Source organism: Dipteris shenzhenensis, chromosome 31, assembly GCF_047967505.1.
Source record: "Dipteris shenzhenensis isolate YYH24624 ecotype China chromosome 31, Dip_SZ_1.0, whole genome shotgun sequence".
Classification (NCBI taxonomy): Eukaryota; Viridiplantae; Streptophyta; class Polypodiopsida; order Gleicheniales; family Dipteridaceae; genus Dipteris; species Dipteris shenzhenensis.
Window position 1 is genome coordinate 49,591,987 of NC_141626.1, and position 144,179 is coordinate 49,736,165.

Consider the following 144,179-nt stretch of genomic DNA (forward strand, 5'->3'; position numbering starts at 1 on the left):
GATAGAAATTAGAGTGCCAATGCAGTGTATCAACAACATCTAGCAATGCAACATGTGAATAAAAGATAGAGAATGAGAATGATACATTATACTTGAGAAAGATGCAACTATGTATATGGGTCATGCTAAATAGAGCTATAGTTTCCATTCTTCTCTGCTTGTTTTAGGTTCTACAGGATCTTCTAGAATTCAAGAGTAATAGGAAGCCAATACTACTAGGTAAAGTTGATCCAATATCTAGTATTGTAGATTGATTTTGTGCTATGGGTATGTCACTTGGAGCCATCTCAAGGGAGACACATGAAGAAATTGCAATTGTGTCATGAGCAGGCTTGTGGGCAAATCCAACTCAGGAGAAGGGGAGAGGTTTAAACTTTGTTTGCATATAGGTTGATCAATGCCCCTACCCCCCCAATACCTTCTCCCCCCTTCTGAACCCCACCTCACCCTAGGCAATTTGAAACCTTTGTCCTTCTCATCTAACACTTAATGCAAGATCCCGTGTATTGGTGGCATCTATCAGATATCAACAATGGGTATTCTCTAACTCTACCACATCTCAAGGGCCTTCAAAATGGGGACACTGCAACAAGTGCAATCAAGCAGGTAACACTAGTATATTGTTATTATTAAAAAATGGTAATAATCTTAATGGAATGATGTGTCTATGATTTATAGATGAGAATTAAGAGCACCACTCATAACTGCCATGTTACCTCTTGAACATACTAAAACAAAATCAAGTTTTTGCCTATACCCAAGATGGTGTGGTGTGTGCATCCAAGCTTGATGAAAACCTTATAATCGCACATACTCTTGTCCTTGTGCCCATGTGCATAGACACACACACATGTAACACATTTTCCTTCAAAGTTTCTCAACTTGTGTGAGCCTAGAGCCAAAAGGGAATCAACTTGAAGTTTTAGAGGAGTCAAGTTAGAATTCATGTTTAAAGCAGTTTGTTGGTGATAGTTGTACATATGCACTCCAATGGCTGAGCTGATGCAAGCAACACACCATCTATGAAGGGGATCAATATGTAGCCTTTTGCTCTTACAGATATGTTTGTTGGCATGTCACATCTCTTATTAGCCAAGAGATGTGTGGATCATGCCATTCCTTTCCTGATATGGAAACATCAATGGGTAGGCCTCCATATAGTCTGTTGAAGGTGAAAAACGAGGAGGTTGATAGGTAGGTGAGGGAGTTTGATGGCACAGGTTTTCATCGCTCTTTGCATTTCACCATTAGCCTTGCTTGCCTTCATGTAGGATGTGCATAGATTGCTAGCATTTGAAGACACCCATGATCAAACTAGGTTTTCAAACACTTGAGTCTCTACTCTCTTGGATGGATTGATGGGAGTCATGCTTTTCACCAAGACTCCTTGAGATTTGGCTATCAGGACATAGGATGACTTTGAAGGCAAAGAGTATTTTGTGAGAACCATAGTTTAAGGGAGGGCACCATGTCCTCTGCATTTTAATGCCATAATGTAATTTTTACCAAAAGGGGGCATTTCAACAAGGACATTTGATAAGTATTTGGAGAGTCTGGCTGTTCAAATTTGGGGCTTACTTGAGCTCAGAGATTTTGAAACCCATCAATATTTTGCTCATGGATTCTCAAGCTTAGTATATGCTAGTTATAGAGGCATTTGAGTTCTTGTTGACTTGCAGGACTTTGATTCCCTATGTGCCCCCCAAAGAGAACCTTCTTGCAACCGCTTGCATAAAGGGTAGAAGTCCCTTGCACCCACAGGTCCAAAAACCCAACCTTCACATGATACCCTCCATGAAAGCTTAGTTAACCATGAGTAAATAGCCTAGAATAGAACAAGAGGATAGCCAAAGGCTCCCATGCCCATCTGTTGCCTCCCAAACGGTGAAGATGTTGTCCAAGATGCTCATGTCCTGAGCAAACATGTATGGGTGTCATGGATGATCTTGGGGATGTGTTAATAGAGAATCAAGGTCAACACCTTCTCTAAGATCTTGTAAGTGATGTCCAATAATGTAATTAGGTCCACTAGTAGATCTTCCTCATGAAAATCTAGCCTCATACAAGTGACTAAGGGAGTAGCCCACACACAATTCCATGAAGGGGCCTCTAACTATACCATAATGCTCAGAGTGACCATGAGGGGGATGTGGACCCACCAAACCTCATCCTAGTCTGCCAACACCTATGGGATACCTTACTCTGCCTTATAGAGCTGTCGGTAGGAGAGGAAGTAACCATCTCTAGGATGTCATGTGGATCTGTGTGCATATGGCCTCCCACACCGCTCTATAACTAGGACCCTATTAACCTAGGATCTGTGGTCTAGAAGACCTATTGTGTCATCAAGTCTTCCCAAAGGACTAAATAGGGTTACTGGATCTCCATCATCTACATGTCAAGTCTGGCACTCTTGTATCTGTTCAATAGCCACAAAGAGATCAGCTTGAGCTCCCTGAGTTTTAGAATAGAGACAAGGTATCTCTTCAGTGACCTCTGTCCCTTCTGAAGTGTGTATAGGTACTATAATGCAAGTGACAAGATATTAGTGCTGCTCCTCGAGATGGCATTGGCCATCCATTTGTCCTACCCATGCCATGGGGGGGCATCTAAATTTGTGATATGGCCTACTGGACCTCCTCTAGAAATGGTGTATCTAGAATCCTCATCCTTTCTAAGAAAGCCTTTAATGCAGATGTTCCAAATGTAGTACAATGGGAGAGTGGTGCACATTGTTATGTTGGGCATAATGCTGATGGACCACTCGCTATGCAAGGCATGGTCACAGATGTAGTAAAATGGGAGAGTGGTGCAACATTGTTGTGTTGGGCATAATGTAAATGGACCACTTGCTATGCAAGGCTTGGTCACAGATGTAAAATTTGTCCATTCTCTCCATTGTGCCGATGCATATATGTAACATTAGACCTCTTATCTACTACAGTTCCATATTTGAAACAAACATTTCAAGGTAAAAAAGTTGGGAAAACAAGAACACTTCTTTATGTGAAGCATACATGTGCGATAAGATTCATGAATTATGCTAGTTACAATCCCTAATGAACAAGACCTACATCCATTATCAGGAAATTTTGTCAAATGATAAATGTGCAATAAGATTCATGAATTATGCTAGTTATAATCCCTAATGAGCATGACCAACATCCATTCTTAGGCAATTTTATGAACAATATAGTATTAGGAGAAACAAGGGATTCAACTATGTGATATCACTAAGAATTTAATGACTTGAAATACTTTCCCAATAAGCTATTAAAAGACATGATATAAGTGTCAAGACCTCTTGATTCCAAACAACATAAAAAAAATTGGGCACATGGTAGAAATGCAAACTTACTAGACCTATCAAGATGACAAAACTTTACAGCCTCAAATACACTCATCAGAAAGTATATGTTGAGGATAATTACCCATATCAATCCTTTATCTCATCAAGATTGAGGCCCCCCATCCATTATATTCTTCCACAAAAGGTGGAGGATTGGTTGTTTACGTGATGGCACATACTAGCACCATTTATATGGAGTGTACAAGGGGGACATGATGATGATGACATAATGATAATGTAAACATCAACCAAAGTCTGATCGAGTGATTCTTCATGCCAATCTTGCACTTCAGCTGAGACGCTGACTTCATTACTCCTAAGTCCTCCAATTTCTTGTCCAGAAGTTTCTCTATCTCACTTGTTTTCTTCTTTGATTTCCTCTTCTCTTTTTTGGATTTCTTGCTGAACTTCTTCTTGTTATGTTTTCTCTTCTTTTTGGACTCACTATCCTTGTCATTTGAAGATGCAGTGCCCAAGAGACCCACCACATGAACGAGGATAGCTCTACAAAAGTCATTCAAGCCTAGCTACAAGTGTTGGAGTCAACACATTTAACATATATGATCATTCCATGTGATATATGTACAAGATAGCAATGAGAGAATGTTTTTGCCACACCCTCAATCATCCTAGCTCCCAAGATGACCTTGAGTGTTTGACTTTCCTAAATATGCTAGTCATTCAAGCATACTTGTACTTTGTTTGTATGTGCACTCCTACCTACTTTAGACCTGCTTTACATTGATCATGGTGGCTAAGGTAGTAAGAACTATAGGTGTTCTCTATTGCTAGTTAGTTTGTTGCTTTGTAATGTTCTTGAAGGTTGACTTACTAAATGTATCTCCTCTCCATGTCACAAACTTTTGGTTGGAGCTTGTATCCTTGGGGGTATATGGAAAATAAGCAGACATTAAATGTACCTATAATTATCATTAGAAATGGAATTGTTTATAATTGTACAAGATATTTTATATGTCACATTTCTCATCATTAATGGATTCATTACTGTAAGAAAATAATGCAACGTCTGTCCTCAACAGATAACAGGATCTCATACGCAAGAGAGAAAACAAGATAGTATGGAGAATCAAAAATTTGATTACTATAGAATTGATACAATAGATGGCGCTACCTCCCAACGGTGTGCTCCTATGAAAGAAGCTTCGATGGCATGCTAAAAACAATGGAAGACAGAGGCTGGATGCTCGAGGGAAAGTGCTTCTCAAGCAAGCATACGGCTTCGATGGATTCCACCCTAGCCTTCTCGATGATCGATATGGAGATCTCTTTTTGAGATATCCACCATTTCACATGCCCATGTAAGATATATAATCAGTCTACAGATTATTCAGCTTAAATTGAAGAAAATGCAATCAATGCGATTTGATAGTAAGCATACCTCACAATACCACTGATCTCGAATATAGCATTTCTAACATCTTCTTGTAAACACCCTTTTATTGTAATTGGAAGGATGAACTATCAAAGCAACAAAGAAGTCATGTCAATAATATAACATAATCATAATTACACTAATGCATCATGATTATCGGTACACTAATCCTACAACTTAGAATACTTGTAAGACCTCATGCCAATCGTGGGACTTGAGCCCACTAAGCTTATTTTCCTTTGAAAATGCTTCTTTCAAGTAATGCATGTACCCTATGGGTGTTTGAAAAGAGGCAATGTTCACCTTGACCCTGTTGCCTCCTCTCTCGTGGAGAGGATCCATGTTGCTTTCGGGAGGACAACTTTTCCTGGAGCATGCACTTGGGGCCACAAATGAGACATCCTATTCATAGCACAAAAATCTTCTCGCACTCCTCTCAAGTCTTTGGAACCAACCAAGTGTGCCCAAATAGTAACCCCCATATTCTTGAAGATATGCATGGGATCCAAGAGATGATTGATTTGTAATAGACCCCAATAAGGAAGCTTGTGAAAGATCGATAGCCTCTTCATACCACGAGGAGGTTCCTCTCCATTTGCCCTCCAACTTGAATCCATTCACTTGCCTTCAAATATGGTGGTGGTGGATCAAGCTAACTCCATGCGCGAGATGGTCCAGCGGAAGGTATCGAGCATGACCTCCATAAACATTTTTTCTCATATGTTTGGAGTATCATGCAAGCGATTTCAAACCCGGTCCACAAATAAGACAAGCATGGTACCCACTTGTAACAAGTCCTGAACGTGTGCATGAATGTGTTAGTATAAGACATGCATGCAAAAGAGAGACATAAAAGCATAATCCTATATTATACATGTAAAGTCACAACCACGTATCTGCGCACTCTCCATATCTTGGGTAGTCATGCATGGTCCACATCAAGATACCCTGACCAAAATATCATCGGTATGTCAGGAGCTCTAGAAATATCAAAGACCCGCACTCCTTTCCATAAGATTTGTAACTCCTCTATCAAAGGTGCCATGTACATGCCCATATTTTTGGCCTTGTACTTCCCTAGCACAAGTAGTGCAAGCATGAGGTGTCCCTTCTTTATTGTTAGCCATGGTGGGATATTGTAATTCACCAAGACTATGGGCCATGTTGACCAAGATGTTGAGCGTGAGCCGAAAGGATTCATGCCATCCATGGTGAGCCCAAGATGTAAGTTGTGTGGCTCCCTTGCAAAGTCTGGCCAACTGATTGTCTATGTGCTTCCAAGCTACACAATATGTGGGAATCCTCAATGTGTCATCAGTGGACCGATGAGATGCATGCCAAGTCATCAACTCCGCTATGGATTTGCATCGAAACATGTGTTGTATTCTTGCAATGATGGGAAAGTGTCTCAAGACCTTTACCACTATCTGCTTACCCTACAAGTCATCTCTATATCGTTGTTCCCCACACTTCGGACAACTAGCCAAATCTCCATGCTCATGATGAAAGAGAATACAGTCATTACGGCGGCAAGCATGGATGGTATCATAATCCATACCCACCGTTGTTAGCATCTTCTTCACTTCATCTCTTGATGCGGGCATGGTATTTGGTGTAGGCAACATCTTTTGGAGCAACCTATCATAATTCAAACATATATAGGCTTTGGATAATGATGGTTCTCAAACATATATGATGATTCTCACCTCTTTTTCCCCCTTTTCTTTCTCTTTTTTCCTCTTTCAAAGCAGCAAAGAATACCTATAAGACATTGAGCAAGCTTAGAATCCTATAGCCTGACATTGAGCAAGCATTTACAGACTTCTGCATTCTTTGAATAAGAGTGATAGAAGTCTGTATCTACTTGCTCAATGGTAGGCTATTAAAGCTTCACATGGAGAAAAAGAGAGGAGAAAAGAGAGGAAAAGAGAGGAGAAAAAAGAGAGAAAAAGAGAGGAGAAAAAGGAGAAAAGAGAGGAGAAAAAAGAGAGAAAAAAAGAGGAGATAAGAGAGAAAAAGAGAGAAAGTGAAAAGAGAAAAAGTGGGGATAAAAGAGAAAAGAATGGAAAATAGAGGAAAAGAGAGGAGAAAAAAGACAGAAAAAGAGAGGAGATAAGAGAGAAAAAGAGAGGAGAAAAGAGACGAAAAGAGAGGATAAAAGAGAGTCACAATTCAAACATACATAGGCTTCAAATAATGATGATTCTCAAACATACATGATGATTCTCAAAACAAACAATATCCAAATAATGAGTCAAATTAATGCGGGAGCTAACCTCATTAAGGCCAAGACACTTGTATCCAACCACCCATACTTTGCTTGCAAATTCAAGATTGAGAGACAAGGCCATAGTTTAGACATCCTAGCACCCTTGTACAATTGTGTTGATTGCAACTCTCGCATATTGACCTCAGACTCTGACATCACGTGTACATGTGATGTAGTGCCCCTAAAACTAGAATCCATCATGTCCTTCATACCCTCGTCATCATTCGGCACATCCGAGAGACTATAGTCTTACTCAAAGTGTCGCCACCCTCCTTATTTTGTCTCAAGATTTCATGTATCTTGTCTCAAGGTTTCGTGTCATAATGGTATCCAATATTAATCACAAACTCAAATAGCATTGACTTACCAATTATCCATCATCACATGCAACACCAATGGTGGGTATTGGTTTGGGATCCTTCCCATACATCCGTAAGTGGCACATGACAATATGATGTTGATGTCATACTTCTCACTTGCAATGAGTGCAATGACAATACAACCTCTTCGTAAGCCACTCTGTGCTCCCAGGTGTTGGCGCATCATCTGACGATCGTCCCTTCCATCTGCACACTTCCAAAATCACAACATGAGCTACAAGGAAATCTATTAAGATAAAAAAGAATAGCCACCCATGAGCTCCTTTTCTCTCTTTTAATAATAAGTGCCTTGAACTGTCACCATATAGCGATGCTTTGCCCTATTCCATCACTATATAGTGATGATTTTTGGATATAAATGTTGCTATATAGTGTCTGACTAGCGTCACTATATAGCGACGATGGGGGCTTAAGCCCGAAACCCGCGCAATGCAATCTTTCACATGTCTATTGTGGGACAAGCAAAAATCTCTCCTCCCAACTTATATTCGACTACCTCGCTTTCCTGCTCTCTATTCCCCACTCCTCACCCCTACCTAGCCCCTCTCCCAACACGTGTTCTCTCTCCACCCTTCTCCCTCTCCGCTTGTGTGAAAGGAAGTGTTTCAAGAAGGTGGGTCTCTTTAACTAATGTAGGTTCATTTTTTGTGAGATTTCATTTTGTGAGTGTTGAAGCATGTTTCTCCTTGTATTGCTAAGGCTATTTGCTCATTTTCATGCTTGATTTTCAGAGGTTAAGGACAAAAAACGAGATACAAAAAACAAGATTTGGTGAAAGAAAGAGGACTCACCTCTTCTCTTTTTGGTATTTCTCTTCCTCCACTTTCTCCTTGTTTGTAGGCTTATGCAGCTTTCTCCTTGTTTGTAGGTTTTTTCAAACTCATCCAATCCCTTTGAAAAGTTGCTTCTCCAAACACCTCCTTCCTCTAACTAGTTATTTGAAAAAAAGGTATGTTCTCTCTTTTTTGTAGGGCTAGTCCAGGAAACATGATTCGGGACTTTTCCAGGTAAGAAGGTGCTTCCTCTTTTTCCCTTTTGTTATTTTCATTATTTGCATTGGCCTGCAGCTAATGCCTTAAGCGCTAGCTGCAGTAATGGGCGTAGGAACCCTCTCTTTCCCTCTCTTCTCTTATTCCCTCTTCTTCCCCTCTTTTCCTCTTTTCCTCCCTCTTTCCCCCCCTCTTTCCCTCATATGCTCATGCATAAGCATAAGCATATGCTTTCTCTCTTTTTCTCTGTGCATATGCTTTTCCTTCTCTTATGCTTATGTTCTTTTCCCCTCTTCTTTTCCCCCTCTTTCAATCTCTTTTTCCCTCTTCCTACTCTTATTTTCCACTCTATTTTTTCCTCTCTTTTTCTCCTCTTTTCATAAGCATATGTATTTGCCTATGCTTATGCTTATGCATGAGCATATGCTCATATGCTCATGCATAAGCACAAGCTTATGCTTATGCATGAGCATATGCTCATATGCTCATGCATAAGCACAAGCTTATGCTTTCTCATTTTTTCTCTTAAGCTCATATGCTCATGCATAAGCATAAGCATATGCTTTCTTTCTTTTTCTGTTATGCTTATGCACTTTTTCCCCTCTTTCGATCTCTTTTCCCCTCTTCCTTCTCTTCTTTTTCCCTCTTCTTTCTCCCCTCTTTCAATCTCTTTTCCCCTCTTCTTTTTTCCCTCTTTCAATCTCTTTTCCCCTCTTCCTTCTCTTTTTTCCCCCTCTTCTTTTTCCCCTCTTTCAAACATATGCTTTCTCTCTTTTTCTCTTATGCATATGTTTTTCCTAATCTTATGCTTATGTTCTTTTTCCCTCTTCTTTTTTCCCTCTTTCAATCTCTTATGCATATGTTTTTTCTTCTCTTATGCTTATGCTTATGCATGAGCATATGTCTCCTTCTCCTTCTCCTTTCCTTCTCTTCTTTTTTCGTCTCTTTTTCTCTTCTTTTCATAAGCATATGCCTATGCCTATGCTTATGCTTATGCTTATGCATGAGTATATGCTCAGATGCTTATGCATAAGCACAAGCATATGCTTTCTCTCTTTTTCTCTTATGCTCATATGCTCATGCATAAGCATAAGCATATGTTGTCTTTCTTTTTCTCTTATGCTTATGCTCTTTTTCCCTCTTCCTTCTCTTATGCTTATGCTCTTTTCCCCCTCTTTCAATCTCTTTTCCCCTCCTTCTCTTATGCTTATGCTCTTTTCCCCTCTTTCAATATCTTTTCCCCTCTGTCAATATCTTTTTCCCTCTTTCAATCTCTTTTCCCCTCTACCTTCTCTTCTTTTCCCCTCTTCTTTTTCCCCTCTTTCAATCTCTTTTCCTCTATTTCAATCTCTTTTTCCCCTCTTTCAATCTCTTTTCCCCTCTTTCAAACATATGCTTTCTCTGTTTTTCTCTTATGCATATGTTTTTTATTCTCTTATGCTTATGCTTATGCGTGAGCATATGTCTCCTTCTCCTTTCCTTTTCTTTTTTTCTCTCTTTTTCTCTTCCTTTCATAAGCATATGCCTATGCCTATGCCTATGCCTACGCTTATGCTTATGCTTATGCTTATGCATGAGCATATGCTCATATGCTTATGCGTAAGCATAAGCATATGCTTTCTCTCTTTTTCTCTTATGCATATGCTTTCTCTCTTTTTTCTCTTCTGCATATTTGGTTCTTTTCCCCTCTTTTAATCTCTTTTTCCCTCTTCTTTCTCTTCTTTTCCCCTCTCCTTCTCTTATGCTTCTCCTTCTCTTTTTCTTCTCTTATGCTTCTCTTATGCTTCTCCTTCTCTTATGCATATGCTTTCCCTCTTATGCATATGCTTATTTCCTTCTCCTTAGTCGTATTCAGTTCTTTTTTCACATGCTCCTTAGCCATATTTGGTTCTTTTTTTTTTCAAACAGATTCTAAATGGAACAACCACACCCTCACCCACGGGTGTCCTCCCTAAACCCCAACCCGTCGATTCCCCATGTTGTAGGGATTATAGACATAGCTTCGGTACTAGCTCATATAAAAGAGAAGATTGTGCAAGAGAGTGACTAGGTGAAGTACAACGTGGGGGTGCGTACTTCTGGGTGGGGTCCAAGCCGAAGTGTAGTGGAGCAAGGGCGACTGAGGAATGCACGATGCAACCTACGAGATCTTCATAGGTTGTGGAGAGACCGCCACTACCGGTGGAGCCTCAAATATGATTGTGTAAAGGACATAATGGATTGTGTGGAGGCATTCATGGATTGCGAGTACATAATCACTGAAGAGCATGACCGCATATTAGAAGAGGTAGAGGATGAGGTCCCCAGTGACCCGCCTAGCAGTGTAGAGGAGGAAAATATCTCATACAGTAATGCAGAGCAGTAGACCTCCTCCACCATTTTTGGAGAATGTCTCTTTTGAAGACAAATTTTTCTTAAGCATACTTTGGAGACATATATTTTTTATATACATAATTTTGGAGACATACTTCTGGTCTCTATTTTTTATATATATATGAAAATCTTATTGGATTCCACTTGTCTTTCATAAATATTTTTCTTTTCAAAACTGGCTTTTCATAATTGTCTTAAGTAAAAAATTGTCCTTTCATATTTATCCTTTATGCGTTGATGTCATTTCATAATTTTCACAAGTGATTAATTGCTTGCCCGTAATTTCTTGAGTTTAAATTTCATAATTGTCTTTCTGCTTCTTACCCGCTCTTGTTTTTTTTTTTTGGTCTTCGTGTTTGTGTCTACGTTTGTCCAATCCCCCCAAATTAGACATAGGATCATGTCGCACGTTCGACGAGTACGAAAACCCTTGTAGGAGGAGACATCATGATCTCTATTCTCCAGAGGACTTTGATTCCACTCAGGCAACACGTCAGGGGCCTACCCCTATGACTACCCCTGGCCCGACTCCTCTCGGACGTAGCACTATGACTACCCCTCGAGAAACTCCTTTGCTAGCAGCCCATGGCTTTGTCGGGAGTCCCAATGAGTTTGTCACATAGATGACAGATGCAGAGGCAGTGAGATTCTTCTCTCTGCTATCCCAGAGGACCTCAGCAAATCCCTCTCCTACACCGATGGCTAGACCTATTGTCCAGTCGTCCCCTCTAGCCCCTTTGACTGAGGGGTCATCACCTGGGCATGCCCATCTTAAGAGAAGGAAGAGTAGGAGGGGTCACTTATGTTGTGCTTACTTGGGAGATGTAGACAAGTCAACACACTCACATCCCTATAGGTCTCCACTTGGTCTTGAGACCCAGTACCAGTCAGGTCCCTTGCTCTCTCCTACTCCCACTACTACTCCTTGCTCCATAAGTGCTCGCAGTAACACCACTCACTCTGATTTTTCCCCACTACCATGAGTCCTCCTTACCCGGTCGAAGACCTGTCCTATGAAATCATAGTTGCTGGAGAGATAATGGAAAATAAAAAGGGCTCATCAGTGATGGTCACCATGAGGTGGTTGATGAGCCACCACTTCAGGAGTGGCATAGCCTATTGACTGGCGGTACCAAGATGAGGGAAAGAAGTAGGCAGTCATCATGAATTGAAAAGACAATATCCTAACCCTCCAAATTGGGATTTCAATTTGGATTACATGAAAGAGTGCATGGGGGTCCTCTTGAAGCATCGTAGGTCAACCTTGCATACTTCCATCGCAAAGGGGAAGGCTAAACCCAGCTGGGCAGACAAAGCTGATTGGAAGTTTTTCAAGAAGCAGTACAAGGACCATCCCGAAATGTTCAAGGGTCAGAGGAGGGCTGCGAGGAGACGGCTAGACTCCGTAGGTAATCGCACTTTGGTGCAGGCAGATGGTTGGCATTTAAGGCAACCGTGGTAAGTTTACTTCTTCTCATTAAATGTATTATTCTATTTGTTTTACTAGATATTGCATGCACTTTATCTAACTCTTGTAAATTGGGCCCACAGTAAGCTATGATGGGTCATCTTCCTATAGACACAGAGACAAGATGTGCATTTTGCCTAGGAACAAAGCCGTGGTTCATTGAGCAGGAGGCACTGGGAGCGATGGTCGATTGGGTTGAGGTGGCTACTCGCACGGTATAAGTCTACTCCTACTTGTAATCTCACTTTTTAAACTGTTTTATTCTTTAAGTTCCAATCTAATTTCCAATTAATATGGTTTCACTCTTAGACTCAAAGCTCAAATGTCCCATCAGCGGAGGTGAGTGGTGATAATGAGGGATTAGGCTTACACGGCTTCGACAAGGGCCAGGGATCAGGCACAACTCATGAGGGCCAAGGATCAGGCGTAGCTCACGAGGGCCAGGGATCACATGCCAGCATGACGAGGACGAGGACGACGATTTGGATGAGCAGTAGTAGTAGTAGTAGTTTGCATATACTTTGCCATGTATATGCTTTGTATATCAGCTCATTTGAGCGATTTTCTATCACTATTTTCGAAAGGTTTGTAAAACAAAAAATGTTGTATATCTTCGACATGTATATGCTTCTATCGCTCGGTTCATTTGAGCGATTTTGTATCACCCTTTTCACAAGGGAAATTTTGTAACAAAAAACATTGTTTTGTAATTACTAAATTAAAAAAATTAGTGGGGCAAAACAGGGCTTGCTATGGACCTGTTTATCCCCACTAATGTTTTTTAAAAGCTTTTGTTAATCATCGCTATATAGCGACATTTACCAGTGTCGCTATATATAGATGTTTATATAGCGACCGTTCTTTTTCGACGCTTATAGTGACGTAAATACCAACCTTTGCGCCCATTTAAAAAAAAAATTGTGTAAAAAAGGTCGGCATTTTCATCGAAAAAGGGCCTATGCCTTGAAGTGTGTGATTGATGTAAACCAGCCCTGTGGTTTCGAGCATTATGAAATATATCACCGAGCTTATTCAAGTCAAACACAAGTTATGCGATTGCCCTGAACTAGTGTGGTTGAACAAAAAATAAATAGAAATATATTTTGTAACCATAAAATTGATGAAACTAGCCTGGTTGTTGAAATTCCTATGTTTCCTAGTAGTTAAATTAGTTCATTTTATTTCTAGATTGGTTCAGGTCATGCTTGGACTGTGATCATCCAAAACTAGCCCGATGCTTCGAACAACAATTTATATTTCAGCTAATTGATGTGATTGTTGTTTAGTTCTTTAATTGTTTTGTTTTCTAGTAGCTTGATTAGTTTAATTAGTAGTGTGATTGTCCCAAACTAGCCCATTGATTGGAACACCAAGCTGGTATAGGTTAGAAACTAGTTATGTGTCTGTCCTAAACAAGCCCAATAGTTGCAATTGTTTTGTTTTATCGTAGTGAAATTGTTTTGCTTTTAGTAGGTTGGTTAGTCTAATTAGCTTGATTAGACGGTCATTTTGTTTAAATGAAATGTTATTTCTCACATATTTGGTGAGCAAATGGAGTTGTATCTCAAGTTCATGGCTCAGAACCCTAAGTCTTTGATTGGGAAAAGGAGCTTTGAGCCTCCGGGGGGGGGGGGGGGGGGGGGCTTCATAAAACCCATATAGCATGTGTGAGCATGCATGAAATAAAAATGCCCCTATTCTTTGATTTTTACATTTTCTCATGTCATTCATAAACCCCCTCTTGCATTTTCTCATGTCCTCAAGCCCTTATATGTTATGAAACTCAAAGATAGGAATGTGTTTTGTTGTAAAACACACATAGACTTTGGCCAGGCTTTGGCAAGCTTTGAATGACTTGAGATTAGTGTTGGAGAATTGCTCCACAAAGACAGATTCCCATGTCTCGTAGATGAATGTCCATCCTATAGGCCACCCAAGTCCTCATCATGTGTTGCAAGGGAGACCAAGTTTTATAGCCTAAGTATTCTGTGGGGGCTAGTAGTCTCTCCAAAGGGAGACTCTAAGTGGCACCATATTGAATGCATTCATGGCAAATCCACTGATTGTAATTTGAAGAAGAGGCAAAATGATATCTGTCCAAATAAATTGAGGGAAGACAACCCTATTGCTCTAAAATGGAGGAGATTTGAGCATGTTAATGTTGAAGGGTCAAAGAAAAACAGATGGCTACTATTGTATAAGAGCACTCAATTGAGGGAGCCCATAGAGCACTTGGTCCAATCCATCCCAAAATACATGCTTCACAATTTCAAAACCCCCAACGGGGGCCTTGGCACTTTGTGAGTTTTTTTCCTGCACATTTTATGAGTTTTCAACCCTATAAATATATAGCTAGTGGCTTGCTATATATTCACCCTAAATATAATCTACCCTTGCTACCTCATTCGCTCAATAGATAGAAAAAATAAATGTTTGTTGTGACTTCTTGCATTAATTATCTATAACCCACACCAAGATCTGTCAACTGCAAAGACTAATTCTGAAGCTCGACCTCACAAAAAAATAGAATGATGTCCAAACATATTTGAAAGGAGATGTAGAATATGAACATCAATTTCATATTTTTAAAGCCAAGAGCTACCACAAATGTAATGCCACATTAGCCAAAATTTAAGATTTGCATTGTTTTCTATCATATGAACAAAGTTCCTAAAATGATATAAAATATGAAAGAGTTTTGTCGGAGAGAGTTGTGGGTTATGTCGAGACCCAAGGTCACTATGTAAACAAAGTACATGTGCTAGCAAACCATGAGCTTTCCTTTCTCAATTCTCTAGACAAAGTCAGCACATATGCATTGTGGAGAATCACTCATAGTCACATTGTAAGTGCTACCTGAAGGAGTTGTTGCATAGTTTTCAATTTGAAAGACAACCTTCCTATTCTGGTTAATAACTTGCTCTCGCACAACCACCACTTTCAAATCGATTGCCTTCGTGATCCTATCATTCGCTGTAGTAGAAACCATTCTTCTTTGTCTTCCTTTTTCCCTCATTGCAACCTCACCTATGTTTAGAGCACTATTTGACACCACATTATTGGCTTGCACATCGTGAGCCTACAACATGTACCCTCCTTTTTTCAATGCATCCAGTTCCTCTTGGCTCACATTAGTTCCATTGTCAATTGGCCATTGTTGTAGTGGCACTTTAGGTGGATTCACAATGTTCTTGTTTAGATGCCACATATCATCAGGAAAAAACCACATGAATTGCATTGTCTCAATCCCACTATAAGCCCACTTTCCAAAGAATCCTGGGGCCACAATGTTATCCCTTGCCTTACCCAAGGTGATAGCCTTCCCACTTTTTTTTTGTGACTGCTTGTGCCCGTGCATATGACTTTACTACCACTAGGAATGTACCTAATTGCCCAAAATCTTTTGTGAATCTGCTTTTCCACCAGAAATTGCACCGATTGGGACATGATTACCTAGCAATAATGATCTTCAAGGATGCCCAATGTTTGATTCTGGTGTCCTTTCCACATTTACAGAATCAATGTCTGGTCTATGGGACACGTTTGAAGAAGCCTCAAGCCAATCTTTGACTAGTCTTTTTCTTCCTATAGTGATCTCATCCCCACCCAATCCTTTGTTTTTTACACCCAAGAAAGCTTCATCAACAACATCACAAACAATATTTCCAAATCCTTATTCTTGAATTGCATTAGGTCTACCAGCAGACACCACCCGCCATACAAGTTTCTGCAAGCTTGGTCCCACCATCCCAATATGCCTACCCTTTATGTAAGATGCATAACGGGAACCTGTAGAATTGAACCATATCACCAACACAAGCTTCATGTAGTCCTATCTGAGCACGGACACAGTAGCCAACCAACTCCCATGTTTGGATTTAGACATCTTTACAATTTAGACATGTTTACAATAGGCATTTTTGCGTGCTCCTCTTCTCCCAAAGTCTCGAAACAAAAATAAATTCCCATCTTTGGTCAAAGAAACATTTGCATCGTAACTAATTTTAAACCAAGCTAATCTTAGAAACCTTCAAGATATGTAGTGATACGTACATCATTCTTGTATGATCGCTAGCGAGAGTATCTCACATGCCACCATGACAACTAGCTATCCAAGGCAGGCAACTGTTGGGGGTATGCAATACCAATTTGCTAGAAGGCTTTGATAACATTGTATTTTGCCTTTGCATCTTCTTCATGCTATACTTTTCTCCATGACTCTCATAATTCTATATGCCTATTTCTTTATTCGACAAATATGCATTGTTTGGTATGTTTTAATCTTTAAAATGAAACAAGCAGCTTCTAATTTCCCTACCTACCAAGATGTCCTAGTGGAGGGGTATGCATCAAGGTTTTTGGGTCAAGGGTTCTTCTTACTTAGGTGTTTGTCAACGGTCTATTCACAATGATATTGTTGACAAATCTTACATGTTCTCTGGCATTGCTCTTTTGGCCATACCTTGGAGCTCAGCATTCAAATATTGACGAGTCCCATATGGGTGGATTTCGCAAGAATGCTTACATGGATGGGGAGTTCTTGGAAAGTGTTGCATGTGCTTTGGGTCAGGTTTTGGTCATTCCTCTATCAACAAGGCAAGATTTTGGGCAAAGAGGATGTGGATATTATGAATTTGCTCCAATTTGTTTTGGAGCGAAATTCTAGCGAGATGTCCGTTGCTCCAGAGATTGTTGGGTGGATGAAGTTGCTCCAATTTGTTTTGGAGCGAGATTCTGATGCAAAAGTTGATGGACAAAGCTAAGTTTTGGAAGGACAAATGCAGACTGCAAGAGCCATTCTGGTGTTGATTGTTGCTCTGAGGCAGCGAGATGTGTGTTGCTCCAGAGTGTGTTGGGTGGATGAATTTGCTTCAATTTGTTTTGGAGCGAGATTGTGTTGCAAATGTCGATGGGCAAAGCTAAGGTTTGCAAGGGACAAATGCAGATTCAAGAGGCATGGTGGTGAGGCAGTTTCTTGAATCATTGAAAAAAAGAAAATGAAATTTTAAACATGACACGTGGCTTCACGAGAGGCCAGATTTCCTTTTTATGTCACAATGCTACCTGCCTAAAGAGATAGACATCCTTTCAAGCTATATAAATGCCGTTTCTCCCTGCCTTGACCAATGGGATGTAATCAGGGGGCACTCGTGGGACCGTGCTGCTAGTAGAGTCTGATCCAGTAGGGTTGGTCGCGATCTCTTTGCCAGGCCGTCTACATGCTCTGTCATTACCACTCTCCTGTGCCTGAACGTCGACATTCACAACGCCAGCTGTCTTCATGGCAAGAGGCAATGCAGGAGAAAGCTCGTAAGTACCTCGCAGCAGCAGGTTCAAGAAGTCCCTTCCCTCTCTGACAACACCAAATAAATTGAATTTTGTTGAGATGAATGATGGAGAAAACAATGTGCACGAGACTAATTTTGGATGTAAAGAGCTACAATTAGAGAATGTTACTATTGGGGTGAGTATTTTCTTCACTAGGTCAACGAATATAGTTGTGACAAAGGGTTGATAAAGTGTACGCAATGTCTTCAATGCTTTTTTTATCAATACTACTTTGACAAAAAATAGTTTGTTGTTGCAGCCAATGATTTGGAGATGATGATGACTTTAATGGTGATGATTTGTACGATGTAAGTTCAAAAGAAGAAGTCCCAGCAAAAGAAGAGAAGAATGGTAAGAAGGAGAAGAAAAAAATCAAAGTGAGGAAGACTCCTTTGTTGAGATTCCTACACACTTTCAAGTGGAATTATTGGCACAAACTATGGATCAACTTAGGATCCCTTTATGTTGAATTTACATTCACGATGTTGTAAGGTAGGTTCGATCTACATTGAAATCCACATTCACTTCTGATGCCTATTTGGAGGAAAAAGGCTCATTTGTATGTCTATAAAGGGCCCTTCTGGGACTAAAATTCTTGACTCAAGTTATCATTGCCACATGGGATCCCATTTGGTAGGACATTAATCCAAAATTTGAGGAAAGCTTGGTAATGAATGAGATGTGGGGTGATTTACAAAATATAATTTTTCTTTGCTGGGATGGCAATCATTGGACTCAAGCTTGGGATGGAGGCTTTCAAGGAGTACTATAGGTTTGATGCATCCAAGCACATTGCACTCAGAGCAAGCTTTATATCTATTGGTCTAGCAGATGAAAACCTTTGATTGGAGCATTGAATAGATTGAACATGTAATGTGGATGGGATATTTTAATTGTGCTTTGTTTAAATAAGTGGCCCGTTGATATAATTGAGGCATGCTTGGACTCACTGTGGCCATGTTGGATGACTTAGGATGGTTGCTATTGATTTCCTCTACCACTCATAGATGGGAGACAAAGCTGCAGATTGGTAGACATGGTTTCTATATTCATGACCGAATACATTTAATGAGGGGCGTAGATCCCTTTGGAAGGAGACTTGATGGGAGACAGGTGAAGCTTGGATTACTTTTACTTTTTGGTTTCTTTTAGAGGGACTACTTTATTTCTTCTGTAAGAGTGTCCTCATTGTTGGCAATATTAGATAGCTAGACAATTGAAGGTGATTGTTGCTTATTGGTATCTCTTACTTTGATTTTGCCTTGGTAATGTAGGAGATGGCTCTAGATTTATACATTTTTGTGTTGCAAGTGGAGTGCCAAAAATTGTATAAAGAAAGAGAAGACAAGTTGAAGAAAAGCTATTTAATTTAAAAAGTAATGCATATTTTCTTGATCAGGCAAGTGGGAACATCGATGTAGGGGCAAAGGTTGGGGTCCATGTCCTGGGAGTGGATAACGCTCAGATAACAATCCAAAGGTTGTGAACTAGAGCTCGACACATAGAGGTGAGTCATTCTAGTTTACATAGTTTTATGTCATGCTTGAATTTTTGATTTTAAAGTCTTTTCTTATGATATGACAACAAAGCATGCTACGTGGACGTGCAATTGGTTTGATTTTCAAATTGATTTACTTGTGTTAAACTTGTAGTGGTGCAAGGTCTTTGATGTAGAGAAATGCGATTTTTGCATCAGATTTGTTGCAGTGTGTGGATGTTGTTTCTCTAGGGAAGCAGTCATGTCTATGCTTCCTTCCATTTTATGTCTACATTATAGAGACATTCTATTTTGCAATCAAATTTTGGAGTGCAACACTCTCATATGTGGAATTTCATTGATCGGTTTCACACTAGCAAGTCATCGCATATATGAATTAGGGTGCTTATATTTGGGATTTTTTTTCCTCTCTTGTACAGAATTTAAGTGATCTTATGGGGTTATCTTTTGGGATACATTGTTGTGTTTTGTCATTGCGATGCCAATCATTGGATTGCTTAGGAGAAAATTATGCTAATATTTGTCTATTTAAAATCATTTTTTTGCAATTTGGAGAGATAATTGCATTGGAACTGCATATTTGTTTTGGGATTGCATGTTAGACATAGCTAGCCACTAGCTATGTTCTTTGTGGTTGCATTGTATTGGGAAACTCACAAAACTCACACAAAATAAACTCGCAAAATGTCAAAACCCCCAACTACCAAGATAAGCAGTTTAGGAATTGCCTTGCCAATTTTCCCCATGACAATATTGTCTTTGTCATAGATTTTGCCAAAAGTTACTCATTTAAAGAGCAAGATGAGATACAAAGTGCTCATTGGTACAACAAGAAGATATTAATTTTAGTGAATATCATATACAATCATTTGTTTATTTCTTGTTCGAGGAATGCCAATCTGCTTGCTGACTTGGAGTCCAACTCAATGCAATGCACATATTGGCATCTCTACATTTCGGATGATTGGGAACATGACACCTTATTTTTGAAGCATGATTTTCTATAACATTGGAAATGGCTAGAAAATGATGATTCCCATGTACAAGGAAACATAAAACAACATTAGGGGTGGTCAGATGGTACTTCCTCTCATTTTAAATTTAATCAACCCGTAGATTGTACTTTGTCTCACGATTTGAATTCCTGATGGGTCTAAACATGGCATGGAATTTCTTTGGGTGTAGCCATGGCAAGAGGGAGCATGATGGATCATGTGGTGCTCTTATTAAGTGAGTTCTATTCAAACACCAACTAGCATGTCCTCAAGAAAATCTCAATGATGCTCGTGATGCTGTAACATGGCTCACAACCACCTCTCCTAGAGGAGGCACTAACTATAGCATGATTCTATCTTGATCTCTAAGAAATACTTAGACCTAATGATGTTCATATTCCCCATCTTCTTCTTTGCAAAGGTTTTCTCTATAATCATTGAGCGTAGCAATGTGACTCTATTTGTAAAGAATGTAGATGAGTGAATGGTGATGGACAAAGAGGCCATATACATTATCTACTTTTGGACTTTGACATTGATGACATTTGGCAATCTCAATCACCTTAAATTTCAAAAATAGTGAGTGAGGTCACGTGCTATTTAATATTGTGATGCTTGAAACCCGGGGAAAGATGTCCACACAATGAAAATGTGTGTCTACTAAAGGGAAGATACATGCTCTGCCTTTAGTTGGTGCTTGGGGCATTATTGAGCGTCCCATGTTCCTATGCTCCCATTTACCCAAAGTCTTTATACACATTGTTGGAGAAGGTAGAAAAAAATCTATCTTTGTGTGTTTACAAGTCAACTACCACCTTGGAACTCTGATTTTTCTTATCAATTTGCTTGTGAAAGGCATGGTTTGCAGGCATCACGATTGGTTGATAATGCATCACAGTTCACAAGCTTGCATCATGATTGGTTGACAATGCATCCATACTGATGTCCATAGATGCATGTGAAGCTTGCCTGGCACTACTTTGGAGAGTCAATGTTTTTTGAAGAAATCATGGAGCGTCTACCTATTTTTCATGTCCTCACAATTATGTCCATGTTTGCCATTCAAACCATGGAAACCTAATCATTTTAGGATGGAGCTGCAAGCCAGGCTCTCTCTACCTGCCTCAAGCTATGGGTTCTTGGCTAAGCAGAGCTTCCAAGTTGCTACATGAAAAAATGATCTTAACAAAAAGTGTAAAACAAGCCTCCCTTTAAGGCTTTGCTATGGGTTCTCATAAGCATGGTAATCAAGGAATTGATTGTTTTGATTATGCTTATTTTGTCTCTATAGCTCATACTTCAAATGAAAAGCTTTGTAACAATCCCATTACTTTGAAGTCCAAGGAAAGAAAACAACTTGAATTTCCATTCTTTCATCTTTGAATGGAGTAATGGATGATGCCCATGTGGCCATGTCTTGTTTGTTCAACCAGTCTCAAAGCATTGGGGCGTGTCAGATTCGAAGCATTCGAAGAAAGATTCATCAGTGACTCCTTGAGAGACAACTTCCCAGTTCTTAGGTTGATTGATCATTGCAAAGAATCCTTTCAAGTGCTTTTGCTGAGAATTACGTGGTTGCTGAGGACAATCCTTTGCAAAATGGCCTTTCTTGCCATAGATGAAGCATCCAGAGGAGGAGGTCTTTCGGTTTTGGCTAAAATCATGCTTGCAAAGAAATTGTTGTGGGCGACATTGCTATCTGCGGTGCCAGTGGAGTTTCCTGATCTTAGGAAACTGTGAACTTCCACATGAACATTTGGAAGATCGTTTTTCTTTCTGTCGAGAAGAGTGAGACTTGGTAGAAGTAGGAGGGCAGAAATCATGGTGGCCAACAAACTATTGGCAGATGGCAGGAGAGACTAGTCCAAGCTTCTTTAGCTTTTTCTGTAGGGTGAATTCTATACATTGCTTGCATATATATACTTGGACCATTTGAAATATATTGGCAAAAGTAAAATCAACCATAGTCTTATGAATCTCTGTGGGCTGGTTGTCAATACTTATAATCTTAGTCTGAGCTTCTATCAGTGCCATTATGGCCTCGCCTAACTTATGAGGAAGACTGTACAAATAGTGTCTCTTGGCGAAAGTGTCAGCAAATATACCGGTTCGATAAAGCAACTGTTGAACATGTGCATTGTAGGCTTCCAAAGTAAACAATATCATCCATTCAACACCACACATATATGTATGTACGTATGTATGTATGTATGTAAGCGCAGAGTAAAAGTTTATATAAAACGTAAATCTCCACAACAACAAAACAAGGGAAAGAACTTAACCACGTCTAAGGTTTGCAAGCCCAACAAATGCCCCATTGTGTGGATGAGAAGCTTCAAAAACTTCTCATAGCATCTTCCTTGTGTTCCCCATAAGTCTGTTCTCCTTTCATCTTCTCTTGAAAGCAACCAGGCATTTGCCAAAGTGGCTGGGTGGAAGTGCCTTTCAGCTTGATAGGCAGGTATTGAGTCCATGAAGGTGTGCAAATAGCTCGTGAATGAGCTGAGTTGGTAGGAAAAGGCCAAGAATGTATGGAATTTTTTCAATTTCCCAATATGAGTGCATAAGATTTTCATGATATTACCAACTTGGTTAGGAGGAAAAAGGAGAGGTGGTGTTATTGGTGTAGGAGAGAGAAAGATGCAAGCTATGGAAAGTAGCATGTGATGAATTCCATGCTTCAAGTATAAGGCATGATGATTTAGCCAGACCAATGCCGTTTGACTAAATCCCACGCCAGTGTGCACATCTCTAGTTCTGGTAAATTTTTTAAAATTTTTTGATTGGAAATGACTTCAAGGCATCATGGAGACAATGCTTGGCCAAAAAAATTGCAATTGCCTTAAAATTACATGCCAAAATTAGCAAAAGGAGCATAGGCTTAAAATTGTGAAACTTGACAAATTTCTTTAGAAAAGTAGTGAAAGGGACTACATGAAAACTCGGCATATATTTCTCATTTGACTACATGAAATGTAAAGAATTTCCTCAAAAAATCCCCACGGCCAATTTTGGCAAATTTCTTAGGGGCAAATGCATACAATTTGCAAAAATGATATCCCCATGCCTCAAGAAGGAAAAACCCCCAAAAAAACATTAAAAAACGGCCCAATAATTTGCCAAAATTTAGGCAAAATCTTTTTCGGTAAGTGCATAAAATGTGCAAATGCTATTGGCATCCCTCTAGAAAATTGGAACCACATGCGTGCAGCCATCTTGGAGATAAGTGCGGACAATGTGGTACAAGTAGTGACAGATAATGGCAGTAATTGTGTGTCTATGGGTGAGATGTTGCAAGATGAGTTCCCAAAGATTGTGTGGACACCATGTGCCTCACATTGCCTTGATCTTTTGATTGAGAACCTAGGAAAGATAGCTTGGATTGGTGCTATGTTCTCCACTGCCCGCAGTATTGTGAAGTTTGTCATGAAGAGACCGAAAATCCTTAGCATCTATCGGGTCTACAGTGACCTTGAGCTATTGAAACCTTCAACCACGAGGTTTGCGTACATATTCAAAGTCAAATGGGAGGCTGTCGTACGGCCCATACAACCCCAAAGCCACTTGCCAAAGTGGCAAGTGCCAATTTCACAAGAAGGGGTGCATCTTATGATGCCACAGAGAACTCTAGTGCTTACCCATAGGGGTAGAGAGAGCTTCGAATTGTTGCAAAAAGAAGAGAGGAGACTATCCCCGTTGTATCAAATGCTTCCATTGCTAAATCAATAGAGTCTGAAATTTCCATGTATATGATTCTTATCAAAATAAAGAAATAAATCCAAATTCGAATTCTGATTTGAATTCTCCCGATAAGGACAAATTTCAATTTCGTGAGGGATATCCTTCTAGAAGAATTGCCACCGAAGCGACCAGAGGACCATACTATTGAACTCGTTCTAGAGATTGAGCCACCTAATAGACCATCCTATGGAGTAAGAGCAACCTAGAGGGAGGAGATAATTTGATGCAACTATTGATAGATAGCATGGACTAAACTCTGCAATCATTCTAGCATTATTAATTAACCCCGTTTGAGATAATTTATGGGAAAGTGATTTTATCACCTATCTTGAGGACTGAAGATGAAATATTTGCAGCTGACCAGTATGTCAGGGATCTCGAGAAAGCTTTCAGCCAAGTCCGAACAGCAATTGAAAGATCTCGTGAGAAGCACAAAAGGGCTGCAAATAAATATGTCAGGGATCTCGAGAAAGCATTCAGCCAAGTCCGAACATCAATTGAAAGATCTTGTGAGAAGCACAAAAGGGCTGCAGATAAACATAGAAGAGAACTTAACTTCCAAAAGGGTGATTGGGTACTTCTAAAGTTTGAGAAGGCTAGGCTCAGAAAGTTAAAAGGCAAAGAAATAGTCTATCCCAAGTTGTCTACCAGGTATTATTGTCCGTTCCGTGTCACGGCGGGAGGGAGAAATCAATGGGGTGGCTTACAGGTTGGATTTGCCAGAGCACTAGACAATTCACAATACATTTCATGTGAGTCTTCTTAAAAAGTATCAAGGACCCAAGCCTACATAGCCTTTCTTGGAAGAACCCCCAGAGATGGATGAATTGGAGGAAATCCTCCAACCTGAGCAAATAGTTTATCATATAGTTAAAAGAGGACCCAGGGGGAAGGTTACCTATCGATATCTTGCCAAGTTTATATATTATTCGGCTTTCAATGCCAAGTAGATGGATGAGGATTCACTTTCAAAATATCCATCAGTTTAAACATTGTTCGGCTTTATATGCCAAGTGGATAGATGAGGATTCACTTTCAGAATATCCATCAATCCTCGATGTGTATAAAGAGGCTTTTCAGTTAGGGACAACTGAATAGAAGCCAAGGGGATGTCACCAAATGTGTGCTATTCTAAGCAAAAGGCAATGGCATTGACCCTAACCAAAGAACCTTGACCACAGTCAAGGAGGTTCAAAATTTTGACTCCCCTTTTCTACTACTAATGTAAATTTGCAGTCTTTTGGTACCAGACTTGTGAGCACCTCTCTAAAGTATGTGATAGATTGTCTGTTCTGCTAGGAATATGAGTGCACATTGCAGCACTCATTCATGATGTGCACATTGCACATTCTAACAATTTAACTTTGAGAAGTCAGACCTGCCCCCATCCCATGCCTTTCCATGACTCGTCGAGTGGCAAGAGCTGCAGCTTCGCTTGCTCGGAAATGACCTTCAGCCATTATAGCAGCAAATTCACATGTTATTTCTTCCTGCACTCGAGCCCTTGCTTCCCCTAGCTTGTCCGTTACGGTACCATTTGTGTCTACTCCACCATTCTCAAGCTTCTTTACAGACGCTTTTGTGCATATATCCCTTGATGATCTCACAGAAATCGAGGCAATTGGTGCCACATGTTCTGGGTGCAGGTCTATTGTCCGATTTAAAGAAGACTTAGGACTAGCGATGTCCGTCCTGGTCACATTTGAGGGAGCCTGTATTTGGCCGAAATTAAGGGAACCCTGAGGTGGACCTGCGTGTGGAACTTGGGGAACGCCACCATGTCGGAGGATTGTCTCAAATTGTTGTATCATGGGCACTGTCATTCAGACACATGAATGGCATTCAGAACGCAACATTAATGTGCCAATCTATTTTAAGGAAAAATGCTTCAGATGGAGTGACAAATCAAAAAACGATGGCACACTCTGAACGGAAGCGAAGTACAAAGACACTTACTAATGAGTGCACCCATAGGACTGTTCATGACTTCCTGGGGGAGCTTCAATATAAAATTAGGAATACTCGTCCCCAGCAAGAATTGAGAGACTTCATCACTGAAGTTGTTGCAGTTATGTTGTAAGAGACTGTACGTGTTCGTTGTGTATCGTGGACTAATTTCTTGCAAATAATCTTCAAACACTCCTTTGGGAACTTGTGTAAAACCCAGATCCACTACCTTACATGGTTTTCCATAAGGTGTCTGGCCTTCAGGACAGCTCTGTATTCCTCCTCCAAAGTAATACTCATTGCCAAACACGACTATTCCTGTGTGCCTACAACCAATTACAGAACCAGAAAATATCTGAAAAAAAGCTTCCAAGCAATGGAACATGACAAGCATTTAGCTCAAATTACAGAGCCCACCCTATTTGAAATGCAGGTTACATCCAATTTAAAATTTTAAAACTTTTCATAACCAATTGTCACATGACGATCATAGGAGGCAAATAAACACACATAAAAGAGCACGATATATGCAAGACAACAATGAGCAGGGATAACATGCTGATAACCATTCCAGGCTAGTCCGCAACGTCACAGGGAATCGCTCAAAAGGAGTAACCATTCACCGCAACTTCCCAGTCAATCGCTCAAAAAGAGCCGTCTGCCTTTCAAATCATTACATGCATTGTCTGCATGTTCTAATGCCAATAATTATGTACAAGCTATGGTATGAGGAGAGTTTTACCCAAACTTGAAGATTGCAAATTTGCACTTGATGAAGAGAAAAGGATTATATTTATATGGATACTTGGTGATGTGGATGAAAAGATGAGCATATATATGGCAAGAGTTTCTATGACTTAGGCACCTAGTCTCTTGATTCCCCAAATTGATATATTAATTTGTAATTCTTTGTACAAGATTTATCTCCTTTATTGACTAACTAGTCACTTTTGAATACTTTACAATGTTTTTTCAAGAGAGTGTCAAAAACATTGAGCTCAAAGTTGATCCGTTCATCTTCCTCCATATAGTGCCCCCTTGTCAGTTGTTTCTAGCTCTAGTGTGACCAATTACAAAATTATCAGGGTGGACAAATTTCCCAAATGGACCTATCCACACACTATACATGTTCCCAATCCATAATCATCCTCAATAGCAAGGAGATGCAGAAGTGCATTGAGAGATATGAAGCGGCCAAAGCAGAAAGAATAAATGCAAGGATGAGATTCAGAGTTATGCACAGGCAAGCACAACCATATCCATGGGATCTTGCCCTTCTCCCAACTCACATGTCACTTGATTGACTACAATTGGCTCATCGTAAAGCCGAACATGATGGAGAGACAATAAACGAGTGCGAGTGAGAGTTATCATCTGGATGTATGATGCATGCAAGTTTCTTACCTCTTGACATAATTAAGTATGATTTGTGGCAATATATGCTATAAAATAGATGCATCCTCATTGTTTTAATGATGATCTTTTGTAGTACAAAAAGTACAATGCATTATGGTCATATGGATGACATTTTCGTGTGGAATGCATCGATTCAAAGAGAGTCACATATTATTGTGGAGTCATGGCTAACTTCACACAAGATAACCGAGCAAGTGCTTCGGATAGCAATCTTCTCTGCTTGTCGTATTGGGGGAGAATTGGGGTCTCAGAAGGGCCTCATAAGGAATGGATTGGTCCTAATGAAAGGGCCAAGGTAGGTCCCAAAAAGTCCTAACCCCCCCTCACCTAGGTGGGTTAAGCCCAAAAGTGACCCCACCTCTTACACAACTCTTACTCCTAGGTGGGAACCGAAAAATTCAAAAATCAAAATTTGAATTTTGAATTCCCTCCCTCCTCCTCTCTCATCCCTCCCTCCCTCCCTCCCCCTCGTCCCTCCCCCTCCCTCCCTCCCCCTCCTCCCCATGCGCCTCATAAGGTTCTGTGACATTTTCCCATAATCCCTCGCATCCAACATATGTTTAAGTGCAAATCCATTACAGAGCTCATGTCATGGCATTCCTCCCATCGATCAACCGATGGCAAGTGGAGAACTCCTGCAGACACTCCTACATGGAAGCATATTGAAGACACATGGCCAAGCTATATACATGCTGATTGCATTTTTAAAGGATGAGTTTGGGCATGTTCCTCGATTCATCTAGATATATACGTGCTGACGCCACTCGAGCCACTCGCCCACAAAATCACTGGTGCCTGTACCCAGGGTTTGCAACCCTGTGTATGTAAGCATGTAAGCAAGCTTACATTTATGTAGGTCTCTCACTCCATACATGCTTTCTTGGAGCTGATATGACCAGACTCTTGTTTTTTAATGCCTTTCACGTATATGTTCTAAGTTTTGAAATCTTCCACATTTTTCAAGCCAAGACCTAACAAACACAGAGAGAGAGAGAGAGAGAGAGACGTCCACCTGGTATGTGATCGAGAAAGTCATATTAAAGTTGGTGTATACATTCTATAAGAGGTTTTCTGCATTTGTCGGGTGTTATGTCCGTTACACAAAAGGATGGAGTTTCTAGGCCATTCTATGTGCATGCATGTTCGTTTTGTTACTTTGAGTGTGTTTGTCAAATGAAAGTTTCTAAAACAGGGGTGTCATTCATTTAACTTCATACGGCTATCCTTCTAACTAGCACATATTTATAAGCTTCAGGTTGGATATCTTTTTGAAATATGTCGTTTCTTCAAGTCACTAAAGTTTGGCGTATGGTTTAACCCCATATATTGCGTCCATCATGTGGCTTCCCCTTCCCCTTCCAAGAAAGGGATTGCATGAATGATGGAAATAAGTGATTGCATGAATGAAGAAAGAGATCATGGAAAGGGATTGCATGAATGATAGAAAGGGATTGCATGAATGAAGAAAGGGATTGCATTCATGAGGAAATAAGGGATTGCATGAATGATGAAAATAAGTGATTGCATGAGGGTGGGTCCAAAAAGAGGAAAATTGGGCTGAAGCATGAGGGCAGGATAAAGCAAGAGGGCATGCATGACGGAGCATTTTTCTTTCCTCTTTTTTCCTCTCTTTTTCTCAGGGTTGAGACTGCCATTTGCATCATTGACCCTTTGGAAGGCCAATCTAACCTTCATGACATGCTCCTTACGTGACGAGAATATACAAAAATCATTTAAAAACACCTCCAAGAAATCCCCCAAATAAGGAGCAAACACCATCTACATAAATCTTTAAAAGATAGCAGGAGCATTGGTGAGGCCAAATGGCATTACTTTGAATGCAAATGTCCCCCAGGGTGTGGCAAATGTGGTTTTAAGCACATCTTCTTCGGCAATTCTGATTTGATAAAACCCAAAGTAACCATCACAGAAAGTATACATCTCATGACCACTTACCTTCTCAAGAATGAGGTCTTGAAAGGGCAGAGGATGATGATCCCTCTTGGTGGTGGCATTGAGTTTCTTATAGTCAATGCAGACCCGCCACTTGTTGTTTTTCTTTGGGGTAACTACCACTGGTGAAACCCATTCAGTATTGTGAACCGGAACAATAACCCAGCCTCTACAAGCTTCTGCAACTCTGAGCGCAAAGCATCGGTCTGCAGGGGCCCTAATCTCTGATACTTCTAAGCCACAGGCTTCACATCAGGCTTCAGCTCTATCTTGTGCTCTATGGTAGTCACATGGCGAAGGTGGTGGTAGCTAGTTGCAAAGAGGTCAGGGAAATCTTTGAACATTTCTAGGAACTCATCTTTCTCACTTGGAGTGAGGTCTAGAGAAAGCATAGATTCAAGCTGTTCAGGACTAGCTGTACCTGGAATGTTCATCAGTTGGACATAAAAACAGCCTTCTTAAATGGAGACTTGCTGGAAGAGGTGTATATCCTATTTACACACAGTGCTTTGCATCGCGGACATGGATGGGAGCACGTTAGGGCTCTTGTTCGAGTTTATGGACAAGATTGGAGAGGCCCTTAAGAGAAATACTTCCCTATCGCAAGTAAGACTACAATCACTAAATTAGTATTAAAGGCTAAAGCTCATTGCTACAATTTTTAGTTTATGTATGAATTTTGTATGTTGTGTGTGATTTAGGATCTAGGACATCCCTCCTCTCCTTCCCCTCTCCTCCCCTCCCCCTCCCCTCTCCTCCCCTCCCCCTCCCCCTCCTCACTCCCTCCTCTCCCTTCCTCCTCCTCCTTGTCCCTCCCTCCGTCCTCCATGCCTGCTCCTCCTGCCCTCCTCCTCGCTCCGTCCTCCATGCCTGCTCCTCCTCCCCTCCCCTTCCCTCCTCCTCCACCATTGCTCCTCCCCCCTCCCTCTTGCTCCTCCCTCCTCCCTCCCTCCTTCTCCATGCCTACTCCTCCACACGTACTGGTCTACCCCCCTTTCCTCCTCTTCAACTACTGGTCCTCCTCCCCCATCCCTCCTCCTCCTTGCCCTCCCTCTTCCTGCGTGCTGCTCCTTAAAGCCTGCATCTCCACACCTTCAACTTCTTTACACTCCTTTAGTCATGGCACCATTCAAGGACATCTCCAACAAGCACCAAATTCACTTAGAGTTGGAGGTTGAATATGCAAGCACACATAGTCTAGGATTGAGGGGAGCTTCCAAAATCCACAGTCTTCGTTCGCAAGGAAAGAAGCATCTCGACCTTTGGGTAGAAGGATCCTTGTATCCTATAGATCCTACCAGCTAAAAGAGCCCTCTTTTCCATACAATGCATGAGCTAGTTCGGTTTGTTGGAAATGGACATGCGGGGTCGCTTGGTTATTGCAATCGGTTAAACAATGCTCAGTCAATAACTATGCAAGCAAGTGAGATGCATAGAGCCCAAGCAGAGATGGTAGAACATTTAGGAAATAGCACCATTGTTGCAATGCATAACTCTATGCAGGATCTTCAAAGGAAGAACCAGGATCTTCATGATAAAGCCAAAGCATTGGACTTGGAGTGAAATGCATTAGAGTTGGAGCGACATAAATTAGAAGAGTCACTCTATAAGCTGGCTGAGTCCAAAAAAGGCTTGGAAAGATCTATATACAATCAAGTTTGATGAGCCGTAGAGAAGGAATAAGAGAAGGCAGAAGAACGAGTGCAAAAGATGAAAGAAACACCTTTGGAATTGAAGGAGAGGAAAATAAGGTACTTACATAACATGGATGCATTGGCACCCACTGGTGGTGCTAGAAAGAGGAGAGTCTAGGCTACAAGGTTGGTTATCAAATGTTCCAATGAGATTATACTCTTTTGTGCTACACTCTTTGTGACTAAGTTTTTATTGTGTTTTTCTTTAGGAACTTCATGGAAGATGTGATGGGAAGAAGAGACGGGGATGATATTGATTGTTCATGTGCTCTAGCTAGTTTATTGAAGTCAAGTGATGTCATTGGGATACCAAGGGACCCAAGACACAAGCACCTACGCGTGCAAGTTGCTGAAGAGGTGATGAAGGACTTCAAGGATATTGTGGATGCAAAGGAGATGCTTGTAGCTTGTGATACTGCCGGTGTAAATCGTGAAGCTTACACATCTGTTTTCAAAAATTTCAAGTCTACTATTTTGGAAAAGTATAAGAAGCTACAGTGCCCCTACCCACACCTTGGTCTATGAGACGTGCACGGTGAGAAACAGAGAAATGCTTGGAGGGTACCATTGCGTAAGGGGCACAATGACTTGGAAGAGTAAAAAGAAATCTAGCTGATGAGAGATGGTAAGAGGAAATCCATTTATAGCATTGCACTTAGTTCATTTCCCATATGATCATATTTATCCTAACGATTTCTCTCTTTTGTTGTACAGATTGCAATGGAAAGCTCATATTTGTCATCAAAATGGATGAAGCTCAATTGGTGAAAAAACACAAGTTAGAGAGAGTCAGCATCTGCATTATGAATAAAGCCTTAGCCTTTGTTCAAGGGAACGAAGAAGTAGAGCAAGATTTCTCAGTGCAATTAGAGAAAGATATAAGGTGGCTTGCAGCATTTGAGACTTTGAAAGAGTGCCATGAGACATTGAAGTGGGTTCTAGATAGAACATGAATCCCATCGACGATCCGAAGACAAGAGGAAGGGCAAACATTGACAGTCGATGGCCATGGAACATTTCAAGTTGAATGGCATCTTGTTGGTGATTTGAAAACCCTCAAATGCTTGCATGGTTGTGATATAGGGGCAAATGCAATGAACACATGCCTTTATTGCATGTGTTTGCAATGTAAGCAAAAGGATGGCTTACAATGGGAGAATGTCATTCTATCTTGAAGCCAAATGCAAGCTCCCAATCGTGAGCAACAAGAAGGATCCAAATTGGGATCCCATCTTGCCCATCCCACTTGAGAGAATACACATATGTACTTTACACGCAGAATTGCGCGTACTTGATAAGTTGTATTTGCATCTTGTTTATGCTTGGAATTTAATTTCGCAAGAAGTATCTGCATGGTGCATTGCAGAAGCTGAGAAGTTGCTGTCAAAGATGGGATCTAATGGAGGACATGTCAAACTTAAGGAGGATAAGAAAATGTATGGGGCAACACAGAATCTTCCTGCAAAAGTGTCCATGGGTGGAGGGAAGGCAAGGAGATTCCTATCGAACCACAATCTCGACAAAGACAAACATACATTGTCTCAAAGTAGTTTGGGTTGGGAATATTGGAAAGCATTGTGTGAATGCATGACCAATAAGGCTTCTCATCCTTAAGTTGTGAGCTAAAGTATGGACAAAGGTAGATGCATTGATAAAATTGCTTCGCCAGGTTCAAATCGATGAGATGTATTATGAAAGGTTCAGGATGGCTGTGAAAGAGTTTATGAAATTGTTGGTGAAAGCATGGGGGGAGTTGCACATTATGCATTACATAGTAATCTTGGCACCATCGTAATATTTAGCACTTGCTTTATAAACAGTTTTTGTTTGCTGAAATGATTCTCATCATGTTTGCAGCATATTCTCTATGCACACGGACCATGGTTTGTACAAAATTGGGATCCTTTGTCCATTTGGAATACACAAGGCATGGAGAAGTCGCACTATAGAGCCAAGGCAGCCTACTTCAAGAACTCAAGGCATGGTGGTGGTGTCACTCGCAGCAGCAATGCATTGCATGAGATGTTCGACTGGTTTTTAAGATAATTACTAGGAAAGACTTTGAAGTCTGAAAAAGCAAAGGCATAAGGACTTGCAAAAGCAGTTCAAATTATATCAAAGAATAGAAGGCATACTGCTTGGAAAGCATCCATAGGGAGTCGAGGAGTCGCATTTGGTTGCAAGCTAGAGTGAGAGAAGAGAGCAGATGGGTTCAACTACCAACAGAAGCTATGGTGTAATTGTATACAAATATGAAATAAATATATTGCTTATTTTGACCACAATTTGTGTATACTCTTTAATATCTTGCTTATTTTGACCACATTTTTTGTAGTCACATGACGTTGGGGAAAGTGGGGACATGGTGAAGGAGGGGGGAGAGAAGGGAGGGGCATGGGGTGGGGCAAGGGGACAGGTGGAGTGGTAGCAAGTGGGGGGAGGGGGGGATGGGGGGTATGGGGGAGGGAGACGGGTGTGGGTGGGGCAAGTAGGGGGAGGGCAATGGGGGGAGAGGGCGAAGAGGGTGGGGGGGTTAGGGCAGAGGCCGATTTGCCAAAAACCTGCTTTCAAATCAAACTTTAAAAAGGTGGAAGATCTTGAAAATTGCTGCATTAAGTATTCTTTTCTTACCACACTTTTGTTCGGAATGCTTATTTACATAAAAGGCTACAGCTGCCCATTTAGAGCATGAATGTGAGATAAGACTTAGATCAAGAAGTTCTTGGATTCTTGATTACACAGGAGATGGTCTTGCCCCTAACTCTCATTATTCAATGGCAAGAGTGAAGAACACTACTAGACCCACTGTATGCCACTTCCACCCTTCCTCCTCTAGCTCCACCACCTCCATGGCATCTACACACATGAACCTATTCGACGGGTCCAGTGGTGCCTCGTGAGCCCTCCCCCAACTCTTGTGAGGTCTCCCACAACTCTCGTGAGCCCTCCCTCAACTCTCATGAGCCCTCCCTCAAGTCCCATGAGCCCACTCCCTAGTCTCGTGAGCCTTCTCCTCCTCCCAAGTCTTGTGAGCCCACTCCCTAGTCTCATGAGCCCACTCCCAAGGCCCAAGAGCATGAGCCTTCCCCTCAGCCTCATCCTTCCCCTCAACTTCAGCCTTAGCCTTCCCCTCAGCCTCAACTCTCAGCCTTCCCCTTAGCCTTCCCCTCGGCCTTCCCCTCGGCCTTCCCCTCCCCATGAGAGCCCTCCCCCGATCGAACAAAATGTGTTCGATAACCTCCCGGACATAGAAAGGCTTCTTGAGGGCCAATAGACTGCTAGGAAGAGCACAATCTTCCCTCTCCCGGTGGTACATCCCATCATAGAGATGATCCCTGTGCCCATGAAGAGGGTAAAGCAGACGTTGAGGAAGCCCCATCCCAAAGAAGGGCAAAGCTCAAGACATTTGCGAGAGGAGGATTCAGAGGAGGATCAATGCAGACAAGAATAGAAGAAGAAATTTAAGGCAGACAAGAGGATGTGGGATCGTGTTCGGGTACTTGTAAAGGCTCCACCAAGAGTCAGGAAGCCAGACAGAGCAAAGCCAGGAGCGCAGGCCCTAAGGGAGATCAGGCAAATGCAAAAGACCACCGACAACTTGATCCTGCATGCTCCCTTCCAACGTGTGGTATCCATTGAAATATCCATTTAAATATATGTATATATATACAAAAGGCCTCATAGGCTATCTTTCTTCTTGGCTAGTTTGAGTACATTGAGAATAGGGGTCTTTGAATCCCCTAGTGGATTCCTAGATATAAATCTAGCCACAACAACACTAACATCCTCCTCTCCTGCTGCTAAAGACATAGTTGTTACCGTCAATGCCCTACCATGAATGTTCGATCCAAAGGCATTGATAGCAGCTAGGCGGTGTACCAAAATGCCTTTGTTGGCATTCCGAGTAATGTTGGAGTATCCGATAGTGCGTGATAATGCCTTGCACTTCAGCAGCTCCAAAGGACCTCGAGGAGAAAATTTGCTATGAAAGACCACAATATGCTCTGCGACTTTGCCAATGTAATGGGCCAAAGAATGATATCGCCCAAATGTGCTGTGAACATTACCCCGTTGAGATGAGAATTCATCAAGCTCAAATGCATCCTGCAACAATTCAACAAGCATTAGAAGACCAACAAAACAAATTATATTGAAAGAACATCAAAATAAAAAATATTGTTCGAACTTACCACTACAGCGTCGTCAGCTTCTATCCCTTCCTCATTTGCAATGTTGATGGAATCACATGCTGTGTGATGTTCCATTTGGGAGGTGGACGCTTTCTCGACTTGTGTTGGGGGTGGAAGCTTTTGCATGAGAGGGTTGTGCATCGTATACAGACATGTCAACTTGCATCCCTCATTGAAACCAGCATCGTCAAGAGAAAGTTTTCAATTGTCTGGTCTTTGGTACCTAAAACCCCAGGATCTTAAACACTTGTGTCAACGTTGAACCTCTATAGGACTCCGAGTGCCTCATTCTCTTGTAGTCCAAAAAGAATCTCTATGTTATGGAGGAATACGTACTCTTCTCCATCGATGATGAGGGGGGACAAGGACCATAATTCTGAGTTTGGGTCAGCAGTCTCCGATGCAAATTTTTGCTCTACTGGGGGCTCTTGAAGTAGGCTCAATGCTTGAGCTGCTTCCATCTCCTCTGTTGGATCGTCAAGACTCTCTTGCATGTAGATGTCTGAGTCTAGACCAGATCAACAGTTCTACTAGAGGGGGTGCTAGACGATGAGGCTTCTTCCTCTAAATTTCCTTCTTGGATGCAATGCAGTTCTAGCTGAATCCCTGGCAAATAGTAGTTGATGGAGGGAGTAACTTCTGAGGATGGGAGTTTCTATGGCTCTCTAAACATGAAAGTGAGAATGCGATGTAAAAAGGGCTCTTACCCCTTAATATATATCAAAACCCTAAAAATTAAAATTAATCATAAAATTCCCAAATTTTTTGAAAAACATTTATCATGAACTGAAAGGAGAAAACATTAAAAGAAATAACATTTTAATATAATTGTCCATCATCCTTTGAAGCAATAACTAGGATTTGACAGACAAAAAATTAAATGCTGCACTAGTCAAACACATTGTTAGCAATCTTCAAAGTTGTAAGAGAAATGAACTTGGCACTATGTATGCACTTCTCCACATGATGGCTGATCTTACCACCATTTAAGGTAAAGTAGAAGGACTTTGACATGCTGTCCTCCATGACTAATACGTGTTCTCGCACATCCCTTAGAGTCCATTGTGATGTGACATTCACATTCTTGACATCTCCCTCTTCAACATCAATAAACAAACTTACCCCCGTATTGTCTTCATCATTAGAGTTTAGGGGAAGCCACCGGCCATTTGTTTTCTTCAAGCACCTATACTGAAAAGCTAAATACAACATTTGGTGTGACAAATGGTATTTAATAACCACATTGTCTTTACATGTGTGACTTTGAAACACATCACCCTTTTTGTTGCCTGATCTGTAATCATTCATTACCATGCACTCTAGTACTCTACTGAGCATGTGAGCCCGATGACTTGTAATTTTTAAGTCTGAGAGCTCCTCACACAATCTTTCCTTCCCCTCTACAGCACAATGCGAGAGCCCCTCCTCCCCTGATCTTGAAATAGTGATATATGGGAGCTCCTCTCTCGCTCTTCAAAAGCCCAATTTGGATGCTCTCCAAAACTTCACCAGTTGGTACATGAGGTGAACATGAAGGAGGGGCAACTAGTCTATCAAGGTCAAAAGATTACCATTAATGAAAGCATGATTGAAAATGCTCTAGGAATTTGTAGAGGCAGTTTGCAAGCACACTTTTTCGAGAAGTAGTGGAAGAGACAGGATATTCCAAATGCATACCCAAATGCTCAGATTAGTAAAGATGGTGGAATTGATATTTTGATCTTGCCAACAAACCTCCAAGATGTGCTAAAGAAGACCATGCACTTCTTTCTTGATACGAGAGGAATTGCAAGTTCTGGTAGGTTTAAGGAGTAGTAGAGCAATTGAAAGGACATAATGTATCTTTCTCAAGAGCAATCTCCAAGAGCATGTTAACCAGCCTATTTTTCTACAAGAGAAAGCCACCAATGCAGCAAAGGCAGTGCAATTTGAGAAAGATACATCACGTCCTTTGAGTTGCTCTACTGCTGTTAGGCCCTACCAGAACTTGCAGGTTCCTCTCATATCAGGAAAGAAGTGAATGGTTTTCTTTAGCACATCTTGGAGGTCTGTTGGCAACTTGCAAGCTTGAAATCTTGACTCCACCATCTTTACTAATCTGAGCGTTCGGGTATACATCTAGAATATCTTGTCTCGTCCACTCCTCAAAAAAGTGTGCTTGCAAACTGCCTCCAGAAATTTCTACAGCATTTTTAATCACACTTTCATTGATGGTAATCTTTTAACCTTGACAGACTAGTTGCACCTCCTTCAAGTTCATCTCCTATACCAACATGGTGAAGTTTTGGAGAGCATCCAAATTGGTCTTTTGAAGAGTGAGAGAGGATCTCCCATATGTCATGATTTCAAGATCAGGGGAGTCTCTCGCACTATGTTGCAGAGGCGGAGGAAAGATTGTGTAAAGAGCTCCCGGACTATGTAGGGTCCATTACGAGAGGGGATAGAAGTTGCAAGAAGAGTGCAAGGGAGATAGAGATGGTCGAGAGGGATAAAAGATGAAACTATGAAGGAAATGGAATAGTTGAGGCTAGAGTTTGTACTTCGATTGCAAGGGAGAAAGAAATGGTCAAGAGGGATACAAGATGAAACAATGAAGGAAATGGAATAGTGGAGGCTTGAGTTTGCAGTTCGATTGCAAGGGAGAATGAAATGGTCGAGAGGGATAGAAGAAGAACCAGTTAAGGGAATGGAATTAAATGATAGCCCAACTACGCTGTCAAGGTGAGAACCACCACGCTGGTTGGCCCAATTTTTGATTAATTCAAGGTGGCAGTACTGACTTGCATGGTAATGAGTGATTAGAGGTGGTGGCATTTAAGATTCCTAGCCATGTCTATGGTGGGTTAGCAGTAAATTACCACCACCGCAGTGGCCCACAATTACTTAGCTTCTAGTTACCACCAGTGGGCTTACATACATGATTACTACGAGTGCAGTAAATTACCAGTCACAGTGGGCTTGCATGTTGAGGAGAGCACTAGAGTGCATGGTAATGATGGATTAGAGGCGATTAGGTTTCATGATTTACTTTTGTGGGAATTACTACCTGGTGGTGGTGGCTGTCATCAGCCACATTTGTCGTGGCTACAATTCCCCCGGGCTGGCAGGTTAAAATTACTAGCCACCGCTCACCCACCACTGGGATTAAGCATGCGTGATCACTACGAGTTCCGAGAGGGGATAGAAGTTGCAAGAAGAGTGCAAGGGAGATAGAAATGGTCAAGAGGGATAGAATATGAAACAGTGAAGGAAATGGAATAGTGGAGGCTTGAGTTTGTAGTCCAATTGCAAGGGAGAAAGAAATGGTGGAGAGGGATAGAAGATGAAACAGTGAAGGAAATAGAATAGTGGAGGCTTGAGTTTGTAGTCCAATTGCAAGGGAGAATGAAACGACCAAGAGGGATAGAAGATGAAATGGTTAAGGGAATGGAATTAGATGATAGCCTGACTACACTATCAAGGTGAGATCCATCGTGGTGGTTGGCCCCAATTTTGATTAATTCAAGGGGGCAGTATTGACTTGCATGGTATTGAGTGATTAGAGGTGCTTTGCCAACACTTGGCTTATACAAGACCCGAGCTTTCCATGGAGAACTCCTTAAAAAACTTCCTCGTTGAAAGATGTACTTCTTTGCTTTGCAAATTTTGCTCTTCCTTTGCCTTGCGTCAGTCCCACGCCTATTTTCGCGCACCCTCTTGATATTAGCTGGCTTCACAATACATCCTTGCCCATGGGTTCTCAATACCCATTTCTTCTAGGGAGGCCTAATATATTTTCCTTTGTTTCATTCTTGCATTTAGAAATACACTCTCTCAATTACAACAGCCTCCAATAGCGCAAATTTCACTAAGGGCACCCTTAGATGATAATAACCCTCTCAGCAAGAAGAGAAGGGCCTCGCTTCTTTCTTGCCCCTTCCATCCCCACCATTCCAATCGCTTCTTCTTGCTCGTAATCGCCGCCTCAATCGATCCCTGTATCGGCCCCGTAGTCGAGTTTTCGCAAGGGAAACCATTGTAAACCATGCTGGTCATTCGGTAACGTGGAGGGGATGAGATGGAGGGTAGTATCCTCGTAAACGGAGTCTCTGGTCTGGATGTGGATCCCGGCAGACATGAAAGCTATGCATGCCTCATGAATGCCGTTGGGGCTGAAAACCCTATGCACTGCAGAGGATTTGCGGTGTCAGAGCATATGGACGAAAATGGAGAGAGGAGTTCCCGACATCCGCGATGGTCTAAGGAAGAGACTGTAGTCCTCGTAGAGGCGAAGAGGAAGCAGGAAGAGGATACAAGGCAGTTGAGTATGACTGGCCGGGTCTTCACTGCTAATGAAAAATGGGAATTTGTGCAGGCTTTCTGCAAGGTGAGAGGTGTGGACAGAGACGCGCAACAATGTCGGAAGAGATGGAGCAATTTGTATGGCGAGTACAAGAAAATTAAGGATTGGCGGATGCAAAACCAGACTGAAAACTACTGGGCGTTGAGGCGCGACCGGAGGAGAGACGCAAAGCTTCCCGGGGCGTTTGAGTTTGAACTTTTCGCAAATATGGACTCTTTCATTCTAAAGAGGACAGGAGGTACCCCGGGGCTTCCATCCGAAACCTGGCCGACCAACGAGGACGACGAAGATGTGGATGCCGATACCCAAGAAGAATTTGCAGGAGATCCTGTGGGCGAGCCTAGGGGAGGAAATGAAACAGGCGCTACTGGGACAGGTATTTTATGATGTACCTTAAACCCATATATGAACAGGGTAACATAGCTCTGCTCTACTTAGTTTTGGCCTTTTGAGAATAATGGTAACGAGGCTTCTGTGATTTGCCAAGTGTGTAATTGACACTGGCTTAGAGAACACTGGATTCCGAGTCCTTCCACGTCCTTTGCCAGCAAAGGAGTATTTCTGAATGATTTGATGTAGATCTTATCCAAGGATCCGTGCACATAAAAGGGTTCATTGAACCCAAATTCTTTTATTTTGATCAACCTAGTATGTCCCCCCATACATTGATATTATTACGGTAAGCAGCTAGAGGGCAGCTAGAGGGAAGTTTTGGATTTTTGATCTCTCCTTGAACCACGTGTTCAATTCTAAGCCCTTGATCTTCGATGATCTCAACGGCCACAACCACTCTTCCGAATTTGGCCCTTGATCTTGGATGATCTCAACGGCCACAAGCACTCTTCCAAATTTGTGCTGCTTTTCTCATGAGAAAGGAAAAGTGTTGGGGCATTTAGATTTAATCTGCAGGCGTTCACTGAACCACTGGAATCAAGGAGATATTTGTAGAATCAGCGATTATATATATATATTTTTACAGCGAATAGTTTTGAGGAAAATCCTGACAATCAATCAAAATTTGCGTGTTTGATACCTACAAGATAATTTTTGGCTGAGATTTATGTGAGGTTGATCAATCTGTTTCCTTGCAAAACGAATTCCATGGATCAAGTTCAAACTGACAAACAATCTAGCCTTCACGTGGAGGCAAAATATATTAAATCGCCAACGAAAGTATTTGCATTGCACTCATCTTGCCTAGATATTCTATTCCTTCAGGTTGGTCAGGTCGGGAAGCTTTGATGTCTATATGCATTGCTAATTGCTTATTTCCTTGTCGCTATTATGATGACTCAAGCTATCAAAGCAAGGCTTGCCAACCTCCTCTTGCAAGTCGCCATCTAGGTTAGCGCCCATTCTGTTTCCTTCACCACTTTGCTTTTGCTTCAATCATCATCTGCCGCTCCATCTTCCTCGCAGATAATTGCTTCCCATACGTCAGGTTGTCATTTTTAGGATGTTTGGGAAGATTATTCTTTTCCCATTGAATTATAACAATGCATAATAATTGTGGAAGGTAATACTCAAAGGTTTGACTCTGAATTGTTGAATTCAATTGATGGATTCCAGAGCCGGATCAATTAAACTGCAACTCAGAGATCAAACATACAGATTTGAGTGCTCATCACGACAAAGCCATGGGCAATCAAATTCACAGATGAATGAAGACTTTGCTATGAACAATTGTGAGCACCGACGGCTTGGCGCCATTGCAAATGAATACAAAGAGCTAAAGATCCAAAAGAAGAAGCAAAAAGCGACTTCTGGGAGAGCAAGAAAAAGCAAGCAACAAGCAAAGCAACCCAAGAAGCTTACCATCGGCAGGAAAAGCAACAGATTTTCAAGTTATGTGAGCAATTTAAATAAGCATACATTCTGAACTCCAACAAATAGTCAAGAGTAAATTCAAAAATACAGATAGTATTTTTGCCAATAGTCAAAAGCCAGTCCACAGTTAGTTTTGATTCCGAAAAAAGGAGAAGGGAGATTGTTCAAGGAAGATCACAGATGAAGCTTACGAGCGAGAGATTCAGATTGTAGATGAAGCGATCGATTCAGATCATAGATGAAGCTTGCAAGCAAGAGAGTTCATGGTCGAAGATCAGAGATGAAGCAAGAGTCCGTAAGCTTTGCTAAAGCTGATATCAATCCTCACCCCAAACACTGTGTCTACGTTGAAGCCGAGTTCTACGCTTTTCCTAGCCCCTCCATGCTTGCTGGTTGCATGCCTCCTCTGATCCTTCTTTCACGCTACTCTATACGGGTGAGTCCTCCCTCGACATGTTCGAGAAGAGCAAGAGCAGAAGATTCACGATATTGTTGTGAAGAAAATGTGAGAGTGGGAGAAAAACCGCACGGACTTAGAGGCAAAGCTGACGGATATAAATAATCAGTTGTGTGAGGCCTTGGCAGAGAACAGGGCAATGTCTAAGTCTCTTCTCGACAGCATCGAAAACCAATTGGAGGCTGAAAACAATGTGCTTCAGGTTAGCTTGGGTGTCATGGAAAAGGAGAACGCAGGAGTTTGAAATCCAGAATGAAGAACGTGAATACTGCAAGAAGGCAGGAGAAGCTGCAAGCAACTATATACGTAAAAGGAGGGTAGAAACTTGGAAGCGCCGAGCTTGTGGTGGCAGGGGTGTAGCTCAGATGATTCTGAAGCGTACTCGTCCATGATACTCAACTTACTTTCAAGAAGATCCCACTTGTGGTAGCAGGGCTACTTTCAAGTTACTCAAGCCTGTGGTGGCAGGGCTACTTTCAAGAAGATCCCGCTGATCCGCTAGAAGCCTTACTGCCTGCGCAGGCATATTCGGCAAGGGCGTGAGTATCCTGTTGAACTGCTGATGGACAATGCTATGAATGCTAGCTACAATGCCAATGAATCAACAACCGCGAGTTCTTGCTACCAGCAAAATGGAGTCCGTCCACACTGGCATGCCAGACGTTTATGATTCTTTTTTTCTTGCGGTTCATGTTTCTTAATAACAGAAGTTGTTCACTTTGAAGCCCACATGCCGCTGCATCCTTATATTTGTCTTTTACTTGTTGCTGCTCTTAGCCATTGTGTTTGTACTCATGCTCTGTATGTTTTCGGACACAGTGCCTGTCATGAGGACGTGAAATTGGGGGACTTTTGATTTGCCACTCCCGTAATTTGCGCGTGACTATAGTGAATGTGCGCCCAGTTACTATGCAATTAATTCCTAGGGCCAAAGTGTGCAACAGGGGGCCCAAAAGAGTGGTGCAATTAAAAAACTGCTTTTAGGGACCAAAAGAGTGGTGCAATTAAAAAACACTGCTTTTTGAAGCCTAGGGCTTTAAAAGGAGGGGGGAAGCTCTTCTTTTGGAGGCAGTTGGCCAAATCAATTCCAGAGGAGCTAGATCATCAGTTTGGAGCTGCCAGAGCCTGCCAGGTGTTGCTAGAGTCAAATCGCTTTTTACCAGGAGGTTCCAGGGCTTGCCAGGGAAATTCGTTTTTACCCAGGGGCTAGCTTTAGGTGATCTAGAGCCTGCCAGGGAAATTCGTTTTTACCCAGGGGCCAGTTTTAGGTGAGCTAGAGCCTACCATAAAAATTCGTTTTTACGTAGGGGTCAGTTTCAGGTGATCCAGAGCGTGCCAGGGAAATTCGTTTTTACCTAGGGGCGGGTTTTAGGTGATCCAGAGCCTGCCAAGAATATTCATTTTGACCCAGGGGCCAGTTCCAGGTGATCCAGGGTTTGCCAGAGCAAATTGCAATTGATCCAGAGTCTGTTGCAGGTGGCGATTTCTGCCAGGGTGTCTGTTTCAGTTTGTGATTTACTTTTGGGCTCTTCCAGGTTGTTCCAAGTGCCTGCAATTGGTTCTAGGGCTGTTCCATCCAGAAAGCTCCAGAATATCAGGTCGAAATCTCTTGCAGAGCCTGAAAGCCTAAAAAAGCAAGTCGCAGTTCACCCGGAGCAGCATGGTCAAGTCCAGAACTCCTGTTGTGGCTGGTTTTGTTATCTTTCCAGGAATGGGTGTTCTATTCTAGGCTGCTTTTGGGCTGTGCCAGGGTGGAATCATCTTTTCTCTGTAGGATCTTGGGCTTTCTAGCCTCGGCTGACAGTTCTAGACTTGACCATGCTGCCCTGGGTGAACTGCGACTTGCTTTTTCAGGCTTTCAGGCTCTGCAAGAGATTTCGACCTGATATTCTGGAGCTTTTTGGATGTTGTGGCTGGTTTTGGTATCTTTCCAGGCGTGGGTGTTCTATTATAGGTTGCTTCTGGGCTGTGCCAAGGTGGAATCATCTTTTCTCTGCAGGATCTTAGGTTTTCTAGCCTCGGGTGACCTAGCTCTGTGGATACTGGGTAGAAGGAGGCTTGCTTTTTGGCCTGCTTTTGCTGTTCCCTCATTGGTTGCTGGCTAGTTATTGTGTTTGGGTTTCTTTCCTCGCGAAGAAGGGTTGATTTATGCTGTTGGGCAGTGGCCAGGGAGGCTATAGATTGAGGTAACCGGCTGGGACGTGTTTTGGTTGTTTTATTGCACCAGAGTTCAGCTGTTGAGGGCTTTGTCTTGCAGTTGTTCAACCATGTTTGGCTGGTTGGGCACTTGGTTGTGCGATTGCAGGAGTGGTTCATATAGTGGATGCTATTGTGGTCTCTGTTGCATGCTTTGGTTGGCTGAGGATACAAGATTGTCTAGTGATTGGATGCCGTTCACCATTTGAAGTTGAGCAGGGAATTACAGGGTGGGTTGGACGGGAGTTTGCGGGCGTTGGTTTGGCTGTGGTGCAGCTTCCGAGAGACCTTTGTAATCAGCCGCTTGACTTTAAATGAATGTTAAATAAATACCGCAAGGGGCGCCAACGTTTGAGGCCAATCGCTGTCTTTGTTTCTGAGAAGGAGCACTCTAGCTCCCCAATGATTTGTATTGTGGTGCATGTTTACTTGTCAATTTACTGTGTATGCTGTAATTAAGTGGATCCTACTACCCTTTACGTTGTTGAGGCTGGTTTCAGTGCCACCGGATTCTTGGAGGCCATGTAAATATATAAAGACGCAGGAAAGGCCAAGCTGAGCTGCCAAAAGAAATTAAACAGCCTCACAATGTTTTTACGCTTGAAGGTTCTACATCTTGTAAGATTCATACCAGTCCACGCCAAAGTTTGATAGTAGGAGGAGGTTGGAATCCTGCAATATGGGAGGCCGAGAAAATTGTGTATATATTCATCTTCTAGACGTGCAGATGGAGAAAAGCTTCTAATATGCTCAACGTGTGGAAGTTTGGAGTTTTGGGATTTGTGGAGTTTCGTCCTATCTGCAGAAGAAGAGGAACAGATTGCTTCTTCGCGTCGCTCCCCCTTCTCACATTCTTTGTCCATCACTCCCGTCCCCCTTTCTCTCTCTCCCCCTCTCTCCCCCTACCCCCGTCTCTCCCCAGCCACTCTCTAACTTCAGGTCTATCTCTCGCTCAAGATGCTTCTTTGTCTCTCAGCAATCCCTTCATGTGTCCCTCCTCCAATTCCATCGCCTCGCCACTCTACGAACGAGCCGCAGCAGCCACCTCTACGATCAAATGATAAACAAAGAAAAATGTTGAATTCTCCTTTCGTTACACTTTTCACTTTCAAAACGGTGGCTCGTAGAGCAAATTCATGGCAGTGGATGTTGATGAAAAGCAACTTTGCAAACGAACGGATCAAAGGCAGGCTTCCAAGCACAAGCAAACTAACACATGGAACGCCAAATTTGCATGGAACGACTAATTTGCATGGAAATTGAATGTGCATTCTAATTACCACTTTCTCAATGTTTCCCAAAAAAAGAGGGTTAAAGAGGCATCCAATGGTCCACAATAATCATTGTAATCTAACGATGCACATTCCTCCAATCGTCCTCCCCCAAACCTCTCCTTAAGAGAGAAAAAGATAATATATAATTATTATAACCACACATAGTGTGGGCGGGGAGGTAGCGCGCTTCCTTCCCCAAAGAGTTATAATCCGAGGGAACGGGCCCTTCCCCGTGCGTCGAATATAAGCGCCAATAATATAAACGCCAAGAATATTAGCACCGAGAATAAGTCTCACGAATGGATAAGATACTGGCGTATTACTTGAGTGTCAATAGTCGTAATCGTAGTCGAACGTGGTAAGTCCATTGCAAGTTCCCTTCCTCCCATCTCTTTGTTGAGCTTTGAGCTCGAGTTCCCTCCACCAGCCCATCAATGAAACTTGCAGGCTTTGAATCCGTTTGCAGCGTCCGGATTGATGGAACACTGAATATCTGTGTCTACCCAATGAAGGAGTTAAAAGGCATAAAGTTCTTCCAAAAGCAAAGGATAATCTAGAAAAAAAGCAAGGATAATTTGTGTCGGATTCTTTTCGAACAGAATGGGATTTCAAAGGGGTGTACGCCTTTTGTCCTCGAGGATCTTGCTCAACCCACGATTTCGGAGTCATTACCTTACATGCCTTGACTCTTAAGCGGCACTCTTCCCTTTCCTAGCTTCTTCTCTTCATCACTCATCACTCCCTTCCCCGCCAAGGCATTTTGTTGCACCATGGATTTGTAAGCCTCCAGGGAGGCATCGCGTGGTGGTTAGCAGATCGTCAAGCCTCTAAACAACCATATGCAATATCAAGATTAGAATGGGCCCTCTACAACACCTCTGTAGCCCGATTTGTTCGACTCTCCTCCCTATGGCAATTGCATATAAGTGGATTCCACTTGTGAACTTAAAGGAAAATTTCATCCTCTAATTTGTTCGAGTACGGGAGCATAGTGAGAACAAGTTCTTATACATTACTTAATACAGTACTGTTTGGCATAGAAATTGAACTTTGTGAGATTTTGGCAGTCATTTCATCGGATTTTAAAATTCTGTCTCAGTTCTAGATCATTCAACGTAATTCTTGCCAAAATTTGGCCTTCTAGTACGATCATTTCATGAAGCATTCTCGTGATAGTTACCTTTTAGATCCAACATTTTATCAATCAAAATCGCTAGAGAAATATTGTCGTCAATCTATACGCTTGAACAAAGAGAAAAAAGTATGTGATCACTACCTTTAAACTCGAACAAACTCGATAGAGCAATACTGTCTTCAATCTTTCTTTGGAATAATCTCTGACATCTCAGTTAAAGTTAGTTCTCCCACATCCGCATTCCCATGACTAGCATTTGTTAGTTTCTTACATTAATTGTGGATAATTTCGACTCTTGCAATTGTAGAGCTAACTTTGATGTTCGATCTCATTCCTACCGGGAGTCTGGACGAGCAATTGCATGATGGAGATCTTGCCCGTTGCGCTGAGAACATCGTTTAAAAAATGTGATCGGAATCACGCAAGGATTAAGCTATTTGCACAATGACAACCACTTTTGTCAATTTTGACTTGAAGGCTAGCAAATTTTTGAAATCACGATTTCGAGCAGCGTACTAGGGATTTCGGAATCTCCCTATTGTTGGAACAAGACTATAGGAATACTTTGGCTTCCAAGTTCAGAGGCTGACATCGGGTATATTGTAGCATGAGGTATGGGTCCCCATTTCGCACAGTATGCATAAGCGATGCTCCCCAGGAATCCCCTCTGCTTTGCCGCTCTCTATGTGGAGGCGGTGTGATGATACCTGAAACTCTCCGATGGAGATCCGTAGTGAGTGAGGCATATGAAGCTCAGTGTACCCCGGTGGTGTGATGAATCCCTCCTCCGAAATGCGAAGACAGTAATCTCTGTAGAAACTCAGCTTCACTGGAAGCTCCCTCGGCTCCAACTAGGTCCTAAAGGTGTGTAGCTACAGGAGATCCTCTTGAATGACCTGGTTGGTATGTGGCCCAATCGGGAGGGTGGGTAGGAGTACCGGAGGGGCATCTAAACTGTGACAAAATATGAAGAGGGGAGAGGAGAAGAGTGGAGATGAGGAGAGAGGGCACAGCTAGAGAGCACACCACAAATGACTAACTGTACACTAGATTTAGTTGAAAAAATAGAATATATACAAACCCTTTTAGGGTTAGGGTTAGGGGATCTAACCCTTTCCTTTATAGTACTCTATAAGGTTAGTGCTATGCACATATGATCACGTGATGGTGCTATGCACACATGATCACATGATGTTGAGCGTGAACTCTCAACACCTTCCCTCAAGATCAACATCATGAAGTAGGCCTTCCCTCAAGATGATGATTCTGGGGAATCGAAGAAGGACTGAGCATTACATTCCGTCACAGCCCTTTAATGGGAATGTCCTTCCTCTGCGTCAAACCAAGAGCTAGTCAGTGTTTCTTGAATAGCTCTTTACTGAGTGGTTTGGTAAAGATGTCTGCAACATTCTCTTTGCTATCACAATGCTGCAGTGTGATGTCACCAAGTAACACTCTTTCTCTGATGAAGTGCTCTCTGACATCAATGTGCTTTCTCCTGGAGTGATATACTGGATTTTTGGCCAATGCTTGAGCCAATTGATTATCATAGTATATTGTTGTTGGCTTTGACTCATCAAAGTAATCTGTTTCTGACAATAGTCTTCTGAGCCATATAGCCTCACATGCACCTGTAGTGAGTGCTCTATATTCTGCTTCAGTCGAAGACAAAGAAACAGTTGGCTGTTTGTTTGACAACCATGATATAGCACCTTGACCAAGGAAAAATGCATATCCCTGTGTCGATCTCCTGGTCTCATGATCTCCAGCATAGTCAATGTCACAGTATCCATGCAACTGTGGATGACTTCCTCTGTATTCTATTCCAAACTGTCTTGTACCTCTGATGTATCTCAAGACTCTTTTGGCTGCATTCCAGTGAGACTGTTTTGGATTTGCCATAAACTGTGCTAGTGAGCTTACTGCATAACAAATATCTGGCCGTGTGATTGTCAGATATATAAGAGATCCAATGAGCTGCCTGTAGTATCTGTCATTGACTGTAGGCTTTTCTAAATCTTTAGTAAGTTTCAAACTCTGTTCCATGGGAGTGGCTGCAATCTTGCAATCTGCCATATGAAACTTTTTCAGGAGACTGTCAACATACTTGAGCTGACTCATAAATGTGCTATCTGAATCTCTCCAGAACTCAATTCCAAGACAATAGTGCATTAGTCCAAGATCTTTCATGTCGAACTCTGCAGATAAGTCTTGTTTTAGTTTTCTGATGAAGCTATCCTTGCTTCCTGTCACAATCAGATCATCTACATACAAAAGTGCAATAGTAATGTCTTCCCCTTGAACTTTGTAGTAGAGAGTATGATCTGCATTGGACTTCATGTATCCTTGATCAGCAAAATACTTGTCAATTCTGCTGTACCAACTTCTGGGTGCTTGCTTTAAGCCGTAGAGACTTTTCTTGAGATGGCAAACCTTGTTCTCCTTTCCTGGTTCAACATAACCTGCTGGTTGTTGCATGTAGACTTCCTCATCTAGATAACCATTGAGAAATGCATTCTTGACATCGAGCTGATACACATTCCATTTGATGAGTGTCGCTAGTGATATCAAGAACCGTATGGAATCCATCTTTGCTACTGGAGCATAAGTCTCATCATAGTCTTGACCATATTGTTGTGCAAATCCTTTTGCAACTAATCTGGCTTTGTATCTTTGAATACTGCCATCTGGATTGTACCTTACTTTGTATACCCATTTGTTGGCTATGGTCTTCTTTCCTGGTGGAAGGTCGCATAATTCCCAAGTGTTTTTTTTATACAAAGCATCCATTTCTTCATTCATAGCAGTTTGCCATTCTGGCTTGTCTATTGCGTCTTCTGTAGCCATGATGGTAAGTCATAAGAGCATAGTTGTGTTGAGATATCGAGCTCCACTCGCGATATGCCAGGGTGACTGTTGTGCATTTATGTCACCGACTTGTTAGCTGGAGATGCGGTTGGTACACCGCCCACGAATAATAGCTGGATGACAGCTATCCTTATCTACTCTAGTTTGTGGCTCAGTTAGTATGCCACCTTAGTTAGTTGAGTTTGGTTTGAGACCCACATATAGGGTTCTTCTATTTTCTTTGTACTAGAGTTCTTTTGGCTTTCACAACTAAGAAGAGGAAAACTGTTTTCAGCCTCCACCTTTGTGTGTATTCCATTGTGCATGTGAGAAAGCCGCAAGTAAGACTTCTTTCCTCTCTCCCACTATCTTCACATGGTATCAGAGCCTTGCTCGTGGTAAGGAGCTCAAGAAAGCAAACCAAGTTCGTGGTGTCCTAGTAAGAGGACCAGTGTTGCTTTCCTATTTCGAGTTTGGGAGCAAATCTCTGCAGGTAGCAGAGCCAGAAGTGCAAGAGTGCACTGTCTCAGATTGAGACGCCCTTCGCGGCATGGCAAGAGCGCAATATATGCTGCGGGAAAGGGCAAATCCCTTAGTGACTTTATTTTTCTGATTCGAGGCCATTTCGGGGCCCGTTTTGAAGGCAGAAGTTCTTCGCAGGCACTCAAAAAAAGGCCCTGTTTTTGCTGTGCGACCATTGCGCGGCTAGTCGGTGAAAAGTTGCCGCAGAAATTGCATCGTATGCCTGTGTGCAGAGATATTGGGAGTTGCAGAATCATGCTTGTTGCCTGTTCATGCAAAATCGTCACTAGGAAGTGACTGTGTGGTGAAATACCACTTTCGTCAGTTTTGCAGATCTGCCCGTGTGAGGCAAAAGCTGTGTTTTTTTGCAGTGACAGAATATTTTGCAGTATTTTGTATTGGCATCTGATTCTCTTTCACAGATTGTCACTGAAAAGCTTGACAAGAATAACTTCCAGGCATGGAAGTCTAGAATGACGAATTTCCTTATGGGAAAAGGCTATTGGGAGTTCATTACAGGAAATGAAGAAGAACCTGTTCTTCCTAATGTTCCCAATCAACAGGAAATGCAGGCATTTAAAGGATGGCATGAGAGAGCCAGGAAAGTTATGTACTGGCTGTCTATCAGTATTTCGGACTCCATGATTGTGCATATTCAGGATGCAAGTACGTCAAAGGAGGCATGGAATACTTTGGAAAAAATGTACAGCACAAATACGCAAGCCAGGAAAATGCAACTCAAACAGGAGTTACACAATGTACAGAGAGAAAATTTGAGCATAAATGACTACCACATGAAAGTGAAGAAAATTGCAGATGCACTTGCTTCCATTGGGTCGCCAGTGGAAGACGATGATCTAGTTTCTGTGACCTTGAATGGTCTAGGAAAGGATTATGCACAGTTCCGGACATCCATTTCCTGATTTTGAAGAGTTGTTTGCTCTTCTAATTTCTGAAGAGCAGAGAAATGGGGGTGCATCTTCTTCAGCAGGAACTTCAAAAGAAACTATCTTCTACTCAAATGCTGGCAGAGGTAGAGGCAGAGGTAGAGGAGGCGGATCTGCAGGCCGTGGTAGAAATTAGAATATGCAGCAAATGCAAGAAAACCAGTCTTATGCAAGAGGACGTGATAACTCTAGAGGCAAGGGGAGCCAAAGAGGCCGTGGTGGAGGGCAGAGAGGCCAAAATGCAAACAGCAATGTTGAATGCTACTATTGTGGCAAAATGGGTAATTTGGCTAAGGACTGCTATAAAAAGCAGAATGACATTATGAATGGAAAATTGCAGCAAGGCAATTATGCATCTTCTAGTAGGCAGGGTGATGACAGAAATGAGCATCTATTTATGGTGCAGCATATGACCAATTCTGTGACAAGTGCAGAGCCCAAAATATTGTTGCAGGATTGCCTAAATTCAAGGTTGCAGAAATGCACAAGGTTTGTGAAGCCTGTCAATTTGGGAAACAGGCAAGGAAACCTTTTCCTAGGCATGTTCAAGAGAGTAAAAAGCCATTGGAATTAATCCACTCTGATGTGTGGACTACTAAAGCTGCATCTATTGGAGGCTGTCACTATTTTGCTACATTGATTGATGACTTCAGCAGAAAACTTTGGGTGTATTTTATGAAAAAGAAAAGTGAAGTGTTTGGGCACTTCAAAGCTTTTAAAGCTATGGTTGAAAAAGAAACAGGCCTGCAAATAAAATGCCTAAGGTCAGATGGAGGGGGAGAGTACCTCTCAAATGAGTTTGCAAGGTTCTTGCAGGAGCATGGCATAAAGCAGCAATATTCATGCAGTCATACCCCACAGCAAAATGGAATTGCAGAAAGGAAAAATAGGCATATTGGAGAGGTATCTCGGGCTATGCGAAATGAAAAAGATCTACCAGATTATTATTGGGCTGAAGCAGTTGCTACAACAGTTTATATAATGAACAGGACTCCCATTGCAGCAATAGATGGCATGACGCCAGAGGAGATGTATACTGGTAGGAAACTAGATATTTCTCATTTGAAAATTTTTGGTTGCATTGCCTATGTCTATGTGCCAGATGAGTTGAGGTCCAAGTTGGATCCAAAAGCTGAGAAGTGCGTCTTTATTGGTTATTCTCTGCAGCAGAAAGGGTATAGATGCTATAACCCTTCTACACGAAAGTTCACAGTGAGCAGAGATGTTGTTTTTGATGAGATGAGCAGCTGGTATAAACCATTAAATGTAATGATTGATGTAGATGTACAAAATGGTAATGCTGCACGGAATTTACAATAGCAATCATAAAATATTAGTGGACCTGGAGTGTCGTCTAGCAGTGGTTCACATACTTCGCCATGGACAGACAGATTGAGATCAGGAGAATCTCCTCAAAGCAATGTAGAGAGTGGTATGCAGGTATCACGAAAAGCAAAAGAGAAGGTAGATCAGCCCATGTTTGATGTGAATGCAGGTCACTCTTGTGTGGATGGTGAATCCAGTGGTTTAGAACAGAGCATTGATGATGAGTTGGATATTCCTTCTGTTGTTACACTTGGAGTAAGGAAGACCAGGGATGTTTTGAGAGCACCTGGAAGTGAGTCTATTTTGCGCAGGTCTACCAGGGTTAGGTATCCTGTGGATAGGCTGAAATATGATGGATTTACAGCCATTCACTATGCCTATATGGTCAAAGTGATACAGGAACCAGAACCCACTTCTTTTGAGCAAGCCATGGGAAATGAAAAATGGGAGAAAGCCATGGATGAAGAAATGGATGCCTTGGATGCAAATGCTTACATGGGAATTGGTGCCTTTGCCTAAAGACAAGAATGCAATTGGCTGTAAGTGGGTTTATAAGATCAAGCACAATGCAGATGGTTCTGTGAATAGATACAAGGCAAGATTAGTTGTCAAGGGGTATGCACAGACATATGGCATTGATTATGAAGAAACTTTCAGCCCGGTTGCAAGGATGGCAACCGTAAGAGCAGCCATTGCTATGGCTGCATCAAAGGGATGGTCTTTACATCAGATGGATGTAAAGAATGCCTTCTTGCATGGTGATTTGCAAGAAAAGGTCTTTATGGAGCAGCCAGCAGGTTATGTTCATGCTATTCATCCTGAGTTTGTTTGCAGGTTGAAGAAAGCCTTGTATGGCTTGAAGCAAGCACCTAGAGCATGGTCTGACAAGATAGGACAGTATCTTGTCACTATTGGCTTTCAGATTTTCAAGGTAGATTTCTCACTCTATGTGAGAAAAACAGAGAAAAGGATTATGCTGCTGGTTATTTATGTTGATGATTTGATCATCACAGGTGATAGTGATGAAGATATTCTTCATGTGAAAATGCTATTGAGGCAGAAGTTTGAGATGAAGGATTTGGGAGAGCTGCGTTATTTCTTGGGCATTGAGGTGATTAGATCACCAAGTGGGATACAGCTCTTGCAGAGGCAGTATGGATTGGACATGCTGTCCAAATATGGGATGACAGGCTGTAAGCCTATTTCAGTTCCTTTGGAGCAGAATGTGAAGCTGAGCACAGATGCAGGTGAGCTTTTGGAAGACCCTACTATGTACAGACGCATAGTAGGAAGTTTGATTTATATGACTATTAGTAGGCCAGATCTAAGCTATGCTGTTGGATTGGTAAGTCAGTTTATGCAGGTGTTAGAAAATACCCAACAGAGGGTACACGCAGCGGAAATAATACCCAGGAGCTCACACAGTGTGCGGTGTGGGTGTGGAATCACAAACTTCTTTACTTATGTGCATTCAATAGGTGTGCAGACTCATCAATAGACAATGAACCAAACTAGATAGAGAAACCACCATATAATATATTTTCGTCCACAACTATGGACACAAGAGAGACAGATCCAGAGTCCCACCAATGGTGTGGTCCTCTGATCTTACCACAAAGTTCTTCTCCTATCTGCTGGCTATCTCTAGACTAGAGTCCGCGTGCTCCACCTCGAGCGTAAGTAAACTTTCCGTCTAGGATGATCCTTTCCACCTTACTGTCTGGGAACCAGCCTAGGTGGGCAGCTTCCTGGCTAAGTCTGCAGCCTTGCTAGCACCTCTCTATCCTCCTGCTGTAGGTCCAGAGGGGCTACCTGCTGCTCCTTTCTGCTCTGGATCTGCTGTTGCAAGTGATACTAAAATGAGGCTAAATGGCCTCTTTATATAGGCCCCAAGGCCTGCATCAAAAAACCGACCAGTTTGCTTGAAAAAACTGACTCAGTCTGTACAGAAAACCGACTCCACAGTTCTCCATTTATGGGACTGTGGGCTGTCCTTTTGGGGGCACTCGTTACAAGGGCCCTTGGCCCACCTTTCAAGGGCAGATGCCCTATAAATACAGGGTCCAGTCTCCCCCAAAACTTACTGCAGACAGTGCGCCTCCTGTCTAGATCCATCGCAATCTGTCTCAGTCATGCTTCCGCACTTTTCTGGCCCTCTGTCCTGCACATAACAATTCTAGATGTGCTGTCCACATGACAGCTATGATGCTGTCTATGTGGCAGTCCCTTTCTCTCTTTTTTTTGTTGGGTACTGTCCTAGGTCTCCCTCCCCCATGCTCTCCTCATATGGGGGCTTACAGATGGGGAGGTGACCTTTTCAACAGCAGGCTCCAAGGAAACCGCATTTGGATGCGGCTAGACGCATACTCAGGTATGTGAAGTCCACATTGCAGTATGGACTATTTTATGAGCCTGGGGTTCAGATACAGTTGCATGGATACACTGATGCTGATTGGGCTGGTAGTATTTCTGATAGACGATCTACCAGTGGATGTGTGTTCTCTTTTGGGAGTGCTGCAGTCACTTGGAGCAGCAAGAAACAGCCTACAGTTGCCTTGTCGAGCACAGAGGTTGAGTACAGGGTTGCAGCAATGAGTGCATGTGAGGTAGCTTGGTTGCATAAGCTACTTTATGATATGCATCAGTCTACAGATGGGCCAGTTGTCATTTATTGTGACAACATGAGCAGTATACACTTGGCAAAGAACCCAGTCTTTCATGCTAGAACAAAGCACATTGAGGTGCATTATCACTATGTGCGGGAGAAGGTGTTACTAGGTCTTATTGATCTAGTTTATGTCAGCACAGAGGAGCAGGTAGCTGACATATTCATGAAAGCATTGGGCGCAGAGAAGCTGCGCAAGTTCAGAGACCTACTTGGTATGCAAGAATTGGGATTGAGCTCGAGGGGGAGTGTTGAGATATCGAGCTCCACTCGCGATATGCAAGGGTGACTGTTGTGCATTTATGTCACCGACTTGTTAGCTGGAGATGCGGTTAGTACACTGCCCACGAATAATAGCTGGATGACAGCTATCCTTATCTACTCTAGTTTGTGGCTCAGTTAGTATGCCACCTTAGTTAGTTGAGTTTGGTTTGAGACCCACATATAGGGTTCTTCTATTTTCTTTGTACTAGAGTTCTTTTGGCTTTCACAACTAAGAAGAGGAAAACTGTTTGCAGCCTCCACCTTTGTGTGTATTCCCCCATTGTGCATGTGAGAAAGCCGCAAGTGAGACTCCTTCCCTCTCTCCCACTATCTTCACAAGTTGGTGGTTTCCACTTGAATTGCTTTGCCTTTTTGAGCATATGTCAATCTGGCTAAAGGTTTGCTTTCCCTAGTAGACCGTATGAGCCGCTGTGGCTCTGCTTGGGGTGTTGCTGGCAATTCTTGCTCTTCTTCATCAACCTGTTTTGTAGATGACCGTGAAGTCGATGCTTCTATCTCTTGTGTAGGTGAGGTTTTTCATTCTGATTCCTCATCAAAGATTACATCTCTGGAGGTAATGACTTTGTGGTTGATGGGATCATACAATTTGTATGCTTTGCTTTCTTCACTGTAGCCAACCATGATGCATTTGTGTGACTTCGCATCCAATTTCCTGCGATGATTATCATGTATGTGGGCATATGCTATGCAACCAAATATGCGGAGATGCTCAATGCGTGGCTTGTGTCCAGTGAATGCTTCATAAGGAGTCATACCTTGTATCGGTTCGGTAGGGAGCCGATTAAGCAAATAGTTAGCTGTAGCTATTGCTTCTGCCCAATACTGATTTGAAAAGATGCTTTTCACTAAGCATTGCTCTAGCACTGTCTGCTAAAGTCCCATTCTTCCTTTCAGCTATTGCATTCTGCTGAGGAGTATCTGCACATGTGAATTGTCTTCGAATGCCGTGATTTTTGCAAAAGTTCATGAATGCTGAAGACATGTATTCACCTCCTCTGTCTGATCTCATGACCTTGATCTTTCTGCCTGTCTGGTTTTCTACCATGTCTTTGAATTCTTGAAATCTGGAGAACACTTCAGATTTCTCTTTCAGAAAGTAGACCCAACAATATCTACTGTAGTCGTCGATGAAGGTCAAGTAATAAAGTGAACCATTGATACTGCGGGTCTGGGCATAACCCCATACATCTGTATGAATCAAATTAAGAATACCTCGTGCACGAGAGGTACCTCTGACAAAGTTGGTTCGCTTTTGTTTGTCGAAGCAGCATGCTTCACAAACTTTTCTAAGAAACTGTAGCTTCGGAATTCCAATTGCCATATTTTGATTCTTGAGATCTAAGAAGTACTTGAAGTTGACATGACCATATCTCTTGTGCCATTTTGCAGATAGTGGCATCTGTTGCATTTGAGTTGACATGGCATGCTTATCTGGTATTGTAGCTAGCATTCTGTATAAGCGTCCTTCCTTGACACCTTTTGCTACTAGTTGACATCTTTTGGATTTGTCTTTGATAGTGCATTCATCACCGTCGAAGATGACTTTGTAGTTGTGTTCCGTCATTTGACCTACTGACAAAAGGTTCTTGCTGAGCTTCGGAACATAGAGCACATCTTTGACTAATCCTTTTGTACCAGTGAAATTATTCATAGGGATAACACCTGTCCCTTGAACCGGATTCGGTGTATTGTCTGCTGTGTAGATGACATTCTTTTGACCTTCTAATGGCTTCATTTCTGTGAACCATTCCTGATGATTTGCCATATGAGATGATGCACCGCTGTCGATGTACCAAGGATCTTGTTCCACTTGGTCGACTTGATAACTGTAATCCTCTTTGGGATTGAAATCAGTGTCTAGGTGCATTGTATCAGTCTGATGCAATTCCTCACTTGCAAGAAACATATTTCCATGTTCATTTGCAAAATGATTGTGACTAGAATGTCCACCACGATGATTTCCTCTTCCTCGGAAATTCCCTCGATTACTGTTGGATTGACCGCCTTGGTTGTACTGCTTCTTGCGGCAATCTGTTTCATAGTGTCCAAACTTGTGACAGTAGTTGCACTGAATGTTTGACACATCGGTGGATGCATTCCCTCGTCCTTGAAATCTTCCTTGATTGGAATGATTTCCTCTTTGCTGATTTTGATGTTGCTGAGGATGATGCTGATGCTGATTTTGACTTTGATTTTGTTGATGATGACCACTTTTCTGATATGATCTACCTCTGTTTCTGCCTTTGCCTCTGCTTCTGTCTGAAGCTGTGAATGTCTGATCATTAGAATGATCTTTACGTGCTTGAATGGCCTGAGTCCTGAGTTCTTCACCAAGTAGAACTGACTGAAGTTCTCCCAGTGTTGGAATTTGCCGTTGGATGGCAATACTCTGGACTAGATTCTCATATCCTTCTCCTAGTCCATTTAGGATTACTTGAACCATTTCTGCGGGATTCAGTCTCTCCTGCTGCTGCAAGTTGATTGTTGTAGTCTTTGATGCGGAGTACATAAGCATGACCGGTTTCACTGCTGTTGCGGAAACTCTGGTTTATTTGGTTTCTCAGGGTGAGAATCCTGGATGTGTTCTTGGACTTGTAGAGAGTTGCGAACATATCCCATGCTTCTTTTGATGTCTTGACTGTGTTGAGCTGTCCTAGCATGACATCTTGCACATTCTGCTTGATCAGGTGATAGGCGTACTTGTCTTTCTTATCCCATTCTGCGTGAGCTCGGGCAATGGCAGGATCTGCTACTGGTGCGAAAACTATTTGTGTAGATGTAGATCCCGATGTAGATCCCGTTGCTGGTGCTGTGACAACAGATGGAGTAGAGCTACTAGTAGGTGGCTGGATCGGCCAATGGTCTAGGTGTAGATCCATCGACATACTCCCATTTGTCCTGAAGCACAAGAATGGTCTCCATTCGGTATTTCCATGTACCGTAATTGGAGTTGTCTAACTTAGCAGATGCCTCCAAATTGAGGTTGCTAGTCGACATGGTGCAAGAAATGTACTCAAAAGTGTCGTGAAAATCTTTGTATGAATCAACTGCAAATACACTGAAGATGCCAAGTGAAATCTCTGTACCGTCGGTGAAGATGGAACTGCATTATATAAAATCTGATCTGTGTTACAAGGCTTGTGGCAATGATGCCGAGAATAGCCAAGAGGCATTACAAGGCTGAAAGTGATGTGCACGATGCCGTGAAATAGCTGAATAGGCTTTACAATGGTGGCATGTGTGTGTGAAATCAAATGCTATCTGCCCACTGAATCAATCTGCAATGCCTCTGAACTCTGAAGTCTGCTCACTGAACCGATGAACGTAAGGTTTCAGGTAATGTAATGATGTGAAATCGGATGTGAGCGTATGGACTGACTCCGAGTAGGTACTAGTCGGGAATTTCGGGCATGGCTTAGATTGGCAACTAAGGGAATTCAAAGCGTCCGCTCTATGGTGATCTAGTCTACTCCGATCTAGATCTAAACCAATCGTCGATCGATGAAAGAACAACAAATAATTTCTTTTCTTTTGTTCTTTTTAAGTGCTGGGTCAGATGCATCGATGTAGAGGCAAATGTGCGTGAAGGAAGTGGTTTTGTCGGGGAGGCTCATATGTGAGTGTAACTTGCGTCGAAATGTGCACGTGATGTGACGAGCGTAGAGCACGAAAAAACGAGCGACTTTCCTTTTTGGAGCGCCCTCAAATTCTTCCTGGATCAAGAGATATGACTTGATCTAGGTGGAGGGGCAAAAGGAGTGCAAATGGTGCTCAATGATGATGTGTCACTGTGAGTCACATGCAGTGATGATGTGGCACTGCGCTTAGCAAGAGGTATGCCTGTGAAGCTTTGTGCTGAGGTGGCAGGAGTGTGCACATGCAGTGTGTGCACAGTGTGCTTGACAAGGAACAGTGCTGGCAGGGGTCAGTGCTGACTGGAGTGCTGAGGTGGCAGAGGTGACATGGTAGTGATGACGTGGCCTGATGACGTGGCTTGGATGATGTGTCACTGATGATGTGGCACAATTGACGTGGCACAGGTGACGTGGTAGTCGATGATGACGTGGCAGTGGTGACGTGTTAGCTGATGTGGCGCTAATGACGTGGCAATTGACGTGGCGATTGACGTGGCAGTTGATGTGGCAGTCGATGGTGACGTGGCACTCGATGGTGTGGACTGCTGACGTGGCATATAAGATGCCACGTGGAGGATAGAGTTCCACGTGTCAGTTGATTGACCACACCTTTCTCTCACATAAAGTGCAAAGGCTCTCTCTCAGAAATGAATCTCTCAGCAGAAATCTCTCTTTCTCACTGAATTTTCTAAGAACCTCCAAAGATCTCTCTCTATTGCTCTCAATGGATCTCTCTCAATCTATCTCACAATGGAAATCCTCACAAAGAACTCAAGCAATGAACGAAAAACTCTCTCTCGTTCAATACATCTCTCACAAACTATAAAAAAAAAAATGGACGGAAATTCCTCTCAAATGGACGGAAATTCTCTCAACGGAAGTGAAGGGAAGGATCTCACAATCACTCAAGAGAACTCTCAATCTCACAATCTCTCTCACACTCTCAAGAATCACAATGTCTCAGCGGAAGACAAGGAAGCTCTGATACCATGACAAAATATGAAGAGGGGAGAGGAGAAGAGTGGAGATGAGGAGAGAGGGCACAGCTAGAGAGCACACTACAAATGACTAACTGTACACTAGATTTAGTTGAAAAAATAGAATATATACAAACCCTTTTAGGGATCTAACCCTTTCCTTTATAGCACTCTATAAGGTTAGTGCTATGCACATATGATCACGTGATGGTGCTATGCACACATGATCACATGATGTTGAGCGTGAACTCTCAACAAACTGTACTGAAAAGGAGGTATCCTATTGATGTAGAACCCTAGTCTCACAAACCATTCGTGAGTCCGTGCATACGAGCATCGCTCGTCTCCCTCTACTGCCAACCTCATGGAGGAATCGAGAGCCAACCACGGCAACCTTTGTCTCCTTGATGTGCAATCTCCATATGATCTAACCCGGTGTAGATATGTGATGGTCTGAAAGGCTGCATCGAGCTGGAGTGGAGAAGCACCAAACTCGGCTTGAATGATGTGATGTGGTACAGACGGTTATCCCCGGATCATCCATGAGAGCATGAGGATTTGCAAGCGCTCCACCCGTGTCTACTCTATCTCTGACATGTCAGGCCCCCAACAAGGGCTACCGTACGTACCGGCTGGTTGGACCAAGGAGTCGAAGAGAAGAGCCTTGGTCTGAGGGTCTTGGAAGTGGGAGTGAAAGCATTGTGTCTAGCCGAGCGAGTGAGGCGTATCCCCTGCTCAGTCTGGCATACATCGTTGGTCTCATCGTGAAGATCGGGCCGGAGAAGATGACCCCCAAGTAAATGTATGAGGATACCATCTCAACTGGTGACCCACCCAAAGTAAAAGTAAACTGTTTTCGTTGCATGTTTGCTCGAGAGGTGTTAAAGATCATGATCTTGGTCTTGCCAAGGTTGACCTCCAAATCATGGGATAAACAAAAAGCCTGCAGTGCATCCAGGTGTCGCTGGAGCCCCTCGGGTGTGGACGACAAGAGTACCACGTCATCTGCATAAAGAAGAATCGTGATGATGATCCCGGCAAGTGAGCAACCGGTCCCTCGGAACGTCCCCATGAAAGTCTCAAGCTCATCGATGTAGAGGCCAAACAGGGTCGGTGATAAGGGACAACCCTGTTTGACCCCTATGGTACTCAGGATCTCATCTGTCCAACCTGCGCCTGTACGAACTCGGCCTAAGACTCTCATACAGTGCCATGATTGCCCAGATGATCTCCTGATCAAATCCTAGTATCTGTAGGCGTGTGATAAGACGAGCACGAGGTACTGTGTTAAAGGCTTTGCGGAAATCCACAAAGCAACAGTATACCCTCTCCTTCCGTGATCTGGCCTCCTCAATGACACTCTGGAGTGTGAGTATGTGATCCATAGTCCCATGATCTCACCTGAAACCGGCCTGACCCTCTGCTCTGAGCCCTCTCATCTGTGCGAATAGGCTGACCGATGCATCCAATACAGCTGCATAGATCTTGGACATCACATGTCCAATCATGATAGTCTTGTAGTTACTCGGGTCCATGGGATCCCCTACCTTGTGGATGGGGGTGATGGTGTTGAGTGTCCAAATGTGGGGGAAGCCAAGGCAAACATCGTCATTGAATAGCTTTGCTAGGATCGGGGCTAACGTGTGGATCCCATATGCGATAAACTCAGTGCATAGCCCCTCGTGATCCTTAGCTCAGCCATTGTGCAGTTTCAATGTCGCGTCCTTGACTCCCCCTCTGGTGAACAACTTGCAAGTGGTGGGACGAGGTGTGTGTATGAGGTCTGGAGTGGGCTGGTGTGGGACATCATATAGATGGTGTGCATACATGTGCCAGACTCTCGTGTCGGTAAGGGGTGATGGGAACCTACGCTCAAGGAATCTCCACAAAAAATCCTTAGAGTTGTTGCTGTACAAGATGTGCAGCAGCTCCTCCTCATTTTGACGAAGAAAAGCCGGCTTCTTTTGACGTACGAGATGTCGGTACTTGCGTACTGTGTCTGGTGTGTTCGGGAGGTGACATCTGGTTTCAAGTCAGAGCTGTCGGCGATAAGCCTTGCACTCAGCATCGTCCCAATTGTTGCAGGGTACAGAACCAAGAGGTGGTGGCCTAGTGGACCGTGTGATGTGGGGAAAGATTTGGAGGACAGCCTCGTGGAGTGTGCGACTAATCAGGGCAGCACGGTCCTCTATGAGTGGTATGTTATCGATGTAGGTTAAGAGTCTGTTTAAGCGTCCAGAGTAGGCCGGTGAGAGGCTGTGATCAAAGTGTATGTCGTGGTAGGTGTCGTGCTTCCTATGTGGTGTGTGTGGTGTGGCTAAGCATGGGGTGGCGATAGTGAAGAATAGGTATGTGTGATCAGCTCTTGGAGGGAGTGGTGCTACGGTGAAGTCGGTGATACATGAAGTGAAGGTAGGGGATCCCATGATGTAATCTACTACACTAGTGCCCGCCCCGTGTGGGAAGCAAGTAAAACCACCTGAGGAGGGCCAAAGGTCGAGCCCGTTGTAGATGATGAGATCATGCATCCTGCCCAAATCAAGGAGCGTGTGTCCATATGGTGTAACAGGCCCGTGTCGGTCCGATGAGGTCCTAGTCATACCTGCTCCGTCTAGGTCCATGTTTGGAAGCATGATAGAGTCGTCTCGGAAGTCTAGGAGTGGTGCCTGTCGCGTACTCGTCCTGGCGTTGAAGTCCCCAACAAGGAGAACTTCCCCACGGGCTGAAAGGTGTGGGATATCCTGATGTAAGGGTGCATATGGAGATGTCTCACCCTCTTCTCTTGCCACTCTGGCGAAGTGGGATGTGTCTGGCGGGAAGTAGCATATTGCTATGAAAAGGTCACGGGTGTCTGTGCGTCGGATTCGGATCCACATGAATCGGGAGTGTGCATCCTTCCTCTCAATGGAGATGGCTCCGGCAAGGGAAGACCTGTACAATACTGCGACCCCGCCTGATCCTCGGACTCCTCCTGTATCCCTCGTCTCATCCCTGAAGGCTGACTCCCATGTGTAGCCACTGACTATCGGTAGTGGACGCTCTGGGCTCTGGTGTGTCTCCGTGTAAAAGACTATGTCTCGTCCTGTATAAGACTCCGATAAGTTTCCTGGGTCTGACCATAAGGTGCCATTACAGTTCCAAATGGTGCAGTCTAGGGTCTTGAAAACCTGAGTCTATAGGCCCCGTACCCCCTAGGGGGTACGGGTGGGAGCCCGACGGGTGCCGGTCAACAACGTACCATCTTGGACCACGGTCCATTTTTCCTCCTTGCGGGCAACATCCCGCTGTTGCAGAAGAACTCGTTGCTCCTCAATCTGTAGTGGTGTCAAGTCCTCGTCCATGGACAGGGTGGGATGCTCTCGTAGAGAGGCTCGGCGTCGGAGTGTCGCTAGACGAGCATGTGAATCTCTGAAGCGAATGACTAGGGGCTGCTCTCGGTTGGGATCTCTCCCAACACGCCATGCTCCCTCTATGCCATGGTCGAGGGCCCCCATGGTGGTAGTCACAAAGGTAATGGCCTCCTCCATGGGTGTCGTAGTGGTGCTGGTGCTGTCTCGCGTGATCCCTCGTATCCAGATGTTGAGGGCCTTCGAAGCCCTTTGCTGCTGTTCTTGTATGGCGGCTGAAACGGTTGCCTTTGCGGGCTCCCGTTTTGCCACGTCCACCCATCTAGTCGTCTCTGCTATAGGCAGCTGTATCGTGGCTATCTGTGCCTCCATCTCTGTGACTAGGGTCCCTCCAGGCGGGTCCCTCCAGGCGCTGCTCTGAGGGTCCCGAGCTCCTCTCAAAGGTGTGTGATGTCGTGTCTGAGTCCCTGGATAAGGGTGTCCTACTCGTGTATAATGCGGGCCTGCTCCTGGGTGTATCGGGCCTGCTCCTGGGTGTAATGTGTCAGCTCTGCCTGACGGGCCCGAATGCTGTGTATCTAAGCCCATAGGGAGTCCCAAGCATCTGGCGGGGGCCTAAGATGTCCTGGTCCAGGCGGGAACTGGATCTCAAGAGGGGTTGGAATGAAGGTGGGCTGCTGAGGTTGTACTGAGGGTGGGGACAATATGATCTGGGCGGGGGAGTGATATGTAGGAGTAGCGAGGTCGGACGAGGTGATGAAGAGGTAGAGGTGATACTAAGGGAAAGTACTATGGAGCCGTGGCTGATGGGGCCAGTGGTGAGGCTACTGGAGAGGAGACCTGTGATGATGATGCAAGAGAGGGGGAGGAGAGAGGTGGCGTAGATGATGAGGCGGATGATGGTGGTGAAATAGTGGTGGTAACCATAGAGGTCGAGGATGTGGTGAGCGGCATGGGCTTTGGGTGGGCCCCTTTCTTCTGGGCCGCGGTGTTGTCCACTATCAAACCGCTCCGGTTGCTGCGTTTGTTGAAGTCCTCCAGATTGAGTTGCTTTTGTGTTTTCGCCTTGTCACCGTTCCCCTTCCCCATCTCCACGCGTATGCAGATTTGGATTGAGGGGTCTTCCGCCTAGTCTCCTGTCCTCATCCCCCTGTTCCTTTCATTATGGGGGCAAAGAAGGGACTATAGGAGATCAAAGCTGCTCCCCCCCCCCCCCCCCCTTCCCCTTTTTTTCCCTCTTTTTTTGTTTTTTTGGGGGGGGGGGGGGGTAGTGAGGGGTTAGCGGAGGGGGTAGCGGGGGGTAGAGAGGGGTAGCGGGGGGGTTAGAGGAGGGAGTAGCGGGGTAGAGAGGGGTAGCGGAGGGGGTAGCGCGAGGGGTAGCGGGGGGGGTAAGTGAGGTAGCGGGGGGGTTAGAGGTAGCGGAGGGGGTCGCGAGGTAGCGGGGGGGTAGGGGTAGCAGAGGGGGTAGCGGAGGGGGTAGCATAGGGAGAGAGCGGGGGGTAGCGCAGGGAGAGAGCAGGGGATAGCACAGGGAGAGAGTAGGTTAGCAGAGGTAGCGGAGGGTAGTAGGGGTAGCGGAGGGGATAGCGCAGGGAGAGAGTAGAGGTAGCGAGGGGGTACGGAGGGGTTAGCGGAGGGGGTAGCACAGGGAGAGAGCGGGGGGGGCTGAGCGAGGGGGTAGCGCAGGGAGAGAGCAGAGGTAGCGAGGGGGTACGGGGGGGGAGAGAGAGATTAGACAGTTCCTAGCAATTTCCGAGAGAGAGAGAGAGAGAGAGAGAGAGAGAGAGAGAGAGAGAGATTAACATCTTTAGAAGGCCTCACAAGCCTATGAGAGCGAATCCACAATTGGAGAATCTTCTACTCACCGAGCTGCTGTATTTGTTTCGGCAGGCAGAGGCACACCTTGAAGCCATTGCAGTGCGAATCAACGACAAGGCTTTGGTTCCATCACATAGTTGCAAATTCAGAGAAAGTAGCCAGATTAGTTGAGCGTGAGAATAAAGTTCACATAGATTGAAGTGCGCCATTAGCTAGGCAAGCTGTGCCACACATGTCCTCTAGGCTCAGTCTGTAAACTGCCAGAAAGCTGGCTTTCAAAAGAAAGTTTACTGGTTGTGCTAGGATTGAAACATAGAACCTAATGGCTGCCTATCACCAACGGAATTGTTATTGATATTGGACTTCAAAAGAGATTGTTGTTGTGCGTGGTTTGGCACAGTGCTACCAAGCTGCGGCCGGTGCTTGTGCGCAGATCAGTTCTTTGCCGAAGCTGCTAGCAACGATAAAGAGCTAGCTGTTTGAGTAATTAGAAATTCATTACCATTTATATTGCTATAGATATCCATGAATGTGCCATTTCCATTACTCGCCTCATGGTCAAAACACGTGAAAGTATGCTTGTGCATGCGAATGGACGATCCTCCACTGTGTGCCCGTTTGCATTTTTTCTTTCAAACACCACGAGTAGATGGAAGATTTCTTCCCAATTGTAGAGCAGGCCACAAGTCGAATGGCGAAAATAATTGAAGATAAGAGCGCGCAAGTACAGGGATCCCTCCATTTTCAATAATGGAGCGCAAGACATGCTGGGGGTGCTGATAGAAGCAAACCATGTGCATGGAGCCTATCGAGCTTAACACTCCGCTGTGAATGTAGTTAGACTTCTCGAAGCCTTCCCCAAAGATCTTTGAGAAAGGCAACCCAAAGTCAGTGAAATTTGGAAACACTTCGAGGCTCGAGCAGAGAAAACACAAAAGAAAGCTTGTTCAATCCTACGCAAGCAATTTGCGATTCCTTCTTTATAACCCAATGTTAGCGTCAATCTCAAAGAATCTCAGATTTCAGAGAGCTTTTGTAGATTCTTCTCTCTAGCAAAAGAATCAACCGTATGTATCTGAGAGATCGTCTGTATAGAGCAAAATAGTAGACCATCCATATCTGAGAGATTGTTTGTAACTCAATCATGGACATCTTCTAATTTCACTAAGTAGGGAATGTGAGTGCACTGTTCCATGATCATCTCTGAGCTAGAGGCCGCATGCTGGCCAATTACTTAACGAGGCACAAGGCATGCGTGATCTAAGAGACCATTTCCTTGGTGAGATCAATTTACTTGCGAATTCTTCTAACACAAGCATGATGGAATGCTATTCGTTTGACAACGGTGGGAGATCAGATGAAAACATCAAGATCGTAATGGAAGGTAGACAAGAGCAGCACTAGGAGACGATGACGGGACAAGACTCTACGTGTGTGTGAGAGTCAGTGCGTGAATGAGAGAGAGACCTCCGTGGCAAAGGTACGGGTAAAAGACTAGTATATTATTATACAAATATTTTGAATTCCTGGTCCATTCAAAATTTCTTCTTTTCAATCTGAATTCTTACCACAGTCCTCTCTTTTGATGCATGTTTTCTATGCGAGGGAGTAAGGAAATTCAAGCTAAATGCAAGATCGAAAGATATGGACACCTTTATTCATATGATTGTAGTCCATGTGACAATATGGCAATGAAGATCAGTTATGAGCTCTTGTGAGCGTCGCCTTATTCATGTATTTGTTGGGCTTCAACTCCCAAGATGCACAAACAATATGGCCGAGTCAATAATAAATCACCACCCCTGACATTTGCAGGGAGGATCGGGTCCTAACGGACCTTGCGTTGTGTCTCATGTCCACATTTTTACTCATTCGCCTTTTTCCTTTAAAAAGTTGATAAAAAGTTAGAATTCAAGTTCAATTTCGAGTTACCAGTAATCTGCTTCACGACGGAAAGGCTGCTTACCACAACCTAGTTTTCAAGTGATGAAATTTTTGGCTTACTAGTCGAGCCTGGGCCCCATCCTTCCCCCTCCCCCGCTCTCTCTCTCTCTCTCTCTCTCTCTCTCTCTCTCTCTCTCTTCCTCTCAACACACACACACACAATATTGACGGCAAGGCTTTTAGTGCACAATGTTAGAGATCAGAGGACCAAAATTGTGAAGCCAACTCCTAGATGGAGCCCTAAGTGAACTTGCATGTGAGTAAAGGTGTTATATTGGGGAAGAGAGCGTTTTCTCTCTTTCTCCCCCCTTCCTCTTCTTTGTCTTTCTCTTTTCCTCTCAACACACACAAAATATTGAACGCAAGGCTTTTAGCATACAATTTCAGAGATCATGGGACCAAAATTGTTAAGGCAACAGCTAGGAGCCCTAACGGAATTGAAAAAGATCCATGCAGGTGAATAAAGGTGCAAGAGAGCAGCATAATTGTTATATTAATAATGCTAAAATTTGATGATTACAACTGAAGTGAGGGCTGAGACCGTCCTATAATGGTTGAGTGGAGAGGGGCTGAGTACTATCTCCCACTCCCTATGCTGAACTAAGGGGTGTTGGGGCCGCTTACTGATCTCCTTGAAGAGAGCTTGTAATGAAGGGGAAAAAGAGGCAGATTTGGAGATGGGGATAGAATAGCAGAAGGAAGGGAGGAGAAGAGAGGGGAAAAGGAAAGAGAGAGGAAGAGAGAGAAGGATGAAAGAAAGAAAGAAAGAAATTTTATCAGAGTCTTTGGAAGACCAATGGGTTTATGAGATTGAAAGAAAACCCGATACAAATCATAGTAAGGGTGGAGCTACTAAAACGAGCATCATCACCCGTGCTGAATCCTAAGTCTGATCATACATAATCAAATACATCTGGGTGTGACAATGAAAAGAAAAAAGACTGGAGTGAAGTGTAATCCTCTGTATGCCATGTCGCCCTGGAGGTGCATAGCCGGTGATGGGACGCTAGTGTCCGTCAAGGGGTGCCGTGCGTCTCGGTCTTATGGAGGAGGCTCGACGCAAGGCCAGAGCCACCGTGACTCCCGTGGGACGTATCCCGGGTCTAAACAATGACGGGAGGTTCCCTAGAGTGATCTGTGTGTCCCCTCGATGTCGAGAGATGGGGAGAGGGAGGAGAGAGAGAGTGTGAGCGTAGGCAGCAGGATGTCACACAAAAAAGGTACATAGTAGTGGGTGGATGGAGACTTATATAGTCCCTCCATATTTTCCACCTGAAGGGCCTCTAACTTGGCCTCTTTTTTCCCTTTATTACAGTACCAATGTAGTGAAGGGGAAAGGGGCAGATTTGGAGATGGGGATAGAATAGCAGAAGGAAGGGAGGAGAAGAGAGGGGAAAAGGAAAGAGAAGTAGAAGTAGAAGTAGAATTTATTAGCGTCCTCGGGGGGCCAAAAAATGACCCATGGGACCCGTCTCGATACAATGTAAAAAGAGTCTCCTCAAGGAGAGGGGTAAGGAGTCTATGAGTTCGTGACGACAGGTAAAAAGATGAGTGACAAAAGATCCCAATGCTGCCGAAGAGGTAGTGAAGAGAACTGATGTCAACTGAGCGGAGTCCCCGAGTATCTGCTGGTAGTCCTCCCTGATATGTGCATATGGAGGGCACTGTAGAGCTACACGTGCCTCCGTCTCAACTGTCTGCATGTCACAAAGGGTACAGACTCTAGCATGTTTGGGCTGGTGTATCCAAGCTCCTTGCTCAATGGCAAATGTATGAGATCTGGTACGGAAGCTGGCGATGTTTCTGCGATATAGAAGGGGGATAGGTGTGCTAATATAAGACTGAGCATGAGTCTCTATGGACATGTATGTAGACCAACATGTGGGATTTATGTTGTCTTGGTAATATTCCAGCTTTACCCTCTTTTCACTTGTCAACCAGTGATTCCGCAAAGTGCTCAGTAAAGACAGTTGGAACTCTTGCATGTTGACCTTTTCAGGCAGCATGGTCAAATATGCTTCCACTTTCCATCTGCTGAACCATTTTCTTATTTCGGTTGCCCATCCTGTGCAGTTCTTTTGAAGCTTTGTGCTGGCATTCCATGCTTTATGAGGCAGCCTATCAGGCTGCATTTGCTGCACCTCTATTAGGTATTGCATAACTCTGATCAATGCATGAAATTCAATCGGTCTCCTTCCCATTTCCAACAGAAGTATTGAGTATGGAGTAGTGGGTTTGACACCAAGGTGTCTCCTTAAGAAAGCTCTTTGCATTTTCTCAATATCATTCCATGTAGAGGCTGAAATGCTGCCTCCCCATACTTCCACTCCATATAATACTGTCTGCACTACATGTGCATCAAACAATACATTTCGAATTTTCCAGTTCCTAGTGTCGGTGTGCGTGCAATCATTCTCAAGCTGGTAGTACTTCCCCCAACCAGTGTCCATCCTTCTATGTATACATTGCCACCATCTGTGATCTGCCAGGATATCATCCCCTAAGTACTTGAAGGTGCTGACATACTCAATGATCTGTCCATCAAAGGTGATCTTAGGGGGATGTTCTGGCTGATTGGTACAGACTGCTATCATCTTTGATTTTCTGACATTTACTTGCAGCCCGCTTTCCCTACAAAAAGTATTAAGCACTTGTAAAAGTTTGTGCATAGATTCCGGATCGTATGCAAAAAGAACGACATCATCTGCGTATAACAACAATAGCACTGTCCAAAGCCCCAATTGCGTTCCTTGCAACCCTTTCTCTACTGCAAATTCATTGATGAGTTCCTCCAGTTGGTCAATGCATATTCCAAACAAGGTAGGCGATAGAGGGCAGCCTTGCTTCACTCCCATATTGCTCTCAAATACATCAGACATACCTTGTGTTTGTTTGAGTCGGCATAATACCTTTTCATAGATGCGAGAGATGCCTACCCTTAAGGCCAAAGGGACTCCTATTTCTTGCATTCTCTTCCATAATCCTCCTCTTGGAACTGTGTCAAATGCTTTCTTGAAATCCACAAAACAACAAAATAGAGTGCATCCTCTCAGTCTGCATTCATCCATGAGGACCCTTAAGGTAATAAGGTGGTCGGCTGTCTTGTGCTCCTTGTGAAAGCCTGCCTGTCCGGTGGCTCTTTTCTGTGCCTCTTCTGCCCATGAGCTGATTTTCATTTCAAGCACTGTACTGAAGAGTTTGGCTAATGTAGAGCTGACCATTATAGTTATGTAATTTGTGACTGAATTTTTGTCTCCACCTTTGTGTAAAGGCTGGACCCAATTTTCTTGCCATTCCTGAGGGAAACCATGGTGTAGAGCATGTGTTAGGATGTGTGAGAGCCATGTTCTTGCTCGGTCTCCTGTCCATTTCACAAATTCCGCCTGTATCTTCATGTGATCTGATGCTTTTCCATTAGCCATCTTCTTTAGTCCAACTTCAATGTCTTCGAAGGTGAAAGGACTAGTGCATGTGACCGATAGATCCTCCTTCCCCATTTCAGTAGCAAGTGCATGATTGTACAACTTGGTAACATAATTAAGCATGGTTGCATCTGATATTTCCCCTATGACCTGCTTCCGTCTGCCTTTCACTTGTTTCCAGCCCTTTCTTGGATTTTTGATGAAAGTGACCAAATCAGATTTCTCTCTTTCCAAAATATATTTTCTTTTCTTTTTCCTTGTGAGGGCATTGTATGTCTTCTCCAGTTGTTTATGCCTATCTGCATCCAGTATGTATTTCAGCTCTTGGCATAGTAGAGAGAGGAAGAGAGAGAAGGATGAGGGGATAGAGAGATAGAGAGAGGGAGGAGAGAGAGTGTGAGCATAGGCAGTAGGAAGCAGGAAGGAGGAGGGAGAGTAGATAGGATTAGATAAAAAAGGTACATAGTGGGTGGATGGAGACTTATATAGTTCCTCCACATTTTCCACCTAAAGGGCCTTTAACATGGCCTCTTTTTCCCCTTCATTACAGCCATCCCTTCCCATAGAATTTTGCCCTCAAAATTTCATATGCGGGCTGTTAAATAGGTGCAGCAAACAGCAAATAATAATCAGCCCAGTGGGAGATAGGGGTTGTCCCGGACAATGCTCTCTGGCTGCCATGAGTTCTCATCCTCAAGGAGTCCCTGCCACTTGATAAGATACTCGGTGTAGACTTTGTTTCAGAGCACGTGATCCCTGAAACCCATGATGCGCTCCGGAACATAGAGTATGTGGCCCTCCTCATCCATAGGTGGTAGCTTAGGAAGGACTTGGACATGCTGTCCGACATGTGGCTTCAGCAAGGACACATGGAAAACATTATGAATCCTGGAGGTCTTGGGTAGCTCCAACTCATATGCCACCTCGCCAACTTTGCGGATGATCCTGTAGGGACCGTAATACTTGTGAGCAAGCTTCGTGTTGGTGTTACCCTTCAGTGAGGCATAATGGTTCTTATGGAGGCGTAAGTGCACATAATCCCCTTCTTCAAAAGATAGATACCTCTTGTGTTCATCTGCATACTTCTTCTGCTTGGCTTGGGCATCCTGCATATTCTTTTTAGCCAATTGCAGAAGGGCATCCATACTCTCCAAGTCATTTCTTGCTTGCTGATTTTTCACAGCCATGTCTGCAACTAAAGATGGCATACCCACTGTGCATCCATACATAGCCTCGAACGGGCTCATGCGAATAGAGATGTGCTTGGTACTGTTGTAACAAAATTCAGCAAGTGCCAACCACTTATCCCAAGACTTCTGTGTGTCATGACAGAAATGCCTCAAATACTCCTCCAGCCATTTGTTCACCCTTTCTGACTGTCCATCCGTCTCAGGGAGGTAAGCAGTGCTAGGTGTAAGAGAAGTACCCACTGCTGTAAATAATTCCTGCCAAAAGTGACCCATTGTGGCTGACAATCTCCCGAGGGAAACCACGATGCCATTATTCGAAAGCATGGAGGATAGCCAACATTTCTTGATCATACACATTATAATCTAGTTCCTTGGCATCCAGCAATTACCCCGTGTTCCTGTCTTAGCACAGCCTCTAATTCTTTGCCACTGGCATATGCCTTCACAATGAAAGTACGTGAAAAATCAGGGCATACCAACACAGGATCATGAGTGAGGGCGAATTTCAGGTCTTGAAAGCTGCGCTGTGCATTTGTAGACCACATAAAAGCATCTTTCTTCAAAAGGTTTGTAAGAGGGGCTGCCCGCTTGGCAAACTTGCGAATAAAGTGCCTGTAGAAGGAAGCAAGACCTAGAAATCCCCTCAATTGAGTAGGGTTGCATGGCTGCGGCCAATCCTCAATGCACTACACCTTTGAAGGATCCACTCGAATGCCATCCTTGCTCACAATGTGACCAAGATACTCAACCTCTTGTTAGAGAAGAGAGTGTGAGAGCAAGAGAGCTGAACGTAGTGCTTGCAATAGAAGAAGTGACTGAATACAAGAAGTGGGGAAGGTTTTGTCTAAGTGACAAAACCTTATCTTTCACTAACCGTAGTTAGTGAACTAACTGTGGTTAGGGGGAAAAACCTCTAAGGAGGGAAAAGTGCCCCTAGCCTACTTATTACATTACATTGGTCACTGCTAAATTATAATAATAATTCTAACACCCCCCTGCAGTGCCAATGTCATGTACAAGGAAATGATCAATCACCAAAAGGAGATAAGTTTAGGCACGAAATGCCTTCACGTGGAAGTGCTTTGGTGAAGATGTCTGCAACATTGTCATGTGTTGACACATAGATCATACTGATCTCTCCTGCATGCAACTTCTCTCTGACATAGTGATAGTGAACCTCAATGTGCTTCGTGCGAGCATGAAACATAGGATTCTTTGCCACTGCTATAGCACTCTAACTATCAGTGAGAATCAGAGAAGGACCCTCCAATGAAAGATGAAGATCAACAAATAAACGACGCAGCCAAACACATTCAATTGTCGCTGTGAAAGCTGCCCTGTACTCAGCTTCACATGTGGAGGTAGCCACTATAGACTGTTTCTTGCTCAACCAAGAAATGCAAGCATGTCTTAGAAAGAAACAATTCTCACTGGTGGACTGCCTAGTATCGTAGTCTCCAGCCCAATCCAAGTCAGTGTAAGCATGCATCTGCAAGTCACCCCCCCTGGGAAACATCAAACCAAAAGACTTTGTACCTTGCAAGTAACGGAAGATGCGTTTTACAACGTGCCAATGCATAATCTTTGGGCTGTGCATATACCTGCTCACCTGAGAAACTGAAAACTGAATATCATGTCGTGTATTGCAGAGATAAATGAGGCATCCAACAGTCTGACTATAGAGTGTGACATCAATTGATTCACCCGCATCATGCATTGTAAGCTTCAGCCCCGGCTCCATGGGAGTGGACATGGGCTTGCAATCATGCATGTTGAATCTGTCCAAGAGCTTTTGAACATACTTGGACTGAGACATAACAATGCCACGTTTCTCTTGAATAAACTGGATCCCCAAAAAGAAATGTAACAAGCCCAAGTCTAACATATCAAATGTAGCTTTCAATTGGACTTTGAAATCTACAATTACTTCCTCATTTGATCCGGTGAGCAGCATGTCATCTACATAAAGAATGATGACCAAAATATCCCCCATCCTTCTTGATGTAGAGGGTGCTCTCAGTTGGACTATTGTGCAGCCCCTTGCTGGTCAGAAAGGCATCAATTTTGGCATACCATGCACGTGGGGTTTGTTTCAGCCCATACAAAGCTTTATTCAGCTGTATACTTGACGTGCATTTCCTGAAATTTCAAAGCCCGGAGGTTGTTTGACATAAACCTCTTCCAACAAGTCTCCATTAAGGAAAGCTGTTTTAATGTCCAACTGATGAACATTCCATTCAAAATTTGCAGCCATGACCTGATGGTGGTCATCCTGGATGTAGGTGTTAGAAATTACCCAACAGAGGGTACGCACAACAGAAGATTGATAGTAATGCCGAGGAGCTCACACAGTGTGGTGTGGGATGTGGAATCACAAACTTCTTTACTTAATGTGCATCACATAGATGTGCAGACTCATCAATAGACAATGAACTAGCCAGATAGAGAAACCACCAAAATATATATTTCCGTCCAAAACTATGGACACAATACAAAAGAGATAGATCCAGAGTTCCACCAATGGTGTGGTCCTCTGATCTTACCACAAGGTCCTTCTCCTATCAGCCAGTTATCTCTAGACTCGAGTCCGCGTGCTCCACCTCGAGCGTCTGTAAACTTTCCGTCCAGTGTGTTCTTCTCCACCTTACTGCCTGTGAATCAGCCTAGGTGGACAGCCCCTGCCAAGCTTTGTCTGCAGCACACAGGTCCCTATTCCACTGCTCCAACCTGCTTGTGAATGGCTGCTCCAGAAAGTATGATGATCTCAGCACCTTGCTGCCCTAGAAGACAGCCAAGGTTCAGCCTCTCCCTAGAGCTAAGTCTGCAGCACCTGTTGCACTCTCTCACCTCTTGTAGATAGGCCCAGAGAGTAGGCTTCCTGCTGCTCCTTTCTGTCCTGGAACTGCTGGCTGCTGGATAATGAAATGAGGCCAAGAGCCTCTCCTTATATAGGCCTAAGGCTTGCTGAGAAAACCGACCAGTCTGTCCCAATCTGGGCCGACTGGACAGACCAGGTTGGCTCAGCCCAACCAGCCCCAATAGGGCCCTTTACTGGCCCCACAAAATCGCCCTCCTGGGCTCTTTTTTCAGGGCTTGCTGGCCCACGATTCCATGCAAGGGCTGAGCCCTTGGCCAGCCCTAGATAGGGCCTGGTTGGCTGGCTTTGCCCAGCCCAACCAGCCCTCCATATGGGCTGCCATGTGCTGCTCCATCCCCTGCCATGTCAGCGCCTGTTCACCCTGCTCTCCTGACCCGCCTGTACCGTGCCTTTGCTCCAGCCCTCTGGTCATTTGCATCTGCTCCATACCTTGCTTCCAGCCCTCCGTACTGGCCCGTACAGTTGTGCTGTCCACCTGCACATCTGCTGCAGATACTCGCAACCCAAAGACCTCGCTCTAGGCTCTCCAGGATGCTCTTGAGCAGTGCTGCCTAGATGACAGCCTTGCTGCTGTCCATGTGGCAGCCATCTCTTTCACTCTTGGCTGTGAGGTGCTGCCCATGTGGCAGCCCCCTCTCTTCCTTCTCTCTTAGGCACATCCTGCCCTAGGTTCCCTCCCCCACGCTCTCCTCATTTGGGGGCTTATAGATGGGGAGGCGACCATTCCAACAGTAGGAGCAAAAGTCTCCTCATAATATGCCTTTTTTCTGAGCATATCCTTTTGCAACCAGCCTTGCCTTATACTGATCAATGGACCCATCTGGCTTTCTTTTGACTTTGAAAACCCACCATGTACCTATGGCATTCTTACCTGGTGGCAAATCCACAACATCCCAAGTCTGGATTTTATGAATGGACTGCAACTCATCGTGCATGGCATTCATCCAATGCACATCATTTTTTGCTTCTTCAAATGTCTCAAGCTCCTCCTCATCAAGAAGAGTACCTGCATAAGCTGATTCAACTGAATGAGCTCCCTCCATGTGCCTTACTACACTACGAGTTCTGCCAGGCAATGGAGCTTCAAGCCTACTCTCCCTGAGAGTCTAAAGCAACCAATGCGGGACTGTTTTGGCTGCGTGTATCTCTTGAATTTCTTGCCTGACAACTTCATCCACACCTTGAGGTTGTACAAATTCAGCTGGGTGCTGAAGCTGTACTTGTGGAGCTGGCGGAGGTTGCTGTAAATTCTGAGTTTCAGCGGGGGAACCAAATGCTATAGGAAGCATCCCCTCAAACACATCATCTGAAGAGGACGGAATCTGAAATTCAGCATTTGTATGTGCAGAATTTTCAGAGAATATGACATCTCTACTTACAAAAATCTTGCGTGTAGCAGGATTGTAGAGACGATAGCGTTTGCTTTGTGAACTATATCCCACGAAAATGCATTTTAGTGCCTTATCTGACAACTTGTGTCTGAACTCCACAGGCACGTGGGCATATGCTACACAACCAAAAACTCTGAAGTGGTCCACTGAAGGCTTTCTCCCATGCCATGCCTCATAGGGAGTGATTTTCTTCAAAGCCTTTGTAGGAGCTCGATTTAAAATATAGTTGGCACACATGAGGCCTTCCAGCCAAAACTTGTGAGGCAACTTCTTACTTATGAGCATGCATCTATCCATTTCCATGGCGGTGCGATTCTTCTGCTCAGCTTTGCCATTCTGTTGAGGTGTAAGCCTCACTGTAAGCTGATGCATAATGCCTTTTTCTTTCAGAAATGTCTCAAATTCATGAGACATATATTCCCCCCCTTGATCTGTGCAAAGTGTCTGCACCTTGAGTCGTGTCTCATTCTTAACCATAGCCACAAAGTGTTTGAAATGCATAAACACTTTTGATTTTACCTTGAGATCATAGACCCAAGTGTAGTTGGTAAAGTCATCTATGAATGTAACAAAATAGAGATAATCCCCAAAAGCATGTGTCCTCATGGGACCGCAGACATCACTGTGAATAAGCTGCAATTTTCTTGTAGCTTTCACTGCACCATCCTTCTTGAAGGGAAGCCTATGCATTTTGCCAAGAATGCAACCTTCACATGCATGAGGAGGAGGCGGCTTCAAAGGAGATAATGCATCAACCATATCATGCCTCTGAAGTGTCATTAAGCTGCCATAGCTCATGTGCCCATACCTGGCATGCCATAACTCCGCATTCTGTATCGCAGCAGTGGGAGTGCTAACTGATAATGCAAGATGGGATCTTTTTTCATATAGATCAAGCTGAAAAAGACCCCGATACAAAGTGCCCGACAACCTCAAAGCATATTCATTTTCTTTGTCTCCGACTGCACACTTGTCATCATAAAATACAACCTGAAATCCTCCTCTATTGAGTGAGGACACTGAAATCAAATTCTCCAAAATTTTCCAAAAGTTTAAAAATGAGTTCTTGCACTTCCTAGAAGTGCGCACTAGCCTTGGAACAGTCAAAACAGTGTTAAAACGGTTGAAAATAGGCTTGAAACAGCGCAAACAGCTCAAAAATTGTACAAGAACAACTGAAAACGTCCTATACCTCTGGGAGAGTGAAGGGAGAGAGATGGAAGGTGGGGGAAGGGCATGCATACACATGCTTGACAAATGGCACCTCCTCCTTGCTATTTGTCCCTTCATTAAAGTACTAACCCCCATACCAAGGACAACGTTGGTTGTCCTTGGGCCCAACTTTTAGACCCCTCTTTTAAAGCCTTTGCCTTGCCCCTAGGACCTAGTGGTGCACCTAGACTTTGTCCTTAGGGACTTCTAGGAAGTCTGCACTTCCTCTAGCCAGTCCCACATGGCCAAACCATTACAACCCTTAACCATGGTTAACCTCGGGTTAAGTGTAGGTTGAGTTACGAAGATACTTTACATCACTTTTCACGTCCTCGTGACAGGAGCCCTTGTACTTCTTGTTGGCTCCATAACCTTTACTTATGAGCTCAAAATTCTGAGCAAGGTCATAAGCACTTTCGTAATCCTGACACCTGACTTGAAATTGCAGACGTGCCACTGAATGTCAGAGCGCAAGCCATGGAGAAACTTACCAAGTTTTTCTTGTTCCTCACTTTGTAATTGAGTGGTGACCTTGGAAATTGGTTGGCATAATGGTTAACAATTTGGTGGGGCCCTGGGAAACTTTGAAGAATCGACTTTGCAAATGATCCAAATATTGAGGTGGCAAGAAGTGTCTCCTGATATTCTTTTGGAAGTCCATCAGACTATTTAAGACCTGCATTCGACCCAATCTTTGCTGTGGTATCACATAAAAGGATAAATCAAGATTTCTAGTCATGCCTCCCTTGCTCTTGTGGTTCATAATGATGCTCTCATGAATTTTGGCCCCGAGTCAAATGCATGAAACATTACAGCATGAGCACTAAATTCTTAAGAAACCCTTCGTAGTTCTCTCTAGCTGGTCTTGTAAATCCATCCTTGCCCATTGATCTCTTTTAATTTTCTTAACTTTATTTCTTGAAAATACCAGGCCCTAGAAAGATGAAACACCAGGAAGATGAAAACACCAGGCCCTAGAAAGATCTTTTTGGATTCATCTAGGTATATAAACAATATGCCAACGTGTACTACTTTAGAACACTCATATAGGCCACACATTAGGGCAGGACTATGCCAACACAGATTGTGACCCTCATAGGTTCGCATAGAACTTAGAAAATGATTGTTGCCTCCAAACTCACAACTTTAAAAGGTTCATTGCCTTCATTTCAAAAACATAACCACAATCCTCACTAACGTTTCCATCACATAAGAGGAGGTAAGCAGAGACAATCCTTGTCACGATGACGTGAATTTATGGGAATATTGATTTGCGACTCTCGTAATTTAACTGTGACTGCCTTGGGCCTCTGGGACTCGGAAGTCTGGCCACGTGTGTGGGACTTGAGGAATTAAAATTCCTAGCGGGCCCTTGGAAATTGTGAATGTGCAGGCCAATTACTTGGCAATTAACACCTAGGACTAGTGTGTGCAACACAGGGGCAAAAGAGTGGTGCAATTAAAAATTGCTATTTTTGGCAAGGGACTCTAAAATCAGCACAGGACACCTGTTTGGCATGTAGACAAGTCGAAATTTTCCTTTAGGGCTGTTTTTTGGACCACAAAAGAACAGGGAGAGGCAAGTCACATGGTGGGAAAGTGTCCCAGGGCTATTCTATCACATCGCCTTGCTGATTTTTGACTACCAAGGCAGTCTGTGGGCTGCCAGAAGCTCAGAATGGAAATTCGTTTTTGTGCCAAGAGCCTCTAGATCACTGCTTTCCAGATTGCAGGAAGGCTGCAGGAAGCTAGACGATTTGATTTTTGGCTGATTTGTGTGAACGGCTGCTGATTTTGGGCCTTTTCCTAGGTGGGGCGACCTGTTCTGTGTTGCTTTCGGGCTGTTCCAGGGTTAAATCATCAGTTCCTTGTTGGATTCAGGGTTTTTCAGACCAGACGACTTGTTTTCTGAGGATACCTGGCAGAGGAAGGGTGTTTTTTGCCGGTTGTGGGCTGGTTATTGCGTTTGGTATTGTTGCATATTTATGCTGTTGGGCAGTGGCCAGCATGGCTACAGATTGGGACAAACCGTTTTGGAAGGGTTTCCTTGGTTGTGCCAGAGTTTGGCTGTCCTGGTCTTTTCTACAATTGTTTAACCGTGCTTGGCTGGTTGGGTACTTGGTTGTGTAGGTGCAGAGGGCAAAGAGAGAGTTTATGCCTTTGGGATCTGCTGCACGCTTGGTCGGAAGGAAGGATACGTGATTGCTTAGTGATTGGATGCATATTCGCCATATGAAGCTGAGCAAGAACTGCAGGGTGTGCAGGATATTGCAACTCTGTGGGCAGTGGTATGCCTGTGTGCAGCTTTCAGGAGACCTTGTAATCAGCCTCTTGGAATTATATGAATATTAAAGAAATACAGCAAGGAGCGCCATGTTTGGGGCCTATCAGTGTCTTTGTTTCTAAGTAGGAGTGCTCTAGCTCCCTGTGATATAATCTGTGGTGATTATAATTTGATTATTTACTATGTATGATGTGGTTAAAGTGGATTCTACCACCCTTTGATTGGTGAAGACTGGTTTCATGGCTCCATTGCCGAGATCCACCTAACTTCTTCAAGAGGTGAGCTTGTGGTGGGCTTGTCAACAGACTAGGCAAAGGATACAACATACAGTCCAGTAAATATGTCTCACAGGGAAGGATCTCTAACTCTCATAGAAGAGGAAGACGAAGAGAGGATGTTGTAGACCCCTATTGATGATCTGGGCGTGAGAGATGGATCCCAGCATGATGCTGAGCAACAGGTTGACAATATTGATGAGGAGGACATGGATTTATTCAAGGCACAGTTGCAGAGCTTTATGAGTGCTTTTTCTCAATTTTCACAGGAACCTTGTCTTCAGAAGATTCTGAATCCTGAAACCATAGTCACATGAAACGTTTCGTTGTTTCGAGGTTTCAACACGTTTTGTTTCATTTCGTTTCGTTTCGAATCTTCAGACAAAACGGATAGGTCTCAAAATGATACTTGATATATACAAGGACATGTTGGAAAGGTTACCTCCCCATCTGTAAGCCCCCAAATGAGGAGAGTGTGGGGCTGGCACAGGGCAGAACTAGCAGCAGCAGGGTGAACAGGCGCTAACATGGCTGGGGCCTGGGGAGCAGCAAATGGGGCTGCCAGTGGGTGGGCAGAGACATGCCTTAAATAGGCTGGGCCCTGGGAGGGCCAAAAGCCCTAGAAGTGTGGGCCAAAGGGCCCTAGTTTTGGAGCCCTTAAAGGGCTGGTTTTGGGGCAGACTGGTCGGCCCAAACAGACCAGCCAGTCGGCCCATTTAGGGCTGGCTGGTCGGTTACTTCAAGGGGCCCTTGAGGCCTATAAAAGGAGAGGCACTTGCCTCGTTTCATCATCCAGCAGCCAGCAGTTCCAGGGCAGAAAGGAGCAGCAGGAAGCCTACTCTCTAGGCCTATCTACAAGAGGTGAGAGAGTGCAATAAGGGCTGCAGACTTAGCCAGGAAGGGCTGGACCTTGACTGTCTTCTAGGGCAGCAAGGTGCTGAGATCATCACACCTTCTGGAGCAGCCATTCACAAGCAGGCTGGAGCTGTGGAACAGCTATCTTGGGGCCTACATTCAGGAGGACCAAGGGGACCTGTGTGCTGCAGACAAAGCTTGGCAAGGGCTGCCCACCTAGGCTGGTGCAAAAACAGTAAGGTGGAGAAGAACACACTGGATGGAAAGTCTACAGACGCTCGAGGTGGAGCACGCGGGCTCGAGTCTAGAGATAGCCAGCAGATAGGAGAAGGACCTTGTGGTTAGATCAGAGGACCACACCATTGGTGGGAATCTGGATCTATCTATTTTGTATAGTGTCCATAGTTTTGGACGGAAATATATTATTTTGGTGGTTTCTCTATCTGGCTATTTCATTGTCTATTGATGAGTCTGCACATCTAATCTATGCGACGCACATTAAGTAAAGAAGTTTGTGATTCCACATCTCAGATGCACAGTGTGTGAGCTCTTGGGCATTACTATAAGTCTTCCGTTGTGCGTACCCTCTGTTGGGTAATTTCTAACAGGATAGGCGTAGATAAGACGTTATATTCAAGTTTAGAGTGAACAAAGAGGAAAACAAGTCCTCAGTCAAGACACCCAGTGTCTAGGTAATTCAAAACACAAAACACATTCAGAATTCAAGTCTCCTTTCTCAAGTTTCAAATTTAGACAAATTAATATTTATGGAGTCAAAACTTAAAAGCATATTGACATTGGACATTGGATTCTAGCATCTAGATATATGAACATCATTGATTCATTGAAATTTGAATCTAGATATATGAGTCATTACTTTCCAAAATGTCAAGTAAATATAAGTTCCCAAAATAGATATATGAAATAATAAGTTCCCTAAGAACAAGTCGTAAGCTCAAACTTCAAAGTTCCAAAAATGAGTAGCATGAGTGATAACAAATCATAATTTGAAACTACTCAGTGCTCACTAGTCTCTCTACCAGGTCCACTATCACTATTTGCATCTGAATCTGTGGACTCTTTGCCATCGAAACTCTCTTCCTCCTCTACTCTTGCTACCATCTCCTCAAAGGAATCACTACTATGACCACTAGTAGCAAGGGTAGGACCACGATCTCGTCGGCGTCTATAACAACGTGGTGAAGATGAAGTGCCAATGCTTGCAATCAAGGGTGGTGCATTAGTAGATGCTTGTGCAATAACCCTTGATTACGAATGTGTGACGTGTCGAAAGCGTGCCTCATCCTCTCGAAGGAAATCATATGCTATATCCTCATTGCTGCGCCTTTGGATGATTGATATATTAATATTCTCCCCTCGAGCCAAGCCTCGCTCAAGCTTTCTTAGAACTTCATGATCAACCTCTTTGACCTTCCAATGCAACACATCTGCCCCTTTAGCCCCACTGTTACTTTTTGTGTCTTTGAACCGCTCCAAGAGAGAAGGTTGGCATTTACATAGACCAACCTATGAAGCTGTGATGTGCTCAATGTGTAACATGATACATCACTTAAAACGTAAATATTTCAAACTAAAACAAGATTGAAAATGCATCTAGATTCTAATTAGTCATGATTCGTAAAATTGGAGAAGACTCAAGACTTAAGAAATGCATCCAACCAATCATAACTTATGAGTTGGATTACCTATTTCTTTTCTTAGTATGGATGTCTGCACGTATGCTCCATATGCGCTCAGCTGATCCACTAGTACAATCTTGTGATAAAACTCGAAGAGCTAATCTTTGCAAAGTGGGAGTAAGTCGCCCATTTATCTCCCACCATGATACAAGAAATTTCCTTTGCTCTAGACTGATAGCCACATCTCGCTTGAACTAGCTACAGTCATGAACATAGAGGACAGACTCTCTTTCAATCCTATAAGATGAGTCATGGACATTGCTTTAGTGTTAGATAGGAATTAGGATAATGATTCATGAAGTAGATTTTAAAGGCATGCATGCTAGAGTCAAAAGAGGTTGCAAGCAAAAGCTAATTGATCGTACAATATACTAGAATCAAGAATCAAGATACTTAGAAGTTAGTACTCACATTCCTTGCTCTTCAGAGGGGAGAAGTGTATCCACATAGGATGTCCATTCATTCATAAGAACAATATCGGACCAATGACTTTCCTGCTTGTACAATGGAAGCACCATGTAGGAAACAATATGGATTAGTTTATGAAACCAGTCCCATCTTTTTGTCCATATGGCACGAAGATCATCCACCCTGTAAATTGCAATATATGAAATTTTAATACTATGTATAAATAAACATTCTCTAAATTATATGTAGCAGCTCATGAGTCATGATAGAATCACTAAAGAGTTTGCATACCTATGACTCGAGAGATCTACAATTTAGCATGCTCTCTTTAAGCTCTTGCATGAAGTGATAAAGATGACTCATTGTACTTCTCTCATGGTCAAATAATCTTAAAATAAAGTACAATGGTGCAATGGCAGCCTTTATGGCTGCAGCTTCTTCCCAAAACGTATTGTCCAAGATGTACGAAGCGATTGTACGTGCCTCCGCTTTGCGGCTTCCGCTCCAAGCTTCCCAGTCTTCACTACAAACGAGACACCTAAGCACATCTTTCATTTCTGTCATCCCATAAGTTTAGGACAAGTCAAGAATCAAAACTTGAATACATAAGTGTCAAGAATTGAAATGAACTCTCAATTAGCTAGCTAAAAAAGGATGTTGACTTACTTTTGAAGAGCAAGAAAGAGAGCCAAATCTTGTCTTAGATGGCTTTACAAGATCATACTTGCATACTGCTCTAAAAGGAACTAATGCAAGGCTCTTTCTTGTTATGAACTTGATGATTTGGGTCGCTTTATTAAGAGTAGATTGCACCCAATCCAACTTTGCAATATCCTCCATCATCAAGTCGATCGAGTGAGAAACATATGGAGTATGCTTTGATAATTTCTCTTAACCAATTCTCCCATCTTGGCACAATTGGAGCCATTGTCAGTAATAATTTGGACCACATTTTGTGGCCCAACCTCCTCAATGGCATTTTTAATGTGTCCATAAATCCATTCCCTAGTGATACTCAAGCTAGGGACGGAGGCATCAACTACACGTAGTAATGTAGTGCTAGCATAAGATGAGACCAAGATATTTATCATGTGGCGCCGCCATTAGCCACATGTGGCAAGTCACAAGAATCAAGATCCATAAGTAACTTATACATTTGTTATTAATACTAAAATCAGCCACCACAAATCTTACCAAAGAGTGAAGGGTTGTACTTATAACTTACCGTGTCACTCCATCCATCTGACACGATGCTACAACCATATCGCTCCCAACAAGCTCTCAAACCCACAAGTTCCTCTTGAATCTGCCTCACTTGGTTTGTCAAGTGGGTAGTTCTCAAGGACTCAGAATTTGCTGGTTGTAGACTTGTAGCTCCTGCTGCGGCTGTTGCCACAAGTGCACGATAGAACCTTTTGTATGCTGAGGCAAGGTTGCATTGATAGAAGAAATGATGCTCAGCTATTTGAGCCTCTTGCTTCAACTTTGGAGCAAAGCTAGCATCAAGGGTGATTTGGCGTCTTGGCAGCTCTCTTTCCCTCTTTCTTGTTGTTGCAGCCTTGAGATGAATTTGGGAGGATGTTGGGATCCTCTCATGATCCACAACAACCCTAACAAGGCTTGATGAATGTGGAGAAGCCACAACATGCGAGGGAGCTTCATTTGCATTGACATTGGGTAAAGACTCACCAATGCTAGAAGACTCCAGGGTGATATGAACTGGGGAAGAAGCCCTGATATTACTTTGAGAAGACACTTGTATTGAGGTTCTTGTTGAAGTAGAGGCCCCTCTTTTCAGCGCTTCACTTTCCTTGGCTTCTTGCACCTTCGCATCAATTATCTCCGGAGGCAAAGATAGAAGGACCAATGACCGGACCTCTTCAAAATTTGATGGCAATCATTCATGGGCCAAAAAAATACTTTCTGGAACATGAGTGGAGCCATGTATTCCTTGTGCTCTCTCCCAAATGTAATGTGCCTTCACCCGGTTTGATGCTCCTCGAATTGTTTCCCCACAATACTTGCAAACCACACATTTTGTGCCAGAAGTATTATATTTGCTAATGAGCACTGAATCTTGCCAAACATGACGCTGAGTGGGAGACTTGCGAGGAGGCATGATGGAGAAGGCTCTGAAATTTTGGAAGAAATAGAGAATTTGGGCAAATTGGGCTGCTGCTCCTTGATCCCAATTGACCAGAACAAAAAAACAGCAGCAAAGGGGATGGTGGGTAGGACTGTCGGTGGCAGCAGGCCGTAGGCGTGGGTGTCGATTGCAGCCTGTTTGTGCAGATCGTTGATGGTGTCGATGCTTGTGCAAGCAGCAGGTCATTGATGGTGTCGTTGTTCTAGGCGCAGGTCTCCCTTCTAGGCCCTATGTTGGTGGTGGCTAGTAGCAGCTAGCTTGAGCCTTGCTTGTAGGTCAACGGCACAACAACAGTGCTAGCACATATGCTAGCTCACGAGCTACAAGCTCACATGAGCGTAGGGAGCGTAGGGACTAGAAGTGGACTGGAGAGGATGGTGAGTACACAAACGAAATCAGGCTTGGAGGATCGCAGAAACGGCTTTTTGGGATTTGGGCGAAATATGCGTTTCGTTGGGAGCATTTCGTATTGTTTCGAAATGTTTCGGCACGAAACGTTTCGTATTGTTTCGACAGGACGAAACGCGTTTTCATGTGAGACTGCCTGAAACACAGCCAAAGAAAAGGAAACCCATAAGGAGTTCGAAGTTAACAAGAGGCCGCATGTGAATTTCCAGGATCAACCCTCGCAAAACCCCTATGGTTTGCGGCAATCTAATGTTATTCCGGGATTAAATCAAGGTAATAATTTTCAGTCTATGGTTTCCGCACAGCAAGGAGTTATTGCACCCCTTGTGTAATAGGATTATTTTGGTGGAGGATTTGTAGCATGCAACGGTTTATCTGATCGTGTAATTCACAGCAAGACCTTCTTAAAAATTTTTGGCAACGCCGACCAATACCGAGACCTTGATGCTGTCCACAGTGACGATGTAGGACGCTTCTGCAAGGAAAGGTGCATTGGCCATTGGCCAAAGCCCCTTAACTATAGTCAAAGAGGGCTGACCTTGGTGAACCAGAGAAATTAATGTATGTGCTTGCGCATTGGTTTGTTTGGTGGGATCCCTACAGAGACTAGGATTAGTCTAGAGTTCATTTTTTGCATGCAAAAGCTATCAGTTAATGGGTGCCATGGTGGTGTGCTTCATTAAATTGTTGCAGGTACCAAGAGGGGTAAAAATACCCTATTCTTATGGAGCTAAGGGAGAACCTCACCAAAGGGTTTGACTGTTGGGGTAAGTATGATCAAGGGCTTGCTCTATGGTGCATGTGTGCATCTAGGGGAGTTGTCCTCTCACACCTCTTGCAAGATGCATCTATTCTATCTTACGGGATCCTACAAATGCTATTAGAGCTTTAGGTTCTAGATCTAGCCTAGCCTAGCATTAGATGCTATCTCTAGGATAAACTACAAGTTTCTTCATCTTCTCCATTTTCCTCCTTCCCAAAATCTTTGAGAGCTCTGTTCTCTTCCTACAAACGACCATTGCCCAAACCCTCTGAGCTGCAAACTCCTCTTGTATGGGCGAACTTCCAACTGCAAGCTTTTGGTGAAATTTCGACTGTATGTGAAATGCCAACACTCACACTCCCTGACGCCTTTTCTTGCAATGCGACTTGCTGGAGCAGCCATTCCAAAATTCCTCTGAGCCAAGCTTGCACAACAGTATGAGCTAGCTCCTGTCCAGATTTGAAGGGAAATGGTCCACCAAGGAGGGAGAAACAGCAAAAAAACCAGTCGACTTTCAAGCTGCTGGCTATGGCGACGTGACGCGGCATTTCGCCTCTCCTTGCTGGTAGCCCTTCTCTGGTATAAGGCCCTTCTTCCTGCATAAAAATCCCCTTGAATAGAGCTATGAGCTGTGAGAATTGCACCCTCCAAGTTCTGGTCTCTGTTTTGGACAGTTTTGACAATGTTGTGAGTTTGATGCTACATTAGACGCTACTTTAGCATTTTTGATGTTTTAAAGTGTTGAATAGCTTCAGTACAACTATGGCTACAGCTTTGCTTTAAGTTGCTATACCTGGATTTGCTTGGAATGCTTTCATTTAGCCACCTCTATGAAGCATGCAAGTGAAAGCATCATTTCCATTATGTTTTGTAGTATGGAATTTGGTTACAAGCCTTTGCTATTGTAAATGCTTGTATTTTGAAGCTCTTCAACTCTTTCTAGCCTTGTAAGAGAGTAGACACTGCCCATTTTGGGTCAGACCCTCTCATGGCTACCATCTTGAATATGGATAAGTTCAATGGTAAAGGCTTTCACACATGGCAGATAAAGATTAAATTTGCATTGATGAGGGAAAACCTTTGGGGACTTGTCAAACCTGCTTCAACTGCTTCTTCAACAGCCTCTAATGCTAGAGAATCCTCATCTACACATGCGTTACACCAAAACTCTTGCTTGAGTGATCGACGCTCCTGCTCCTGCGAGCTTCCCTTCCCCCCCGCCGTACCTCTACCTCCCCCTCCGCCCGTTACTCCTTCCGCTCACCCCGCCCCCGCTACCCCCTCCGCTCACCCCCGCCCCGCTACCCCCTCCGTTCACTCTCGCTATCCCGCCCCGCTACCCCGCTATCCCGCCCGCTATCCCGTCCCGCTACCCCGCCCCGCTACCCCCTCCGCTCACCCCCGCCCCGCTACTCCCCTACGCCCCAGCCCGCTACCCCCCGCCCCGCTACACCCTACCGCCCTAGCTCGCTACCGGTCGCCCCGCTACCGCCCTACCGCCCTAGCCGCTACCGCCCCGCTACCGCCCCGCCCTAGCCGCTACCGCCCTAGCCCGTCCACTACCCCTTGCCTCCACTCACCCCTCGCCTCCCGTCCTTTTTTTTTTTTTTTTTCCTCGCCCTCACCCCCGCCCCCCCCCTCCCCCCCGTTCACTCGCCCCACCCCGCCCCCTCCGCCTCTCCATTCCTCCCCACCCCCCGTCTGCCACCTCCGTTCCCGCCACACCCAGGCTCCACCCTCCCGCTTCTACCCCCCCGTTATTGGGTGACAGCCTCTTCCTCATCCGAAGCCTCGCAGTTTGTCTTGGCGGTATGGCGGCTCCCTGCCCGAAACCGGAGGCCCAGACGGTCCCTCCCTCTCCAGATGCCTACCGCGTCATCCTGACTGAGCAGCAGTCATCTCGGGTTCAGGAGGTGGCCAATGACTTTGCTCTTACATCAGTCTACGGCAGAGTCATTGGACATTCCCCCTCCAGATCAGCCATCAGGGACTGGCTCCAGTCCACTCTCATGTTAGAGGACGGCCATATTGTGGAGGTGGCCCTTATGGGAAGGGGCATCTTCTGGCTCAAACTCTCCAGTGCGAAAGCTGCGAGCAACCTGATTGCTGGCTCCCCCACGGCAGTGGACGGGAAGATTATCATGATAGTCCCGTGGTACCGTGGATTCAGCGCAGCAAATTTTGATGCCCGATTCCGTATACCTCGCCATCCAGTGACGCTGGTTTTTCCTGGTCTTGCTATTGAGCTGCGGCCGATTGTTAGGGACCTTGGTTCCCACTTCGGCTGGGTTATGCACGATACCTTTGCCAATGCGGTGACTACGGCAGGAGCCCCCCGAGTCCGTGTGGCCGTGGCGGATCCTGCGACTCTCCTGGCAGTGATCGAGATCGTGACAGGTGCCGGCAGCATCACCCAGAGCATGGTAGTCACCGGACAGCTAGGACAGTGTCTGAGGTGTCACGGCTTTGGACACCTGGCGGCTGCCTGCCCACGTTTCGCCAGCTCTTCTCGGCCCTCCCCGCCTCCCCCGCTCCGCCCCCTCCTCCCCCCTCCGGACAGCCACGCCAGGAGGAGCAGAGGCAGCCGGAGCCCGGACCAGAGCTAGCTGGCGGCTGGACTGAGGTTAGAAGAAAAAAGGGAAAGAACAAGAAGATCTCTGATAAAGGCAAGGAGGCAGAGGTTACCCCGCCTGTAGCTGCTCCCCAGAGACCCGATAGGCAGCCGCCCCAGGGACTTGGGAGAGCATCTTCCTCGACGGTAGCCCGCCCTCCACAGCCTCAGGTCCCCCTCTCTCCCTCTCCCCAGCCTCCTCCCCACCAGCCCCAGCCCGTCCCCCAACGGCACCCCTTGCCTCCCGACCCGCAGCTTCAGCCCCCGCGTCCTCAGTCTTCTTCCCCTCCTTCTCAGCCCCAGTTCCAGTTGCAGCCCCATCCCTCCCCCCCCCGCCTCTTTCAGTTCTCCCGCAGAGCTAGCTGCTCCGTCGGTTCCCCAGCTGAGGGCAGTTCCCGCTCCCCCTCCTTCTCCTCCGCCAGCTGCCCCTGAGGAGTCTGAGCTGCCTATTCTCCAGCCTCCTCCCCCTCCCCTCTCCCTCCGCTGATAGGACACCCGGAGTCTCCACCATCACCGATGCAGGCTTCTCCGTCCGCTTGCCCCTCAGTGGCAGACTCTGATGGGCCTCAGCCTCGGGAGAGAGAGCTCCCCCGCGACTTTTACAGATCTGGCCCCTGGGACTACTTGGATGTGGCCGACCTCGGGACCTTCCCTGCTTGCCTCGACATCAGTATCTTCCTGCTCCGCAAAGGGGCGGATGGGAAGATAGCCGCCTTGGCCCCTAGGGATGGCCCTAGCTTTGCTTTCACGTTCCTCAGTGACGGCACCGAGACCTGGACAGACGACTCGGTTTGGGAGGCTCTCAGGGAGCAGACGCATGCTCAGATTTGTTCCTGGATAGGCCCGTCCGGTGGGCAGCTTCTCGAGACTCAGTGGTCCGAGGGTGACGTGCGCCTGCAGTGGCGTTGCGCCGCCAAACGATTCAGACTGATTGTGATCCTCAGGCCCCCCCTGTCTTGGCCCCTCCCCCAAGATGTCAGAGCCTGGACGCCTCAGAAACTCCGTGCCTTCTACGGGATGTCCACCTTAGAGATCTCGAGCTGGCTCAAGAAAGCCTTCGTTCATGGTACCAAAGGCCTCTCGCCTTTGCTGAAGGTGTTGAAGGACGGGCAGGACGACCCCGCCTCCCCCTCCAAACCTTCCCATAAGTGCCAGCGCCTCTCCTCCGAATTGTCAGCTTCTTCTTCGACCTCGACCGCGAGCAGACAGTTGTTCGCTGCCTCCCAGTCCTCACCATGAGCCTACACCTCGTATCCTGGAATGTGAACGGGTTTCACTCTTCTGGCACCCGTGGTCCCAGGAAGCTCATTTTGAGACAGGAACTTCAGCCAGCAGTGGTAGGACATGTGGATGTACTTCTGCTACAGGAACACAAGCTTTCGGCGGCTCACTCCCGTAGATGTGGGAAGATCCTCACTGGTCGCTCTCACACTTATTGGGAGCCCTCGATTGGCGCACTGGGGAGGAGTGGTGGTGTCTGTACTTCCGTGGGAGAGCAGCTAGCCCAGGGAGTTTTCGATCATGGCACGTTGATTCCAGGTCGTGCCCTTTGGGTAGGCCTGGAATTAGAGGGCTCCAGAGTTGGAATCCTCAACATTTATGCCCCCACAAATCTCCGTTGTAGAGCCACCTTTTGGAGGACACTTACAGGGATTCTCCCAGACGTGGATTCCTGGATTGTTGGAGGTGACTTCAACAATTTGGAGACCTTGGAGGACCAGCAGGGCAGAGGACCGGAATTTACAGGTATGGCTCAGGCAGAGCAGTCCGCTTGGGACTCTTTCATCTTTGCGACAGGAGGAAGGGACTGTTGGCGAGACCCGTCCTTCCGGCGTTGGCACGGGAGCTTGGACTTCTCGTGGGGTTTCCGCAGGGAAGGAGGCAGACTCCTGGAGAGGCTGGACATATTCTATGTTAGTGATTGGGCCATTAGCAGAGGCGGTCAGGCCGGTATAGTTCCAGGGACGACACTCTCCGACCATGCGCCGGTGCTCTTATAATTAGATTCGGCAGCTCAGACCCTTCCCCCCCGCTCATGCCGGATTCCCGATTCCATTTTCTCGAGGGAGGACGTGCGCAGCAGTATTTGCGATCTTTGGGACAGAGACTGGGGCGAGTGCGAGGACTTGGTTGATTCGGTGGCGCAGGCATTGCGGGAGTCCAGCCAGATCTGCCAGCTCGCAGCCCTACAGGTTCGACAGGAGTGGTGGGGTAGAGAGAGAGCCCTTCGGAGAGACCTCGCCTCCATTCAGTGGCTCCAGCAGGCATCCCCGGGCTCGGAGGAGCTTCGGATCCAGGCCCTTCGAGCTAGAGCCCTTCTTGAGGAGACACTCCAGCGTCGCTCAGAGTTTTCCTATCACGCCTCTCTCTCCTTCTGGGCTCGGAAGGGTGACCGGATGTGCAGGGAGTTCTTCAGGACACATGGCCAGAGAGCTGCAGGTGATCAGCTTCGGAGTCTCAGGACAGCGTCGGGACACATTGTCACGGATCCGGGAGAGGTCTTGGGATTGGCCACCGACTTCTACAGGACCCTTTTTCAGCAGGAGCCACTTGCTCCTCGCACTCGTCGTGCCCGCGAGGAGGTGTGGAGACACACTCCTTCCTTGGTCCAGCCTAGCATGTAGGCGACGCTGTTGGCACCCTTTACCACGGATGAGATGCTGGAGGCCTTGATGGTCATCGATGGACAGAAATGCCCAGGTGAGGATGGGCTATCCCGGGCATTCTTCACCTCCTTCTGGGACCAGATCCATCAGCCCCTCTTAGCAGCTTTTCAGAGGATTTTCAGCAGCGGTTATATGCCAGAGAGCCTCTCCTCGGGATTGATTTGTCTCATCCCGAAGGGAGGAGATAGACAGGAGATCCGTCAGTGGCGCCCGATCACTCTCCTTACCACTGCCTACAAAATCCTAGCCAAGATGATCAGCGCCAGAGTTCGGCCTCTACTTCCAGACATCATTCACGACACTCAGACAGGCTTTGTTCAGGATCGCAGTATCTTGGACAATGTCTTCACCTTTTCAGAGGCGGCAGAGTGGGCTCAGCACAGCGGATCACACCTTGCCATCCTACTTCTCGACTTTGAGAAGGCCTACGATCGGGTGGACTGGTCCTTTCTGGAGGGGACTCTGGAGCGGCTAGGTTTCCCAGCAGGTTGGATTCAGGGCATTTCAGCTTTGTACAGGACAGCCTCTAGCAGAGTCATCATTGGAGGCAGGATGGGAGAGCGTTTTAGCTTGGAGAGATCAGTGCGTCAGGGCTGCCCCCTTGCCCCTTACCTGTTTCTCTTCTTCGCCGAGGCTATGACTTACTATCTCCGGGCGAGGTCTACAGGGATCAGGGGTGTTCGCCTACCCCTCCGGGAGGACACGGAGCTCTTGGACTTGGAGTACGCGGATGACACAGCCCTGTATGTCCAGGACGATGAGTTGATGCTGGAGAGGGTGAGGTTGGCCCTGGAGGTCTTCTGTTCGGTTGCTGGTGCGAAAATGAACTGGAACAAATCAGTTGGTTTCCTCACAGACCCCGGGACGCGTTCTCAGTGGGGGAGGTTTTTGGGTTTCAGGTGGATCCCGCGGGGACAGACAGCTAGATACTTGGGTTTTCAGGTCGGCCTGGACATCACGCCAGCTCAGCAGTTTCTCCCGGTGCTAGATTCCATCCGACGGAAGCTGGCTTATTAGAGCACTGCTAAGCTCTCCCTTGCAGGTTGTGCCTTGGTAGTCAACCAAGTCCTCCTTGCCACGGCTTGGTATGTGGCTTCCTGTTGGTGTTTCTCGAGATCCAGTGTGGCACAGCTTAGGAGGCTGGTTCAGAACTTCCTTTAGTCCGGGGAGGATGGCCTCAGAGATACCAGAGCTAGGGTTGCTTGGCAGACAGTTATTCTTCCGCAGGCTGAGGGAGGCCTTGGAGTCATCGATCCAGAGCTGCAGAGTCAGGCCTTGCTAGGCAAGTTAGTCATCCGCGGTTTGACCCCGGGGGGGCAGACGTGGAAAATGCTACTTCAGCAGGGGGTCGGTTCTTGTGTCCCGCGACGAGGTGGAGAGTGGCTCCCGTCCCTCAGGTGGATCTTCACTTCCGTCCCACTTACTCAGCCCCGTTCCCCACTCGTTCGTAGCCTCCTTATGGTTTGGAGGCGGGTCCGCCTCAGTGTCATTCAGTCCCCTCCCCGCTGTCAGGAGGAGATTGATCGCCAGTCGCTTATCTGGAACGATCAGGTCAGAGATGCCGAGGGCCTTCAGTTGGGGGAGAGATCACACATCAGTTGGGATGGTTGGATGAGGGGGCCAGCCCGGTCCCTTCGAGTTTGGAGGGACACGTACAGATATTTGGAGACAGCTGATCTCGCAGACGCCGCTGCAGGAGTTCGTGGAGCCCAGGCGAGACGCACGGAGATCGACGGCGCGATCCCAGTTGACTGGTTGGTTCCACCGGAGCCTCAGTTCCTCATGCCTGGTGACGACCGTTGGCTGGGACAGTTCACCCCCCGTGGCATCCCACTGGTGGTCGCAGGACGTATGGTCGACTCCTCTATTTCTTTCTTTGCGGTTATGGGGGATGGACGACTCAGGAGAGAGGATGTACTCATCGACCCCCTACTTCCATGGCAGAGGGTTCGGATCGTAGGCCTTTTGGGGAAGGTCTGGCGTACTGACCCTAGCATCGAGCAAGATCAGCTGCAGCTTTGGCGACTCTGGCTCTGGGAGGGGCGGGCCTTGTCAGAGCTTGAGTGGGACCTAGGAGAGTGGAGCTGGCCAGAGGTTGTGACAGGACAGGGGCCGACCTCCTTCTTCGCCTACAACACGACTTTGGGCAGGCGAGTTCTTGGGAGGATGCAGAGTCGCCCCCCCACCCAGCGGCCCAGCTGGTATGCACAGGGTATTTCCAGATTCTTTTTGCAGGCCTTCTGGAAGGCCTTGTGGGAGAGCTGGCGGCCGCGGAAGATCTCCTACTTCCTGTGGCTTCTCGCCCACAAAGGTCTTCCGGTGGGGAGCTGGTTGAGACAGATAGGCCAGGACGGACGCTGTCAGATCTGCCATGTGGCTGAGTCGTCACCAAAGCATTGCCCGTGGAGCTGCACTCGCGCCCAGGAAGTGTGGAGGTGGACTTTCGGGATTCTCACTCGCGCAGCACCAGAGCTAGGCTTGATCACGTGGGGCGCGTTCTGTTGGTGCAGCACTGCACCTGGTCTACATCACTTATTCGAGGCATGCCAGCAGGACCCCACTTTTCTTATCACGCAGGGTACATGGGGGCTGCTCGAGGGTATCCCGCAGCACCTAGCAGAGGCGGATACAGGAGTTCAGGAGAGGCAGCCAGTCTGGGAGATTATCAGCAGCATAGCAGGGTGGCACATTTGGACCTCGCGTTGCGCGCAGATCCTCGGTGGCACCTCCTTATCGACTGCCCAGGTCATGACTAATATTTGGTGCGAGATTATTCATACCCTCAGAGGCCAGTGGGACCAGATTCAGGGAGATTCCCGGTCCGGTCAAGAGAAGCGGAGACGCTTCCTTCGGTCTTGGAACACTCAGGGCCTCTTCTTCGAGCAGACCTCGCAGGGCCTTCGGTGGTGCTATTTACCACCCCGATGGCTGTTCATTCACACTAGCCTCATCCCGACGTGAGAGAGTGACTTATTGTGTTACCTTTTAGGGCTGTGTCCGATTTGTGTACGCAGCCCGTCAGCTACAAGCTGACTTTTTGTATCTTGTTCTCGAAGTAATATAATTAGCACTGTTTTTTCGGAAAAAAAAATAGAGAATCCTCATCTCCGACACATCCGGCAAGAGATCCTGCTAGAGAGGAGAAGCCTATGGCATCATTGCTCTTGCCTTAGGAGATGACTATATTCATCACATTTCAGATTTAGAGTCTCCTTTTGAAGCTTGGCAGCAGCTTGACATTATTTTTGGTGCTAGCTCTCACATCTCAAAATTGTCACTTAAGATTACTTTCTTTGAATTGAAGATGGCTAGTGGCACTCCTTTGGCTGCCCATGTCAATTATATGCGGAGTCTCACGACTCAACTTGCTTCTATCAACTCTCCAATCACTACAGATGATGCAATGACACAGCATACCAGAGAGGCAATGACACAGCCTATGCCATAAAAATTCAAAAGCGCAAGTTTTTACCTTGCAAACATTGTCGGAAGACTAATCACCTCTCAAAAGATTGCTTCAAGATCAATCCATGCAAACATTGTGGCATTGTCGGAAGACTAATCACCTCTCAAAAGATTGCTTCAAGATCAATCCATGCAAACATTGTGGCAAAAACAATCACCATGAAAAGTATTGTAAAGCCAAAAAGGAAGAAACTACAAAGTGAGAAACTGCCAATCTACTTTCATTTGATGAGTCTCCACAAAATGAAGACTATGCTTTTTAGGCACTTTGTCTTTTTTGTTTATCATCACTTGGTCAAAATTTTGAGATTCTCTGCCTGGAGCAGTACTCCAAAAAGAATATGTTATGTAAATCACCTCTGGTCACCATATGATATGTGTTTTGACTATCCCATTTCTGTAAAACTCACACCCTTGGGAACCCTTGCTAGCATGAGATCCTAGCCATAGATTAATCCTTGACCACCATGAGATGGCATGAGAAACTATGAGACTAGATGAATCCTTGACACTGCAAGAGGCAATCCCTTGAGGGGGGTTTGTTGGGGTAAGTATGATCAAGGGCTTGCTCTATGGTGCATGTGTGCATCTAGGGGAGTCACGTGCGCTTGTGTGTGTTGTAAAGGCACATCAAGTGCTATGATGTGTCTAGTGTGTGACCTAAGTGATGATGTAAGACAAAGGGCATCCCACTGATGTAGGGATTGATTCCCACTGATGTAGGGACTGATTTCCACTATGTAGGGAAGGTATTACCTTCCCCCCCTTTCTATAAAAGAGGGTCTTCTCTCTCACAATCAATATAGAGATTTTATTGTGCTCTCACACCTCTTGCAAGATGCATCTATTTTATTCTACGGGATCCTACATTGACCATGGGGGTTGGAAGGCGTAGAGAGAGAGAGACCCAACCCAAGGCATGGATCTAGAAAGTAGCTAGTTTAGAACCTTTTTCATTCAAGGATTCACTACTTACTTCATTTAAAAGACTATTTTCATACATCATAGGAGTTGAGTGACATTGAGTCCTTTATAGGGGCAAAATTGAATAAGGAAGTACATTTTCTTGCTTTTTTGACATTTTCTATCACGCAATTCTAAATAATATCATTTGCCTACTTATCTATTTCATTCTTCATTGCCATGGAAAGAGATTTGATAGATTATGTTCTACATCAAAACATATCTTTGCGTCATCAATTGCGTATAGCTTTCCTCATCATCATTTGTCTTTTTTTAATGATGTCATAAAGAGATAAAATTAGCAAACTTATTATTATACTAAGTCCTCGGTCTCTAATAGTGGGGAAATGGCTTCCACATGAAAGAGGAATGAATCCAAATTATGTCTTTCTTCATTATGAATGTCTATGTGTGGAATAGGAGTCTTGTATGTTATATCATCTTCATGTGTCACATGCACCCTTGCACTTGGGTGCAAAGTGACACACTGGCTACATCGACAAGTGCGTAATAGTTCCCTAATAGGAGTTTTTGTCGTATGCTGTGACCCCTTTGTGAGCCCTTGTCCAGGGACAGTCAGGCACAAGCTACGTAAGTCAGTCTCTCAGCTTTAGGTCAAGTCAAAAGATCAGTCCTTGTTCACTAGTATCCACTGGAGAACCGTAGGGTAGTGTTTCCGTCTTAGGTTTAGGGATAGGTTTAGGTCCAGCCTAGGATAGGAGTCATTTTAGGCAACATTTGTAGGATCGATAAACGAAAGAGCAAGTACAAGGTACAAGGGTCGAAGAATAGCAACCGTCACGTCAACTAGTGTATTAAGAAAAGGGAAGTACATAGTACTTGTACCTAGACCCTAGGACTAAGTGTCCTAGGTGTCACATAGGACTAAGTGTCCTATGTGGTATAAAAGGCACAAAATAAACTAAGTGCCTATAACTATGCCTACAAGGCACATACCAGGGCCCATAGGGCATCACTAGAACTGGGAGAAGATGGCCTACAAACCCCCCCTTCATGGTATGGGCTAAAGTATTCTGGAAACGTCTCAGAATACTTGGTATTTTTTGGTCATGGTGGCACATGTTCATCCAAAAATATATAGCCACCTATGAATGTACAAGGTATGTCAGATCACGTAACAAAGGGAACCAAGTGTAAAGCCTGTCGGAAGACTTCGAACTTGGGACGAGGAAGTGCCTTTGTAAACAGATCTGCTATGTTGTCCTCTGTGGGAAGATAGGACAACTCTATGTCTCCTGTTGACAACCGCTCTCGAACATAATGATAATGAACTTCAATGTGCTTGGTACGCGCATGGAACACTGGGTTACGTGCAATGGCCAAGGCACTCTGACTGTCAGTGTAGACCATAGTGGAGGATGTTTGGCGAATACCAAGATCTGTAAGTAACTGTTGAAGCCAGACACTCTCTACTGTAGCGGTGAAGGCTACCCTGTACTCAGCTTCACAGCTAGATGTGGCAACTGTTGGTTGCTTCTTGCTAAGCCAAGAGATACATGAATTGCCAAGCAAAAAACAATTGCCGGTATGTGACACTCTGGTGTCGGAACATCCTGCCCAGTCACTATCTGTGTAAGCATGCATGGTAAGTGAACCTTGATCACCATAGAAGAGGGCTAAATCCTGAGTGCCTCTGAGATATCTGAAAACTCTCTTCACTGCTTGCCAATGCTGTGAACTGGGCATGTGCATGAATCTGCTGAGCTGAGAAACTGCATACTGTAAGTCAAGTTTGGTGTGACATAAGTAAATGAGGCATCCAACAGCCTGCTAGTAAAGAGTGATATCACATGGTGGGCTCCCATCATGAGCTGAAAATTTGAAGTCAGGGTCCACTGGAGTAGAGATTGGCTTGCAATCCGCGAACTGAAAACGATCAAGGAGCTGTCCAATATTCTTGGACTGTGACATCATGATACCCCCCTCAATATGAGCAAACTGAATGCCCAAATAATAGTGGAGCTGTTCCATGTTTGACATTTCAAAAACCTGCTGCAAATCAACCTTGAAAGCTGCAATATGCTGAGTATCTGGGCCCGTGATGAGCATATCGTCCACTTATAAAATCAGCACTAAAAAATCAGATCCACTCCCACGGACATAAAGAGTGGGTTCTGTGGGGCTATTCTGAAAACCAAGGGATAGTAAGTGTGCATGAATTTTGGCATACCATGCCCTGGGTGCCTGCTTCAAACCATAAAGGGCTTTGCGAAGCCGGCATACCTTGCTTTCAGAATTAACAACCTCAAAGCTAGGAGGTTGTGTGACATAGACTTCTTCCTGCAGATCCCCATGAAGAAAAGCAGTCTTGATGTCAAGTTGGTGCACTTGCCAATGGTGATGGGCTGCAATGGCAATGACACATCTAATGGTAGTAATCCTGGATGTGGGAGCAAATGTCTCCTCAAAATCCATGCCTTGTTGTTGGGCATACCCTTTTGCAACAAGACGGGCTTTGTGTTGATCTATGCTGCCATCAGATTTCCTTTTTAATTTGTAGACCCACCGCGTACCAATGGCATGCTTGCCGGGAGGGAAATCTACTAATTCCCATGTGTCATTTTTGGCAATGGATTGTAACTCAGCTCTCATTACTCTTTGCTGTTAAAAGCATCTTTATGGCACAGAGGCTCTTCATTGCAAGCTGTAGCAAGGAGTGCAAACTCAAGAAAGTGACCATGCATCTGTCTATTCCATGATCTTGTCGGGGCAGCAAAAGGCTGATCTTGTTTGCTGTCCCTCAATGTATCGAGAAGCCATCTGGGAACTTGCCTTTGCTGTCGATTGACAGCTCTTTCTTCAATCACTGCATCATGAATAATGGGATCATTTTGTGCTGGAAGAGAAACCTGCAAATCAGCATGGGGTACTGGCTGATCATTGCTTGTTGGAGGGCCTGCAGGAGGCTCATGTTGCTGGCCTTATGTCTCAGCTGACATGGTACATGAACATATGCAAGAGACCCAAAAACTCTTATGTGTGAAAGTGAAGGCTTCTTGCCTTTCCATGCTTCATAAGATGTAACAGTCTTCAATGCCCTTGTAGGTGATCTATTCAGCATATAGTTGGCACACATCACTGCATCAAGCCAAAATTTATTGGGCAAGGACTTGGCCTTAAGCATGCATCTTGCCATCTCCATAGTGGACCTGTTCTTTCTTTCAGGAACAGGATTATGGCACTGCGACGCGTAGAGCTCGCCCTGATAGAGAGGCAATAAAAGCTAGACCGAGAGGTGATGCTTCTCCAGCACAAACAGATGTTAGCCGCCATGCAGGCAAGTTTGAGCGCAACAGTTGTCACCGCCACAGCTTCGTCATCGACAAAGGTAACACCACTCACTCGGTCCACTCCCAATTTTGTTAAGCATGATGGTAAGTGTGACCATTCCACAATTTTGCAATTTATTCATAAGTTTGTAGCTTATTTTTCGTTAGCGTGGATTCAAGATGAGCAAGACAAAGTTCACCTTGCAGCCGCTCATCTTACGGGTGAGGCAGTGACCTGGTGGCAGCAATGGGCTAGTAAGCATATTGACCCAACAACGTTTAAGATGAATTTCGTTTGGGCAACGTTTGTGGCCGACCTCAAAGCCTGTTTTCTCCCACCGCAATGTATGCTTAACCTAGAGGATGAGTTCTCTCGTCTCTCCCAGAATGGTTTGCTTGCGTTGACATACAATAACAAGGTCGTCACGCTGGCGTAGCAGTTGGACGTGACGAAGAGCGCCAAGATGAAGCAATTCATTCGAGGATTTGACACGAACATATGTTTTACTATTCGGAACATCGAGTCGCCAGATTACGAGCGGGTGCTGACTCTTGCACAGAATCAGGAGATGATGCTGAACGGGGGAAAGCCCAAGCAGGTCTAGAAAGATTCCAAAGCCACGCAGCAGTCAAACAACACAGCGGGTAAGGATCAAAAGGAGGACAACCGGTTTCAAAAGAAAGACGGCCTGGCTTCTGGTCAAAAGAAGGAGTCCAAGCCAAAGATGACTCCGGATGAGAAGGCTAAAGCGGGTATTACGGGAGGCTATCTACAGCCCGACGAGCAAAAGTGGTACTACCAAGAACATCGCTGCTTTCATTGCCACCACATCGCTGAGCATGGCAAGAAGGATTGTCCGAAGTGGCTTGCCGAAAAGGCTGTGAAAGTACCTACTTCGTCCGTTGCCAATGTATTGGCTCTTCCAGTCCCGTCTCCATCCTCAGCTACGAATGCCGTCTCCCCTGCATTGAACGCATTTCCACGATGGTCTTTCAAGGTAAGGAGGAGGGTGATTTCTTAGATAAAAAGAAGGCGCTCATCTGAGCGTACGGCACAGCTAATAGGCATCAGTTTATTGTCCTGTTCGATATGGGGAGTTCAGAAGATGCCATCTCCCCTCAGCTTGCCAAGATAGTGGAGTGCACCTCGGTGCCTCACGAGCTTGCAGTGGACGGGTTCATGCCCGGCTTACGCACACACATCATGCATAAGGCCATCCATTTTACTTTTTCAGTTCAAAAGGTCATGTTTACACAGGATTTTATTTTGACTCCTTTGATGGGGTGTGAGATGATCCTTGGGGTTCAATGGTTCCGTGAGGATGTACCGACGTCTAATTGGTGGCAAGACACCTTCACTATTGTGGAAGCTTTACCTGAGCCCGCTGTGATACGCGGCGATCGGAGCATACCAGGGATTCTGTTAATCTTGCATATATTCAAGCAGGTTGCGCCGCTCGCAAGGGTGCCATGTGTGCACTTGTCTACGTCCAGTGCCAAATCATTGCAGTTCAAGCTGCTCCTCCAATGGGGCAAGCAATGGTGGATTTACTCCAAAAGTTCCAAGACATCATGCTCCGGGATGATCTGCCATCCCAGCTGCCTCTCAACCGACTGGAAGACCATCGCATTGTTCTTCCGGACTCAACACCTCCAAGTAAGTTTCCTTATCGACTTTTGAAGTCTATGGAGGGGGAGTTAGAGCAGCAATTGTCTTAATTACTGCGCGCAGGGTTTATTAGACCTTTGTCTTTTGCTGCATCCATTCTATTTGTGGCAAAGAAGGATAAGTCTGCACGACTATGTATCGACTACAGAGCACTCAACAAGCTTACGGTAAGCAACAAGTTTTCTATGCCCCACATCGAGTGCATCTTGGAAAGACTTAATGGTGCAATATTTTTTTCAAAGATTGACCTCAAGAGTGGCTACCATCAAGTCCGGATTTTTGAAGCGGACATCCCAAAGACAGCTTTTCGAACAGAACGAGCTCATTACGAGATCGTCGTCATGCCCTTTGGTCTAAAGAATGCACCACCAACATTCAACAAGATGATGTCACAGGTATACGTAGAGTATATTGGGAAGTGCCTGTTCGTCTTTCTCGATGATATCCTTCTCTTTTCCGCTACAGCTGAGCAGCATATTAAGGATGTGCAATGTGCCCTACAGTTATTACGTGATAACCAGCTATACCTCAACGCAAAGAAAAGTGAATTCGGCTTGCTGAAAATTCAGTATTTGGGCTACATCATTAGTGCTTAGGGGATTCGATTGGACCCTGAGAAAATCCAAGCTATCACAAGTTAGGTTGTCCCCATGACGGCTCAGGAGATCCGATTCTTTGTGGGTTTGTGTCAAGCATACAACTCACACATGGAGGGTTTCTCAACATACGCAGCCCCGCTTACAGATTTACTGAAATGGGTAAAGTCACTCAGACAAAAAGTTCAAGTCATAGGCAAAGCTTTGCAGGCCTTCCATGACTTGCAACGACTGGCCACGATAGCATCAATTATGAAGATCGCCTCTTGGGATGATCCATTTTTGGTTATCACAGACGCTAGCAATGTTGCCGTCAGGGTAGTTTTACAGCAAGAGGAGAGGCACGCGACATATTACAACAGAAAGCTTAACGATGCCGAAAAGAACTATTCGGTTTATGATAGAGAGCTCCTTCGTGTCATCTAGGCATTAAAACATTGGAAGCCTTTCCTATACAGACTGACTTTCATAGTTAAGACAGATCACCAAGCCCTTAAGTGGATTCAGACAATGCCTAGTGCACAATGGAGCGATCGGTAGCAACGGTAGAGCCAGATATTCCAGCAGTTCGGGGGAATGATCGAGTACGTTGCCGGCAAATGCAGACGCTCTCAGTCAGAAAGCTTCCATCCAGACCATTGAGCAGGCCACTATGCTCGAAATCAAAGGAAAGGATCTTGATAGCATGAAGGCACAATACGCGGAGTCAGTAGAGTTTGGCGCGCAGTTCCAGTTAGCCACGACTCTTGCTCCAGGCCATTACTCATTAGAGGATGGTTGGCTTTTCTATAAGAAAAAATTATGTGTACTCAAAGACAAACGGCAGTTGCTTCTTCATGATGCCCATGACGCCCTTACCGGTGGTCACAGAGGTATCAACGGGACTTTGGAGAAGTAGTGCTATTTCTACTGGCCAAAGATGTGGAAGGACGTATACGGCTATGTTCAGAATTGTCAGATATGCCAAATGGTTAAGGCTTTACACAAGAAAGTGGCAGGCTTACATATGCCATTGTCAATCCCCAATGGTCCTTTTCAAGACATAGGTATGGATTTCGTGGGGCCACTTCTAGCATCCGCAAGTACGCGTAATACTCAATCTCTTACTATTGTTTGTCGCTTTAGTAAATATTGTATGCTTATTCCCTGCAAACAAACAACCAGCGTTGAAGATGTAGCTCGTTTGTTTATTAAGTATTGGTATCCCATCGGAGGGTTGCCAAAGACCATCACATCCGACAGGGACTCCAAGTTTACGTCTAACTTTTGGTGAGCCTTGTTTGATAATTTTGGTACTAAGCTGCAGATGTCTAGCGCTTTCCATCCGTAGTTGAACGGCGAGACGGAAAAGTATAATGGTATAGCATTTGATATTTTGAAATCATATTGTCATGATGCTCAGGGAAAGTGGGAGCAGTTTGTACAGGCCATTTTGAACGACACTTATTCTTATAGTATTGGTCGCACACCCTATGAAGCGGCGTTTGGACGGCGGTTTACCTCACTTCTCACCCGGATGGTGTCTCTATCTCTTAAAGCCAATAAAACCACCGAATCAATGGCAGAGATAACGGAGTCTGTGAAAAGCCACATCGTCAAAGCGCAAGCATCGTATATGCGCTAGGCTAACAAATCCAGACGAGATGTCTAGTACAAAGAGAGGCAATGGGTGTATTTACGTATTATCAAGCAAAGATTGAAGCAGGTGGGAAAGCGATGCCCTAAGCTGTCCTTCAGCACCTTCGGACCATTCCCTATTATTCAGAAGATCAACGATGTCTCAATGAAGTTACGCCTTCCAGATAGTTAGACTATGCACAATGTGTTTCATGTAGCTTGGTTGAAGCCATATTTTGGACCTCCTCTTTCAGAGATTTCCGACAAGCAACAACCTGAAGTTCTTGATGAAGCCAATGTTTTGGAGCTAGAATAGATCCTTCTTTATAAATTCAAGCATGGTTTAGGATGCAGGATCCGAGAGCTTTACACCAAGTTCTATGATCGAGGTACCCATGAAGCAGTGTGGTTGGATGCAATTTTTTCCAGGAGTTTCCCTAGATATTGGCAGACTACTTGGAAGCAATGAACCTACTGCCAAGTTAAGGAGGAGGGAATGTCACATGCACTTGTGCACTTGGGTGCAAAGTGACACATTGGCTACATCGACAAGTGTGTAATAGTTTCCTAATAGGAGTTTTTGTCGTATGCTGTGACCCCTTTGTGAGCCCTTGTCCAGGGATAGTCAGGCACAAACTACGTAAGTCAGTCTCTCAGCCTTAGGTCAAGTCAAAAGATCAGTCCTTGTTCACTAGTACCCATTGGAGAACTGTAGGGTACTGTTTCCGTCTTAGGTTTAGGGATAGGTTTAGGTCCAGCCTAGGATAGGAGCCCTTCTGGGTCCCCTTAGGGCTGGAACAAGTGAAGAGAATGGTAGGGGAAGGGCTGCCTTTATAGGCTACCTTGCAGCCCTCCCTAGGCTGCCATTTATGGGGCCTAGGGCTGGCATTTATGGCTGCCTTATGGGGCCTAGGGATGGCATTTATGGCTGCCTTCATGGGGCCAAGGGACCAGCCAACCAGCCCCAAAATCCCTATAAGGGAGCCTTCAGGCCCTCTTTCCTCATGCAGTTTCCTTGCACCTTCAGCCTCCTACAGCTCCTCCTCATCCCCCTCGGAACAGCCTGACACTCACCCCCAGTGGCCCTCTGACCAGCCTCAGCCCTTGGCATCAGTTCAGCCCTCTGGCGAACGGAGTAAGGTTTGGGGTCTGTTTCAGCAGCTCTTTTCAGTTATCTTTTACAGCTTTTCACAGCTCACTCTCAGCTCTATATTTCAGTTCTCTCAGCTCTCTTATAGGATCGATCACTCCTAGTTTTCACTCTCTCACTCACGCAGTAACCCTGCATTCCGAGCACAACCCTCTCCCTTGCCTTGCAGAAGCGTCCTACATCGTCAGTGTGGACAGCATCAAGGTCTCGGTATCGCTCGGCGTTGCCTCTCATTTTTGGCTCTGCTCTACGTGTGCACAGTGAGCTCTTCAGAAGTGCGTTTCGTTGCACTCTCAAAGAGTATTCTTTGTATTTCTTAGTTCTCCAAGTATAAAGCAAATTCTCCCTTGATTGGGGGAGGGGCCCCTTAGTGGGTACAGGGACCCAATCGGTTGTCGATTCTACTCTCTCTCTACCCTCATCTCCTTTCTCTCTCTATGGTAAACAACGCTAATTCCTCACTAAAGGTTTAAAGGTCTTGCTGTGAATTACACGATTGTATTACCGTTGTATGTTACATCATGAGGCAACACTAGCATGTTGATTCAACATGAATGTGTTACATCACAAAACATATCAATATCATATTTAGGTGAAGGTGCACCCACATGATAAGATTTAAGTATAATTGAGGGTACTTTACCAAAAGAAACAACATTCACAAATTCTTGCTATACTATTTTTTTCATCTCTGGATTGCACTTGAGCCCAAAACTCAAAATGGTATTGTCAATGGAAACAAGGAAGAAGAAACATACATGTATCTTGAATTTGTCAATTTTATAGCAAACACGAGAAATAATGTTTGTACATCTTAAACTTTCTTGAAAATATCATAGAATCACATTAGTGTACTTGATTTACAAGCCTCCACAATGTCTGCTAAACCAATATCTTGAAAGTATCAATGAAAGAACATGGAACTGAGTCTGTGAATTTGTACTCAGCAAGCATTCTGTTAATAAAATAACTCTCAGGGGGGGGGATTCCCAATGTTCCTGTGAGTGAAGAGAGAGAGGACATTTGTGTAATTTTCATAAAGCGAGTGTTGAGCATGGATTGCTTCATTGATTACTTCTTGAGCCAGTGTTAACGTAACAGGCGGAAAATTTCAGAGCGTGGATTGTGTTCGAGAAGGTTGTGAGTCTGTATGAGGGAGCACAAGGTAAAGCTATAATAGAAGTATCGTCTTTTGAAAGTTGGTGCCTCATGGAAAGTGTTCTATGGAAAGGGCATCTGAGTTTCTATCCATCTGAACTATCCATAAGGTAGAAAGGATCGAAGTCACAGATCATGACAAATCTATATTTGGAAGAGCATCCATGTTATTAGTGGTGCTGTGGACTTGGCTACTATTATTATTTTTGGTTTGGAAAGTCTTTTGTTGTTCCGATGTACAATTGTTCTCTTTGTGAACTTGGATCATATATTTGCTCTCATGTATGTACATGAGTATCTTGTGGATTTTATTTGTAAAGATGGTGTGCTATTTTTGTGCAGGTGTATTTACTGAGGACCAGGAAGGTGAAATGTATGGACGCAGGAAAAAGCGGCGTGCTGAAGACATGAATGTACTTTCTGCTGTGGAGACAACTGGCAGAGCCCTAGAAACTGTGCTGCTAAAAAGCGCTCAGGCACAGATTGATGCTTACAATAGAAATTGTGAACTGGACAGAATTCAAAAAAAAAGTGTGAGTGATAATTTGGTTGGTGTCCTTGATAAGCTTGCTGAAGCTATTTGCAAAGTAGCCGACAGATTGTAGCAGTTGAGAGTCAAAGTTGTACTATACATGCAGCATGTCACTAAATGCCCTGCAAAATCCCATGAGACATGTTGCTTGCTGAATAAGCAGACTGCTGATGAGTAAATTGTAAAGAAGATTTGTGTTAAGGAAGCCCCTCCAAGGTATCCTCATTCTTGAGCCTTTAGCAAGTAAAGCTTTTTTTTTTGGCACTTAAAAGATAAGACTAATTTTTCCCCCAGTTTCTCAAAGGTTTTATTATTCAGTCTTTTTGTGGATTTACGATTTATCAGGATCTGTTGCCATGTATTTTACTAAGCTGCAATGACGGTGAGTTTAACCTTTTTTGGCAATGTTAGTAGGTTTAATTTGTTTCTAGAGATGAGAATCTTCGTCGCTTTCATGTATTAAGATATCATTTTTGAATGCTTTTGGTTCATTCCAAGCAGATCCCCATGTTAAGGTTGAAGGATAATGATACATTGGACCCAATGTGATCTGGAGTGCTACCCTTTGTATACCTCAGGACAAATGAACTAAGTGGGATATTTGTAGTTTTATAAACCATTAAAATATATTGTGGATTGTTGTTTTTCTTGCAATCTCATTGGCTTCTTGATGTCGGTGACAAAGATTGGGATGTTATAGGAGATGGCCTTTGCCATGCATGAGGGAGCTTTGGAGGGAGCTTTTAAGGTTGGCGAGTAGACCTCTAAGAGTTAAGGCTGGAAAGCTTCTTGAACAAAGGTTATGGGAGTAGGTTGAGATGTTTGGCTGTACATCTATATGGATGCTTTTAATCAGATTGGCCCTTTCTGTAAGGTCTGATTCAATGCTTTTGTACTTTGTGCAAGTATTTTCCTTAGCATCTTTCGCAAGTGATAGTGCTCACTTTGGAAGGGCTATATTCTAATAATAATAATGTAAAAAGTCACCTGCACTGTGCATGCTCGTTTATAGGGTTTGACTTGTGTAATGCTGTGCAAGGTTAATAAAGAAATCACAAATAATATTAAATATTTAAACAAATCGGCTATGCTTTGCATGGTCGATCACGCATTATACACCATTTTTTTCCGAGTGATATGCACATCTTGGCATCACATAGGCAGGAGGAGAGACTGGCACGTGGGCAGATCTGAGGAGCTACAAGTGCCATGTGGGCAGCAAGCTGGCTACAGATGGGCAGTAAAATGGGCTGCAGGAAGGCGGGACCTAAGGGCTTCATGTGGGCAGCAGATCCACATAAGTGTAACGAGCACCAAGAAGCCCCAACCATGTGGGTTGGGTGCCCAGCAGATGGGTTGGTGTGGAGGCATGTAGGAGCTTATATAGGCCAATTGAAGGGCCTCCTCGAAAGACCTGACCATGAGCAGAAGGGTGCCACAACTCACATCCCTTAGTGAAGTAGCATTGGAGAACCGAAGAGCAGTAGTTCATTGTGGATGGCCCATGATACACATAAAGGCGAGGCTCTGTCAAACACTTTGAGCAGGGACAATTGTCTATATTCTTTACAATGGTAGAAAAAGATGGAATATTAATCCTTACATGGACCCCAAAATCCCGGAGTGCAATGTCAAGCTATTGTGTAAATAGGGCAGTCTCTCTCCTGGATCACTAGGTGACAGGTTTCTGACATGCTCTACATTGTATTTGAGTAGGTGCCATGCTTGGACAATATCTTAGTGAATCATACATTTGTGTTCACTAGTTAGAGAAGTTTCTTTCAAGTATGCATTTCCATGAGAGGCATGTAAAGCATTAGCAAGACAACATATGACATAAGCTTGCATCGATGTTATGGATGTGCAAAGGCTAGAAGGTTCATCAAACCATGGAAAGAGTTTTGGTATTGGCAAGTGTGGCTAATCATTCGTGTAGTGCACAACAAATCAACATACATACGATGGCGAGTCGTAGTTTGGACTAAGCTTGATTCGTCGATAACGTTGTTGAGGCAAGTAAAAGGGGATGCCAACTATTACAAGAGATTTAAGGAGGCGATTAATGGATTACAGAGATATTGGTCGACACTTATCGTAGAATCCCATATTATACATTATATGAATAGTGTAATATACTTTTATGATTGGTATGTTTTTATTATGTGGACAAGTTTACTACGAGTTTTTTTGCAAGATATATTGCAATTACATGTGGCATGGTTTGTCAAAGAATATATGGACCTTGGAACACTCAAGGAAAGGGTAAGTTGCATTGCCAACAAGCTCAACATGTGGGAGGAGGTTATTGAAAAATAATGAACTTTGTGGGATGTTTCATTGGTTTTATCAAATTTGGAGATCTTATGTCGGCCAAAGGGATAGTTGTGAATAAAGATGCATGATGGAAAAGATTGATATTAGTTAGTGATGCACTATCAAAGGGTGATACACGACATCGTTTGCCACATGAATGATATTTCCTAAGGTTTGTTGGGCCTCAGTTAAGATCTGTGAGACGACGAACTTGTACTATAAACTAAGTTTGTAAAGAAGGGGCACATTTTGTGTACATATTATGATTGGGATTTTGTATCATTCAAAAAGATGTCTTTTAAAGTGTCGTCACTAGTACTTCAAATCTCTTTAGATTCAATCTCCCCACCTCCCCTTATTTCCTTTGCATGGCAAGGGTCAACTAAACAAGTACATCAAAGTCCTTCGATGCCATCTTAGCGCTTGTGAGTGATTGCACTCCTCAACAATCTCCTATTTGTAACAGAGGCTAGTTGCTTAGTTTGTTATAGCTAGTGTCTTTTGGATAGGGGTTGATGATTAGGGAAAGAGTGACGACTGGTTAAAATTTGGTGGAGTTATTTAAATCTTGCAGGTTAAGCTTTGTTGGCTATGCCATGTGGCATATTGAGATTAATCCCATAAACAATGTCACCCATTGTAATGGCATAATCCCATATATATAGTAGCCTTAAAACTATTGCTCTCTTGCATTCATACACACAATTTGGATTTCATATAGTTCATTGATCAAGTTTGACCTAATTTCTATGCCAAAACTCCCTTCTTGTTGGGCGCTACTTCTATTTCAATGTGATACTAGCAAATTTTCAAAATTTTTGGGGATTTCCTATCATGATCTCTTCTCATGCTTTATTGAATCATGTTCGTGTTTTTAGTTTATGGATTAGAAAACAATAGAAAGAGGAAATTCTATGAATTCTCAAAATTAGAATTTTGGGGGTAATTTCTTAGAATCCATTTCCCACTTTAGTGACAAGCCTAGCTTAGTGATCACATACACAATGCCTAACAAGAAATCAAGAAACCAGTCCAGAAACCACATGATACTTAAACATATCCTATAATCGAGGGAGGGTTAAATGAGGAGACTGTCTGGCCGAGGGCCATCGTTCTTTTAGTTTTGGGATTATTGGCAGAGAAGCAAGCTAGAGGTTCTAATCAAAGGGGAGTGTTTGAGGATAATACTTCGGTTATTATTAAGGCTATCATTCAAGTTAAGAATAAATAATGTCAATAGGAATCAAATAGGAAATTTTCGGATCTGATGCTCGAAGTTTAATGATTTCACATATGAAATCAAGCTTAATAGTCAGAGAATGGATCTAAAGTTACAAAATCTCTTGTCTATTATGAATAAAGGGTTTGATTATCTTAAGAGAAGTCAAATACATGAATACAGGGTTTGAGTATCTTAAGAAAAGTCAAATACACGAAGGGAAGACACCCCTTAAGGCTATTTTTAAAAATTTTCCAGAGAAAATAATTATCTATTAATGCTACCATGCAAATCAACAATCCGAGAGGTGCTAATTATGGGAAAAGAGAAAAAAAACAAGACTAGTTGCCAAAAGCGCTAGCATGTTTTCAAAGAACACAACCCATTCGCTAGGGAATCTCTTGAATGGGAGCTAACAACTAGGGTGGAGGTCTATACATCTAGCGATTATTTGGTGAACAACTAGAGTGGAGGTCTATATCTAGCTCGATAAAAACATAAAATATGCTTGTAGGCCAAGCCTTGCAACAATGTGTCTGCCTTTTAGTGGTTGTGCTAGATGTTGAAGTGCAGTTCTCCCCATAAGGTGTGAATTACATCTTGCCATATGGCTACTAGGGTGGCCGCTATGGTCTCTCATCACAAGATTGTAGTGGGCAACCGAGATGTTCCAGGCAGTGATGCTAGACACTGTCTCCAAAACATTATTGTTTGGCGAGCGCAAAGAGCACCGGTGAGGTGGCGTTGCATATTGTGCCTCTATCCTATATAGCTGCTAGCCTTGGATCTTGTAAACTGGAGAGATTGGATCAATGGACAAGGTATAGCCCCCCCAAGGGAAGTCTCACTGCATCCTCTCCGTGCTAGTGGAAATCCAGAGGGCGCTCATCCAGATCCTCTATGCTGTCGCTACTGGGCAACCATGCAAGTCCTTTGCATTGTTGTTGGGTAGCCTAGAGACATTTTGGATCATCTTCAAAATTCTATCTACAGAATAGCTGCACGTACCATGCTTCAGCCAAGAGCCAATGGGCAAGCTTCCATGCGTCACCATCCAAAAGAAAGAGTAGATCTTTCATGGTCTGTGGTGGATGGTCCATAGGCATGACCAAAAGTAGGATATAACCTCATGGTAAACTTATTGGTACACTCTCGAGGGGGTCCAGGTTGCTACCTCTAGTTGAAGACGTCACCTACCTGAGTTTGTATGAGAAGAAGGAGACCTCCTCTACCATGTTCGAGTGCCCTACTCATGTGGGCCAAAACTACTAACTCGGATCCCACTGAATCTCTCAAAGAGGCCATCCCTCCCATAATCATAGATGCCAGCACACCCCTTTCTTCCTTGCCAAGATTGGAGCTGCGTCAATGTTCCAGGTCTTGCCCAAGCGGCCAACTACCCTAATTGTCTACCACTCGAGCGAGTCCAAAGATTGAGCCCCCCCCAAGTCCCCAACTATCTCAGGTTGAAGAAGGCCTCTAGGCCCTACAATGTACAATTTCCATCAATAGGAGCTAAGGAACTAGGTACCACAGTCCTAAAAAAGTATTTATACCAATGAGGGGGGTTTGGGACAATGTGCAATCCCTCCCACCATGAATCTAGGATCGCCGACACCGATCTCTGCCCTCCGGGTGCCTATCCCCCTCAAATTCTTGTTCCTCTGCGGGAACTTGGCCCCAAGGCCCAAAAGACAAGGTTGGTTCACTCATCCCAACCGATGTGTGTCTGTTGCTAGCATGAGTCCCAAACCTCTAGATGCTAAATGAGTGGCTACCTCAAGCTCCTTGGGACACGTCAGACTCACCCAAATGAGTCCTCTAGATAGGTACTGCCAAACCCTATGAAGGCTTCTTATCAAGGGAGATCCATTTCCTATGAGGGGAGCTTTGATAAAAATCCATCAATGATACTATTGCCACCACTGATCTCTTATATGGGAGGTGTGCCTGAGAGGCCTTCACTTAAGCAATATCTTCCAAGGCTCATACCTTGATGTGAGACCGCGTACCAATCGCATGCCCAAAAGGGATCTACTCTGCATCTTGGGATAAAAAATGCCAATTCCTCCCTATGCCTGGAATAGGATCATTGTTTGCCAAGTGACCCTAGCTCTGGTGTTCCTCATACCATCTGAACTTGGCCATAAGAAATTGGTGCACTTCGTGCTTGAATTGACCCATACAACCTTTATGAAAGCTGCACCAATAAGAGGCTATAAACAAAGTTGCAACCATGAGAGCCTAATCGTCCATGGCTAGAGAGGGTTTTAGTCGAGCTTTGGTATAACCGCTTGTGCCTCACACTCTCTAGCACTAGGACAATTTGTTGATTTGCTGAAATATCAATGCCCCAAATCTATGATCCCTTAAATGTCCTAAGACATTGTGAGCTAGTTGATCTTGGTCCTTGGGGCCAAACAGTATGTCTCCACCCCCCTCTAGGCTCTCAATTGTGTCCTCCATAGAGTGCCATGTCATTTGCAAACTTTGAGTCTAGTACATCCTCCTCTTTATGTATCGAGAGTTGCACCCAAGAGAGGCCTGATACTGGGAGTCATAGGAAGTAACCGAGTTCTCTTTTCTTTTAATGGCCCGCCCACCCTAGTGGAATCGGATCACCCGGAGATAGAGTCAAGTGGCTGGTAAAGCACTGCACGTCTCATCGTGTCCGGTGCACCCCCCATGGCCTGTGAAAATCTAGAGGAGTGATTGTTTATGGCACCCAGTCACACTCATAATTGCATTAGGTCTCCAAGGTGAACAACCTCTAGTTGATAGAGAAATGTAGGTAAGGGAACTCGGCTTTTCCTATCATTGCGAAGCATAATTCACCAAGTGTTGGATTGTTCACCCACCAATAGGGAACATGAGCTAGGTTTAGACCATCATGAGACAGATTAATTTTACCCTACTAATGAGCGATGCCACAATAGTAATCCAACTTAGTAGGAGAGGAACCGTGTATACACATAATTGGTCATTGTGCTTGGTTGAAAAGCTAGTGGCGTGCAGCTACCATAAACCCTAAACCCTAAACCCTAAACCCTAAACCCTAAACCCTAAACCCTAAACCCTAAACCCTAAACCCTAAACCGGTTTGCAGGCGTTTGCAGGCGTTTGCAGCTACCATGTGTAGGATTATGACTGAATGCCTCTAAGTTAGAACCCCTACTAGACCTCCCTGGTTGTAACCCTACTGATAGTAGGGGCGCTCGTGCATCCCTGAGAGCATGTGTCGGGAGCCTCCCCTAAGGCAATGGAAGCAGTTGCCTCGGGGACTCCGTATGTCAATTCCAGACGACTTAAATATGTGGTCGGGTATTGTATTGTAAGTGGTAGAGTAGCCTTGCTACTAAGATCCACTAAGATTTAGCCCGTCACCACATCGATTTGTCCTCTCCCCCTGCCCGCATCCATGGGTGGGTTTCTCCTTGGCCGGTGCCCTAGCTCACCTCGTGGATAGAGGGGTCTTTGTATTCTCGTCTAGTATGACCCACTAGTCGTGGCTGTCTCTTTCCTTCATCTATGGATTGTTGGAATCGGTGTGTCGAGGAGCACATCTTGGAAGAGTCAATGTGCATGCCGAGGAGCGTGAACGACATGCCTCTAAAAGGCCAAGAAAGGTGGTGTTGAGAGGAAATCTTGTGATTTGGCCTTGGAGCCAATTGTCCCTTGGAGGGACAATGTTGAAAGGGGTCTTGAGATAGTGGATGAAGTTCGTCTTTATTTAAGGGCTGCATCATGCGATATGTTTGTGTAGTGCAGTCATACCATCTCTATTACACCCGATCCCATCAAAACTTTGAAGTTAAGCATGCTTGGGCTAGAATAGTATTGGGATGGGTGACCTCCCGAGAATTATGATGCACCCTCCTCTCTTTTGTTTTTATTTTTCTTTTTTTGGGATGACGGATCACTCGCCCCCACCCCTCTTCTCATTGTCTCGACCGCCCCACCCCTCGTCTCATTGTCTCAGACCCCCACCCCCCTTTCGTCGTTTGCTCCTCCCCCCCGCATGTCATCTCGTCATTTCACCCCCCCATCCCTCGTCGCATCATCTCGATCACCACCCCCCTCTAGTCATTTGGCAACCCCTGCTCCTTGTTTTGCCCCCCACCTCTCGTCTTGTCATCTCGGCCCTCCACCCTTCTCTAGTCAGTTGGCCCCTCCTACCCGTCATCTCATTGTTTCGCCTGCTTGTACCATGAATAGAAAGAAGAAGGGGACCAGTAGGGGAAACCTTGATGGGCTGAGTGGGAAAGAGCGAAGGCCTTCCTCATGTGATTGCCAATGAGCACGCAACTACCACTCCCTACATGGATGGTCAAAATCCTCAAATCCATCTATAAAAAAATCCCAACCTGCCCTCCATAAAAGACCTATCACATAAGTTTTCTCAAAATAAGGAAGAAGGATTGTGATAGGCTAAAACTCCTCTCGTGCCAAATCAACTGCTTCCTAGAAAGTAAAGATATTGTCCAAAATGTTGTGCTCAAGAAAAAAATATGCTTGCCTGTTGTGGATGATATTCGCAAGGTGGGCCACAACTGCAATCTCAAGACCTTGGCTAAGATTGTGTAAGGGGTGTCCAGTAGAGTAATTAGCCTCCATTGGTGAATGTGCGATCCATCCCCTCCTTTGAATGAAACAAATCTAACCATGGCTCAAGGATTCTAGAAGAGAGCTAGAGTTGAAAATCTTCAAGAAAGCCAATCAAAGGGAGGTGTGGATGTGCTCCTCGAAGCAACTAAAGAACATCAGTTTCAATGCATCCACCTCACGACACTTTTGAGGTGGGAGAGTCTTAAAGGCCTTTGGAAGCTTCCCATCAGTGCAAGGTGCCTCCACCTGCCTGCACATTCTCTCAGAGACCACTTTCGATATATGGGCCTAGACCGCTTTCGTCGCACTATAAGGATTTGGGTGGATAACTCCTTGGGCTAAAACTACTATTGATTGAAGTCCATGGTCATCTTTAGAATCTTTTGCAGGTCTGAGTGTAGCATCCTACTCACATCTTAGTGACCATAGATGTGTCCTTGCTTTAGGGTGCAATGGTGTTAAAAAACTACCTAGTCATCTTGTCTCCCTATTGTACCATCCCCCTTGCACGGGAAGAATGACATGAGAGATCTCATCGACTGATCTCTTTGTCTTGAAGATTGAGACTCACCTTTCATAATGGCTCACAAGACATTTTGAGATGGGATCCTGTTCTATGTGTCAACTCACCTCTCATGATGGCTCACAAGACATTTTGAGATGGGATCCTGTTCTATGTGTCACTTTATGGAAGCCATATCGTCTTAATTCTCTATTGCACTGTGTTGCATTGAAGGGCTTGAGACTGGACTCCTCATTGCTCCACTAAATTGCATCTGTCACCCAAGTGGCCCAACCACCCCCACGAGGGCTCTCTGGTTGTTGCCAGATCTCTATAGTAGCATGCTAAACCTCCTCATGAGGTAAAGCATCACAAATACGGATCCCATCCTACACAATTCCACTAAAAAAAGCTGCTCTAGGTGAAGCACGATTGGGGAGTGATCTGCCATGTGGTACCTATCGAGGTACCATGGATCCCCCATTGTGCATTGCCCAATCCTCACATAGAACATCTAACAAGTCATCATGCCTCCGTTGGCCAAAGGAGAAGGGATGGCTTTTAGGAAGTCTAGAGGACTCTGCCTCTCTCCATGGGTCATGACCATTGATCACAAAAATGAGCTATTTTCATATGCTTCTGTCATCCCAACCTGGGTCATGTGGGAGGCTCTTGGTAAGTTGCCATAAAGATAAGGGTGTTGGCATCTAGAAGCAGGGGAGATCCTAGAGTCACCCATTTGTAAACATGTCTACAATGCCCTCCCTATGTGATAGCTCAACTTGATCAAAATAATCTTAGGACAATGCCTAGGGAATACAAATGTAGCCCCATCCACTCCTACCTACTATGGGGGACCACACCTCATGGCCCCTCCCGAGGAGGAGGCATCACAAGCGTCTCATTTTTGGTGCTAAGAATATGTGATCCTAGATCAAGACAAAATCCACTGCCCATCCTACCATAGCTCCATACAACTCCTAACAAAGTATCACCTGTTGTGGCTACTGTCGGGTTCAATCACTGGTCCAACTCATGGGACTAGGGGGGTTGGAGAATAAGGGTTGGGAGACTGAATGACAACTGTAGATTTTTTGCTATTTTGAAAAAGGTTTAGAAGAGGATTAGCCCATATCTGGTCGATGATGCATTGAAGGTATGACATGCTCAATCCCTACCTTTAGGGCCTACTTCATCATGAAGGACACCTCTATATTAAGTCGGCTAGCACACTACTCTAATGGCCAATGTGTAACCTGCTTGAGCTAAACCTCCAACCCCAAGCAAAACATAGCTATTGCAAGACCAAATCCTTGTATCTCTATCAAAAAACACAACTGGAAGATAGCCGCGGCAAAATGGAAAGTCCATAGCTGCCTCCCTCAAGGTCTTGGCCATGAGAGACATCTAGTCCCTCATCATGAGATAAAAAAGCACAAGGGTCTGCTTCTCATCTCCATAAAAGCAAAGTTAGAACCCCAAAAAGGATGAGAGGGGGAACTAACTACTCCAATGGACCCCCACCTTTTAGGGGTCGTAATATTAGAATCATCATCTCCAAGGTGAGGGGTTGATCATCTACGGTGTTGAGGTAATTTGATGGTCCAAGCATATAGAACTTGGACGGTAGAGGCTAACTATCCTAAACGAGGCCTCAAACCTAGCAACTGAGAAAAACGGGCATTGCCTCAGCTTGTTTTGTGGGATATGTGTATTTTGTGGCTAGGAGAGGGTTTGGTTGGGACTAAGAGGAAGAGTTGTAGCCATGCTATTTCCCATTGACTTGGGCATCGAAGGGGGCTAGGACTTTGGGGGCAAGAGGGCAAAACGAGAGGGGGGTATTGCAACAAGGTGGAGGGGGGTGGAGAGGGCAGTCGGTGAGGTTGATTGTTAACAAGAGGGTTGAGTGGAAGAGATGGTACGAAGGAAGGCAAGGGGAAAAGATGAGGTGGGGTAGACAAAGGGGGTGGGGGATATGTGCGACAAGCTCTCCTAGGACCTACCTCTATGTGGGAGCCTACATACTCTAGGCCACTTTCTGTCTTCTCCCATTGAGATCAGGAAACTAATACTCAATTTGCCATTGCCTACTACTTAAGTTTAGCTAATCATATATGATTATTTTGTAGTCCTCTTACCAATATTCTTTCTCTCTACCTAGTTTCAAGACACTTAAAATGCTCCACCCAGGGGGTTCAAGATTCCTACTACTAGAAAGATGTTGAGCTCTACCCATTCAAACCCTTTTTGGACCCTTGTGAGAACGAGAAGGCCCTTGCCCCCTGGGATAGGCCCATGCCAAATGGACAATCTACCTATAATGAAGGAACGGACTTAGCAAGCTAGAAAACTCAACCCTTTGTCAGAGCTCTCCCCTATTAAGAGTCCCATTAGGCAACTCGATGCCCATCCGTGTTTGCCACCGTCTGGAGTCTTGTTGCTCTCCAAAAGAGTCTTAGGGAAATTGAAGATCAACTTGAGCCAAGGGACTTCATCATCTACCACAACCAAGCTCTAGAGGTCGGTGGGGAGTCTAATACTATTCAAAAAAACCCCCAATGGAGGAAGGATAGGCCAATACTTCTTCAGAAGCAAAGCATCATTGAGAAACATGACACATTATGCATTGAGTTTATGTCATCAACTATGAGCCCATGGTACCAAAGGATGAAGTAAACAAGGTGTTGGACAAGGAAAATGGCACTCTGCTCCATTAAGGATAGGGTGCTCTCAAGTGGATAAAAAGACTCCTCTCCCATAGATGGTGGCCTCTTGAATGTGGTCACTCTTTGCACCTGACTCCTCATGGCTATGAGTCGAACAATCCTACCCACCAAGCCTATATCCTAAAGTGGCTTCTTCACTTGTTCTTTGACCTCTAGAGAAAGTAGAATCTTAATGAGTAAGGGAGTTGAGGGAGCCACCCACGAGAGCCATTCTTGCCAGAGCAAGGGTCACCACAAAGATTCTTTCCCCACAGACTAGAAACAAAAACATTGTTACAAAAAGGAGAGGGTGTGGGAAAAAGGAAAGGAAAGGAAATGCTAAAAGATGATCCAGATTCTCACAAAGGAACTAGCTAGAGGGATTCAGTAGAAGAGTCTTCTCAACATTAAAAAGGAGGATGGCTAATTTGTTGGAAAAGGGACTAATAGAGCAAAAAAGGCACATAGCAAAGTATGAATTTTGAGCGACGATGCATTTTGGATAGCATCAAAATCCTGTGTCACTCGACCATAGTAACATTTCTTAAGTATTTGATGCTTTACTCCGACTTGCAGAGAATCTATTAGAGATTGTTGCTACCAAGAACACTAGCTTATGGCAACATCTTTTGCAAGTATGTCAATCACCAATACTAGTGGTCCGAGTCATAGGTGCAATAGAGGTGCGACAAGTGCAATTTCACACACTTGGGCCTCACAAGCCCAAAGATAGCTCAAGCGATCGAGCAATGGAAGGAGGAGTGGCGCCTTCACCATTTGACGAGGTGCCCATAAACATTAACACCATATACCCTTGACCTCTACCACTAGAACTTCATCTTCAAGAACCACTTTGGGCCTATCTTCTGCCTCAGGACACTATAGTTCCACCCCCACCTCCTTTGCCTCGTTTGCCACCTTTTGGACCCTAGCAAGCTTCTTCTTGTTGTAAAAAAAAATGACAATAATGATGTTAATGTTATCCTATGCCTCTTAGATCTTCCAACTTTGATGAGCGACTCATGTATGCTAGCTCTTAAAGTTCTTAGCATTCGTGTGGATATGAATGAAGAAAGCCTGAGGTGATGTGTTGACACCTAGTAAACTGATACTTAAACCACGTAGCAGATAACCAAGTACGCTCATCATCCCATGAATAACCAAGCAACATCGAGACTCTAAACTATAAGGATAGCATCACGTAGCCAATGGGAGATCTTTAAAAATGATTTTTAAACCCATTTGGGTAGTTGGAGCCTTTTGCCTATACACCATTTTTTCCCGAGTGATATGCACATTCGTAAAAAAACACGCCCTTAGGTGTGTTATCTGACCAAGTACTTATCGGATGGGTGTGCCTCTTTGAGAACATTCCAATACCACCTAGGTTGAGGCGTACAAAAAGTGTTGTGCCCGTCGGATATCCTTTACATGATCCATCGAGCAATAAATACTATTTTTGCTCTAGTGTCATGCACATCCGAAAAAAAACACACTGCTAGGGATGTTATCTGATCAAGCACTTATGGGATGGGAGTGCCACTTTGCAAGTAAGTCAATTCTACCTAGTTGAAGGTGTGTGCAAAGTATTGTGCCCATCGGATATGCTTTGCATTGTCGATCAAGCATAAAACTTTGTTTTTGCCTTAGTGTCATGCACAACCATGAAAAAACACGGTCCTAAGTGTGTTAATCAAACAAGTACTTATCGGATGGGGGCTCCAATTTGTACGCAAGTCCGTTTCAACTACATTGAGATGTGTGCAAATTATTGTCACCATCAGATATGCTCTACATGGTTGATTACGCATTATACAATGTTTTTCACTTAGTGATATGCACATCCGCAAAAAAACACGACCTTAGGTATGTTATCTGACCAAGTACTTATCGGATGGGTGTGCGTCTTTAAGAACATTTCAATACCACCTAGGTTAACGTGTAGGAAAAGTATTGTGCCCATCGGATATGCTTTGCATGGTTGATCGAGCATAAAACACCATTTTTGCCTTAGTGAAAAAACACGGTCCTAGGTGTGTTATTCAAATAAGTACTTATCGGATGGGGGCATTTTTTATCGTGTTATCTATAACAATTTTACATGAGACACCCATATTGGAAATATTTTTACCTTCAAAAATTTGGTGATGGTCCAATGCCTTTATTGAACACAAAGCATTTAGAAGTTGAGCTTTTCTTCTTGGAATCCCATTAATAGAAAGGTCTCCAATGTCATGCATTTCCATCCTCTCTAGGTTGCATAAACAAAATGAAAGGGATCCAATTATAAGGTCCAGATCAGATGGCCGCAAACCATTAAGGGTGAAGTGCCCATAATGACCATGACCATGCCCATGAATCATCATTCCAATGTAGAAGAATGTCGAACACAAATTTGAATTCTTACAACTAAGAGTAGAACTATCACGAGCAAGAGTGACAAATAAGATTCTTGTTCAAATAAGATTTGATTTACTATCACGAGCAAGATCGACAAATAAGATTCTTGCTCAAATAAGATTACTATCACAAGCAAGAGCGACAAATAAGATTCTTGCTCAAATAAGATTACTATCACAAGCAAGAGCAACAAATAAGATTTGACTTACTATCACGAGCAAGAGCGACAAATAAGATTTGACTTACGAGAAGAATGAAAGGGACTTACGAGAAGAAAGTATCAAGAAGAATGTTGAACACAAATTTGAATTCAAAAGGAACGTATGAGAAGAAAGTATGAGAAGAATGTTGAACACAAATTTGAATTCAAATTTATAATGGATTCAAATTTCCCTCTCTTTTTTGAAAATTGAAATTTATGCGTAGGAGGAGTGGGCTAGTTTTTCTTATATATACTCTTCTTTCCATTCATTCATTCTCACTCTCTCCTCATTTCATTGAAGCAACCAAGAGCTGAAGAGAAAGGATAAGCGGAGCCTTACTTTTTTCACTTTTTCCAGGTACTTGCATTCTTTTTCATTCGTCTTGTAATTCTTTTTCTTTACTTACAGTTCTTTTTCAATTAGTTTCTTGTTAAAGTTTTTGAGTTCTATTTCTTAAAATTCATCTTGTAATTCTTTTCCTTTACTTTACAATTCTTTTTCAATTAGTTTACTATTAAAGTTTTTGAGGAGGGGGGTCTTTTAGAAGGCATTACAATTCTTTTTAAATTAGTTTCTTATTTGAGTTTTTGAGTTCTATTTTAATTAGTTTCTTATTTATATTTGAGTTTGTAAATTTGAGAAATGAGAGAATAGGGAGGGAGAGAAAGAGAGAGGAGAGAGGAGAGAGGGAAAGAGAGAAATTAAGAGAGAGAAGAGGGGCTCTTGGTGGCCGTGGCCACCAAAGGGAGAGAGAGAATAGAAATGAGAGAGAGAATGAGAAATGAGAGGAGTAGGGAGGGAGAGAAAGAGAGAGAGGAGAGAGGGAGAGAGAGAGAGAGAGATTCATAGAGAGAAGAGGGGCTCCTTAAATGAAAGATAAGAGTAGGGAGGGAAAGAAAGAGAGAGGAGAGAGGGGGAGAGAGATTAAGAGAGAGAAGAGGGTCTCCTGGCGGCCGTGGTTGCTTGAGGGAGGGAGAGAGTAGGGAGAGAGAGGGAGAGAGAGAGAGAAAGAGAGAGAGGGAGAGAGAGAGAAAGAGAGAGAGAGGGAAAGAGAGAGAGGGAGAGAGAGAGAAAGAGAGAGAGGGAGAGAGAGGGAGAGAGAGAGATGTTTATCAGAATGAAACGTGGCGAGAAGAGAGAGGAAAAGAGAGAAATTAAGAGAGAGAAGAGGGACTCTTTGGGGCCATGGCCGCCAAAGGGAGAGAGAGAATGAGAAATGAGAGAGAAGAGTAGGGAGGGAGAGAGACAAGAGATTAAGAGAGAGAAGAGGGGCTGCTTAAATGAGAGAGAAGAGTAGGGAGGGAAGGAAAGAGAGAGATGAGACATGGCCGCCAAAGGGAGAGAGAGAATGAGAAATGAGAGAGAAGAGTAGGGAGGGAGAGAGAGAGAGAGGGAGAGAGAGAATGAGAAATGAGAGAGAAGAGTAGGGAGGGAGAGAGAGAGAGAGGGAGAGAGAGAATGAGAAATGAGAGAGAAGAGTAGGGAGGGAGAGAAAGGGAGAGAGGGAGAGAGACAAGAGATTAAGAGAGAGAAGAGGGGCTCCTTAAATGAGAGAGAAGAGTAGGGAGGGAAAGAAAGAGAGAGCTGAGAGAGGGAGAGAGAGAAGAGAGTCTCCTCGCGGCAATGAGAGAGAAGAGTAAGGAGGGAAACAAAGAGAGGGAGGGGGAGGGAGAGAGAGAGAGAGAGAGAAGAGAAGAGGGAGACTTAGGGATAGAGAAAGAGAGAGAGGGAGAGAGAGAGAGAGAAAGAGAGAGAGGGAGAGAGAGGGAATGAAACTTCTCTGCTAGAAGAGTAGGGAGGGAAAGAAAGAGAGGGAGGGAGAGGGAGAGAGAGAGAGAGAAGAGAAGAGGGAGACTTAGGGGGAGAGAGAGAGAGAGAGAGAGAGAGAGAGAGGGAGAGAGAGGGAGGAGTGAAACTTCCGTGCTAGAGGGAGGGAGAGAGTAGCGGGGGAGAGGGAGAGAGAGAGAGAGAAGAGAGGAGGGAGACTTAGAGAGAGAGAGAGAGAGAGAGAGAGAGAGAGAGAGAGAGAGAGAGAGAGAGAGAGAGAGAGAGAAGAGAGGAGGGAGACTTAGGGAGAGAGAGATAAAGAGAGAGGGAGAGAGAATGAAACTTCTAGCGGCCGTGGCCACCAAGAGAGGGAGGTAGAGAGAGAGAGAGAGAGAGAGAGAGAGAGAGAGAGACTTCTCACAACCATGGCCGCCAAGGGAGGGAGGGACGGAGGGAGGAAGGCTGAGAGAGATTAAGAGAGAGAATTCAGAGAGAGAGAGAGAGAGACATAGAGAGGGAAAGAATGACAAATCCTAGCGGCCAAGAGGATAGAGGTAGGGAGGCTAAGAGAGAGAGAGAGAGAGAGAGAGGGAGAGAGAGAGAGAAGAGGAGAGAGAGAGAGAGAGAGGAGAGAGATGGAGAGAGAGAGAGAGAAATAATTACAAATCCTAGGGAGAGAGAGAGAGAGATAAAGAGAGAGAATGAAAAATCTTAGCCGCCATGGGAGGGAGAGAAAGAGAGACTTGAGATAAACTAAGAGAGAGAATGAGTGGGATGAGGACAAAGAGGGAAACACATAAGAGTTGTCAGAGAGAGAGAGAGAGAGAGATTAAGAGAGAGAATGAGGTGTCTTGACTATGGCTATAGAGAGATTTAGGAGTCGAGAGAGAGAGAGAGAAAGTAAAGAGAGATTTATATATTTACATGTTTTATATTATACTTTTAAAAAATTAAAAAAGAGTGAATTTATGGTTTGTTTTCAAGGTGAGATAATATTTTTCTATGTATTCATCTTTTAAATTGAAAAATGTTAACTTTTCTTTAGATACTTGTTCTTCATTTCTCTCACATGCAGGTTTAGCCTCTACGTCAAAACCCCTTCTTTTGCATATTCAATTAAACCCTAGCACAATAAAATGAACACAGAAAAAGAAATTATTTATTGCTTTTCTTTGCTTCGGCGGTTGGTTTAGCATAGTTTAGCATAGATTAGATTGCCTTAGAGGAGAGACAATTCTCCAAGTTGCCAATTGAAGCCATGCTCAAATTTTTCTAACTAGTTCCTAATCATTGTCAGTCCCTTTGCTCACATGCAGTTTAACACTAATAACATGCTATTAAATAAGACCTTTTACCATTTCCCAAGAAGTTTATCAGTGGGCAGATTGCATGAGCAAATATCAGTGGACAGATTACATATATCAGTGGATAGATTACATGTCATGGGATATATTAGAGCTTGATTATTGGTTATTTTTATTGCATTTGTATAAATATTTAAGCTCCTTTATTGTCATAAAAAACCTTGTAAAGCCTTCTATGCTATTTTTTACATTTATTGTCATATGAAGCACCTTGTAATAAACCCGACCATCCCGACCATTCACTATTTAACGAGTATCAGTGGGATGCATAAGTGGATATCATGTGGGCTGCATAAGTGGATATCAGTGGAACAGTTTTTAGTGGGTAGATTGCATCAGTTGGGTATCAGTGCACAAATATCAATGGATGGATAGATTACATGTCATCACGAAGATTGAAGCTTTATGACTAGAGGGCAAATCAATGGATGGACAGATTACATGTCTTCACGAAGATTGAAGCTTTATCACTAGACGACATTTTATATTACTATAAAGCTTTATTGGCTAATTTTTTTACATTTGTACAAATATTTAAGCCTTGTAAAGCCTTCTAGGCTATTTTCCACATTTATTGCCATATGAAGCCTTGTAAAGCCTTTTGGGCTATTTCCCACATTTATTGTATCAAGGGTTGTATATTGTACTTTACTTGTATGTATCTAAATTCTTCATTATCTTTTCTTGTAGGATTATAGAGCAATCAACTAATGTGGTGGCTATCCTAAATGACTCTGAGATCAAAGAATGGGTTTTTGATGTCACTTCGAATTTCAAAGGAAAGGAATATAGCCCCAATGGCTTTGGTAGGTGGACTCGATATCATAGGGGAAAAAGAGCTTGGTTTCTTCATCAAAAGGAAAAGAGACTCTTTCTACTTATGTCAAAAAGGGAGTTCAATGGTGTTGAAGATCCATGGGATGCTATTTTCTTCAAAAAAGATATGACTTCAAGCCTTGTGGTAGGCATAATGATAGAGCCAAAGGAGACCTTTGTGGATATTTTTACAAAGAGTTCAGATCCTGAAGTTGGTGGTCTTCATATTGTTGTGTCAAGGAGAGACTCAAAGACCTTTGTGATGCCTCCTCCTCAACCATCAAAGTTTCCAGAGCTGCAAAGTGCATTGGAGACTCTTTCATATACTTGGGAGCAATTTCCTAGTGTGGTGGCAAAAAGGATGCAGGCAAAGATAATGTTTGAGTACTTTCAAGATGCACAATATGCTCCTCATATTCAAGGATCTTCACATGAAGGAGATCAAAAAGCTCAGACTTCGATGCAGGGACAAGAAGAACAGGCACACTGTCACAAACATGTAGAACATGAGCGCAAACTTCTAGAGCAAGAAATGGTGGATGTAACTAAGGATGATGAAACACAAGCCTTGAGTGCACGGGAATTAAAAAAAATTGAAGAAAATCAAGGTCAATCTACTGCAGCTATGCTAGAAGATCTTGCTAGCAAACCACGATGTGAAATGCAAAAGGCTAGTACTGCAAGAGCCACGGTTCCAAGCAGTAAAAAAAGACATCGTCCCACTGTAGAGAGAGATAATGTGGATGAAAAATGGTTAAATGAAGAGAAAGATGAAGAAAACTCAGAACCTGAGGCTGAAGATGATCAAGATGAACTCACATCAATCAAAAATCTTAATCTACGTCTTAATGAAGCAGTTACAGATGATGATGTGGGATATATCTAGGGTCAAAGGACGTGGTTTGTGAATGCCAAAGATGTGGAAGCTGCAGCTCTCTTTACTAATAGTCGAAGCCTTGATATATCCTATGCAATGCAAATATACGAGGCTTTGAGAGATGGTAAGAAACCTGTGGCAAGCAATGTGGTCTTGCACCCAATAATGTTTTGTCCAATCAAAAATAGTTTTCTGGATTAAATAACATTTACAGGGCCTACACATTTTGAGGAAACCTTCAGTCAATTCTTTAAAGACACTCTTAAAAATATTCCACATGAACAAGGCGAAGAGGCACAAGGTGAGAATATGCTAAAGGAAGCAAAGAAGGAATTCCTCCTTCATTGTAGATTCTAGCCCATTGATGGTCAACATTGGGCTTATGCTTGTAATCAGATCACAAAAAAAGCAAAGGAGGTCAAAAGACTCACTCCAGAACAATTTGCAAAGATAAGTTCATTTCATTATTATCCTGCAACTATCTGTATATTCAAGCATGAGATCAAGTATTTGATTGAGTCCGAAAGACTTAATCATTATGTCCATGGAAAGCATAAGATATCCTCAACATCAGAGGTCTTACAGAAGGCAAGGGTTATATGGACAACATTTGGTTCTTCAAATCCTAATTTGAAGCGAAAGGTCACAAAACCAGATGCCGACACACTCACGAACTTCTATACTTCTTTGAGTGCAGTTGTGCCTAGGGGAACTCAAGAGTGAGAAGAAAGTATGACAAGCCTCAAGGTGGTGAGGGACAGATATGCCGACTACACTTCTATCATATTTTGTCCTGTTGAAGTGTTCAATGAGATGCTTGAAATGTGCATTGCTTGTGAGCGTGGATAGTTGATCTATGAAGCTCCTTTGTTTATCTCTAGAAAGTCAAAGGTAATGGATAAGAAGGAGTTGACGGCAAGGATGTGGAGGCCTATAATGTACTTATCTGACAAGTATGCATCCATGGCAGCACAAAATTTTTTAAAGAAAGAATGGTTTTTTGGAAAAAAAGACAAAGACCACTGCATGGAAGAATGCATCAATGTACAGGTGAGGCGTGATGCAGTGCATAGTGCCATTAAGTGTTTGCTGTTAGAGAAACAAATTCCACTTACTCATTGTAACATTGACTATAATGTGGTGAAGCATATAGCTTCTTTGTCAACACCCAAGGTAAAGCTATGCGCAAACAGGTGGATTAAAAAGGATGAAGATGGGTCAGAAATAGTAACCTCTTATATGAGAAAAGAAATCCCACAACAGGTGGTTGCATATGTGGAAAGATTAATCACTGAGATAAGGATGCCAACAGATATGCACCAAAGATTTCAATTCAATGTAGAAGTTACGGCAGAGTTTGGAAAGCTTGTGAACTTTAGGGGAGTCTCAGAAGATGACTTCTTCAAGAATGAGTCAGCATGGGATAAGCCACAACTATTCTTTATCAATGAAGTTTCTAGCGATGATATCCATAACTTCATTGATAGAATAGTATATACCACCATTAGCAAAGTGGAAATTTGCAACATTGTCATTTTTGTTGATAAAAAAGACAAAGAAGCCATGCAGGTTACTCTAGAGCGAGCATATTCATCAGATTTGAAGATCTATAGTGGTGTTTATGCAGCAAGGAGAGGTAAGAGAGAATGTGGCGTAGCGATTCAATCTCTTGAATCATTCTTTTTGTGTATGCGGAGTCCCAACCCTGATCACTCCTTACAAAAGAACATAAGAGGGAATTCAAATAATTTGAGATTGATGCTAGAAGAGCAAGATATTCCCAGGTCCATACATTATCAAAAAAACAACTATGGAAGTCCTACAAAAAGTGGGAGTCTCTTGCTTACCATGATGGAGAATTTGCTACCGGCAGGTTGGGAGGTCACCTTGTGTAGGATGGGATATTTATTTGAGGATCTCCTCAGAAAAGGAAACTCCACAAATATTATTGAAAATAAGCATTTCATGGCTTATTTTCAGCTTCAAGCAGATCTAACCACAGGCTATGAAAAAGAGATAGACCACAAGGACGCTGATGACATGGATGATTACCTTGAAGATCATAATGTCCCAATTGATGATGATGAAAAGATGGACTTACATGACCCGTTCAGAGAGAGGTTGGTGGATGAAGACAAACATGATGATGCCTTCTTTGATAATTATGGCTCGCAAGGTTATGAAAAAAGGCCACTACGACAATACTTAGCAGTATGAACTCTCTATTTCTCAACTAAATACAATTTTTTAAATAAGATTTAAATTTAAAGATAATGAATCTAATCTCTCATATTTGTTTACAGGCAATAGAGGGAGAAGAAATGGATGAAGTCAATATGGAGGCACTCCCTTCTACTTCAACAATGCAACCACCTCTAAATTTGATTGAAGAATCCCATGAGCACAAGAGCTTTAAAGACACCATGGAAAAGTAGAATGACCCCAAACATAGAATAAAAGCTATGACAGAGACCCATTCTGCAAATTTAGCTGCATTGGATAAAATGGAGAGCTCATTTGAAGTTAGGATCGTTTTGAAACGAGAACCTCAGTAGTTGAGCTTTGGTAGAGAGGAGGTTTCAATCCTCTCCAATCCTTTAAAAGAGGTTAATGACAATGTTATCTTGGCCATTCTCAGGTAACGTTTGTTTATTTGTTGCTACTTCAATGAGCTAACATTTGTTTATTTATTTATAGTGTAGTTATATATCAGTTTCCTAGTGTAGAATGCAAATCAATTCTATGAGCTAACGTTTTGGTGCAGTGTAGTTATTTATCAGCTTCCTAGTGCAGTGCAGCATCGTGTCTACATGCTCGATGCTCTCCTTTCTTCTATTCTTAGCTCTCCTCAAAAGACTATAGAAGATGTTTGTACCTGGTTAAGCCCTTTGAATTTAGATGGGGTGTGAGTCATCCTTATGCCTTATCATGAGGCGTAAGTATCAACTCTAACCTTATTTTTACTATTTCTTTGGCAAGTTTGTGTAAAACAATAATCATTTTTATTCTGGTCGTGTAGCTCACATTGGAGTCTGATCATCTGTGGGACCTTTAACTCAACCGTTTGTGGTTTGTGAAGTTAATGGAAGGCTATCATGCCAACTCCCCAACGTAATCATTCTCTTAATATTTTTGATACTTTCTTATTTTGTATCTTATGATCATGACATATTAATATATTTAATATGTCATGATGGACAGTGTTGCATATTGGCTAGTATCTGCTGTCAGAACAACCACAGAGCAACAAGACCAAGTAGAATTCAAAAGACGTCTACCAGTGGAGCAAAAAGATGGGCACAGCTATGGGTGGAGAGTTGCCTACAACTGCATGTTGTTTCTTAGAGAAATTTTTGATTTGGAGTTACCAGTCAAAATGGAATCATATACAGAAGCCGATCTACTAGCATTTCAGGCTGAGAGTATTCAACGTCTAATTGCTACCATTGGGAAACAACCTGAAAATATGACTACATTGTAGCATGTATAAAACCTTATCTCTATTTTTGTATGCTTGTTCAAGCCTTTAATTGGGATGTGTAAATCTCATAACTTTTTTATATTTTCCTCCAAGAGGAGAAGAGACTGAGTCTAATGAAAGCATGCTATCTTTATACTTCTATGATTATTTAAACCTTTATTTTTATTTGGGATGTGTAAATCTCATAAGTTTTTAAATTTTTCCTCCAAGAGGAGAAGAGACTCACTCTAATGAAAGCATATATGAAACCTTACTTTTTAAATTTTTGCTCTAAGCAGAGGAGAGACTCACTCTAATGAAAGCATGTATGAAACCTTATCTGCTTGTTTAAGCCTTTATTTGGGATGTGTACATCGCATAACTTTTTTATATTTTTATAGCAGAAGGAGGATGTAGAAGACATAGCAAGTGAAGAAGAATACGATGTAGACTACTCTCTCAATAAGATGAGTCATGAAAATATGAATCTATTGGAGCAGATTGGAAGTTCATTCACCGCTATGTTAATTCGACAACAACCTCATTTTTTTGAATTTGGTGAAGAAGAGATTTCAATCCTCTTGAATCCTAAGAAAGAGGTTAATGTCAAAGTCATTACAACGATCCTCAGGTTTGATGCAGCCTTTTCCTTGGCTTTAGACTTTGCTTATTTTGATTAAACCCAAGAAGCTAATACTTTTTTTTTTAAATATAGTAATGTTATAGAAAATTTTCCGCAAAATATACAAAGCGTTTCATATATGCTCGATCCTCGTATTTTGGAAGTGCTTAGCAACAAAGAAGAAACCATAGAGGATGTTTGCAAGTGGTTGAAGCACGTTCCTATGAATGACGCACGAGTTATTTTTACAGCATATTATGAGAAGTAACATCAAACCCTAATTGTTTTTTCTATTGCATTGCTAGAATTGTCTCAAACACAGTAATTATTCTTTATTGATATTGCAACTCACATTGGATTCTAGTAGTCATGGACATCTTTGTGAAGAAGTGCTTCTTTGCCAACTCAATGACATCCGTCCATGGCACTGTGTTAGAGTAAGTATAGACTACACTTGTTGTCACTTCTTGACATGTAAATTGATATGCAATGCACATATTCACTGTTTTTATATGTTTTGATGTGTAGATCATCTCGAAAGTTAGTAGGTGCTATCGACACAGTAATGCGGCAGTGTGACTTGGCACAACAAATAGAGTATATAACATGTCAGGTATCACATCAAGAGAATAGCCACATCTATAATTGTTGATGGAGGGTGGGCTACAATTGCTTTTTGGTACTTGGTCAAATTTTTGAGATACAAAATGACTTAACACTGTCAACATATATGGATTTGCATCTATATGCATTTATAACATGTACCATTCGAGCAATCATTAAGGGAGACATTATGGACCATCCCACAAGGCAAATAGATGATAATGGCTCAGAGGAGTGCGAAATGAATGCCGTCAAAGAGTCAAAAGGGATAGAAGAACTCAACTCTACAAACATGGCTTCATTGGAAGAATTGGGAAGCTCTTTTAATGTTAGGGTTATGATTCAACATAGACCTCAGTATCTTGAATTTGGGGGAGAGGAGATTTCAATCCTCTCTAGAGCTTCAAATGAGGTCAATAACAACGTTATGATGTCCATTCTCAGGTTTGATACAAACTTTTTCTCTACTTGATAATTCAATATTTTGATTAAATCTAATAAGCTAATATTCATTTATTTGTTGGTGCAGTATAGTTATCTCACGATTTGCTAGAGCCGTACAAAACCATGTGTATATGTTGGATTCCCTCCTTTCTCCTATACTTAGGGATAGTAGAAAGACGATAGCCGATGTTTATAAATGGTTACAGCCTTTACATTTACATGGCGTGTGAGTCTTATTTATGGCATATCAGGAGATGTAAGTATCATGGCAACCTTTATTTTCATCTTATACTGGCAACATTGTGTTAAATAATAATGGTTCTTAATTATTCGTGTACGGAACATTAGAGTCTGGTGGTTTGGGACCTTGAAGACAACTATTGTTGGTTTGTTAACTCGATTGTAGGCTTCCATGGCTCAGTGCAAACGTAAGTATTCTATTAATCTATTGTTACTTCTATATTATGTACCTTATGTAATAGACATACTAAGTTTTTTTAATATGTCATGATGAGCAGGTCGATTGAGAAGTTGGTATCTGCTATCAGAGAAAGAGGACAATACAAAGACTCGGTAGACTTCCAAAAGAGTTTAGTAGTAGAGCAAGAAGATGGGCATAGTTATGGGTGGAGAGTTGCCTACAATTGCATGTTGATTTTCAAAGAAATTTTCTCACTTAAGCCATAGATCTCATCCGAAGACTCTTTGGAGCTCAAATATTTAGAGGAGGATATACAATTGTTTAGGGCTGAAATCATTCGAGACCTACTTGCTACCATTAGAATACAATGTGCAACTGAAGCAATATCAAAGCTTGCATTTAAGGAAGAGGAGACAGAGTCTACTATGAAAGCACTGCACAGTACAGAAGAAGTAGAGTCTCAATGTACACCTACAGCACCACAGCCTCCACTGGAAGCATCAGAAGAGTTGCCACAGCCACCGCTTGCATTTAAGGAAGAGGATACTGAGTCTACTCTGAAAGCACTACATACTACAGAAGAAGTAGAGACTGAGTGTACATCTAGAGCACCACAGCCTCCATTGGAAGCATCAGAAGAGTTGCCACAGTCTCCACTAGAAGCATCAGAAGAGTTGTGATGCATGTATGATGTTGTGTTTGTAGTTTTTGTTGATTATACACCAATTTGTGACTTATTACTTAAGTGGCATTTACTGATGATATTTATATAATTATTTCATGCACACAATTTTATGATATGAATGTGTGATGATGTGATTATTTGGAAATAAATCCTTGTGTGATGAGAATTTTGATATGAATATGTGATGATGTAATATTTGTAATATATTTCTTCATGCACACAATTTTATGATATGAATGTGTGATGATGTGATTATTTGGAAATAAATCCTTGTGTGATGAGAATTTTGATATGAATATGTGATGATGTAATATTTGTAATATATTTCACTCGCAAGTATCAATTCCCAATGCTCCACTCACTTAAAGTACAACATTCCCATTGCTCTACAAAATTTTATTCAGTTGGAAGTCTCCACTCACTTAAAGTAGAGCATTCCCAATGCTTCTCTCACTTTATTCCAACCCTTATCCTTATCATAGCGAACACATCGCACGCCTTAGTGCACTTGTATTCTTCCATCCTAGTCTCCACTCACTTAAAGTAGAGCATTCCCAATGCTTCTCTCACTTTATTCCAACCCTTATCCTTATCATAGTGAACACATCGTGCCTTAGTGCACTTGTATTCTTCCATCCTAGTCCTTCCACAAACGCTCTCATATTTCTTACATCCTAGTCCTTCTAATTAACTTGTATTCGTCTTTCACTTTACATCTTCCCTCACTTTCTATCCCTTCAAGACACTCTCTTATTTCTTACATTTTAGTTCTTCTAATTAACTTGTATTCATCTTATCGCTCTCTCTCTCTCACTTGTAATATATTTCACTCGCAAGTATCGATTCCCAATGCTCCACTCACTTAAAGTACAACATTCCCAATGCTCTGCAAAATTTTATTCAGTTGGAGAATCTCCACTCACTTAAAGTAGAGCATTACCAATGCTTCTCTCACTTTATTCCAACCCTTATCCTTATCATAGTGAACACATCGTGCATTAGTGCACTTGTATTCTTCCATCCTAGTCCTTCCACAAACACTCTCTTATTTCTTACATCCTAGTCCTTCTCAGTAACTTGTATTCTTCTATCCTAGTCCTTCCACAAACACTCTCTTCTTTCATCCATCCTGATAACTTGTATTCTTCTATCCTAGTTCTTCCACAAACACTCTCTTCTTTCATCCATCCTAGTGCTTCTCATTAACTTGTATTCTTCCATCCTAGTCCTTCCACAAACACTCTCTTCTTTCTTCCATCGTAGTCCATCTCCCTTTCTTTATCATCTCCCCACCCATGAATGTCTTTGGCATTGTCGAAGACATGGAGTTCGGAATCAACAGTCTCAAAGAATGGATTGCTGATCAAGGAGCACAGAGAGAGGCCAGAATTTGACAAGGTTCTCCTTTGACACACATGGAGAGAGAGGAATTTGATGCACAAAGGCACGCAGAGAGGGAGGAGACTCTCAAGATAGCAGAGAGTGAAAGACTTTTAAGACGTATGATAAAAGCATGACAAGATCTCTTAGACTTCTTAAGTAACCTTTGTTATCGTAGCTCTCATCATGGGCGATTTGATGTGGATGCTGAGAGAACAATAAGAGCCTCACAGAGAAATTATAAAGAAACAATTTGTGATTGCTTAAATTTCTTCTTTGCATGTAATTATGTTGAGGATACAGCTGTGGAGGCAGTGAAAGATTGGGTTATTGAGAAGATAAGAGAGACCAATGATGAGATCTTCTAGACTTTGGGTGACTAAGAAGATAAGAGAGATTGTATTAAGGTGTTTTTTGACACCATATGGCTTTGAGTTATATGATCTACTTCTTGTACAAATGTGATGTGATCTTTTTGAAATGTACTCTAGTTTTAATAACATGTCACGCCATTTTTTCTAATTTGATTTTTTAAAATCTTACTTTTTATCTCTTTTAACAATGTGATGTCGTCTATTTTTAATGTACTCTAGTTTTAATAACATCTCACGTCATTTTTTCTAATTTGATTTTTTAAAATCTTCCTTTTTGACTCAATGTTTTGTTTTATAAGAGCCTCTTTTTTTTAAATGTTTTATCCAAAATTATCTCACAAAATAAATTTGGACAGTGCACGAGTCCAAAATTAATGAAATAGGTGTTAGTTGTTGATTTGCTAGTGAAAGAAAGATGTTTGTTGTTTCATATACATCAAAACCACAAACAAAAGCCAATTTATAGATGTTGCATTAGGAAGATTCATTGGAGTAAATAATATTGCAGTATTGATATATGCAATAGGATTGTTATAGAGCTTTGACATCCATCATCTAAATGTGGTGTTCAAAAACAAAATTAAACTTGCAACAACTGTTAATTTTTATTTGGTATATTAGATGTATCAAATTAATGCCAATTGCATATGTTTCTATGTTGATAAATTGCACTATTGACATATGCAATAGGATTATGGTAGAGCTTTGACATCCATCATATAAATGTGGTGTTCAAAAACACCGTTCCATCACAATAGAGCTCGTGAAACTCTCCATCACAATAGAGCTCATGAAACTCAGAGACATGGTCTTGATAAAAGCCTTTTTTAAATTGCTTTCTTGTGCTAAATATAATCAAAACCATTGACACAGCCAAATTTGCAACTAAATTTGCATCACATCGTGTAACACAATCATTAACAATTCCATACTAGTATTCATACTCACAAAGTAGCTCATCTCCGAAGGAGATACCCTTTATGGTTTGCACAATAATGTAGCCATGGGCACTCCAATCTCCTTGTGACTTTTGAGCCCAAGGTGGTAGCTTAGGGATGTATACAAATATAACATTTGTTCTTTCTTTATAATACATTGAGTTATTCATATATCCAGCAATGTTTCCATACAATACATCTCCCACAATACATTTCACATCTATCAATGGCTCAATGAATGGATCTTCAAACATTCCATAAGTCTTCATCCTTGGGAAAAACTTGAGGAGAGATCTCCAACTATCATAATCATACTTTGGACCATTATATACCATCAAATGTTGTTTCTTCTTGATGCTCGTATGTACAAAAAGACCATATCCTGCCCCAAGTATTGTTGATTTCTTTACTTCATAATGGATGCCATTCATTTTGAACACGTGCTCAATGGGTATGGGCGATTCATGCTTCCATAAACCATTGGATGCAAGATTAAAATTTGTAATAAGATAGCTCTTCAACTTTTTAGGACAATCTGCAACACCTATCATATGTTTAAAATCAAAGAATCATTCTTTTAGTGGAGGAACACAAACTCACATCACAAAGCACAAATCATTTTTTGCACAATGTACTAACTCAATGTCTATTAATTCTTTAACAAATTGGAACATAATGTTTTGCAAATCGAATCTAACCAAATAGTGTCCAAATATAAATCAAAATGTAGGTACAAATGTTTAATCTTAGCATTTGTGTTTGTAACTCTAATTAACAAGATCACCTAGATTCACTAAGGGTTATCTATGCAATAAAATTGAATCAAGTTGGCTAAGAATGCCCTTGCAACATCAACAGTGATTCCCCTTTCCTTGCATCCAAGAACCATAGCAAAGCGTTTTGCCTCACCATCTTTCAACGGCCCCATTTTGGCAATTTTTCCTAGCATGCATTCTTCCTCTTCATTCAATGTGACATGTTGAGCATGCACCATACTTCTTGTAGTAGGACAAGTCCCTTTCACTCTAGTTTTGGTTATAGGTGAAGCAATACCTTTCTCTGTGTCTTTTTTTGAACTACAAGTAGACATATGAGATTCGACATTCATCCTTTCAAGCACTTCTTTGTTTTTTTCTTTGAATTCAAGGATCACTGGTTGAAAATAATACAATATATCATGCCCTTCGACAATCGGAGCTTGACCAAATCTGTTAGAAGAGATGGCACTGCACACATCTACTGCATCATCTAGCATCTGTAGGTATGGCAATAACTCATGAAGCAAAATAGAATCGCCACAATCTATATCAAATTTTGTAGGGAAAATGCAATTTTCTGTTGGATTAACACAACCCATGTAAGGCAAAACGTCAATGAACACTGTTCTTGCTGGTTTGCATTCCTCTTTGAAACAACACCACACTCTCATTAATGGTTTAAACTCCACTTCCACATTCATCCTATCTGGCCAAATGATTCTACTCTTTGTATGCTTGTGGCATGCCATCACACCCCAAACCATGAAGAAATGTAACTTGAGACTCTATTGTAGCAAGCCCCTCAGAGAACAAGTCCAATACATACTCATATTCTCGACAGAAACCCATGATCATGTCTTTCATGATACTTGAACGTTTTCTTTTCAAGGACAATTCAATGTCAAATTCATCATCATCATCCTCGTCATCATCATCCTCATCACCTGATTCTTCTGCACGACTTGATTTTTCATATTTTTCATCTGCAACATATATTGATGGCTTACATTGTGTATTGGTATAGCGCTCAATATCGTTGAAATGCTTTTCCTTGCCATCCATAGATCCAATGATAAATATATCTGCAGTTTCAAAATTAAGGCAACCAAAGTGTATTTTATATTGTCCACATGTCTTATTTAATGCATTCTTCAAACATGATACATGATCTAGGGTCAAGAACACCACAAGAAGGAATTGTACTGGGGGAGAAGCGATTGTCATCAAGCTTTTCAACAAACACTCAAAGTGATCCTCGTTCCAATTTCTACTTCCGCTTGGTCCATACATTACATCCAAAAAAGCAACCCCTATTGCCATTAGCTCTTGGTACACATTATGTATAAACCAATTGTATAGAACCTCCAAGGCTGGGTGGAATTCGGTCCATGAATTGAATCTTCACTTTGTCCCATAATCCACCTCAGATACCCCTTTGTAGCATCAGGCAATGGTGGAGTTTCCTTGCCCTGTTGAAGCTTCATTTTCAACAATGAATCAAAGCAACCATGAATCCGATGATACAATTCTGGAGTAATTTTAAAATGTAATCTGCACTCATCCCAATTTTTTAACATTAAAGAAGGCCGTTCTACCGATATAAACATATAGAGTTCTTCTTGTAGTGCAACATCTCTCTTGATCTGCATAGCTCATCCTTCAATATCAAGAATCATGGCATCAGTCTTTGTTTTAGTTATGACTACTCTACCTTCCTTAATGTCATTTTGAATTTGACCAATTTGATCATCATTGAATCCATGCAAGCATCTAAACATTGAGAATGTGGGTTGCCTACAACATTTTCCATCTTGTGAATATTTGCTTGCAATGTAATCCTCAAGGATGGAGATCCAACCATCATAAATGGCATCGCTTGTAATTATCACATATGTACATCCTTCGTGGCAAAGCTATTGCCCAATGTTACCTTGCCTATGTCAATGAAAGCCTACAATATATATGAATCCATTAGAATGCAATTAAGAAAACATTCTTGTAAAAAATGATTCATAATTAAAATATGTACTTACATCCCAATTCTCATGATCTGGATGTCCTTTTGCAAGCCCTTGTTGTGCTTTCTTGGGTTTGTTAAAGAGAATCCATTGTCCCCTCACCTGCTTAAGTATATCAATGTATGGAGATTGTCTCAAGATATTTTGAGACTCCAGCTTTGCCATCTTTGATATCTCCACACAAAAGCATGCGAGACAATTCACTACAATCCTTGCCTAACGGGTGCGGTAGTAGTCCTTTCTTTGGGCCGTGCTGTTATCATCATTAGATGTGAATATTTTAGCAGCATATATTGAATGTTGTCCAGACAGTATCCAATAGTGGCACTTGGTTAAATCCTTTTTATCTACCCTTTCTAGGGCTTGCTACTTTGTTTCAGGATTGAAAGGCATTAAATCCGCTACATCAGTAGGAGGCCTAGAGTTATAACCGAAGTCTGCAGCAAGCTTCTCCACATGCTCTTTGTTCAACCCTCTATATACATAGCTTGGAGGAGTTTTTTGACATCTTGCAATTGGAATTTGAAATGTTGCATGCAACCCGAATGGGTAGTATTTTTCATATTCCACCAAGCCTGATGGTTTCTTTTGCCCTTTTTTTCCTATGACCTTTCCACTTGGCTCCAATTCACTACCACTACTTCTTTCCACAACTGCTAGCATACCCTCTGGAGGTGTTCCTTCCTTTGGTACATTAATTATATTGAGCTTTTCTTTCTTTGCCCCTTCTCCACTACCACCTGGTGCTTGAACCATAGTCAACTTTCCTTTGTTTATTCCTTCCCCATTATCTTCCCCACTCTTGTGCTTCTTTAATGTTGCTGAAACTTTGCGATATGATTCAATGATTGTTGTCACTGTGTCAATTTCATTTCCATCAATTGATTCAACACTTATCCAGCCTCTTGAGTGCATGTTGTCATCTACATCAGACTTCATACAAGATGCTTCATAATCGCTAGGATCTAAGAGAAATTTCTTATTTTGATTTATAATGATTAACCATCCAATATCTCCCTCTTTTCCAACCACATCTTCTGTGATTTGATGTACCGATCCAACACAAGTGTATGCACTTTTGATAGGTAACAAAGCAAATAAGTGAACTCATGTCAACTGTGCTCCCTCAATACTATATATGTCAAAGTACCATGGTATGCTTTTTTCTCCAAATCCACTTACAACTTTCTCAACCTTCTTCACATTTGTGTCTTTCCTGTAAAACATCCAAGCAATATACAAACTATCATCTTTATAATCTTTAATGTTAGACAAAACACATTATTAATAAACATATCTAAAATAGAATCGAGAATTAAGAGCAAACATAGTGGTAGATTTGAGAAAGCACCAGGGTCTAGGGAGATTTGGCCGTGTAGCCAAATCTTATGGGCTTCTTTTAAAGCACCGGAAGGGGAGGTTTGGATGTGGAAAAATCTTATGGGCTTCTTTCAAAGCACCAAAGTTTGGGGAGATTAGCCTTCTGGCCAGACCTTGTGGGCTTCTTTCAAAGCACTAGGTATGGAGAGATTTGGCCGTGCAGCCAAATCTTGCTAGCTTCTTTCAAATCCGTCAAATCTTTCTAGCTTCTTTAAAATCACCTGGGTCTAAGGAGATTTGGCCGTGTGGCCAAATCTTGCTAGCTTCTTTCAAATCTGTCAAATCCTTCTAGCTTCTTTTAAATCACCTGGGTCCAACGAGATTTGACCGTGTGGCCAAATCTTGCTAGCTTCTTTCTAATCACGAGGGTCTATGGAGATTTGGCCTTGCGGCCAAATCTTTTCACAAGGTCTAGGGAGATTTGGCCGTGTGGCCAAATCTTTTTAAAGCAGCAAGGTTTAGGGAGATTTATCTATGGTGCCAAATCTTCCTAGCTTCTTTCAAATCACCAAGGTCTAGGGAGATTTCGCCATGCAGCCAAATCTTGTATGATTTGAAAGAAGCTAGGAAGATTTGGCCATGTGGCCAAATCTTCCCATTTAAAATTCAAAATTCAAATCTTAAGATTCAAAATTCAAATCTAAAAATTAAAAATTAAAAATTAAAAATTAAAAATTAAAAATCTTAGATTCAAAATTTAATATTCAAAATTGAAATTTTGAATCTTAGATATAAAATTCAAATTTCAAATTTCAAGATCTGAAAGTCAAATCATATACTAAAGACCCTACTTTCAAATCACACTTTGAGATTCGTACTTTTACAACTCTTGCTTTCAAATCGTGGTGTTTTGAAATGGAAAAGATGGAGAACGTGCAAGAATCAGGTACACTTTCTATTTCTTTCATTTTCTTACTTGGATGATTGAGTAGCCATTGTTGTTCATGAGCTTGTGCTCTTTGGATTTCAAGCAGGCACAAGATTGTGCTTCCATGAAAAGCCAAGGGATTGTGCTTCCATTCGGATGGCCATAGTTCCAGAAACTTAGAGAGAAAGTTTCATCTAGTAGGGTGGCCAAGATCCACTCATGGAAGTAGAGATACCAGTGATGGAAGTAGAGATCTGCTGCTCGTGGAAGTAGAGATACCAGTGATGGTGGAGATTATGGTTATTGTGTTGCAATATCTTCTCCACTGGAAGGAGCTGAGAAGTAGCTTTTGGACTAAATAATGGACAATTCCACATGAGAACCAAAATTTAATCTGCCGTTAGGTAACAGGCTTTCCCTCCTGGTGGCAAATCATGGCAAACATAGACTCAGGGTCAGAACTCGGAACCCCTAATCTTTTAAGCCCTAGGAGAGAGGTATTGGCTGCGCAGAGCAGCAACGACAGAAAGAGACCATTCAAAGCAACGGGTGCTACAAGGAGGGGCACAGCAGGCTGAGGGAGTTTCTACAGTAGCAGTCAAAGGGAGCGGCACAGCAGTCGAAGGGAGGGGCACAACAGTCGAAGGGAGGGAGGGGTGTAGTAGTTGTGGAGAAGGCGACGATGGACAATGGGAGGGAGGGGCACAACAGTCAAAGGGAGGGGCGCAGTAGTTGTGGAGAAGGCGAGGACGATGATGGGAGGCACGAGGAGGAGGTGATGGCTCTGCGACGATGGACGAGGAAGAGGATGAGAGGGAAAATAGGATGAGAGGAAAAAGAAAGGGGTGGGGGGGAAGGAGGAATCCCCCAAAAAAGCATGCACCCCCAAAAATGCATATAGAGGCAAAAAAAAAAAAACCTCTTTCTAATCTAACTATTGAGTGTGGAACCTGTGGAATGTTTAATTGGTAATGGAAGTTTAAAATCTACATAGTTAAGTGCACATTGTTAGGACAAATCTGGGATGGGGAACCTCCCAGGACCTCTCATTTTGACATAGTTTTGAACTTTTTTGCTTGCAATTAGCTAACCAAGGGTGGAGGAGTGTTTTCTAAGAACTACCCCATCTAAGACATTGTACGAAGGCTCTCAAACCACCCTAGTTACACATTTGAAATCTAGGAAGGGAGAGAACAATGTGAGCCTAGCACTTGATCTCCCATGAAGATGAATTCAATTCCTTCTCATAGTTTTACTTTTTATGCTTGGTTTAAAGGTTTGTTTAGCTTTGACTTTTAAAGTTTTGGTTTTTTAATAGTTTTAGATTTTTAGGTTCTTTTAAAGTAAAAGTATGATTTTAAAGTATAATAGTGTGAATCATGAAAAGCATGTATGACGTTTTTGAAAGTAGGATCTCTAGATACTAATTTCAAAATTTGAAACTTGAAACTTGAAATTTGAATTTTCAAATTTCAAATTTGAATTTTAAAATTTCAAATTTGAATTTTAAATTTTAAATTTTGAATTTTGAATTTTGAACTTTAAATTTTAAATTTTAAAATATGAATTTTCAATTTTTAAATTTAACGTTTGAATGTTTGAAGATTTGGCCATGTGGCCAAATCTTCCTACTGATTTGAAAGAAGCTAGCAACATTTGGTAGCACGGCAAAATTTTCCCAAACCCTGATGCTTTGAAAGATTTCGCCACACAACCAAATCTCCCAGAACCTGGTGATTTGAAAGAAGCATGCAAGATTTGGTTGCATGGTTAAAACTCCCCATAACCTAGAGCTTTGAAAGAAGCCTACAAGATTTGGCCATATGACCAAATCTCCCCAAGTTTGAAAGAACGCCACAACCGAATCTTCTCAGTGCTTTGAAAGAAGTCACCAAGTCTCGAAGGATTTGGCCATACATCCAAATCTTGCTAGCTTCTTTGAAAGCACCAAGGTTTAAGTAGATTTGGCCATATGGCCAAATCTTATTGCTTCTTTCAAAGCACTACTGTCTTAGGAGATTTGGCCATGTGGCCAACTCTTGTTGGCTCCTTCCAAAGCACCAGGGTATGGGGAGATTTGACCATGTGGCCAAATCTTGTGGGCTTCTTTGCAAGCACTAGGGTATGTGGAGATTTGGCTTCTTTCAAACCACCAAGGTCTAAGTAGATTTGGTTGTGTGGATAAATCTTGATGGTTTCTTGAAAGCAACAGCATCTCGAGAGATTTGGTTGTGTAGACAAATCTTGCTATCTCCCTTTCAAAGCACCATGGTCTGTGAAGATTTGGCCATGTATCTAGATTTTGCTGGCTAAAATTCAAAGCACCAAGATTTAGGAAGATTTGGTCGTGTAGTGAAATCTTGTAAAGCATTTTCGTCCTGTCACACCATTAGATATCAATATTGAACTATAACAAATGTTATATATGCAGGTGCCACATTGAAAGTGGGGGTTAAAGTCAACTTGCTTGTCAGTGGAAAGATTGTTGCCATTGGGACAATATTCTCTACATCACATGATGACATGTGCCAAGGTGTGCCCTTGGGAGAAAACAATGTATCAGTGGCGATCGATATTTGTATGGATGAAATGCACTTCTTCCATTTCCTACAATGAATGCATTCTTAGTCTATGAGGCTTTGGGTAGTGTTGTTCATTGGAAAGCACGATCAATGAGTTGTGTGGACAATGTCAATGGAGCTATTATACCAATGAATGATATAACATCAGATACCATTGATGTTGAACCTCTATGTGAATATGATGAGTTTTCCATTCGAGAATCATGGAAGGACAAGAAAGTTTTAATATGGGATGAGCAAAATCCCAAGAGCATTGCTGAGGGTGTTGTTTTGTATGTCTACCCATTTGAACCTATAAATTTTGAGATGCTTGGTGAAGGTAATCTGAGTGTGGGAATTGAAAAGTATCATAGTGATGTATCAGGCATCGATACCATCCACTTAATAGAATGTCCCATTGCACAAATAACCTTTTTAGATGGAACTTCATTAAGAATCGATGATACCATGAATTTGCCAAGTGGTTCTAGGCAAAAGCACATGGAAGATGAGGACCCAAATGAAAAATCCACAAAAAAGAGGCATTACTGCATGATAAAGAGGAAAGCTAAAAAACATGGCATGCCATTAGCATCATCTAGACTCACAAGGGATGCAGTCACAACAGTATCTATGATTGATTATTGTAAACAAAATTGTTGTCAATTTGCCGATCATCAAATGATATCCAAATTACGCATAGAGTAGTGGGGCCAAAGTTTGGAGGCTCACACCAATTATGTATATGACACTCTTGGGGTTGCTTGTCGAAAAATGACAATGGGCAGTTCAAATATGTCTTTTCATTGAATGGTATTCAAGTTTGTTGTAGAGCATGGTATGAAATGCATGGTATTCCAAAAACAACATTTTATCGATATAGGGAGCAATTTGAAATTGGTATATGAAGGTGCATGCATGGTAATAAAGGAATCGTACGGAGAGGTTGGGACCACACAGAACTGGGTAGAGCCATAATCCAAGATTTTGTGGATAACAATTCTGAGCGTATGCCACACAAAAGTAGAACACTTCAGAATGGATCAAGGGAAACACAGCTAGTGATACCAGATGTATACAAGTAGGTTGATATTCTCTATGAGGTTAACATGCAATTAAAGCATAGTTTCGGTTGTAAGGAGATGTCAACTTCCACATTCAACCATATATGGAACTCTAAATTCAAGCATCTAACTTTGTCAAAAACAAGTGAATTCTCTAAGTGTGGTTTATGTAGTGTAATCAAGGCTCAGCTTGCAGCGACAAAATTCCAAAATGAACGTAATAAGTTGATGGAAGATAGAAGAAAGCACATGTTACAACAAAAAAGTTGTATAAATGTGTACTACACTTGGTGCAGATTTTCTAAAATGTATCCTCAGACATACTTGTGGATTATCCATGATAAGATGGACCAAAAGAAGACAGCCATCCCTAGATTACGTAATCATTTAAAGGACACATACAAATCCTTTCAACTCCCAGTGACTTTGACTAGCATGATAACACATGGACATGGTCAAGGACGTTATGGTCACTTTTCTTTATCCTTGTGGCCGTCAGATCCTAACTTCACAATCGGTTCATTGGCTTTGTGTTTGAGAAATCTTGAAAGATTTGATAACCATGCACTTGGAGATTTGGTACATGATGGGATGCCAAGGTCTGATAATGCTCTGCTAGATGCACTAACCTCAAGAGAAGCATTGGATTCTCACTATGTTTCTAATGACAAGCAACAACATCTTGGAGCAGTGGGTGGAACATTCAAAGACCTTGGACTTGGAAGTTCCCATTAAGAAAATCCTTATAAGAAACTACCCGAACACCTATTGTTGCAGTTGGATAATTGTGGTTCTGAAAACAAGAATAGGTACTTGTTTGCATACCTATCATTACTTGTTTCTCGAGGGATTTTCAAGTCAATTCAATTGGGATTCTTGATGGTTGGGCATACACATGAGGATATTGATGCAATGTTCAGCAGGTTTTCAAAGAGGTTAAGAACTAGCCAAACATTGACATTTGCACATCTCGTGGATACTTTTAGACAATGTGAGGAGTCTTCTCCAATGCCATTTTTAGTAATGAAAGTCCCTGATTTCAAGAGCTATGTTGATGGATGCCTATGCGATGGGCAAGATGCTTTAGTGGGACACTCAAAGCCTCTCCAATTTCGGATCTTTATGCGAAATGAAGTTCCTATCATGCAATATAAAGTGCATCCACGATCATTAGATTGGCAACCAAGTGAAGGTGGCATTGAGCTGTGGAAGAGACATCTGCATGGTCATCCAATGCTACCAAGTGGAGAACCACCTTGTGTACCCATGTTCGAGTATGTGAAGGATCACTCACATGTGATAGTTGGTATCAAGGAGTATGTACACTTTTGGGAAAAATGGGTGCACCTGCAAGGTCCAGAAGAATCAAGTTTCACAAAGTTTTACAAGCCGGTAGTGAAGTACTGGAAGAACATTATTGATGAGCTTCATAAACCAAACAATAGTGTAGAGGGCATGTACGAGAGATTTTGGCCAAAGGCGCAACATATTGATTGTGTGCAAGTAGTTGATAATGAAAACGATGAGTTTCAAGGAATTGAAGAGTTGAATGATCACTACTGTGGACCTCAAAGGAAAAAGCAAAAAAAATCATTTGATACAATGGTTGATGTACAAAAAGGACACTTTCTTTTGGTCTGACCAGCATAAAAAATTTACCCAATTTGGCTAGGCATTGCTCAAACTGATGTACAAAAGGATAATGAATCTAAAAATTTCAAGAATGTTTTCATACAATATTGGGCACCTATATGCAAAAGATGCAATGCACAAATTGAGGAGGTGTATGCAAATTGTTGGAACAAGATTTGGATGTGCAATAAAGGTGATCCTCCACGTTGGGAATCTGTTGATGCTATTGTATGGTCATGGGTTCCAAAAGGTAAGCCCTCAAAGAAGGTTTCCTCAAAGGGCAGCAACCTCCCCATCAAGGTGAAGATACCAACCATTGCATGCAAGTGAGCTTTATCTAGTTTGTCTCATAGTACAGATTCCAACTCTAATGCTGACTCCACAATGGAGTGAAGGTACTTGAAAAGCATGACTTTTTTTCCTTGCACAATGATAATTTAATTGAATACTGACAAATATTTGGAAGGTATGACATTGATCTTTTTTCTTTATCTTTTTTTTTGCAGCAGACCATTGCTTTGTGGTTGCAAGTTCTGCACACTTGACAAAATATCAAGGACTAGTGTTGCATTCTTACTTTTTCTCCAACTAAACTAAAATGGTGTTTTTGAACACCACCTTTTTTTGAGAAGAGACAAACAATGCTTTGTTGAACTCAAACATATGATGTTTTTTTCTCGGCTAATGCAGAACATTCACAATCCAAACTATGAGTTTCATATACATGATCAAATCCAATGAGAAAGTTAATGGAGTGCACTCAATGCATTGTAATTGCAACTCCTCAAAAACTACCATGCATTGGTCAAAACCTCAACATTTGACATTTTATTTATGTTGATGCAAACCATGCACATTTGTGAGATTTGGATGGACTGCCAAATCTATGGGAAAATTCAATGAAAAACATTGAATGTTACATAATTACAACCCTCAAAAATTCCCAAATTATCAAGATTTTTCCAAATTCTCTAATATGGTGTTGAAGGGGGTAGTTATTGATGAGGAGAAGGAGCAATAGAGG

At 43.3% G+C, this 144,179-nt stretch overlaps 2 protein-coding genes across 4 annotated transcripts; one reads left to right on the forward strand and one right to left on the reverse strand.

Moving 5' to 3' along the window:
• Window positions 1-25,026: 25,026 nt before the first annotated feature.
• Window positions 25,027-26,349, reverse strand: LOC147881578 (uncharacterized). Its single transcript, XM_087402418.1, has 3 exons — window positions 26,297-26,349; window positions 25,740-26,056; window positions 25,027-25,599 (listed from the first exon to the last, which is right to left on the reverse strand). The coding sequence occupies exons 1-3, from the start codon at window positions 26,347-26,349 to the stop codon at window positions 25,142-25,144; spliced, it is 828 nt and encodes a 275-aa protein (XP_087258544.1). The 3' UTR covers window positions 25,027-25,141.
• A 12,487-nt stretch (window positions 26,350-38,836) lies between these two features.
• LOC147881579 (trihelix transcription factor ASR3-like) lies at window positions 38,837-105,898 on the forward strand. Of its 3 annotated transcripts, none has more exons than XR_015540478.1 (3): window positions 38,837-39,701; window positions 104,987-105,392; window positions 105,522-105,898. XR_015540478.1 is itself a non-coding variant. In XM_087370003.1 (2 exons), exons 1-2 carry the CDS (start codon window positions 39,041-39,043, stop codon window positions 105,247-105,249), a joined length of 924 nt encoding a protein of 307 aa, XP_087226129.1. In that variant the 5' UTR covers window positions 38,837-39,040; the 3' UTR covers window positions 105,250-105,452. The 3 variants fall into 3 exon arrangements, 1 of the variants encoding a protein (XP_087226129.1); XR_015540479.1 differs by lacking the exon at window positions 105,522-105,898 and adding an exon at window positions 46,559-46,826 and having other exon boundaries at window positions 104,987-105,075; XM_087370003.1 differs by lacking the exon at window positions 105,522-105,898 and having other exon boundaries at window positions 104,987-105,452.
• Window positions 105,899-144,179: the final 38,281 nt, after the last annotated feature.

Coding starts and splice junctions, on each gene's coding strand:
- LOC147881578 (XM_087402418.1), bottom strand. CDS start 26,349: ATGGTTACTCCTTTTGAGCGATTCCCTGTGACGTTGCGGACTAGCCTG. Junction 26,057..26,296: donor TTGCGGACTAGCCTGGAATG/GTTATCAGCATG, acceptor AATTGGTTGTAG/GCACACAGGAATAGTCGTGT. Junction 25,600..25,739: donor TCCTATGGGTGCACTCATTA/GTAAGTGTCTTT, acceptor TCTGAATGACAG/TGCCCATGATACAACAATTT.
- LOC147881579 (XM_087370003.1), top strand. CDS start 39,041: ATGGAGGGTAGTATCCTCGTAAACGGAGTCTCTGGTCTGGATGTGGAT. Junction 39,702..104,986: donor AACAGGCGCTACTGGGACAG/GTATTTTATGAT, acceptor ATTTTTGTGCAG/GTGTATTTACTGAGGACCAG.